General features: G+C 34.7%; 7 protein-coding genes and 2 pseudogenes across 11 annotated transcripts; 6 read left to right on the top strand and 3 right to left on the bottom strand.

Moving 5' to 3' along the window:
• Positions 1-3,942: 3,942 nt before the first annotated feature.
• Positions 3,943-5,502, bottom strand: LOC108991605 (transcription factor TBF1-like). Its single transcript, XM_035685710.1, has one exon. The coding sequence runs from the start codon at positions 4,562-4,564 to the stop codon at positions 4,151-4,153; it is 414 nt and encodes a 137-aa protein (XP_035541603.1). The 5' UTR covers positions 4,565-5,502; the 3' UTR covers positions 3,943-4,150.
• A 40,516-nt stretch (positions 5,503-46,018) lies between these two features.
• Positions 46,019-60,591, top strand: LOC108991665 (uncharacterized protein At1g01500-like). 2 transcript variants are annotated; one of them, XM_018965992.2, is made up of 3 exons: positions 46,019-46,151; positions 46,704-47,512; positions 60,127-60,591. In XM_018965992.2, exons 2-3 carry the CDS (start codon positions 46,814-46,816, stop codon positions 60,328-60,330), a joined length of 903 nt encoding a protein of 300 aa, XP_018821537.1. In that variant the 5' UTR covers positions 46,019-46,151; positions 46,704-46,813; the 3' UTR covers positions 60,331-60,591. The 2 variants fall into 2 exon arrangements, with proteins under 2 accessions (XP_018821537.1, XP_018821539.1); XM_018965994.2 differs by lacking the exon at positions 46,019-46,151 and adding an exon at positions 46,401-46,489.
• LOC118344714 (NADH-ubiquinone oxidoreductase chain 1-like) lies at positions 49,438-49,749 on the top strand. The gene has a single exon (XM_035685870.1). The coding sequence runs from the start codon at positions 49,438-49,440 to the stop codon at positions 49,747-49,749; it is 312 nt and encodes a 103-aa protein (XP_035541763.1).
• A 100-nt stretch (positions 60,592-60,691) lies between the features above and the next one.
• LOC108991666 lies at positions 60,692-64,987 on the bottom strand. Of its 3 annotated transcripts, XR_001996182.2 has the most exons (5): positions 64,717-64,987; positions 64,513-64,629; positions 62,921-64,420; positions 61,806-62,528; positions 60,692-60,956 (listed from the first exon to the last, which is right to left on the bottom strand). XR_001996182.2 is itself a non-coding variant. In XM_018965999.2 (3 exons), the coding sequence occupies exons 2-3, from the start codon at positions 63,343-63,345 to the stop codon at positions 62,324-62,326; spliced, it is 630 nt and encodes a 209-aa protein (XP_018821544.1). In that variant the 5' UTR covers positions 63,346-64,420; positions 64,513-64,984; the 3' UTR covers positions 62,074-62,323. The 3 variants fall into 3 exon arrangements, 1 of the variants encoding a protein (XP_018821544.1); XR_001996183.2 differs by lacking the exon at positions 60,692-60,956 and having other exon boundaries at positions 62,074-62,528; positions 64,513-64,626; XM_018965999.2 differs by lacking the exon at positions 60,692-60,956 and having other exon boundaries at positions 62,074-62,528; positions 64,513-64,984.
• A 9,116-nt stretch (positions 64,988-74,103) lies between these two features.
• LOC108991667 lies at positions 74,104-75,166 on the top strand (annotated as a pseudogene).
• An 8,553-nt stretch (positions 75,167-83,719) lies between these two features.
• LOC118344667 (protein FAR1-RELATED SEQUENCE 1-like) lies at positions 83,720-86,456 on the top strand. The gene is made up of 4 exons (XM_035685771.1): positions 83,720-84,913; positions 84,996-85,133; positions 86,121-86,210; positions 86,304-86,456. Exons 1-4 carry the CDS (start codon positions 83,720-83,722, stop codon positions 86,454-86,456), a joined length of 1,575 nt encoding a protein of 524 aa, XP_035541664.1.
• Positions 86,457-86,805: 349 nt separating this feature from the next.
• Positions 86,806-88,818, top strand: LOC118344666 (annotated as a pseudogene).
• Positions 88,819-96,973: 8,155 nt separating this feature from the next.
• LOC108991679 (protein ESSENTIAL FOR POTEXVIRUS ACCUMULATION 1-like) lies at positions 96,974-113,570 on the top strand. Of its 2 annotated transcripts, none has more exons than XM_018966014.2 (10): positions 96,974-97,154; positions 103,680-103,768; positions 103,945-104,850; positions 104,930-105,041; positions 105,133-105,321; positions 105,828-106,613; positions 106,769-109,424; positions 112,212-112,405; positions 112,504-112,563; positions 112,919-113,570. In XM_018966014.2, exons 1-10 carry the CDS (start codon positions 97,082-97,084, stop codon positions 113,302-113,304), a joined length of 5,451 nt encoding a protein of 1,816 aa, XP_018821559.1. In that variant the 5' UTR covers positions 96,974-97,081; the 3' UTR covers positions 113,305-113,570. The 2 variants fall into 2 exon arrangements, with proteins under 2 accessions (XP_018821559.1, XP_018821558.1); XM_018966013.2 differs by having other exon boundaries at positions 106,721-109,424.
• A 100-nt stretch (positions 113,571-113,670) lies between these two features.
• LOC108991680 lies at positions 113,671-116,568 on the bottom strand. The gene is made up of 3 exons (XM_018966015.2): positions 116,199-116,568; positions 115,864-116,079; positions 113,671-114,000 (listed from the first exon to the last, which is right to left on the bottom strand). Exons 1-3 carry the CDS (start codon positions 116,451-116,453, stop codon positions 113,923-113,925), a joined length of 549 nt encoding a protein of 182 aa, XP_018821560.1. The 5' UTR covers positions 116,454-116,568; the 3' UTR covers positions 113,671-113,922.
• Positions 116,569-117,687: the final 1,119 nt, after the last annotated feature.

Below are 117,687 nucleotides of genomic sequence, written 5' to 3'. Positions count from 1 at the left end.
TATTTTTTTTAAGTTTCAAATAAAAATAAATAAAATAAAAAAAGGGCCAAGGATCTGTATACCCTGTGATGGAACAAAGTAGAGATGCCAGTGTTGAGACCTCCAGGCTCTAGCCATTGCTTCTGACTCTACTGATCAGCCTATTATGGGATCCTCTTAACCAAAGATGTTTTAAGTATTTCATTGAGTAGATTTGCCTTTCTTTTGTCTCAAGCTTGAGAAGTAATAGAACCAGGCCAAATTTTTGGCACAATTTTCCCATTTATATTTCTTTTCTAACGTCTTATCTATTGTTTTAAGGTGTTTGTTGAGTCTACTATAATTTATTGAGGCCACTAGGATGGGGTAAGTTATCTTATTGGACTTGCAGGCACAAGAAATTAAACGAAATTTTGAACAAACGTTAAAAGATAATATTTGAACAAACATTTATTTTTCTCTGTAATAATTGAACCAACTTTTTATTAAATATTTCTTCTTATAGTTTCTTCTGCTGAAATCTCCCCTCTATTCTTTGGGCATTCCATTAATCGCTTGCTCCGGTATTTTTGAAGAGGAAAGAAGGGTGGGTGGTAAACTCAGTAAGATCTATACCTATTTTCAAAGTTTCAAACGTGAAAAACCACCCTCTCCCTTCTCTCTGTGCAGCCCACCACTGCCCTACCTTATCCGAGAAGGCGTTGGATGTGAATTTGAGATCTTCTAGTATCGTCTTGACACAGTTTTAGATTAGTTCTCACCCTCCTGTTGCGATAACCTCTCGTAATGGATGATTCAAATCCAATCCATTGATTGCTTTGCTACAACAATTATCATTATTATGACCAACTATGGCACCAAACCATCATTTGGTACCATTTCCCAAATTTTTTTTTTATTATTTCTTGTACTGTGCATATAATTTTTTGGGATGATTGTCAGAAAACCCGCCCCTCTTGATGTTATCTTTTAGTTAGCAATGAAATTATTTGCCCATAAAAAGGTAAGAACAATACCTAATTATTTACAAAATGACACGTTTAGAAATAACATTTAGGGACAGTATAAAGTTTTCTTGAATTTATATGTAAATGGAAAGAACGTGATTGATTAATAATGAACAAATACTAAAATCTAAAAACATTTATTTGGCTTTGGAAACTATATGGTTTTATATGATTTCTCTGAATTTTCCCAATACACTTGGAACTTTTCTCATCATTAACTTGTTAAGCCATGCTTGGCACGTCAACATGAGGAGGAATGGTGGCTGCAAATGATGATTTCCCACGCCATGTGGCTCCCCATAGCAAGGGTTCTCTCCACTCAAGAATAAGGGCAATGTCTCCCAAGTCTAACCGAGAAACAAAGATCAATCAAAGAGGAAGTAATGAAATCTGATCAAAATGCAACAAAGGAGAGACACAATACAAGAAGAAAAAATATAGTGTTGTCATTCCTTACTATCCTGAATGGTGTTTGAAGACCGTCCACGGCCTGTGGAAGACGGTATAGGTAGGAAAACTTCACATGCCAACAGGGGCCAAGAAACAACAAAGATATTCTTGGGGGCAGAAATTTAGGTAAAACAAACATACCCTTTGATGATTAGCATTTAGCCCGACTTTTCCCCCTTTCCCCTCTAAAGTCTCACAAAAGGAAAATGAATTGTGATGGGCAGATTTATGAGGATTGTGCATATATGCTTAAAAGGCCAAATTTTTTTTTTTTTTTGGAAAATTCTATTTGCATGGTGGTGTAAATAACACATCTAACAAAACGCTTACATGACATGATTTGATTTGGAAGATAAATTTTAAAAATTAAATAAACAAATTAAATATTTAGAGATTCATTCGCATGAATAAGCTTGACATTCCATACATTAGACGATGATAGATGTTTTCTTTTCTGGGATTTGTTAGCACGAGTTTTGTTTATTTTGTAAAATCTTAGTTGTTTTATTTTGTTGTCACGATATTCCTCCACTGTAAGTGAGGAGGGTTTTTTAATAAAATTGAGAAGTGGTCACTATTGAACAGGTGACATCGACTCTTCAAAAAAATTTAAAAAAAAAGTGAAGTCAGTGGTGTATTCTACACACCAGCTTACAAATAGAACTCAAATTTTTTTACAAATCATACACCCTTCCCATGCATGTATAACTGATCTTCACCCAATTAGAACCATTAAACTAAGTACATATTTTAATAAAAAAAAACTTTGTAAAAAGGAAGGGGCATCACAGTTTAAATCTAACACTATCAGTTTTAATCTGTTCATCTTTGTTATGTTTCTTCTTTTATTTTTCGAAGAATAAAAGAGTAATGATACATGTATAAGTTTTTTTACAATTATTTATATAATCATATTTTAAAATGAAGGTATTTATATAAGATAATATTATTGTTATAAATTATTTTATAAAAATATTCTTCATTTAAAACATAATTATATAAAAAGTTTAAAAAATGTATATGGCTATCATTTTTCTAGATTTATTGCATTAGACACTTGGGCCCTCTCCTCACGCGCCCAACAATGCGGTGCATGCCAGATGCTACATGGATATCCAAAATCAAGTCAATCCCTGATACTACCACCACCACACCACTCAATAGTCATTAGTTGGTTGAGACGGTGGTGGTTATGCGCTGCACAGTCCACGTACAGGATCTCTTTCCAAAAACATCTCATTTCATCTCACCTCATCATTACAACTTTCATAAATCTCCATACAAAATAAAATAAACAATTCAATTTTTTCAAATTCCAAAACAACAATAATATTAAAAATATATTTTAATAATATTTTATTCAACTTTTTTAACTTTATTCTCATCTCATCTCTGAAAACAAACGAGCTGATTTGGTTGTACGATACATTTTACTTAAATGCCGTTTAAATATTTCAAATTATTATATATCATTGATATAAAAAGATTTTTAAAAAAATTCACAAAAATAATTTATAAATTAACATATTTTTATATAATATATTAAATATATTTTACATGCCGCTTATCACTCCTATTAAGATAAAGAAAATTGCTTGAGTGGTTTATATAAATATATATATATATATAATATATTATAAAACAACCCTGTTAATGCATTGATGATAGCTCAGAGCTGGAGTTAGAGCTGCAACTAGATCTTGTATAAAAAAGTAATGCTAGAAAGAAGTTATTATAACAGTGTATATTTTATACTTACTGCATGATTACTTTTAATTGATTATTTTTAACACTCATTTAGAGAGATGTGTAGTTTAGATGATGTCACATCATGTGTGTAGAATAAATATTTCTAGTAATTTCTATCTATAATTTTTGTGTGCAAAAAGTCAAATTCATTTCGGTTTTCATCTTCACCCATCTCCACCCCCATCCACCATTGGACTGCATGTTTTCATCTTTCTTTGGTTTCCATATTTATATGCTTTCATTTTTGGGGTTGTGTTATAGTGTACAAAAGCTCATTCAATATCTCAAATAAACCTGAAAAAGTTTTTACCTAACCAATGGACCTAAGCATAGTTAATAGTCCGTTTGTAACTTAGATGGAACTTAATTTAATATTTAAATATTTAATTTTTAAATTATTAAATTTATCTCAATTTAAAATTTTTTTACACGTAAAATTTATAATTTTTTTTTAACTCAACACTTCTTTACATGCAGATTTATAATTTTTTTTATTTTTTTTAAATACATTTAAAGTCATTTTAACATTTAAACACATTTAAACTCATTTTAAATAAATCTCACAAAACTTACTCCACAGCTTAACTCTTTACTATTTATAAAGACTAAAATCAACGGCCTAAATCTTGTTTTGTACAGTAAACACTGAGAGATAATGCAAACCAATATATATCTGTTGAAAGTGTGATACGTTTCTTAAAATTCTTGGCCTCTGCAGAAAATTATATTTCCAGAGAAATAAAGAGGAAACTGAGTCTAAAGTGGTAAAGAAGATATGCTTTTTTCTCTCTTTGAAATTTCAACGGGATAAGAGGGAAAAGCGAATGATGAATCCGAAAGCTACATCTTGAGCATGAAGGCATAAAAAAAGGAAGAATCTTTTGGGTTTATGCATCTTGAATTGCTGGGTCGTTGTTGATAAAGGAAAATGTGTGCTTTATTATTATTACCACTCATATCAGCTGCTAGCTGCTCTTTCTGGGTTTGCTTTTGCGCCTAGCTCTGCTTCTGAGGGGTTGAATTGCTGGATTCCCTTCCTTCTTTATTCCTCTCATGGAGGCAGATGAACCTTCTCCCTTCAGCTTTTGCAGTTCTTGTTGATGCTGCTCATGTTGTTGTTCTTGCTGTTCTTCCTTGGCGCCCATTATCACTTTCTTCGATTGATTCTCTCTCGCAGCAACTTGGGCTTCATCTGATACAGGTTCTTCTTCTTTTTTATCTTGGATGTCAGGTCTCTCGACGATCTTTCGAGGCCTACCTCTCTTTCTAGGGGTCTGAGGCTGTGCTTGTTGCTGGGATAGATCAATATCTCCTGTTGATGAAGCTTCTGCTATTGCTATTGAAAGTGCCTTCGTTTTTCGAGACTTCTTCTTTCCCATCTATCTCTTTATCAATAAGACATCAGCCACTTATATTATATAAAGAAAAAGGTAAAAAAAAAAAGTAATCTTATTGCTGTTGTTGTATCCACCAAACACCTGAAAATATACTCACAGACAGAAAAACCAGACCACCTAAATCAAATCATTCATGAAACTTAATCTACAACCTAATCCATTTGCTTTTATATTGAATCCAAAAACTATTACAAAAGACACCCACTGTTTTTCAGATCACTACTCTCTCTCTCTCTCTCTCTCTCTCAGTAGGAAAGCATAAAGCAACTGGATTAGTATCTTTGACCAACATCCAAATTCTGGAAACAACCATCCCTTTCAGCCTTTCTTCCTCTCTCTGCCATCCAAAAACCCAATGAACCTAAACCTTCTTTTCTGTTGAATAGAATAAACAAATTCTCGAAAGCTCATGAAAAGCCACCGAAATCATCTTTCCCTTTCTTTTGTTTATTCATCCAATTCAAAAGAAACCCTACATCTATAACTGTATCTATATCTATATATCTATATATCTATATATATATATCATATTATTTTGTTGCAGATGAAAAGAGAAGCAGCCAAGAAGGAATGTGGTCGAAAGGCTGCGAGGAGAGCAAGAAAAAGAAAAGGGTTACTGGGTTGGCTAAGAGTAACCATGGTTAGAGTTAAGGGTTGAAAGGAGGACAGGATTTGTGCTGGAAGTTAAGGGCATGTGGTTTTCACGTGGATAAGGTTACTGAGCTGAACTGTTGTATTGACTTGGACTCGGCATGAGAGTCTGACAATTTGTCAAATTGCGTCCCTTCCGAGTTTCTCACTGCAAGCTTCCCCTTTGGACTCAAAGGGGAAAAGAAAAGGAAAATAAACAAGCATCAGAGTTACATCATCATGACTCATGTTGGCGCTTGGCGGCACTGAACCTAACCGAACCAAGTAAAACTTTTAACTTATCTAGTTTGTAATTTGAGAAACGAGAAAAGACAAGCTCCAAATATATATGCTGTACAATTTTTTTATATAAAAAAACGTAGATAATACCAAAAACAAAAATGAATTTTTCAGATTTTTTTACAATGAAATCTTTTTTTTTTTGTTTTTAACTAAAAACTACACGATGCTTATATATTTGGAGAAAAATACACAGAGTTCTTCTCAAACTATCATCAAATGTAATCATTTTCAAAATTATCAATTTATCAATTTGTACCCGTCTAAAACTTTTTTTAAAAATGCCCAACTAAATTAAAAAGTTTATTTTAAAAACTAAAATTTAAATCAGCCTCGGCAGTTTTGGCTCCTACATGATTGAAAAATAGTTGAGATCGACTAATACAAGGAAAAGTAGAAAACTACTATTTGGTATTTCATTTCTCATTATGTTCTTAGATATGGTCAGGTTCAGCACACGGAATGGACCGAAATGAAATGATTATCCTCGTTCCATAGTGATAAACCACGAAAGTCAGCAAGGGCCCGTAGGCCAAATCCGAAATATCTGGGCGCAACGTGGACGTAGGGGACGTAATGGGCGCAGGAAGAAAGGGACGTGAAGAAGGAAGAAGAACGCTTGACTGGGTCGCATGGCGCGGGGGACTGGGTCGCATGGCGCTGGGTCACATGCAGTTGCAAACGGTGAATTTTACGTAGTTAGTTCCGTTGTTTTTATTTCCGTTGTAAAGCTCTGTTTTACGTGGGCGTGCTCTGTTTACGTTGCTCTGTTTACGTTGTTCTGTTTTTATGTTATTCTGTTTTACATGCAAGTTGGGTTCCAAGTAATTAGCTAGCAGTTAGCCCTCAATTCCGAAATTATTGTAAGTGGCTTACTTATTTAAGTAGCCCAGATATTTAATGAAAGGCAGGAATTATTTTGCATTCTAATTGAGGTACATTCTCACCCGAAGAGAATAAATTATATTACTATTTATTTTTTTGTGTTGGGACCTATCAATTGGCCTCAGAGCCAGGTTCATTTTACTATGGGAACCAATAAAGAGAGAATTGAACATCTGGAGGCTGGACTTGGTGAAGTTCAAGAGGGGCTACACCGGATGGAGCTAGGCATGGCGGATCGATTGCGACACGTTGAAGAGACTCTTAACCGTCTCTCTGATGTGCTCCTTGCCAACCAAGAACCTCCAAACCATGGTAATCCAAACCGTGAAGGTCACGAGGGGGGACGAATGGTGGTATCCTCCAAAACGGCAAAACTTGAATTTCCTCGATTTTCAGGGGATGATCCGACGGAGTGGTTCAATCGTGTGAATCAATTCTTTGAGTTCCAGAATACTCCGGAAGCCCAAAGAGTTTCTTTGGCCTCTTATCACTTGGAAGGAGAGGCTAACCAATGGTGGCAATGGATCCGTAGGACACTCCGAGAAGAAGGTCGCGCTCTCTCATGGGCAAACTTTGAAAACGAACTCTGGGCTCGCTTTGGGCCATCAGAGTGTGAAGATTTTGATGAAGCCCTTTCAAGAATAAGGCAGGTTGGTTCCTTGCGGGACTACCAGCGGGAATTTGAACGCTTGGGCAATCGAGTTCACGGATGGACACAAAAAGCTCTCGTAGGTACGTTTATGGGAGGCTTAAAAATGGACATCTCGGATGGTATACGGATGTTTAAGCCCCAAACACTCAAGGAAGCCATTAGTTTAGCAAGAATGAAGGATGATCAATTGGCGAGGCAAAGGAGATTTGTAAGACCTGCACCAACAACACGAGCTCCCTTAGCTCTTCCACCTACCAATCGGGCAGCACTACCAGGCCCTACCGCTCCAGTGCGACGGCTTACATGGGACGAAATGCAGAAGAGACAAGCTCAAAACTTATGCTTTAATTGTAATGAACGTTTCACTGCAGGACACAAATGCCAGGGCCCACGAATACTCATGCTGGAGAATTGCGAGGATGATAGCAATCTACTGGGTGATGATGGGAACGTGGAACAGCCAACGGAAGAGACACACGAGGAACTTCCTGAACCCGAAATCACACTGCATGCGCTAGCAGGGTGGACTGCACCCAAAACCATGCGGGTAGCTGCTAAAATTGGCTCTCATAACATCATCGTATTAATCGACAGTGGGTCAACCCACAACTTCATCAGTGAAAGATTGGCTAACGGGTTGCGTCTACCAGTAGCGCCAACCGAAACTTTCAACGTGCGAATAGCTAATGGCGACAAACTAAAGTGCCAAGGGCGTTTCGACCAGGTACGGGTGGACTTACAAGGCACTGTTTTTTCCTTAACTCTCTATTCCCTTCCTTTAATCGGGCTGGATTTAGTATTGGGAATCCAATGGCTGGAAATGCTAGGATCCGTGGTGTGCAATTGGAAACAGTTGACCATGGAGTTCCTTTGGGAGAACCAGACCAGACGGTTGCAAGGGGCAGATGGAGGACACATAACAGATGCATCAATGAAAGAGCTATCCAAAGAGGCTCACCAGAGCCACACGATTTTTGCCATCTGCTTACAAGTCAATACTAAGGGATCAACCGAAGAAATACATCCTGAGGTGCAGGAAATATTGCAAGAATTCTCGGAAGTATTCCAAGAGCCCTCAACTTTACCGCCAGCAAGAGACATAGACCATTTCATCACACTCAAAGAAGGAACGGAGCCGATCAATGTCAGACCATATCGGTATGCATACTATCAAAAGGAGGAAATAGAGAAGCAAGTTCAAAATATGTTAAACTCAGGCCTCATCCGACCCAGTACAAGTCCCTTCTCATCACCAGTTCTTCTAGTGAAAAAGAAGGATGGAACTTGGCGTTTTTGCACCGACTATCGTGCACTTAACGCCGCCACTATAAAGGATCGCTTCCCCATTCCCACAGTAGATGACATGTTGGACGAACTCTATGGTGCGTCGTACTTTACGAAGCTGGATTTAAGGGCCGGATACCATCAGGTACGAGTGAATCCTTCGGATATTCAAAAAACCGCTTTCGGCACTCATAATGGACATTACGAATATTTGGTTATGCCTTTCGGCCTGTGCAATGCACCTTCAACTTTTCAGGCTATCATGAACTCAATATTTCGTCCTCACCTTAGAAAATTCATACTAGTTTTCTTCGATGATATATTAGTCTATAGTCCTACTTGGGACCAGCACTTGTTGCATATTAAACAGGCGTTGATGATACTAAAGCAGCAACAATTCTTTGTCAAAGCTAGCAAATGTGCCTTCAGACAACAAGAACTGGAATACTTGGGGCATATTGTCACCAATCAGGGAGTTAAAGTCGACGATAGCAAAATTGCCGCTATGGTGGCATGGCCACGACCCTCTAACATTTCCGAGTTACGTGGTTTTTTGGGTTTGACAGGATACTACAGAAAATTTGTCAAAAATTATGGCATTATTGCACGGACCCTCACCAATCTCCTTAAGAAGGGCCAATTCGGGTGGCATGAGGAAGCAGAAGCTGCATTTGTTGCTCTAAAACAGGCCATGACAACCACGCCCATACTGGCCATGCCCAACTTCAACGAAAAATTCACGATTGAAACGGATGCATCGGGCGAAGGAATTGGAGCGGTATTAACTCAGCAAGGCAGACCAGTGGCCTTCATGAGCCGGGCACTTGGAGTGGCAAAGAAGTCTTGGTCCACATACGCCAAAGAAATGCTAGCAATTGTGGAGGCAATCCGACTGTGGCGTCCCTATCTACTGGGCAGGAAGTTTTATATCCAAACAGACCAAAGAAGCCTAAAGTATTTGCTAGAGCAACGCATCACCACACCAGAGCAACAAAAATGGGTAGCCAAACTTCTGGGCTATGACTACGAGATAACATATCGCCCAGGACGTGAAAATTCTACAGCCGATGCCCTCTCACGAAAGCAAGGAAGCCCCATCCTCCATAATATATTTTTTTCTCAAGTAGATTTATGGGAAGAGATTAAACAAGCAGCACGGGAGGACCCTTATATCCAGTCCAAGGGCCGAATCGCAACCAACCAATCCAACGAAAACTACGTGTGGCGCAATGGCCTACTGCGCTACAAGAACAAGGTGATCGTTCCTGCTGATCCTACCTTACGGAACAAACTGCTTCACGAAATGCATGACACCAAGGTAGGCGGCCATTCTGGCATTCTGCGCACTTACAAAAAATTGGGGCAACAATTTTATTGGCCAGGGATGCTCAAATCAGTCCAAGAGTATATTAAATGTTGCGAGGTATGCCAGAAAATTAAAACAGAAACTTTGGCGCCAGCAGGACTCCTACAACCTCTACCTATTCCATGCCAAGTATGGGATGACATCACACTTGATTTTATTGAAGGACTACCAACATCGCAAGGCAAGGATACCATCATGGTAGTCGTTGACAGGCTCAGTAAGTCAGCCCACTTCCTCACCTTAACACATCCATTTACAGCTAAAGGTGTTGCAGAAAAATTTGTGGAGGGCGTTCTGAAGCTACACGGAATGCCCAGATCAATTGTCAGCGACCGCGATCCCATTTTTGTGAGCAACTTCTGGCAAGAATTCTTCAGAATGTCAGGCACCAAACTAAAGCTCAGCTCCGCATATCATCCGCAGACCGATGGCCAAACGGAAGTCGTCAATCGCTGCGTTGAACAATACCTCAGATGCTTTGTACACCAATGGCCACGAAAATGGAGCTTCTACTTACCTTGGGCTGAGTACTGGTATAACACCACGTATCATATATCGACGGGAATGACTCCTTTCCAAGCGCTATATGGTCGTTTGCCACCCACCATTCCATCATACAACGAAGGCTTCTCACCAGTGCACGAAGTGGATCAACAGTTACTGAACCGAGATCAATTACTGCAACAACTCAAGTCCAATCTTGCACGATCGGTTAACCGAATGAAGCAATTTGCAGATCAAAAGAGAAGAGAAGTGTCGTTCGAGGTTGATGACTTAGTACTTCTGAAACTACATCCCTATCGCCAGCACACGATTTTTAAAAGAGTCCATCAGAAATTGGCTAGCCGTTTCTATGGCCCTTATAAGATTTTGCAAAAAATCGGATCAGTCGCCTATAAGCTTCAATTACCAGAAGGGTCACGCGTCCATCCCGTCTTTCATGTCTCGCTACTCAAACGATACAACACTCAAGACGACAACACACAGTACAACACGGAATTGCCACCATTCACTGATGATGGAGTCGTTGTGTTGGAACCTCAGTCTATTTTAGATCACCGCTGGATAAAACAAGGGGCTCAATTTGTAGAAGAAAGTTTGGTTCATTGGAAAAATCTACCAGCAGAAGAGGCAACATGGGAACCTACAAAACAGCTGTCGGAGATGTTTCCAGACATGGACCTTGAGGACAAGGTTCCACGTAATGGGGGGGATATTGATAAACCACGAAAGTCAGCAAGGGCCCGTAGGCCAAATCCGAAATATCTGGGCGCAACGTGGACGTAGGGGACGTAATGGGCGCAGGAAGAAAGGGACGTGAAGAAGGAAGAAGAACGCTTGACTGGGTCGCATGGCGCGGGGGACTGGGTCGCATGGCGCTGGGTCACATGCAGTTGCAAACGGCGAATTTTACGTAGTTAGTTCCGTTGTTTTTATTTCCGTTGTAAAGCTCTGTTTTACGTGGGCGTGCTCTGTTTACGTTGCTCTGTTTACGTTGTTCTGTTTTTATGTTATTCTGTTTTACATGCAAGTTGGGTTCCAAGTAATTAGCTAGCAGTTAGCCCTCAATTCCGAAATTATTGTAAGTGGCTTACTTATTTAAGTAGCCCAGATATTTAATGAAAGGCAGGAATTATTTTGCATTCTAATTGAGGTACATTCTCACCCGAAGAGAATAAATTATATTACTACTTATTTTTTTGTGTTGGGACCTATCACATAGTTGAGTTAAGGTGTACTTGTGACGCTACAATATTAAAAGATCCAAATCATATCGTGGTCTTGGGATTCTCTAGAAATTTAGGGGGAGTGAATAAGTTATGATCGACATGAGATCAAGAGGTATTATGGGTCAATAAATTTTTTTTTTTATACCATATTTGGTTTTAAATATGGTGCAAGAAATTAAATATAGCTAGGAGTATAGGCATTAGCCACTGGCCAGGGCCTTCCTAATTCTTTCCCCTTGAAACAAAAGTCTGACATTAGGAAATAACAACAAAGAGAGGGAGAGAGGGAGCTCACCGTGGATGGTGGATGAAGCTGGATTGCTAGGTGGGTGGTGAGTTGCGATGGAACCTTGCATCACATACTCAAACAACCTTGCATCAATATGTAGAAAATGATGGTAAATGTCCTAATTAACGACGGTAAATGATATATAATTAAAGAACCTTGCATCACTTAGTATATTACTCTTAATTAATAACTGGATTCAAGGCTCCACCATCGTGATTATGCTAGTCCCAAAAAGGAAAAAATCTCAAGGCCAATTATTCATATAAGCTAATTATAATGCGTCGAAAGATATATGGATAAAGGTATCAAAATATGATAAAATTACAACGTCATGTATTTTCAAATGAATCATACTAGAATGCCCTCCAAAGTTTCTCCCAAAAGTGCCCCTAGTGCATTTTGATTTTTTTTAATGTTAAAAAAACACACACAAACTCACTAGTGGTAACGTTTATAAAACATTAAAAAAATAAAATAAAATACACTAGGGTCACTTTTGTGGGACACGTTTGAAGGGCACCCAAGCATTTTCCTTTTGAATTTTTTTTACACCTTGCTTTATCTATCAATCTTATTATTTTTTAACAAAAAATAAATAGATAGATCTTAAAAAATAAATTATTTTTTGGTAGAGATTTATTAAAGACACTTGAGCCAAGGAATTCCTCCTCCTAAACAATATGCATGTCTTCATGGGAAGTTTGGAATATTGAGTCTTATTTCCCTACAAAATGAATGCATAAACAACGCAATACTTTGAATTTGCATTCCCTCATCAATCATCACCTATTGAAAAGTTGACTTCCAATCTCATGCAATACATTGTTACAATTGATTTTACATCAACAAAAATCAATCAACAGATTTTTTACAGCTAATTTTTGTCTTTCATTAACGCTTTAAATGGTCTCTCATCAAAAGTGTAGCACTATTTAGACAATCTTAAACTACCTTCCAAAACTTCTTCCTTGTTTTAATTAATTATATGTATTTCTTTCTTTATGAATTATCATTTTGAAATACTCATATATTTCTAACGTATATTATAATCATATGTATATGAGATATATGCATACTCATAATATAAGCAAAAAAAGCTCTTGAAAACATGTAATCCAAAAACATAATGTCATCACCATTAGACATCTCGCAAAGAGCTTTTTCAGATATTTTGATCTCTTTGATATTATCATATAAGAATGGAACAATGATATTCACCATTATATCATAACCTTGTCAACAATGAAACAATGGTATGAAATTCTGTCTTAAATGCAAAATGCATCAAAGTAGCATAAATATTATTTTAAATGCTATATTTCATATACTATTTGGTATCAAGATCTAAAATTCAAGCTATGATTGCCTTTTAGAAAACTAGATTTATAAGCAAGTCTATCATATCCATGAATTCTCCAAAATTTTACATATGTATTTTTCATAATCCAATAGTTTTTGTCTTCTTTCTGGTCATAAACAAATCCAATTACAAGAATTGCATGTTGATAAATTTCCTTTTTTCCTTGAAGGATTAAGTCGAGTTCAATCTTCACATATACCATATCAAACAGTATCATAAAATGCACTAAGTAATAATCATTATATTATTATTAGTATATATGCCAATTTGAAATTTATTATTTAAATTGTTTGAATTTTGCGTTCAGTAGTACACCAATTATTATTTGTTATTCTTTCACTCACATAAAAGCTATCTTCATTCTCCTTATCTACATTTCTTATATCAACAATTTTCACAGTAAAAGTCTTCTAGAGGAAGAGACAAGAAAATAATATATTGTATAGATACATACAAACAAACATATATTTATATAGATATATATATATATGAACAAGAAATTCTTATTTATTTAACCTCTTAAGAAATTTGGATTTACATGCAACATTTTGTTTCTTTTTCTTTAAAACAATCAAGCAATTATTGGTAAAAGATATCTTTATATCGATTTTTAGCTTTAAGACTTGTTGCAACAATTTTTGCAACTACAATAGTAGAAATTTGTATCTGAATCTTATTTAGCAGAAAATATTTATGACAAAATAATTTAAGTATTTTATGAGAAAATAATTAGCCAGTACTTTGGTTTAAATACTTGCTAAAAGCAACAAGACTCGAATCGACGCATGCACGCTCATTGACTTCATATAATTATGAGCAAGAAATCCTCGATCAAGAATAAGTAAAAAAAAAAATTACTTAGAAATAGCTATTGTTAAGATTTTGTTAAGGAATAAAACTAGAATTTCTAAGATATTGTCGAGGAAAAAAATTAGAAAATCGTAATACGATTAAGATTTAAAAAAATTAAAAAATTTAACTCACATGCTTATTCACTTCTCGACTGTGTTTCATGCACTTGACTACCAACTGTTGTTGTTGAGTGATCTATTGGCAAAGATCCCCTAGAAGAAGATCATTTGTGAAAGGATCGTGGTTGATCCGTAGTACTAGCACCTCTTGAAGTCAATCGAGATGATTGTCCTCCACGTCCTCGAGTAGTAGTTAGAGCCATAATTACTAAGAAAATATACATACAAAAAATTCATGATATTGATTCAATAGAAATATTAGTGTTAAACAATTAGAGAATGTAGAATGAGAACAATTTACAAGAATTTACCTAAAAACTAGAAAGTGATGGAGTGTAGTAGTAAGCAAGATAGAAATAGACTAAGAAAGTTGAAGGAATATCTCCAAAGAAATGCAATGAGATTCGGTGTGGAAAGAAAATAGAGATCTAAGGATCGGAATACATACAAAAAAATTGATGTGAAATTTGGTGGGAAAAATGATTTAAAGGCAAGGAATAAAAAAGTGAGATTTGGAGGGAAAAAAAATAGAGCTAGCCGAATGGACACGAGCAAATGGAGGGATTTTTTTATGTCAACGTCCCACTCTCCTTATGAGAAAACTAAGGAGTAACATGCCATTTTTAATTCCCTTACTTCAAGCCTCGTTGGTTGTATCTATGGAGAAAATTGAGGGATTTTTTTATGTGTCACTTTTTTCAGGTTAACTCAAATCGTGTGCCGGCACACGATTTGAGTTAACTCATGTGTCATATTTTTCTATTTTTTCTCTCAAACGTAATCCATCATGTTTGCCAAAAATCTAGGTACTAAAATTCACAATCATTCAACCAATACATCCATTACTTTTGAAACCAAATGCATCCTTAATTAATTAGGAATAAATATGAAGATGTCATTAAGAAACTAGCAAAGAAAGAAAAATAAATAAAAATAAAAAGACAGAGTTTTCGTGTGTGTTTTGTGGAGAGTGAATTATATGGTTTTAAAATAATGAAGTTTTAGAATGAAGTTAGAGACATATTATCATTTTAATTAATTTAAAATATATATATGTGCATTTTTTTATATTGATTAAAAATATAAAACTTTCCAACTTCATTCTAAAAGTTACAAATGTACGTATAAGTTTTTATTTTGAATAAATTGATAATATGTCTCTAACTTCATACTAAAAGTTCAAAATGAACAATTTTTTTTATATTAATAAGAAAGATAATATGTGCCCAATTAAAAACTGAAAGTATATTTATATTTTTTATTGATTAAAAAGATAATCAGTTTCCAACTTAAAAGTTAAAAGTGTGAGTACATTTTTAACTTTTAGAATGAAGTTGGAGACATATTATAATTTAATCATTTCTTAATCAATATAAAAATGATAAGATGTCTCCAACTTTATTGTACAATTATTTATATTGATTAAAAACATAATATGTGTTCAATTAAAAATAAAAAGTGTGCGTACATATTTTTATATGGATTAAAACGTATACTTTTTTATATTAATTAAAATGATAATAACTTTCCAACTCCATTCTATAAATTAGAAGTGTACCTACAATTTTTTATATTGATTAAGAAATGATTAAATTATAACGTCTAAAAATTAAAAGTGTATGCCCATTTTTTATATTGATTAAAAAGATAATGTTTTCAATTAAAAATTATTTATGTAGGTTCAATTTTATATATTGATTAAAAGAATAATATGACATACACAAATAATACTCTCAATAAAACTATTTTTTTTCAAGAAAATGGTTGGTATCCCCAATTTTATTAATAACAATCTCTTATGATGGAAGAATACATTTTACAAATGGGGGAAGAGGTTAGGGGGTTACATAAATCCCTAAACCAAGGTCCTTGCAAAAACCATATATTTTAATAGACTAATTCATTCAGTAATTGAATAATAATAAAAAAATTAAATCTATTGCATTACTTAACATCCAAACTTTATTTTATAAGAAAGAATAAATACCAAAATTTGGTATACAATAAAACATATTCACTACAGTTCATCATCAATAGCTATATTACTCTGAGTGACCCTGAATTCTTCCTCTACATAGAACTGATTATCAGAGTCTCATTCCTCATCGGTATTGTTATTCTTGTCCTCATCACTAAGATGCTCATTAATAATTATATTGTTGGCAAGCAACACATCAACATATTCAAATGTCACATCATCTCCTAATAGTGGAGCCAATTCCCCCTCATCAAATTTCACAAATGCATTAAACCCGAAAAGGTTCATTTTTTTTATATCTTTCAGTATCAGCCGCTTCTCCATTTTCTTCCTCTACCATTAGGGGTGCATCATAGATATTCCTACTAGTAATTTTATCTACCACTCTCCAATTACCTTCCAATTCAGTATCATTGAAATAAAATACTCATGATCCCTAAGATAAAATGATCGTCCTTATATCAAACACGAGATATATTTATACTTGTAAAATGATTGTCTATTTGTATTCCTATTTTTCGTTTTCCAATATCTCACCAATCACAATTGAAAATGAATACTTGATGACCTCCCAAGTAATGTAGCTCCAAAATATCGTTTAAAACTCCGTAAAAATTAATATCATTTGTTTCATGTTTCCCTTTAACAAGTACACCACTACATTATGTGCACCAATTTCGTTCACATTCTTTAGTGTGAAACCTAACACTATTCACGATACAACCATTATAAAATGCAACTTGTGGGTCAGGACTGCAAACTAGTGCATATAATTGATCAGACACTTCATGTACATTTTGGCTATGTAAATGTTTAATCTATTAAAAATATACAAAACAAACAAAACATAACAATTATCAAAATAATATTTTATGGATTGTATTCAACGCGTTAGAAATATTGTCATGTTGCTAAAAAAACATACTCACACGTCGTTTGAACCACTTTGGAAACTCAGCTTCATGTCTACGATATACATTATTTGTGCATGCATCTTGCTTTGATCTCCTCATAGTGTTCATTGCATTTAAAATTTATATCAATACATGACATAATTACTAACTCAAATGAATGTATAATTAAATAAATCATACATGATTTACTTACTTTAGATAACGCTCAATTTATGTGCAATTATTTAGCACATACCATTGTGTCATTACAAAAATTCGTTCATCTAAACTATGAAGTGTTGAGAATTCCAACAGATGAACATTCTGAGAAAAAATGGACAAACTTCTGCATTCATTCCCTTGCCCAATATCAGTATTTTTCTCTACACAATTAAATCTTGTCTCAACATCATGAAAATACATGGAGCAGAATGTCAAGCATTCAACATCAATATATGCCTCCGTAATTGACCCTTCTGGACGTGCTCAATTTTGTACATACCTTTTGAGTTTGCCGAGAAACCTTTCAATGGGATATATCAATCGAAATTGCATCGATTCCTACGAACAATGTTTCACATGGTAGATGAATGTTTAGGTGTATCATTATATAAAAAAAACTAGTGGAAATATCATTTTGAACTTGTAAAGAATGATGGCAATGTTGCTACTTTCTAGTTTCTTCAAAACCTCTAAGTTTAAAGTATATGAACATAGTTTTTTTTTAAAAAAAAACTTAGTTCAATCAATGACATCCTTATATCTTTTCGTAAGTAGCCACAGATTACAACTTGGAGTAATTGCTGTAAAAAAATGTGATAATCATGACTTTTCATTCTTGATATCATACGATTAGCAACGTTCACACACCGAGAAATATTTAAAGCATAACCGTCAGAGAACTTCACAGATTCTATCCAAGCAAAAAAGCTTTTTTTCTCATCACTTGACAATGTGAATGGTGCACGTGGCAATAGATAAGAACTACTATCTTCTTTTAAGTGTAGTTCCTTCCTGAGACCCATTTGACACATCTTTTCATGCTTTGATTGTGTCATTTGTCTTTCCCTCAATATTCATCAACTTTCCTAGGACATTATCATAAATATTCTTCTCAACATGCATGACTTTCAGGTTGTATCTTAATTTTAGTGTTCATCACTATGGTAACTCAAAAAATATACTTTTTTTTGTCCAATTCAACTCCTCTACTGCATTTTTTCTCTTATTTATTTTTTCAAAGTGCATATATTTGACATTCATGAGGTGCCAATCTATGCTCTTCTTTACTATAAAAATAGCCTTATTTTTTTGTTCAATATACCTTGTTGCAAAAAGCGACGAGCTATATAACAATGATTCTGCCTATATTTCAACCACATAGTCTCTGTCTCCTCATTACAAATTGGACACGCTAATTTTCCTTTAGTGCTATATTCGGAGAGGTTTGCATATACAAGAAAATCATTTATTATTCATAAGAATGTTGTATGTAATCGAAACGTTTGTGATATTGATGCATTAAATGTATCTACACATTCTTCTCACAATTGCTTCAACTCATCAATCGATGGTATCAAATACAAATCAATTTCATTTCCGGGTGCCTTAGGTCCAAGAATAAGTAAGGTCATCATGAAATACAAATCTTTCATACACTTCTAAGGATGTAGGTTATATGGCATAAGTAGTACCGGCCATACGCTGTGAGATGTAGTCATGTTACCAAATGGATTAAAACCATCTGTTGCCAGTCCAAGTCGAATGCTGCGAGATTCTTGAACAAACCATTGATGCAATTTATCAAATTCTTTCCAAATCACAGAGTCAGCTGGATGTCTCAAATTATTCCAATCCTGAACTCGTTTTTTTCTATGTCATCTCATATCCTTAGCTATATTTTTTAATATAAATAACATTTGCAACCTTGGCTTCAATGAAAATATCGTAACACCTTATGATGAATTTTCTTATCTTTTTTTTCATTGTCAATCCATCTTGACTCTTTGCATATAGGATACTTTTGACTACATGCATGCTTTTACAAAAAAATACACAATCATTTTTGTATGTATCTATCTTATCATAATTAAAGCCTAAACCTTATCTCAATTGTTTTGCCTCATAGTATGACTTAGGCAACGTCTCTCCATCACGAAATGTCTTTCTCAACAGGTCGATCAACATGTCAAAAGATTTATTACTCCAATTATTAATTATCTTCAAATTGAGCAACTTTATAATGAAAGCCAATTTTGAGAATTTCACACAACCTGGATAAAGTTGACGCTGAGAATCTTCCCACAACTGTTCAAAATTTTTATTTTATAATTCTGGTAATGCGGGATCTTGGCTAGTGGAAGACTCTTCTACATTAGTATCCATAACAGTTCCAATGTAAACATCATCTAACATTTCTTCAATATCGTCAACTTTTTATGTCCAGTCATTTTCATTAACATTGTCACGAATTTGATTTTCATTCTATGTTTCATCTTCACCATAAAATATCCATTACGTGTAATTCTTATCAATTCCTTTAATGAATAGATGATCTTCCACCACATTTATAGTCCTATAATATCCATTCTTACACTTAACACATGGACACCTGATCCTACTTAATTTGTCTGCATGACCACGTGCAATACCAATAAATTGGTTTACCCCTTCTATATATGTTGTAAAAAATCTATTAGTAAGATGCATCAAGCTGTTGTCCATTTTGTTATACCTATAAAAAATTTAACAAACAAATCGAGCTCAACTAAAACTAAAACAAAAATTGAAAAGTATATGTGTAAAAAATTATAAATTTACAATCTCTTTATAATAATTACGTTATAATTTAGAAGTCAATTTTCATTATCATGGAATATAATATAGTTAAAACCTTTTTTTAAACAAAAATTCTAAGGTATCTTCATTTTCTTTTAAAATAATAAAGTAAAATAATCAATTATTTGTTAAAATAAAATTTAAAATTAAATGAGAAAAAAATAATTATTTCAATTACTTCATTAAAATAAAATTTAAAGTTAAATGAGAAAAAATAATTAATTTAAAATTAATAAAATATAATGATTAACACTACGTAATTAATTCTAATAGTTATATACAAAATTAATTTGAAATTATACACAAAATTCTTTCATCATGAAGTACGATCATCCTAACTAAATCTAATAGTTACTAATTTTATTTAAAGCTTCTAATATGCTTTATCCCGAAAAATTGGAAAATACTCAGATTCCTAAATAAAGTTAATGACATTTCCACTCTTATAAACTATTAATAGAATCTAATATAATTTTAACTTTTATAAAATAGGTGTCCTTCATGTAAAAATAGAATCCAAACTTAAATAAGTTTACTTAAAATCAAACTTACGTAGAAAAGATCACATGCTTCCATGATTTAGAATGACTATATTGTAATAACATAACAATTTTAAAAATAACTCATACCTACTTCAGGTAGAGAAAAAGTTTTACTTTATGGATAGGAAGAAAAGTTATACTATTGCTTGTACAACTCTGTTAAAGTGACAATGTAATAAATTATTGAGGAATAGTACTACTCATAATCTCACACAACACATTTTATAAATTTTAATATTATTATTTATTATTTATATTATTTATTATTTTATTTTTGTTAAATTAATTGAGTTGTTCTACTTATCATCCATACATCACATATTTGTTATAGGAAAAAAAGAAAAGCTATTTGCAATCGTGAATTGTGCAACCGCCGTGTAATCGTTATGAAAAAAGTGAATAAAACATGAAACCCACATGAAAAAAAAAAAAATTAATTTTTTAATAGTAGACTCTACTCTTTTTCAAAGTGATTACGCAGCGTTTATGCACTTTACTGTTGAATATAGATTTACTCTTAAAATGTGTAATGTGTGAGGATGATAAGTAAAATTATTTTAAATTATTTATTGAGAGAAGATAGGGAGAGGGTAGCTGAGAGAGAAAAATTAGAGAGACTGAGAGAATGAAAAATGTGATGATTCAAATTGGGATATGGAAAGGGGCTTTTAAATAGTAGTTTTTGTAGTTAACCAAAACTATAAAAGCATGCTTGACAGGATTAAAACCCAAAGTATGAAAGCTTACTTGACTGACAGGATTAAAAAAAATCTAAACTATACATATTCTTGTTCGTTCAAAGATATAAAATCAAATCATCACATATATCTGTTAAAACAAATCATAAAAGATATAAAATTTTATTTTTATCAAAATTATAAATCAGACTCTCAATTGATTAAAATTATTCTATATCATGAGAAAATATTATTGAACTAATATCAGCAACTTTATTTCTCAATTAATATAAAGTAAAAAAAAATAGATCGTTGAACACATAAATAACTGGGAAAAAATAAATCTCATAAATAATACTACTATATCATCATCAATGAAATTTCATTCTCAAACTTAGTTGAAAACTTAACTAGACATTGTTAAAAATAAATTCTAAAATTTGAATATAAATAAACATCAAAATAATATTTATAAAAAATCTAAAAAAATAAAAGTTACATACCAGAAAATGTAAAAGTAATTGTAGAACCTCATTTTTTTCTTTATCAAATATGTAATACTCCTCCTGTATTCTTAAAATTCCTGTGAAGCCTTATTTATTTTTTTGGAATCTCGTTCAGCGTGTAGATGATAAGTGTCCCCTATATCTATTTATATATCCTCATTCGGTGTCAACAAGATACTTTTAGTTATTAAAATTTAAAAGTACCTTTCACATCATCAATAAGAAACTTTTTGTAGTGGATAGAGTGAATCAAAGAATTGATATGAAATCAAATACTAGAAGCATCAAGTAAAATAAAACAGCAAGAAAACATAGTAAAAAGAGTATTTAATTTTAATATTTTTTAAAAGAAGAATATTTGCAATTTGAGGTGCTAGGAGATCATGGCAAATTTGAGATTTCAGATTAAAAATAATATAGTACATAAAAAAAATAATTTAAAAAATATTGTTCAATATGGTAAAAGGCTGCATTCAAAATTGAATTTTATTTTTAAAAGGCTGCATTTTTTTAATGCAACAAAAATTTTATTTTAAAATATGTTTAATATATATTTTTTATAGATAAAAGAAATGAAATAAGTTAGACAAGAACATAATTAAACTAAGTTAACTATACAATTAAAGTACAAACTTCGACAACATTATTAGTATTCAGTCGGAGATTCATTTCATTCGTACTTGTAATTTCACACATACAACTACATACTCACGTGTCAAACTATTTAAATTGTAAAAATTTTGAAATTTCAAATTTGAGATTTCAAAATAAAAAAGAAATAATTAACAAAATGCAACTCGTTGGCAATATTCTACTATAGCAAGATTATTAATGATGATTATAATCGTTGTTAGTTTTATAATTATCGTCGTAATTACTTTCTCATTTAGTAGAAAATTCTCCTGCTAGTATATTTGCGATCAATATAAATGAAGGTACAATTTTGGTCGTTAAAAGTGATATCAAAAAAGAATTTAAAGTTTTTCTCATTGAAAATAAATATTTAGCTACAAGTTTTATATCGTAGCTAAAACATTACCTTTTACAAAGATAAATTGGGTAGCATAAAATTAATTATTAGACTAAAACGGACAAAAGATTATATCTTCACTAAAATTTATTATTTATGACAAAATGTTATTTACCTATTAAAAAATATTAATAAGAAAATGAAACTCATTGGCAATACTCAACTGTAGCAAAATTGTTAGCAACGATTACAATCTTTGCTAATTCTATAATTGTTGTCATAATAATTCTCTATGCGTATGAATTTGTGGCCAATACAAATAACGATATAATTTTGGTTGTTAAAAGTGATATCAGCGATGAATTTATTTTTTTTCTCACTGAAAATAAACCTTTAGCTACAAGTTTATATCGTTGTTAAAATATTACCTTTTGCGAAGACAGATTAAGTTGTAAAAAGTCGATTATTAGATTAAAACTAACAAAAAATTACAGTTTCACTAAAAATTTTTATTTATGAAAAAATAAAACTAATTGACAATACTCTACTACAACAAGATTATTAGTGACAATTATAGTTATTGTTAGTTCTATAATTATCGTCGCAATTACTTTCTCATTGGTGGGAAATTTTTTCGCTTATGTATTTGCGACTAATATAAATAATGGTATAAGCTTGGCAGTTAAAAGTAATATTAGCGACGTATTTTAAACTTTTCTTCACTAAAGATAAACATTTATCTACAATTTTTATATCATCGCTAAAATATTATCTTTTGTGAAGATAAATTAGGTCATAAAGAATCGATTAATAGAGTAAAAGTGACAAAAGTTTTACTAAAACTTATTATTTATGACAAAATGAAATTAGTTGACAATACTCTACTACAACAAGATTATTAGCGACTATTATAGTCATTGCTAGTTCTATAATTGTCGTCACAATTACTTTCATATTAGGTGGAAAAATTTTCTGCTTATGTATTTGTGACCAATATAAGTGACGGTACAATTTTGATTGTTAAAAGTAATATTAGTGGCAAATTTAAAATTTTCTTCACTAAAGATAAACATTTAGCTAGGGTTTTTATATTGTCACTAAAACTTTCATCGATAAAAGTAATTTTTCTTGTAGTGTACTGTTATCCCAGAATTTACTGTTATCACCTTTAGGCATCAAGTAAAGAGCATATTTTAACTATTTTGATATCTTCTATACTCTAATACTAATAATTGGAATCTTTGTATCATAACTTTGTAACAATTAAATAATGGTTTGGAATTCTAACTTAAATTATCTCATATAATATATAGAAAGTAGCATAAACATATTATTTTAAATATGATATCTCAAGTACCATTTGTTAGAAAATTCTGAAAATCAAGTTATGGCTGCCTTTCGGAATACAAGATTTAAAAACAATTCTACCATATTCACGAATGATCCAATATTTTCCATATGAACTTTTCATAAATCAATAATTTTTATCTTCTTTTCGTCATAATCAAATCCAATTAGATAGCAATTCGATAAATTTTCTCTTTTCTTCAAGCATTAAGTTGAATTCATTCGACTTTCAAATATACCATATCAAATAGTATCACAAAGAAGAGTAAGTAATAATCATTATATTATTATTTAAGCTTTTTAATCTTACAATCAGCACTACACTGCCTGCTGGTGGTTATTTTACCACTCTCATAAGAAACTCATCTTTATTCTGATCAATACTAACATTTTTTATATCAACAATCTTCAATATAAGAGCTTTCTAGAGGAAGAGACAAGAGAAGGATATGTTGAGTAAATACATACAAACAGACATATAAATGAATGAGAAATTTAAATTTAAATTACATAACATTTACTTTAGTCTTGTATTGACAATGATATTTAGATGCTCTGAATGGATATTTTTCATTCTTCTTAATTTCATAACTTCTTATACATTTGAAAGCCTTAATGATTGGTTATTTATAGCATTTTGTTTATTTCTCTTTACAACAATATAGAAATTCTAGAGACAAAAGTTTGAAAATATCTTTATGTCAATTTTTAGCTTCAAGACTTGTTGCGACAACTTCTACAGCTAGATCTTATTTAGGAGAAAATCATTAGCTTTAATGTCCAAAATCACAAAAATTGTTATTACTTATTGCCCAAACATCACGAAAATTGTAGCTTTAATGCAAAATCTTATTTAGAAGAAAATTGTAGTTGTATGCTTAATTTTTCGACAATAATAAAATTAAAAAGCTAAATCTTATTATTTATAGAAATCTAGAAATTTTTAGATAAGTAAAACATTCTTATTCTCAATTAATACTTACTACAAAAAATTAATAGTCTAATCAATAATACTATTAGTAAGGACACAACCAACCCCATACAAATAAAAAATCTATACCAAGAATGTGAATTGATTGCCATACATAAATAACACCTATAAACTTAAGACAACAATATAACCATTGCTAATACGAATCACGATACACTCATACAATCAAACAATAGGGCCATAAATAAAAGTTTTGCTGAGAATTATCTTTTTGCTTTCCCATCAACCTCAAACAAGTTACAATGAAAAATACAAACAAAAGAATAGAGAAACTCTCGCATATAAGTCAACAAAAAATATTAATAATAAGTCAATGACCAATTCTAATATTGCAAATACAAGTTCATATACTATATATCAATGTGTAACAAAAACACATGCGTTTAATAATGCCAATGTCTTAAGGACATGATACAAAGTATATATAGTGATAAATGTTATCAAATCAAAGAGCCTTGCATCATTTACAACATTTCTCTTGATTCTTAACTGGATTTATGACCCCACCATCTCATATACACCAATCTCAAAAAGGGAAAAATCTCAAGACAATTTATCCATACAAGTTAATTACAATGTGTCAAAAGATTTATAAATAAAGGTGTCAAAATATGATAAAATTACAACCTCATGTATTTTTCAATATTTTTTACACCTTGTATTATCAATTAACCATTATTATCTTTTTGACAAAAATGAGTTGATAGATCCTAAAAATTAAATTATTTCTAAGTAGAAATTTCTTAAACACACTTGAGCCAAGGGACAGTACCTCTTCCTAAACACTAACAAGGAAAATATTCCTAAAAAGTTTGGAATATTGAATCTTTTGGCTTTATTACCATAAGCTTTGCTATATTTTCCTCTAAAAGGAATAAATAAACAATGCAATATTTTAAATTTGCATTCCCTCATCAATCATTAATCATTACCTCTTAGAGTGTTGATTTCTTACCTCAAGCAACTCATGCAATGCATTGTTACAATTGATTTTACATCAACAAACGTCAATCAAAAAATTTTCTCTAGTTAGTTGCTTCCTTTCGTTTACCTTTTAATTGGTCACTCGTCAAGACTGTTGCACAATTTATAAAATCTTAAACTACTTTCTAAAATTTCTCCCTTACTTTAATTAATTTTATGTACTTCTTTCTTTGGAAATTATCATTTTAAAATACTCATATATTTCTAACATATATTATAATCATATGTACATGAGACATATGTATACTCATAATAGAAGAAAAAAACTATTGGTGTACTCCTAAAACTCATTATCACATTCAGGCATCCAATAGAGAACGCTTTTAGCTATTCTGATCTCTTCAATATTCTCATGCTAAGAATAAGAAATCTCTATATCATAATTTTTTAATAATGAAACAATGGTATGGAATTCTGACTTAAATAATCTCATATGCAAAATACATAAAAATTAACATAAACATATTATTTTAATTATTATATTTTTTATACTATTTGGTAGCAGGTTCTAAAAATCAAACCATGGCTGCCTTAAAAGACTAGATTTATAAGCATTTATGCGAAATCTATGGATTTACCAATATTCTTCATATGAGTTTTTCATAATCCAATAATTTTTGTTTTCTTTATTGTCATAACTAAATTCAATTATAAGGATTGCATGTTAATAAATTTTGTTTTTCTCTTGAAGTATTAAGTTGAGTTCATTCGATTTTCAAATATGTACAAACAATCATATCATAAACAAGAATAAGTAATAATCATTACATTATTATTAATATGCCAATAAGATATTAATTATACAAGTTGTTTGACTATTGCAATCAGTACTGCACCACCTGCTAATGGTTATTCTTTCACTCTCATAAGAAACTAATATTCATTGTCAATATCAACATTTTTTATATCAACAATCTTCCCAGTAAGAGTTTTTTATTGATAGAGACAATAGAAAAATATGTCGTGTACATACACATAGAAACTGAATTTATATAACCTCATATTCAATCTTATGTTGACAAGAATGTTTGTATGCTTTGAATTGATATTTTTTTTCACTTTCCTAATTCCATATCATATTATCCATTCGAATGTCTTTCTGATGGATTATTTTTAGCATTTTGTTTCATTTGTTTTTACAGAAATTAAGCAATTTTTCTTTGGAAAAAAAAAATTTGAAAATATCTTTCTATCAATTTTTACCTTTAAGATTTGTTGTGACAATTTTTATTGCGACATGTAAAAATTTGTATTTGAATTTGATGTAAAAATTAAAAATCTTTGTTTCTAACAACAAAACAATAGTATGGAATTCTGATTTAAATTATCTCATATGAAAAATACATAGAAAATAACATAAAAATATTATTTTAAATGCTATATTTCAATAGCAATTGGGTAGGAGATTTTGAAAATCAAACTGTGACAGTCTTTTGGAATACTAGATTTACGAGCAATTCTATCAAATCCCTGGATTTTTCTAAGTTTTCCATATGAGTTTTTCATAATTCAATAATTTTGTTCTTCTTTGTCGTAATAATCTAATCCAATTACAAGGATTACATGTTAATAAGTTTAACCATTTTCTTGAAGTATTTAGTTGAATTCATTCGATCATTAAATATACCCAAGCAAACAATAACATAAAAAAAGAATACCTAATAATCATTATAATATTATTGGTATGCCAATTAAAAATTTATTATTTAACTTGTTTGATTCCTCCGATCAGCAGTACATCACATGCTACAAGTTATTCTAAGAGCTTTCTAGAGGAAGAGACAAGACAATAATATATTGTGTAAATACACACAAACGGACATATAATTATATATATTGATGAGAAATTTAAATTTATATAACCTCTTCTTCTGCCTTGTGTTGACAATGATATTAAGATGCTCTAAAAGAATATTTTTCCTTATTCCCACTTCCATAACATTTTATCCATTTGAAAGCCTTTATGATGGATCATGTGTAGCATTTTGTTTCATTTTCTTTATAATAATCAAGCAATTCTAGAGAAAACAGTTTGGAAAGATCTTTATGTAGATTTTTAGCTTGAAGACTTGTTGCGACAACTTCTGCAGCTATAATTGTAGAAAATTATAACTGAATCTTATTTAGTAGAAAATCATTAGCTTCAATGCCCATCATCATATATCTCAATAGAAAAAGTGTACACTTAACTTCTTGATTGTAATGAAATTAAAATGCCAAATCTTATTGTTTACAAAAAGACAGAAATTCTTAATACCCAATATCTTTACGTGCTAAGTTAAATAATATAGTTATATTTAGATAAGTAAAACAATCTTATTCTCAATAAGCAATTATTACAAAAATTAATAGTCTAATCAATAACACCATTAGTAAGGAAAAAACCAAACCCCTACGAATAACAAAGCTATGCCAGAATGTAAATTGAGTACCATACATAAATAACAGTTATAAGTTTAAGACAACAATATAATGCTTGCTAATACTAGTTAAGATCCACTCATATATTCAAACAATAGGCCACCAATAATACATTTGTTGAGATGTATCTTTTTCATTTCCCATCAAGCTCAAACAAGATACTTTAGTAAATGCAATTAAGAGAATATAATAACTTTAGCATGCAAATAATAAAAAATATATATATACTAACAGTAAGTCAATGATCAACATTAATATTGTAAAAACAACTTCATACACTACATATCAATTAGCAAGAAACATGTCTTTAATGATACTAATGTATTAAGGACATGTTACAAAATAGATATAGTAGTAAATATTATCCGGTCTAAGAACCTTGCATCACTTACTAGATTTCTCTTGATTGTTAATTAGATTCAAGGCTCCACCATCGTGTATACACCAATTCCAAAAAGAGAAAAATCTCAAGGCAATGTATCACTATAAGTTATTTATAATGCGTTAGAAGATTTATTGATGAAGTGTCAAAATATGATAAAACTATTAACTTATGTATTTTAAAATATTATTTCACTTTGCATGATCTATTAACTGTTATTTAAAAAAAATGAATAAATAGATCTTAAAAATTAAATTATTTTAATTAGAAGTTTTTGAAAACATTTAAGCCAAAGAACACCTATTCCTAAACTCTAATAAAACATAATTTCCTAGGAAGTTTGGAATATTGAATCATGTCTTTATTACAATAAACTCTATATATTTTTCTTCAAGACGAATATATAAATAACACAGTATTTTAAATTTGCATTAACTTGTTAGTCACCACTTATTGGAGGGTTGACTTCCAATCTCACGCAATTCATGCAATGCATTGTTACAATTGATTTTATCAACAAAAATCAATAAGAATTTCTCAAGCTAGTTGCTGTCTTTATTTACCCTTTGAATGGTCACTCATCAAGAGTGTTGCACCATTTAGATAATCTTAAACTACTTTCCAAAATAACTACATTGTTTTAATTAATCTTATCATATATTTCTTTCTTTAGGAATTATCATTTTGAAATAATAATATATTTCTAGCATATATTATAATCATATGTATATGAGATATATGCGTACTTATAATAGAATAAGGAAAGCTATTGAAAACATGAAATCTCAAAATTTATTGTTATCACCTTTAGGCATCCAATAGAGAGTATCTTTTAGTTATTCTAATATATTTGATATTTTCATGCTAAGAATAAGAAGTCACTATGTCATAACTTTGTAACAATTAAACAAGAGTATGAAATTCTTACTTAAATTATCTAATATGCAAAATACATAAAAAGTGGCATGAACATATTTTCTTAAATATAATATTCTAGGTACTATTGGGCAGTAAGTCTTAAAAATCAAGTAGTTATGGATCCCTTGAAAGACTAGATTTAAGAGCAATTTTACCATATACATGGATTTCTCAATATTTTCCTTACAAGTTTATTCAAAATCCAATAGTTTTTTGTTGTGAAATGTTGTGCAAAACATACACACCAACGATGTCAAACAAAGTAAAAGTAACATAATCAAGCATACGACGCACAATGTACGTGATTTAGCAAATTGCCTACGTCCACAAAGTTGTAGAAATGTTATTAACCAGAGGAAATTATAATCACTCAATCTTAACTCACACTCTCTGGGGCTTTTTGCTCTCTCAAAATATGCTGAAAGTTGTGCAAGACATGTCTAATATGATATATTTATAGCAAACGGCACTGGAAACCCTAATTTGGCTCGAGCCGCGTGTCGAGTGCTACTCAAGCGAACAGTCAAATCAACATTGGCTCAAGCAGGATGTCGAGCGAGGGTCGAGCGAAATTCTTACTTAAATTATCTAATATGCAAAATACATAAAAAGTGGCATGAACATATTTTCTTAAATATAATATTCTAGGTACTATCGGGCAGTAAGTCTTAAAAATCAAGTAGTTATGGATCCCTTGAAAGACTAGATTTAAGAGCAATTTTACCATATACATGGATTTCTCAATATTTTCCTTACAAGTTTTTTCAAAATCCAATAGTTTTTTGTTGTGAAATGTTGTGCAAAACATACACACCAACGATGTCAAACAAAGTAAAAGTAACATAATCAAGCATACGACGCACAATGTACGTGATTTAGCAAATTGCCTACATCCACAAAGTTGTAGAAATCTTATTAACCAGAGGAGATTATAATCACTCAATCTTAACTCACACTCTCTAGGGCTTTTTGCTCTTTCAAAATATGCTGAAAGTTGTGCAAGACATGTCTAATATGATATATTTATAGCAAACGACACTGGAAACCCTAATTTGGCTCGAGCCGCGTGTCGAGTGCTACTTAAGTGAACAATCAAATCAACATTGGCTCAAGCAGGATGTCGAGCGAGGGTCGAGCGAACACTAGGGTTTGTGTCTTGTGCGAGCGAGGTGTCAAGCAGAATTCGAGCGAACTCTTGGACTTGAACTCTGCTCGAGCAGTATGTCGAGCAATGTCGAGCGAACTTCGCTCGAGCGCATTGTCGAGCGCACTTTCAGCAAACCAAAACCAGTCTTCATATACACCCCAGCATTTTTGTCTTCTTTCTCGTCAAAACCAAATCCAATTACAAGGATTGCATGTTGATGAATTTTCTATTTTTCTTGAAGCATTAAGTTGAGTTCGTTCGATCTTCAAATATACCCTCTCAAACAGTATCATTAAGAAGTGTAAGTAATAATATTTTTATTATTATTAGTATGACAATTACAAATTAATTGTTTAAGTTATTTGAATCCTACGGTTAGTACTATATCAACTACTATTGGTTATTCTTTCACTCTCATAAAAAATTCATCTTTATTCTAATTTTTTATATCAACAATTTGCACAGTAATAGTTTTCTACAGGAAGAAACAAGAGAAAAATATATTGTGTAGATATACACAAACGGATATATATATATATATATATATGAGAAATCTGAATTTATATAGCCTCTTATTCAATCATTTATTGATAATAATGTTTAGACACTCTTAATGAATATTTTTCCACCTTCTTAATTCCATAATTTATTATCCATTCCAATATCTTTTTAAATGATTATGTGTAACATTTGTTCTATTTTCTTTACAACAATCAAGCAATTTTTGTTAAAAAATGTTCGAAAATATATTTATGTCAATTTTTAGTATTAGAATTTAGAACTTGTTGCGACAAATTTTCCAGCAACAATTGTAGAAATTTATATCTAAATCTTATTACTAGTAAATCTTTTTTAGTTACTGTTATTCCAAAACTTACTGTTATCACCTTCAGGCATACAATAAAAAGGATTGAAAGTTTTTGTATTATAAATTTGTAACAATGAATAAATTGTAAGATTTAATAAACACAATGCTAAAAGAAAGCAGCGGTATTGCTATGAGTATATTTGATTGATGTATATAGAGGTTACATGCGTATGAATCTGTTTGCAGTAGTAACATAAGACTTATTTGTACAAATTCAAATATCAGTTTGAATCTAAGATAGGATAACAACTAGCCTAACAACTAGTCTCTATCCTTTTCCTCAATGTTGTGTTTATCCTTATCTTCATTTGTATTTTTATCCTTAACATCCCCCTTCAAGCTGAGAAGGAGTTCACGGACTGAAAGCTTATCCCGAAGAAAATAAGAACGAGATGTAGTAAGTCCTTTGGTAAAGATGTCTGCCAGTTGAACATAAGTTGATAAGTATCAAAGAATAATATCTTTTTGAACAACCTTCTCACGGATGAAGTGATAATCGACTTCTATATGTTTTGTCCTTGCATGAAAGACTGGATTGGTTGCAAGTGAAAGGGCTCCAAGGTTGTTACACCAAAGTATAGGAGGGGAAGTGCATGGAACTTGAAGATCAGAGAGAAGCATGCGAATCCAATAAAATTCTGTTGTTGCAAATGGCATGGCTTGGTACTCTGATTCTGTGCTAGAGTGAGAGACTACAGGCTGCTTTTTGGCACTCCATGACACTAAGCAGGGACCAAGGAATACTGCATGACAAGTTGTGGATTGACGGTCCATCACATCACCTGCCTAATCAGAATCACTGAAAGCTTGAAGTTGCAAACAACTTTTGGCAAAACGAAGGCCGTGATGCAAGGTGCCTTTTAAGTAACGCAAGACACGCTTGGCAACAGACCAGTGCAGAGAGGTGGGAGCATGCATAAACTGACAAAGTTGGTTAACCACAAAGGCTAGCTCTGAACGTGTGAGTGTACAATACTGAAGGGCACCCACAATTTTTCTATAGTTCGTAATGTCTTCTAGAGGGTCACCAGTGGTTTGTGAGAGCTTGGTACCTGCTACTAAGGGAATAGAACACGGTTTAGCTCTAGCTATCTTGGCCCTGTGAAGTACATCTGTAATATACTTGGACTGAGATAAGTAAAGGTCTGACTGATCCCTAGTGACTTGTATGCCGAGAAAATAATTTAGAGATCCCAAATCTTTCATAGCAAAATATTTATTTAAGCAGGAAATGAGATTCATGATCAGAGAAATATTTGTTCCTGTCACTATTAAATCATCAACGTAGACAAGTATAAACATATGCGCTCCAGGTCTGTGATATGTAAATAAGGAATAGTCTACATGAGATTCCCAAAAGCCAAGTTGAAGTAAAGTCTGAGAGAGTCAATGGAACCAAGCTCTAGGTGCCTGTTTCAGGCCATAAAGTGATTTATGTAGTTTACACACATGATTGGGAAGTGATGCATCAATAAAACCAAGTGACTGTTCCATAAAGACTTCCTCCTCCAATAACCCATGTAAGAAAGCATTCGAAACATCTAACTGCCTGAGAGGCCAATTATAATGGACAACAAGAGCTAAAATAATTCTGATAGTAGAGGGTTTGATTACTGAACTAAAAGTCTCAGAATAATCTAAGCCATCTAACTGCTAAAGCCTTTGGCTACAAGTCTGGTCTTAAGCCTTTCTACTGATCCATCTGCCCTTTGCTTGACTTTATAGACCCATTTGTTTCGAATCACATTTCGGTTGCTTGGCCTTGGACATAGGAACCATGTGCCATTAGCCTGTAGAGCTTGAAATTCTTCCTTCATTGCATCACGCCAAGCAGAAACCTTAACAGCCTGATGAAAAGTAAAAGGTGCAGTAGGTATTGAATTGGAGGTAAGTGCACACAGTGACACAAGGGATATTTAATGGAATAGTAAATATGAAAGTCAGGAAAGGTTTTGAGCTGAGAGGTTCCTGTTTTAGAGCGTGTGAGCATGGGATGAGGATTTGATGAAGCCACTGGAGGTGAAGGATCTACTGATGGGGTGGAATTTTCAGGTAAGTCAGTACTGGGGCTTGAAGAGTAAATGGGAGCAATAGGATTCAGAGGTAAAAGATTATCATCAGAAGATAATGGAGATAAAATATGAGGAGGTGCCTGAACCACTGTTGATGGTTTGTGTGAAGTTGTTCCCTACAACAAGACAATATTCTTTTGACTGGGCTGAGGTAAAGATGAGGCTGTTGTAGTAGCTGCAAACTGAGCTTCATAAAAAATAACATGACGACTAAGATAGACACGATTGGTAGAAGGGTCAAGGCATCGATACCCCTTGTGATTGGAACTATATCCAAGAAATATGCACTTCTTAAATCTATGAAGGAGTTTATGATGATTGTAAGGTCTAAGTAAGGGGTAACATACTCAGCCAAAGACCTTGATAAAGGAGTAATCAGGAGATTTATTGAGCAGAAGCTGAAATGGAGACACGTTGTTGAGTACTAAGGTAGATAGTCTATTTATCAGAAAAATGGCAGTATTGAATGCTTCAACCCAATAGGTGAGAGGAAGATGAGCATAAGCCAGCATTGCTAAACCAGTTTCAGTCACATGTCTATGTTTCCTCTCAGCAATACCATTTTGTTGAAGGGTATGTGGATAGGACATGTGGTGAATTATGCCATTGGATCGAAGGAAATCTTGAAACTGGTGAGAGGTGAATTCACCACCTCCATCAGATTGTAGACATTTAATTGTCTGGTTTAATAGATTCTCAGCATAGCATTTGAATTTAAGAAAACAAGAAAAGGCTTTTGACTTAGTATGTAATGGATAAAGCCAGGAAAATTCAGAATAATCATCAATGAATATAATGTAGTAACGACAACCACTAAGAGAAGAAATGGGAGAAGACCACAAATCAATGTGTATTATTTCAAGTGGATAATGAGATACACGAGTTGAGATAGGAAAAGACAACTTTTTTACTTTTAGCCAATTGACAGGGTGTACAAATAGAACCATTGTGTGAATGGCCTTTAACAAGAATTTGACTCTTAGACTTTAATAAATTAACTACTTGAGCTGCTGGATGACCCAAACGAAAATGCCAAGTGGAGAGATGTGCTGCAACACCAAGTTGAGTAGACAAGGCATGAATTTTATTGCTTGCTGTTTTATTGAGAGATGTAGCAAGTTGAATAGGATAGAGTCCATCTTTACTTGGCCCTTATAAAAGAATCTGCCCCGTGAGGTTGTCCTTCACAACAAAATAATTAGCAGTGAATTTAAACCAGCACCTATTATCTTGACAAAATCTTTGAATGGAAAGAAGATTTGTAACAGAAGTAGGACAATGTAATATATGATGTAAGTGTAGGGGTAAAGAATTTGTTTTAATCTAAGTAAAACCAGTGTGTGAAATGTGCAAACCTGTTCCATTACCTACTGCAATTTCATTTTCACCATTATAAGGTTCACTGATTTGAAGATTGCTTAAATCAGAAGTAATGTGATTATTGGCACCACTGTCAGCTAACCAACTTTGATTATCAGGGACAATATATTGACTAGTAGCAACCATTGCAGCAAGTTGAGCTGGGGGATGGCGTCCTTTGTATGCAAAATCCATCCTGCGGTAGCAATCAAGAGCTTGGTGACCAAGCTTGCCACAAATTTGACATTGGGGTCTATTCTGATTAAAAGACAAGAAAGATTCAGGTCGAGAAGATTTCTGTATGTCATTCTTCTTATGAGAAGAAGAATGCTGGTTTTGTTTGAATGAACCACCAGGTGAGTATCTCTTGTTGGGATTGTCGGGATTATATTTCTTTTGATGAGAATATAAGGCAAAGCCACCTGAGTCTAGGGCAGAGTTATGACTGTTAACCATAATTTCATAGTTTAGAAATTCTGTCTAAAATTCATCAAAAGAAAGTGAAGTTTGGTGAATTGCAAAAGAATAAGAGGTAATAAATGCATGAAAAGATGGATTTAAACCACTAATCAAGTAAGAAATTAAGTTATCATCATCAACTGACTTTCCAACAATAGCCAATTGATCAGCCAAAGACTTAGTAGTCTGTAAGAATTGACTATAGGTTTGTGCTTCTTGACGCAATGTTTGTAATTGCCTCTTGAGATGAGCCACTCTAAACTTAGATTGAGAGGCAAAACGTGAGGCCAACAGAGTCCATACTTGCCTTGAAGTTGTGAGACCATAGATAGATGATAAACCATCTCAGTTAAGGTTGCATTCAGCCAACTAAGGAGATATTGATCCTTTCGTTGCCATAATGTAAAACCTGGATTGATGGTTGTGGTTTCCTTGCCTTCAGAAACAAGTATAAACTTGTGAGGACAAAGTTCAGAGCCATCAACAATTCCAAACAAATCAAGGCTACGAAGAACAGGTGTGAGTTGTGATACCCAAAGAAGATAATTAGTGTGATCCAGTTTGATGGAGATCATGGGAGCTAAATTTTGGGCAGTGAATGGAATAGAGATGGGGATGGCACCTGAGGAAGACATAGTTGGATCGGAAAAGGTCTTAACCCAAGAAGGACTCTGGTATCATGTAAGATTTAATAAACACAATACTAAAAGAAAGCAGTGGATACTGATATGAGTATATTTGATTGAAATATATAGAGGTTACATGCGTATGAATCTATTTGCAGTAGTTACATAAGACTTATCTGTACAAATTCAAATATTAGTTTGAATCTAAAATAGGATAACAACTAGCCTAACAACTAGTCTCTATCATTTTCCTCAGTGTTATGTTTATCCTTATCTTCATTTGTATATGCATCCTTAACATAAATGTTATCGAATTCTGACTTAAATTATCTCATATGCAAAATACATAAAAGTTAGCATAAACATATTATTTTAAATGCTATATTTGAGGTACTATTGGATAGGAGGCTCTAAAAATCAAGTTATGGCTGTGTTTTTTAAGACGTGATTACAAACAATTATGTCATATCTATGTATTTTTCAATATTTCTTTATTCTTATATGAGTTTTTCATAATCCAATAGTTTTTGTCTTCTTCCTCATCATAACCAAATCCAATTACTAGGATTGCACGTCGACAAATTTGCTCTTGCTTATTGAAGCATTAAGTTGAGTTCATTCAATCTTCAAATTTACCCTATCAAACAATGTCATACAAAAGACAATGTAATAATAGTTATATTATTATTGATATGACAATTAGAAATTTATTATTTAAGTTGTTTGAATCCAAAGGTCACCACTACATCTTGCTATTGGTTATTATTTCACTCGAATAACAAACTATCTTCATCCTCAAGACCAACATTTTTTATATAAATAATCTTCACAACAACAACTTTCTAGAGGAGGAGACAAGAGAAGAATATGTTATGTAGATACATACAAGCAGACATATAATTATATAAATGTATGTAGTAGAAATATTTAGATGCCTTGATAGGATATCAAAAAAATTTATGATAGATTATATATAGTATTTTATTTCTTTTTCTATGCATCAATCAAGCAATTCTAGAGAAAGACGTTTCAAAAGATCTTCATGTCGATTTTTTGCTTTAAGACTTGTTGCGACAACTTCTGTAGCTGCAATAGTAGAAAATTGTAGCTATGTCTTATTTAGGATAAAATCATTAGTTTTAATGTCGAACACAATGTCTAAATAGAAAAACAATATACTTAATTTTTTTTACAGTAATAAAATTAAAATGTCGAATCTTATTGTTTACAAAATTTTATAAATTTTTAATACCCAATATCTCCCAATATCTTTATATATTAAGTTAAGTAATATAGATATATTTAAATCAGTAAAACAATATTATTCGCAATGAACACTTACTACAAAAATTAATAAGCTAACCAATAACAGTACTATTAGTAAGGGACAACCAACCCTGTACAACTAACAAAAAAAAACCAAGAAGGTGAATTGATTACCATACATAAATGACACTTATAAATTTAAGACAACAATAAAAGGCTTGCTAATACTAGTTAAGATACACTCATACTTTCAAACAATAGGCCCAAATAATTAATTTGCTGAGAGATCTTTTTCCTTCCCCATCAACCTCAAACAAGCTACTATTGTAAGTACAAGTAAGAGAACAAGCTACTATTGTAAGTACAAGTAAGAGAACAGAACAACCCTCACATGCAAATCAACAAAAAATTACAAGCAATAAGTAAATGATCAATACTAATATTGCAAATACAACTTCAGACACTACATATCAATGTGTAGCAAAAAAAAAACATAGGGTTAATGATGCCAATTTTTTAAGGACATGATACAAAATGGATGTATTGATAAATGTTATTTAATGAAAGAACCATACATCACTTACTACATCTCTCTTGATTGTTAACTGGATTTAAGGTTTTACCATCGTTTATACGCCAATCTCAAAAAAGAGAAAATCTTAAGGCTGGAAATTTGTACCTATAAGTTAATTATAATGTGTTAGAAAATTTATAGATAAGATATCCAAATATGATGAAATTATTACCTCATGTGTTATATTTTTTACACATTGCATTATCTTTTTTTTTTTTTTTGACAAAAAGTGAATAGACAGATTTTAAAAATAAATTATTTCTAAGTTAAAAATTTGTTAAGACACTTGAGGCAAGGAACGCATTTTCCTAAACCCTCTTAAGGCATGTATTTCTAGGATATTTGAAATATTGAATCATATGTCTTTATTACAATAAGCTCTACTATATTTTCCTTCAAGAGGAATACATAAACAAACGCAGTATTTTAAATTTGCATTTACTCATTAGTCATCACTTATTGGAGGGTTGACTTCTAATCTCATGTTACTTATACAATGCATTGTTCCAATTGATTTTATCAACAAAAACCACTCAACCAATTTTCTCAAGCTAGTTGCATTTTATTTACCCTTGGAATGGTCACTCATCAAGAGTGTTGCACCGTTTAGACAATCTTAAACTACTTAAAAATTTTTTGACTTATTTTAATTAATCTTATGTATTTCTTTATTTCAGAATTATCAATTTGAAATAGAGTTAATCTTATAACCAGTCAGGCTGAACTCCACCAAAAAAGAGCCCTCCAATAATTTAATGCCACGTAGGCATTTCATTTACACTACAATCAAGCCGCACCATGGAAAAAAAATCACTCTCACACTCATTTCTCCCCCATTTCAAATATCTTCTTCCACCAAAAAGCAACAGATCTCCCCCTCTTACGTAAATTGGTGAGCTCCACTCAGATCTCCCCTTCTCTTGCGCAAATCTCTTCGTCAACGAGCTCACTCAGATCTCACTCTCTCTAGCGCAGATCTCATCTTTCTGTTGAACACTTGCAGCCCCTCAATCCAAATCTCACAATTGCAAGACTAGTGGTTGCAAAGATAAAAAGTTACAAAGACATTGAGCGCAATATCGGTGATATGAGTTCTTCCAAGTTAAGAAGGGCAAGGAAGTCCCAAAACTTAAGTGAGGGAACCAGCAACTTTAAGGGCTTAGCCTCAATGGGGTCATTTGTAAAGATGGGTGGCAGGAACTCTAGACAGATTGCAGCTGAAAATGAGTGGGTTGATAAGCCTTGATGTCGGCAGGAGTTTTTTTGCAATCAAAAGATTTCATTTGGCAATCAACGCCATCACTACCAGACCCATTCGTATGTAGATAGAAATCCATATGTTTTTGTAGATTTGGGAACAAAGTGAATTGTAGTTTGGGCTAAGTAAGTGGTTTTGGTTTCTATTGGGTGTGTAAGGGGTCTGAAAATCTACTGTGATAAGGTCTATTGTGCTTTAGCTAAAATAGCTGATGTGGCAGATTGTGATTGAGGGCTGTTACAGCCAAAAGACCAGCCTGACCGCTCCAAAGCAGTTTTCTTTGAAATATTCATCTATTTCTTACATATATTATAATTATGTGTAAAAAGACATATATGCATACTCATAATAGAAGCAAAAAAACTATTGAAAACACATAATCTCAAAACTTACTATTACCACTCAAACATCTAGTAAAGACCCCTTTTTTGGCTATTTTGATATCTTTGATATTCTCATGCTAAAGAATATGACACATTTATATCATAACTTTGTAATAATGAAACAATGGTATGAAATTTTGACTTAAATAATCTCATATTCATAATAAATAAGAAGTAGCATAAACATATTATTTTAAATGCTATATTTTAGGTACAATTGCGTAGGAGGTTCTTAAAATCAAGTTATGACTGCTTTTTGGAAGACTAGATTTACAATCAATTCTTATCCGTTTGAATGTCTTTCTGATGGATTATCTGTATAATTTTGTTTCTTGTTCTTTACAACAATCAAGCAATTCTTGATAAAATAAAAATAAAAAATAAAAGTTCGAAAATATCTTTATGTTGATTTTTAGGTTTATAATTTATTGTAACAATTTTTATAGCAACAATTGTAGAAATTTGTATTTAAATCTTATTTGGCAAAAATTTTTTTTTAACTATTGTTATAACGAAACATACTCTTATCACCTTTATGCATTTAGTAAAAAGCATTTTTTAGCTATTTTTATTTTATGATATTCTCATATTAATAATAGGAAATCTTGGTATCATAACTTTATAACAATAAAATAATGTTATATAATTCTTACTTAAAATATCTCATATTAAAAATACAAAGAAAGTAGCATAAACATATTATTTTAAATTCCATATTTTAATACTAGTAGTTAGAAGGTTCTGAAAATCATATTATGGCTTCCTTTTGGAAGACTAGATTTATAAGAATTATGTCATATCCATGAATTTTTCAATATTTTTCATATGGGTTTTACATAATTCAATAGTTTTTATCTTCTTTCTCGTCATAAACAAATCTAATTTACACAGATTGCATGTTTAAAAATTTTTTCTTTTTCTTGAAGAATTAAGTTAAGTTCATTCGATTTTCAAATTTATCTTATCAAATAGTATCATAAAAAAGAGTTAGTAATAATCATTATATTATTATTGATATGCTCATTAGAAATTTACTATTTAAGTTTTTTTAATCTTGCGGTCAACCACGTGCTATTGGTTATTCTTTTACTCATACAAGAAACTCATTTTCATTCTCAAGACAGACATTATTTTATGTCAACAATCTTCACAATAAGAATTTTCTAGAGGAAGGAAAACAAAAGAATATGTTGTGAAGATACACACAAACATACATATATATATATGAAGGTAAAATTTGAAATTAGATAACCTCTTATTCATTCTTGTGTTGACAAGAATGTTTAGATTCTCTGAATGCATATTTTTCCACATTCCTAATAACAAAAATTTATATCCATTCAAATGTCATTTTGATGGATTATGTGTAGCATTTTATTTCATTTTCTTTACAACAATCAAGTAATTCTTGGTAAGAAAAAAAAGTTTGAAAATATCATTATGTAGATTTTTAGCTTGAAGATTGTTGTAACACTTTTTGTCGCCACAATTGTAGAAATTTATATCTAAATCTTATTCTAATCTCTTCTGATCTTTAGCTATTATGATCTCTTTGCTATTCTCATGCTAAGAATACGAAATCTTGGTATCATAACTTTGTAACAATGAAACAATGGTATAAAATTCTAACTTAAATTATTTCATATGCAAAATATATAGAAAGTAGCATAAACATATTGTTTTAATCATTATATTATTATTGGTATGCCAATTAGAAATTAATTATTTAAGTTGTTTGAATCATGCGGCTAGTACTATACCACTTGCTATTGGTTATTCTTTCACTCTCATAAGAAACTCATCTTCATTTTCAAGACCCACATCTTTATATCAACAATCTTAACAGCAAGAGATTTTTAGAGGAAGAGACGAGAAAAATATATTGTGTAGATACACAAAAATAGACATGTATAATACTCACTGGGCCCTTCAAGGAGAAACCTTATTAACTTAACGGCAAAACATATAAAACTTGAAAGAAGAATGAACAGCCAAAAGGTAAATTTCTTTTATGTAATTCCATAAAAAAAATTGCAATGTTATTCCTGAAAGTTGATTATTTAAGAGAAGTGTTATAATCACAAATCTCATAAAAGTACATCTATAAATTATTATGATTTCATATAATACGTTAGATCTATTTTATAACAAAAATAGTTTTACAATATAACATACCATATCAAAATACGTCAGTTTGTGTGTTTATTTTTGTGAGATTTTTTCATGGCTAAAGCATTTTTCATTGTTAAATATAGTTGACTACTTTAAGATTCCTTGTACATCTTTCCTCATCCTTGTTCTTCATATCTCCTCTAGATAGGAAATAAGAGATGATGTATTCTTTTGATAAAACAAATAATAGAAGGTTACCTCTTAAAAAGACCAAAAATAGTCAAAGAAGTATCACTGGAATGGATGGTGTGGTCTGCACTTGCCTGTTGGAGTGTTGATTTAATGGTGGAGGATAGTAGATCTTAGTTTTTTCTTCCAACCATGAGATCAAAAACAAAGGAAAAAATGCACCAAAAAATAAGTATATGGGCTAGAAATCTTGCCAATAATTGGAATAAGAGAATGAAGGACAAAATAAAGGAGGCTTAAGTGACACTACGTTGACCCTCACATGCATACATTAGTGACAACACTTGAAGTTCACAAGCCGATTAGGGTTTTTGAGTGACCATTGCTGATCAAGTATGTTCTCCTCCATATCATTTCTTCCATAATACACCATGTCCACACCACCATGAGACTTTAAGGTTGCATTTAGGTAGTAAGATATTCTTAGGTATTCTATAAATAATAGTGAAAAAGTAATAAAAAAGTAATTATAGAATATTGAATAGTAGTAAATAGTAGTAAAAAATAAGTGAAAAGTAATAATGAGGTGTTACCAGAATACCTGAGCACCCAAACTAGAAATAAATAAAGAAAAATTCTATACACTATACCAACACAAATTAATCATCACCAAATCCGACATGTTATATAAATTAAAAGTTCTAACATGTTCTAACACAAGCATTTTTCTCTAAAACCAAATCCAATAAATAAAGTCCTAAGTTCTAACATGTTATATAATCGAAAATCTGAAGTAGGAACAATATTTCTATGAAATCACATCACCAATAGATCAGTATATCACCAATAGATCATTTTCACAACCAATTATAAAAGCTCACTCTGATTTCGTCAGAGTTGAGAGAGAGATAAAGAGAGGCGACAAGGAAAAAATCAAGGACTAAAAGACCCTTGCAGCTTTGTATATTCTCAAAACCCTGTAACATTTTCAGAGAAAACAAAAATCAAAACATCAAAACAAGAGAGAGAGAGAGAGAGAGAGAGAGAGAGAGAGAGAGAGAGAGAGAGAGAGGTGACAAGAGAAGAGATCGGAGGCTGGGTGAATGCCGACCACGGGTTGGGGCTGGGCTGAGGCTGAGATCGTGGGACTAGGGTTCGTGAAGACACTGAAGAGGTGAAGACTAAAGTGAATAATTGGGGGGGGGGGGGAGAAGGGTGCCGTTTTACGTTGAGTGTGGTGTTTTGCGACCAAAACAAAGTCAAATGACGTTGTTTTGACTCTGTTTTGGCCCTTTTGGGCCTATTCTTTTTTTCCTAAATCCTAAAAAAAATTTAATCTTTGTTTTAGTCATAATTTTTTTTATTTATAGTTTTTATAATCTTTTTATCACTAACTTTAATTCTTAGTATTGATTATTAACAATTACTATTTAACTAATGTCTAATTACATGTTATTATACTATAGTATTATATATTATTAAACATTAACATAGTATAATATTTTTAATTTTATACTAATTTTTAACTTATTCTTATTGTAAACTTATACTATAGTTTTAATTACATATTATTATATCAGTTTTAACTTATTTCTAATTTAATTATATACTAGATTTAGTATTAAATGTTATTATACATTAGTATTACATGTTAATATGTTATTAGACATATCAGTGGCTTAGTGCTTATACATTAGTATTACATGTTATTATAAATTGATTATTATATTACTATTACATGTTATTATACTTTAATATTACATGTTCTTGTACATTAATGCATTAGTCATTGATTATTATTTTGTTTTTATGGGAAATAGATTTAATTCATTCATGAAAACGAAGTTACGGTTGTAACCTAATACATATAGGGAAAATCCTAGGTTACAAGCCAACTACTCACAGTTGGGGCTCCACCAGTACACAAATTCCTTTGTGACTGGTACGGTCTTAACTTCTATAACTCTCTACAGACAAATAGTCTAAAAGACCACACTCTGCCTAAAATAGATATTCCAAACCCCACCCTCCAGAGGAGGAGAGGAATTTCACTCTATGGATAAAATGTCCAAGAGACTATTTCTTTTTTATTTTTATCTAAACAAAAGGAAATAACAATAAACATAAAAATAGATGTAAAAATGAAGAATTACAACTATAGATCTAAATGTTTAGTTTGAAAGAAAGTAAAATACAAGAAACAAAGAGATTTTGGTGGCTCGTGAAGGACACGCGCCATGCTAGGAGGGTGGCTGCCAGTTGAGTATGAAGAAACCAAGATCCCTGGTCCCAGAAACACTGCACGTGACGCAGTAGAAGCTTCCTAGTGTGGTGGCGTGTGGATCTCACACTTTGCTTTGACCCACATGTGTGACTCATGCGCCGGTTCGTTCGACAAAAGCCTTCGGCCGTCCGAAGGATCGGCAGCCTAGGAATCCTGCGATGGGGGGCGTGGTGGTCACTGGGCTTTGAAAAATAGCAGATCGGCGTTTCGTCATACTTTGGACGGAAAAACAAACAAGAATTGGAAAATAAAGAGCTACACAAGCTCTGTTCTAACTAGATGGGAGTAGCCGAAGCTCCACCCCCTTCTGGGGTTGGGTTTTTGCTAGGGGCGAGTCTCTGGAGAGAGAAGGGAGAGAGAGCTCCGAATGGAGATAGGACTTGAGAGTTGAGGAAATAAATGCTTCTAGTCATTGATTATTATACATTACTGATACATGTTATTATAATTTTGTTCTTATACATTAGTATTACATATTATTAACTTATTATAAATTTATACATTTGTGCTTATAAATAAAATATTAGTATTAAATGTTATTATTCATTAATTATTATATATTAGTATTACATGTTATTATAGATTGATTATTATAGATTACTATTACATGTTATTATACTTTAGTATTACATGTTATTATATATTAATATTTATACATTAGTGTTACATGTTATTATACATTGATTATTATTATATATTACTAGTACATGTTATTATACTTTTGTTCTTATACATTAGTATTAAATGTTATTATACATTAGTTATTATATATTAGTATTACATGTTATTATACATTAGTGTTACATGATAGTAATAGTATGGTGTTTACATATACTAAATTATTATTAATCAATTTAATCAATTTATATTATAGTATAAGTGTATTATTTTAGGTACATTTGTTTGTACATACTAGTATTTACCTAATTATATAAGTTATAATTATATATAATTAATATATTAAAAAGACATTTTATAAAAATACGTAAAATATCAGAATCGGAGGATAAAATTGAAATCGAAATCAGAATCGGAGTTAGAGAGTCGGAGTAGGAGGGTAAATTCCAACTCTGACTTATCGAAACAGAACGGAGCCAAGAATCATAATCGAATTTTTGAATTTTTACCAGCGGTTGTGTACCCTTTAGGACTGAGTTAACAACATCCCTTTCAAAACGCACTGGCCGGCAGCGTGAATCCAAATTCTTACCACAGCAATCGGATAAGATCCTAATATTTGGGTCAGAGAGGCCCATTTCCATTCCATTCCAAGATAATATACGCACGCCCCCAAAACGAAAAGGAACAAAACTAACTGCTGGCTATACATTAATCTACGCTCTCCATACATCATAATTTTAATTATTTTTTTTAACTCAATACACTAAGTGTATTGAAGCTGATGTAAATAATAAGATGATGTAAATAGTTTTTCAAACTGAAAACCCGTCGGATTCATTCAGAATCCTCGTCACGCAACAATTTCACAATTTTGGGAGTCTTATTTTTTTGAGATTCCTCTGTAATTTTCTCGATTTATCAGACCCAGAAAAATAAAGAACGTAAAAAAGAAACCAAATTAAAACATGAAGTGGTCGTCTATTTAAATAGTTGCCTGGTGACCACGAGATTTGCTTTCCGGGAATCGAAAGCTCCAACCTTGGCGGCCCGAAAACGATTTGAAACGTCAATTCATATAAGAATCATATGGGTGTCAACATAGTAGTTCGAATCCAGCTTGGGGATGAAAGATCTTCTGGGTGAGTTTTATTTCCGGTGAAAACTACGTAATCGTTTGTGGTTCTGTAGCATTCTAGAGAGAGAGAGAGAGAGATGTATACTTGGCGGGGCGTGTGACAGGACACGTACGTGTTATACAAAAATAGCTGGCATTTTGTTGGGATATCTGGCAACTGTTCTTTCTTTCTTTCGTTCTTTTTTCCCTTCTTATCTTATTTTCGTTAGAGAATGGATAGGTTCTTCAATCTTCTGCTTATTAAAATGTAGATAGAAAAGTGAGATCTCTCTTTGGTTGGCTGTATATTCCCGGGGTTGCTGGTGGGTGCCTTTTTTCTCTCTTTTTTAAATCCAAATCACTTAATTTCCTGTTCTGTGGTATATGCCTGCCAAGCTAAATTCTTAATTTGTTTCATGGTACTTCTTTTCTGATTTCTAAACATCTTTTGAGCTTCTTCCTCCGCCAGTTTCTGTTGCTAAGAAGATCATCTATGAATTGGACTTTGTCTCCTCTCCAATACATCTAGTTAGTTCTAGTCTGAATCTGAGCTCTGCTCTTTTTTTTTTTTTTTTTTGGAGGGGGGGGTGGAATGATTGCTTTTGGTCAGCTTTCATTCCATTGCCGTTAGTGAGGTCTTCATTTTTTCCATATTCCAAAGGTATCGGTTCTTCTGGTTGGTATTTCTATTTTTATCCCTTGATAACTGGCATGGCAAGGGCTGGCTTTATTTAGCTTTTTTCTGTTTGTTATTGATCTGAGATGTTATTTTATTTTTCCCTTTTCATCTTTTTAATTCTACCCAGGGAAAGAGAGACTGAGTTATTGTTTGTGCTTATCTGAAGAACAAAGTTCTCTGTTGGTTTTTGAACCAGGTTTTTTATAGGCGACCGGATTCCAACTTGCATAGTTTCTGGGATGGCATCTCCATTATCATAGTTAATATAATTCGAAGGTTTATTGGTGAAGATCAACCTGCTGAGCTATGGAGGGTTCTTGTAAAACAACATTGAGCAATGGTGAATCGGCCAATCATAAGCTTCAAATTATTAGGTACCAACCCTGTATCAATCTATCATCGCCTTGGTTTGATTTGAGAGTCTTCTACGTGAGGATCAGCCATTTCCATGTTGACGATTCAACCCCTGAGTTTCTTACTCTGAATCATATTCCTCTAAGCCCTGACACTGTTTTGGAAGTCAATGGTGCTAGAAGTAGCAGTTACTCTGATGGAGTCTGTTCCCTTCTTAGAAGGAACCGGGTAGATAAGAAATCAGAAGAGGCCACCTTTGTGGGCACAGACAGTATAAGGTTGACAGGGAGTGTGAAATTCGAGGTTTTCGATAAAGAAGATCTCATTCTCTCTGGGGTTTTGGAGATGTCTAATAGCAATGGTTTCGTGGGGGAATTGAAAAACAGCACCAAACGGTGGAATATGAATTGTGAACCAGTGATCACCGCCGGCGCTGGATTCTTAAAGGGGAAACAACTAGGTGGCCCTGAGTTTTCGACACCAACAATGGAGGTTTATGTCGCAGGTTGCTTTTCTGGAACACCTATCATCTTAACCAAGACTTTACAACTGGGTTTTCGAAAGAAGCACAACAGGAATGGCATGTTGGATGTGATTCCAGAGTATGAGACTACTGAATCCCACAAAAATATGTCCCCTGAAGATCTGCAGGTAATTATGCTGGAACATGTTTGATATTGAAATTCACATGGTGAGAAGTTCTCTTTGTTTCTCTGGTTTTGATTTTTTGGCTTTCATTTAGTGCTTTAGTGCAGAGTTGGTATTTGCATGTTGAGGGGAGCCAAGTTTTTTGTGGTTATATTTGGTTTTCCAATCAATGAGTGACTAAACAACCCCTTCATTGCAAGGGACGGATTTCTATGATCACAAACTACAGTGCGGTTGAATAATAATGTTTCCTTACATGTCTATAAGCCCAACTATCCTGTCTTGAAGCATGTTACAAAAGGGCCAGTTTTTTTTGTTACACATTGATGTCTGGGAGAGCAAAGAGAATCTTATCTTACTTGTGTCGTGGGGGTATGGGCAGGGCACAAGTTTTTAAATGATGGGGAGACCTTTCCATGGGCCTCATCCCAAAGCCAGAGTGGAGCATGGCCTGCACGTGTGGGGTCCACTCCAATTATTTTATAGTCTTTCTAGGCTACCCAAACACATAATCTTTTAAATCAAACTTTCTATATCTAAAAAAAATGTCTAATCAAATTTTATCTATTCATTTGTCTCCGTACCAAGAAAATTAAAAAGAAAAACAGCTTTAGTACAAACTAAAAAATGCACATCTTAGGGACTTTTTCCCACACATATTTCCTGTAAATCCCAATATCTTTCAAATCTAACAAATATATTTTCTATAGACCGGGTCACTTTTATAAACCTAAAAATTGTCAATAATAAATCTTCCATCCAAACAAGGCCGTTATCAGCAGCTGGGAGCTAGATTACACGTGCTTGAGCTTAAAGGGGTTGTTTATAATTTCTGTTTTGTTCCATGAGCATCTAAGACCAAGCCAATAAAACGTGGTTCCTGTTTGGATGTCCCTGACAGATAGAGTTGCTTGCATGTCAATGTTTGGTCATTAATGCACTCTGAATTATTGGAGCTTCTGATTTTGGAATTAGATTTGCCATAGTCCATATTAGCAAGAAACAAGGATGAGAATAATCGATGACTATCAAATGTATTGTATGTTTCTGGAACTTAATTAACTTGATAAAGGTCAAAGCTTTAGTTTTTATATCAGATTGTTCTGTTTACTTGCTGTCCTTGCACGCACGGTCAAATTAATTCTTTCCCGCACCTCATTGTCCTTTAGGAAATGTATAGTATGCATGCCTATAGAAACTGCTATGAAAAAGATCTTCATCTTTTCTCCTAAGCAGTAAAGAATTAGTATTATAAATTTTATTGAGTAGCCGTCATGCATTTATTATGTGTACCTTTATGCATGTGGGGATGAGAGGCCTAAGTTTGTATTGAGTTAATATGAATCTGAATTCAATGTTTTAGGTTTATGTAAGTTTTGGAAACTTTTGAAAGACTGAAATATGGTTCCACTATTTGAGAAATATCATCTTCACTTTTCTTGATAAATACAGAATGCGATCAGAGGCAGAACTAAGGAAATTTTGTTAGGGGCACAACCTACGAAAGTACATAAGAAGATAGATACATATAGGCCCCGTTTGGATATTGAGCTAAGTTGAGTTCCTTATGAATAATAGTGAGTTGAGATGGAGTAAGTTTTGTGGGGTCCACCTAAGATGAATTTAGATGTATTTGAATGTTAAGATGTATTTAAATGTATTTATAGGAAGTTAAAAAATATTGTAGGTCCCACGTAAAAAGAGGTTTTGAGTTGAGATGAGTTTAGTGATTTGAGATTTGGGTGTTTGGATGTTAGACTCAAATTAAAATTAGACTAAACTGAGAAGTTCCAAACGGGGCTATAGTCTCTCTATATGGGTACATGCTTATGCAAAAAAAAAGACCAAACAAGACTTAAATGCAAAAGTTACTTAGTTATAAAACTATCCTGGAAGAGAACTTTCTAGTCCTAGCTGAACGTGAAGTAATGGCTTTTCTACAACGTCAAAAGGGGCCTGATGTAGTGGGATCGCGTGTATTGTTACAACCTCTAGCAGATGGTTTAAAATTGATTCTAAAAGAACCTATTTCACCAAGTACTGCTCATTTCTCCCTTTTTAAAATGTCTCCAGTGGCTACATTTATGTTAAGTCTGGTCGCTCGGGCCGTTGTACCTTTTGATGGTATGGTATTGTCAGATCCAAACATTATTTTTTTTTCTAGGTTTAACATACATTTCCTTTTGAATACGAATATATCTCAATTTATCATAGTAAGTCATAAGGCTTGTTTCTTGTAGCATTGTATGTATAAGAACTATGATTAAAAGAAAAACCCAGAAAAAGGGTAACTGAATATCACGTCACTGAGATAGAGAACAATTGTTTTATTCTAGTGTTTGTTTTGCACAAACATACATGCTTGGAATTTATATATGAGATTTTTAGAACTTTTGGAAATCCATGCAAGATTTAGGAATAGAAAGGCTTGGTACTATTTTCTCTCCGTACAATTTTCCTATCCTCATTCACGCACGTAATCTCTTCTCCGACGCTTCTTGCCGGAGTTGACCTCTCTATTCTCTTCGATTCTTGTCGGGATCTTTCCCACTTCCTTTTGTTTCTTTTCTTCCTATTCCTGCTCCTTTCTTCATAGCTCAGATGGAGGGAGTTAGGCGTTTCACGGTGGAATAAAAAACTTCCATTTTTTTGAAGGTGGGCAATAACAGCTTTTGTATCACCGAGAGGAACAGAAGAATGGTTATGTTTTTTTTTTTTTTTTTTTATAAGTAAGAAGTAAGTTTCATTTATATGAATGGAAATAGTCATAGCCCATGTACACGGGGAGTATACAGAAGAAGAAGCCTAAATACATTCTAAAACACTAAATTAAAGATAGGAAATCATGCACATCGTTTCCATTCAGAACAATGGCTGAAAACCGTAGGAGTAAAGTGTGTAGAAAAAAATTTTGAAGTTCCGTCACTGTTCTTTCCCTATCTTTGATGCACCGCACATTCATTTCCATCCAAATACACCACATAATGCACAACGAGATCATCTTCCATGCTGCTGCCACCTGGGGATAGCCTTGGATACCCTTCCAGCAAGCAAGCAAGTCAGCCACCTTTAAGTTGTCTGTGGTTAGAATGCTCCCAAGAGCCGTAGTCTACACAAAGAAAGCCACTTTGGAACGTACGCGAGTCCTCCATATACTTTCCACGGGAAAGATACATTACCTTGTGAGGACAGGATTTTATAATAAGCTTTCACTGTGAACTTCTTGCTGCCACTGGACCTCCATTGTAACCTATCACTCTGTATTGTTATACTTCCTAAGGAATATATCAAGCTGAAAAATTCTAAAACTGTAGACAATTCCCAATCATGATTTTTCCGAGTGAATAGGATATTCCATTTATGAGAACCATGGGAAAATACAAGCAAGTCCGCCACTGAAGCCTCCCTATTAGCTGCAATACTATAGAGAGCTAGGAAGGCCCTCTCCAAAGAGCACTCTCCACACCAAACATCCTGCCAAAACCTGATTCTCGTGCCCTGTCCAACCACGAAGCGGATATTGTTTTCAAAACATTGCCAGCCCCCCCTAAATATCTCCACAAACCCACGCCATGCACCCCTCACTACATTGGTACACCAACCACCCCGAGCACCTCCATATCTGGAGTCAACAACTTCCTTCCACAATGACTCTCCCTCCAAGTGATACCTCCATAACCATTTTCCCAATAGTGCTTTATTGAAAATCCTCAAATTGCGCACACCCAATCCTCCACTCATAAACGGGACGTCGGCTTCATGGGTGGTAAAGATGGTTGAGGAAGCCCTTGACTCTTGCCGGAGTGAAGGGCTCTTTAGAAAACTGAGGGCGGGTAACGGGGTTCTCACCATACATTACCACATTAACTCCAAAGGATGCTTCCTGCTCTTGGAGGAGTTTGGGAATGGCAGGAGGTGGGGCTCTCTGATTGTCCCTAAAGGCACGAAAGGCAGTAGCTGGGAAGGGTTCACATACCACCTCAAAAAAATGGCTGGCTTCAATGGGGTGCAAACAGAGGGTGGCCTACGTCAGGGTGGGGTGTTTGGTAATGGGCTGGAACCAGGGAGGCTCCTCCCCTCCAATGGTGTCTCACCTGCCTCTGTTTTGAGGTTATCGACAAGTTCTCTGGCAGGGTTTAGCTTTGCCAAGGTGACGAAGGGCAAGGTGCCCAGTGTTGAAGGTGATAACGGTCGTTGCCTTGTGGGTAGTGGGGGGGTCCTCTAATGAATGCATGAAGGTGGGGGAAGTGGAAGGTGTCTTGTGGGCTGTCAGAGCTGATTTGTCTGGAGTATTAGAGGAAGTTAACGTGTTAATGAAAAAAGTAGACTTGAGCTTGAGTATGGTTATGGGTTTGGGCAGTGAGCAAATTGAAATGGTGGGATTCGGTCCACGCATGGGAGGGTCCGTGAGGATGGAAGTGTTTGTATGGGAGGCATCTAGGCTAGGCCAAAGCACGAGGGGGAAGGGTAAGGATGGAAAGGGTCGAGCCCATTAGGCCCATCCATTTTGAATGGCGGGCTAAGGAAATATCTCGGGCTCGTGAGCCCTCTGTCATAGGCCTGATAAGCTCAATCGCTCCGATGGTCAATTTGGCAGCCCCATCGACAACACAGAATGAACCGCCGGCCTCCGGCGACTCTACGGCCACAAGCAGAACCACAGGGCTCGATAATGAAGCACAGACATGTGAAGCCAACGGATTTGACTGGGTTGGTCGAGATGGAAGTCGTCGTCTGTCCCCAGGCCTCTGGGAGCTCGCCAGCAACACAGAAAAGGCTGCTGACCACCGGAGACCCTATGGTTCGAAGTTTGGAGCAGTTCTCGTCCTCGGATGGGTGGGACAACCGTGAAGAGGTGTCATCCTCAACTGGGCTGCCTCGGTTTGAAGTTTATGATGGCCCTCAGCACATTATCGGTTCTTCACAACCCTCATAGGTTACACTCAGGGCTCCAGGCTTTCACCCAACGACATGTGAAGTTGCTAATGTCAGGGAAACTCTTACTGTTGTAGATGTAGAGACTCCCTCCAGGATTTTGTGCACAGCGGCAGAAGAGGATGTTGAGTCATCAAATGATGGGGTGCTCTCAGATGATGAATCAATCGGGTCCGAATTACAATTAGTATGCAAGGAGTTTGGAGTTGATACTATGTTAAATGAACTAGGGGATTACGGGGATGTGCCTAGTCCCATATGTTTGTTGCCACTAGCGACTTCATGGGCTGGCTTACAATCTGATTGGGTCCTTCAAAAGGTAAATGAAATTCGCTATTACATCGGGATCTTCTACGCAGGACAGCCCCTCCTTGCCAAATATGCCGCTAAAAAAGATAGGGAGCTTAAGAGGCTTGCTTGCTCCATAAACTATGATGCAAGGGAAGGAAGTGCGAGCAATGGGAGACACAATGATAGGGTGAACTTTGGCATTCCATGAAGCCCAAGATCATTTCATGGAATGTCCCGAGCAAGCGCCTTAGAGTGAAGAATTTAATACGGGAATGGAAGGCAGATGCGATTTGTTTGCAAGAGACTAAGCTGAAGTCTATTGACAGGCATACAATAAGAAGTTTGTGGAATTGCTCTTATGCGGGATGGACCACCCTTGCTTCCAAGGGTGATTCAGGGGGCATTATAGTAATGTGGGATAAGAGAGCATTTAATTTGGTGGAGGATTACGTCGGTGAATTTTTCAGTAGTTTGTTCTTTCTTGAATGTGGAAGATGGTTTCGGTTAGGGGTTCCTAGGAGTTTACGGGCCTAATGATGACAGCAATAGAAAACTTCTCTAGGATGAGATTGTTGGCCTGTGCAGTTGGTGGGATGTCCCATGGTGTATTGGAGGAGACTTCAACATCACTCGATTTCTGAGCGAAAGGTCAGGGGATTCTAGCAAGGGTTCAGCCATGGCTGACTTCTCAGCTTTAATTTTTGAGCTAGACTTGGTTGATTTGCCTTTAGTGAGGGTGAGACTTCACTTGGTCTAACGGGATCGCCTGGTCTAGGTTGGACAGGTTCATTGTCTCTCCTTCTTGAGAGGCCCATTTCCCAACCTATGCCAAAAACGGCTCCCTAGGCTTTGCTCTGATCACTTTCCCCTCTTATTAGATTGTGGGGGTCTTCATGAGGGACATATATACTTTAAATTCAAGAACATGTGGTTGAAGGTCGACTGGTTTACGGAGAAAGTTAGATCTTGGTGGGCCTCATATAAACTCACGAGCACTCCTAGCTTTGTTTTAGCCGGGAAACTTAAAACTTTGAAAAACAATCTAAGAATATGGAATATGGAAGTCTTTGGGAACATTAATGACTAGCAGAACAATTTGTTTCAAGAGTTGCTGCAATTTGATGAAAAAGAGGCAAATGGGGCTCTTTCGGTTGATGATAAGTCAAGGAAAATTATTGTAGTAGCTGAGCTGGAAAAAATACTCTTATGGAGGAGATTTCTTGGAGACAAAAATCTCGGGCCCTAGGGAATAATAGCACAAAGTTCTTTCACAAAGTAGCTAATTCTCAGAAGGCAGGGTTTTGTCAGACAGAGTCGCTATTAAGGATCACATTGTCCACTTTTATGATAAGCTTCTGACGGAGCAATACCAATGGAGGCCCAAGGTAGACAGACTAGTTTTCGATTCGATTGACCAATCAAGTGCGGCTTGGTTGGAGTGTCCGTTTAAAGAGGATAAGGTGCTCAGCGTGCTAAAAGGGCTAGACAATGACAAAGCACCGGGTCCTAATGGCTTCACAATAGCTTTCTTTCAAGCTTGTTGGGACTTTTTCAAGGGGGATCTCATGAATGTTTTTCTTGAATTTCACTCATTTATGAAATTTGAAAAAAGCCTTGATGCCTCTTTCATCGCCCTTATTCCAAAAAGGGTGAGGTCAGTGGAGGTGCAAGACTTCCATCCCATAAGTTTGGTGAGTGGGGTTTACAAGATCATTATAAAAGTTCTAGCTAAACGGCTGAGCGAAGTTATGGGGAAGATCATCTCGAAGTCACAAAATGCCTTTGTTAAAGGAAGACAAATTCTAGACTCGATCCTTATTGCTAATGAATGCTGGAGAATAGAGTCAGAGATGGCACCCCAGGTATCTTATGTAAATTAGATATAGAGAAGGCTTTTTATCATGTGAACTGTAATTTCTTGTTGTATCTACTTGGTAGGTATGGCTTTGGAGAAAGATGGTGTCAATGGATAAAACATTATATCACAACGGTCAGATTCTCAATTTTGGTCAATGGCACTCCCAAAAGTTTCTTCAACAGTTCTCAGGGCTTGAGACAAGGGGACCCTTTATCCCCACTTTTATTCATTTTAGTGATGGATGTGCTGAGTAGAATGTTGGAGGGGGTGGTGGATAGGGGTTTCATCTCAGGCTTCTTGGTGGGTGGTTCCTCGCATGGTAGTTTATCAGTCTCTCATCTCCTTTTCGCCGATGATACGTTGATTTTTTGTGATACAAATCCCAATCAGATTTGCTCCTTGAGAGCCCTCCTACTTTGCTTCGAAGTTGTCTTCGATCTTAAGGTGAATTTATCTAGATCCAAAATAGTTCCAATTGGCTTGGTTAATAAATTAAGTGAAGTGGCTGCCATTTTGGGCTACAAGTTGTCATCCTTGCCTATGAAGTATACCTTGAACTCTCTTTAGGGGCTCCTCATAAATCCAAGGCGATGTGGGATGGGATTGTCGAGAAAATCAAACGCAAATTGGTAGGTTGGAAGAGAATTTACTTGTCTAAAGGCGGTAGAATGACACTACTAATCAAGAGTACGTTATCTAATCTCCCAACGTACTTTTTATCTTTTTTTCTTTTGTCCGCAGGGGTGGCAAATTGAATGGAGAAGATTTTCTATGACTTCTTGTGGGGAGGGTTAGAGGATGAGAAAAAATTCCATTTGATTAAATGGGATAAAGTACACTGGTGCCTCAATATTTATCCACAAGTCAGTGAGCAAGTAACGGATCCAAGTGAGCTCGCAGACTACGGCAGCCATTGCTCGATATTCTGATTCCACAGAGGACCTTGAAATCATTTGTTGTTTCTTTAACTTCCATGAGACAAGAGAATTTCCAATGAACACACAAAATCCAGTGGTTGATCGGCGAGTGTCTGGACAATTTACCCAGTTGGCGTCAAAGTAAGCTACAAGGTCCAAAGTTGAACTAGCTAGGAGAAAGATGCCCTGCCCTGGGGTCCCCTTGACATATTTAAGGACTTTGATTACTGCATCATAATGCAAGACGCGAGCAATGTTTTGAATACCGTACTGGAAGCCGTACCGGTCAAGGCACTGGAATAAAATATTTCGATACTGGTATCGTTTCAGGATAGTCGATATATGAATAAATTATATAAATAAATTATATTTCAAAATAATAGTCTATATATGAATAAATTATATATAAATACATATATATAAATTATAAATAGCCTAGTCTGAATTAGGGGTCAAAAAATAAGCTTGTAGTTTGAAAAAATGAAAAAATAAATTTTGGAAGGCCGAAATATCGGCCGATATTTCGGCCGATACAGGCAGAAATTGAGGCCGGTACCGGCCGGTATTTGGGCCGATAGTATGGGGTACCTGTACTGGCCCAGCAGCCAGTACGGAAGATTTCGGTCATACCGGCCAGTACGGTACAAAATTTAAAATAGTGGACACGAGGAGTGTCCAAAAACTGGCTGAGGAGATTCACGCTATAGCTTAAATCGGTCCATGTATTAGTCAAATATAGTAGCTTGCCAACCAACTTGCGATAGAGAGAAGGGTCATGAAAGAGTGGACCTTCAATCTTGCGGAGCTTAGAATTCGGTTCCATGGGCACGAGAGAAGGTTTGGCTGCCAAGAGACCAGTCTCAGATAATATGTCCAGCGCATATTTGCATTGGCTAAGTTGTATGCCTGCTTTAGAACGACTGACTTCCATTCCAAGGAAGTATCGTAATGAGCCCAAATTTTTTATTCAAAACTTTGTTTCCGGAAATTTCTTCACGGCAGTGCTTGAATGTGAGTCCGAACTCATGAGAATGATATCATCAACGTACATAAGTAAGGCGATGAATGAGGTAGACGTACACTTGGTGAAAAGGCTGTAGTCGGCCTTTGATTGGATGAAACCAAATTTAGCTAAGGTAGATGTAAGTTTCGTGTTCCACTGGCGGGATGCTTGATGCAACCATAGAGACTTTTTTGCAAACAGCAAACTCGATTTGTTTTGGCTGTAGAGTGGCCGAGAGGTGGCTTCATGTAAAGTTCTTCATCAAGGTTGCCATTTAGGAAGACATTGTTGATATCAAGTTGTTGAAGATCCCACCCTTTGATGGCAGCGATAGCTAGAAGTCATCGAATAGAAACCAATTTAGCAACAGGTGAGAAAGTGTCATGAAAATCAATACCTTCACGTTGGGTAAAACCCTTTGCGACTAGTAGAGCTTTGGCTCTCTCCACCGTGCCGTCAGTTCTAAACTTATACTTGTAAATCCATTTGCAGCCGATTGGTTTCTTGCCTGGAGGAAGATCCACGATGGTCCATGTCTCATTGAGTTCAAGAGCAGTAAGCTCTTGGTCCATTGCCTCACACCAGATTGGGTGTTTGATGGCTTGTGTATATGATGTTGGCTCAGAATTAATTGAGACGGAAGTGGTAAAAGCTCGAAATTGGGGTGAGAGTGATACATATGATAAAACTGAGGAAAGGGGATATAAAACATCATTACCTGAACGTGAAGAAGAGGCAGGGGAGTTCAACTTGGATGTCGAGTGGTGAGCTTCGGTTGTGGTGACCTCACTGACCTGTTGGCAATGATAGTTTTTGAGATATTCTAGGGCCGTTCTGGTGCTAGTGGATTTTCGAAGGGGTGGAGGAAAGCATGTAGTGGATGAAGAGTCATCAGGCGAGGGAATAGAAGGGGAGTTATTAGTCTGGGGACGGAGAGCAAGTGAGCTCGTAGGTGACATGAAGTGGTCTGTGGTTTCGTTATTGGAGATGAAGGGAATTTGACTGAAGGGATATTGAGCATGTGGAGTGGATTTATGGGTGACTGGGGGGGGGGGGGCGTGTCAATACGCGCTGACGGAAGATAAATGGGCAACGTTGTAGGTGTTGGGTGTTTTAGTGGAAAATTTTCTTCATGGAAAATGACGTCTCTTGAGAGAAAAATTTATTTGGTGGTTAGGTCGAGTAGTTTATATCCTTTGACACCATATAGGTAGCCGAGGAAGAGACATTTTCTAGCTCTGTGTTCGAATTCGGTCCGAGCATGGGAAAGAGTAGAGGCAAAACACAAGCACCTAAAAATTTTGAAATGGGAGTAAGATGGTTTGGTTTGGAAGAGAATTTCAAAAGGGATTTTACGGTTGAGTGTTGGGGTGGGTGTTCGGTTGATCAAGTAGACGGCGGTGGTGATATAATCAAACTAATATTGTAAGGGTAAGCTAGATTGAAATTTGAGAGCACGCGCCACATTGAGAATGTGTTGGTGCTTGCGCTCAGCTAGGGCGTTTTGTTGGGACATAGAGACATAAGTTAATTGATGTAAGACTCCTTTGGAATTATAGAAATGAGGCATTTTGAATTCGGCACCGTTATCAGAAATAAGAATTTTGATTTGAGTGTTGAATTGTGTTTCAACAAGTGAAAAAAAATTTTAGAAGAGATGTTCAACCTTCGGATTTATTTTTAAGAAGGTAAATCTAAGTGCATCTTGTAAATTGATCAACAATGGTGAGGAAATATTTTGCATCGTATGATATGGTTTGGTTGGGACTCCAAATATCAACCGAAGCAACATCAAAAGGGTTTCTGGATTTGGGCTCTGTTTCGGGAAAGGGCAATTTACGTTGCTTTGCAAGGGGGCAAACCTCACAAGGAAATTCCAAATGATTCATATGTTTGAAATCAACATTATTGTCATCTAATAGATGCTTGGTCATGGAACTATGTCCAAGTCTGTAATGTCATAAAGTAAACAGATCAAATTTTGCAACATTAGTGTAATTAACGAAAGATGACGAAAATAAAGCATGAAAATTGAGAACCTTCAACAAGGCCCTTCGTGGAAAATGGTTATGGTGGTATCATCAGGAAATAGATGCTCTTTGGAGGAACATCATCAATGTTAAATATGGGAGCATTTGGGGAGGTTGGTGCTCTTAGTAAGAGGGGTTTACAATGTAAGAGTTTGGAAATTTATTCGGAATGGATGGGAAGATTTACTCGTTAATTTTAGACTTGAGGAGGGAAGGGGCATGTGAATCAGGTTTTGGCACGATATTTGGTGTGGTGATGTTACTTTGAAAAACGGTTTCCCCTCTTTATAGGATTGCGTCAGATAAGGGTGCCTCCGTGGCTGATAATATGAACATCTCCATTGATTCCCTTCATTGGTCCATGAGATTTACTAGAGCTATACAGGATTGGGAGATGGGAGACATTGCTAATTTTTACAGCGTGTTGTATGCGCTGAAAATATAGGCAAGAGGGGGAGGACAGATTATTTTAGACACTGACGGGGAACAAGAAATCTTCAGTCCGTTCATATTACAAGGCTCACTCCTCCAATGCCTTCCCATGGAAGAGAATTTGGAGGAGCATTGCTCCTCTCAAGGTTGCCTTCTTCGGATGGTTGGCATCCCATGGGAAAATATTGACTATCGACAAGCTGAAAAAGCGTGGCCTCTACATAATAGATTGGTGCTTCATGTGCAAACACAATAGTGAATCAGCAGATCACCTACTTCTTCATTGTGAAATACTCAAGGCTTTATGGGATGTTGGAGAGGGATCCGGGGCAATCGTCACATTGCAGCTGTTTGGAAGATGGTGCCTCTATGCCTAATGTGGTGCACATGGAATGAAAGAAATGGTCGTTGTTTTGACAATAGGGCACGCTCTCCGGATGGTTTTAGGGCCTTTTTTTCCATGCATTGTTGCTTTGGGCTTCATCTATTTGTATTGAATGGAACAGGTTTTAATGACTTTTATGCTACTTTCCGTAGGGCGTAGTTTGTAATTAGGTTCGAGTATACTTCATGTGTACTCGGGGCATTGCCTAATTACGTGAATTAATAAAATCTCTTTTTACTTATAAAAAAAAAGTATTTCCCATGCAATTTGACTTTTTTTATTTATATTTTTTAGAACCAATGGGGCAAAACTCAAAATCAGTAATCCTTTTTTTTTTTGGGCGGAATTAACTTGAAAGATAGCCCGAGTCTCCTTTGGGGGCTATCTGTCAAATGTTGGATTTGACAGATAGCCCGAGTCTCCTTAATTCTCCTAATTTGACGATGGCCACTTTTCTTCGGTCTAATGTTGCGTATATGGCCATATCTTAACAGAAAAATAGCTAAACAGAATTGATGTAAACCTCCAATGAGACTGTTTTCATATATGGTTCATCGAGCATTTTATCATTTACTGATGAATTGCCAGTATACATAGAAAAGAGAGATTTGTCTAGTTAGCGTTTGGCAGAAAATCCTTCAAGCATGTAGGCCTCTCTCTTTAAAAGAAGCTTTTGAAACTTCTGCATTCTTTTATACTTCATGCATTTATATATATGCTTTTATACTTTTAGCCTGTACAATTATTTGGTTTTTGTGAAATGTAGGTGGCGGAAAATGAAAATGAAAATGAGTACAATAACCTGTCTTGGAGGACGGAATACATAGATGGTGAAGATGGTGAATTGTCCTGGTTCAATGCTGGTGTGAGAGTTGGTGTTGGGATTGGGCTTGGTGTTTGCCTTGGAATCGGAATCGGAATCGGGTTGCTAGTCCGAACATACCAATCAACTACACGAAACTTTCATTAGACCTTACCATACACCAGGTTTCTTCAAAATCCAAGCTCCAACTTGCAGGGGCTGGTTTTGACCCAGAAATTATCTGTGTAGCTAACTCTGTTAATTTTGAATGATTTTGCAGCCATAAAATTTTAGTGAAAGGTATGATAGATAACCAGTTCCTGCTGTAAATGAATGTCTAAATATTTTTTGAAGTTGTAAAGAACGGCAAATGTATGCCAGTTAATGAAAGATTATCACAAGATAAGGTATGACACAAGCATTCAAGGATTATTATAGTTTATTGTAATTTGATGTAGTGGATGATATATCTTCTAAAACTTAAAAGGACATGATAGGATTTGATTTATAAGAGAATTAATAATTAAGATAAATCAAATTATAATTTGTTCATCCGACCATACAAAGACAAAAGCACATTCTGATTCTCTCTGGAGCCAACTTCTCGCCTGCATGGCATGTCGAAGCTTTCTTCTTGTCAAAATGCTCGCAATCAAACTCTTCCGAATCAAAATGCATGTCTCATGAGCTCCACACTAAACTCGCCTTGTGGGAATGTCTTTGCATCAAAGAAGCACTTGATCCATTCATCGTAAGTTGGGTAAGGCAAAACGAGGTGCTCAATTATGAATCATCTTTGCATCAAAATGCGTTAGATAGCAACAAGCGTTTTCAATACAAAAACTTACATATCTTTACAAAACAAAACAAAACAAAACAAAACAATAAAAAAACTGATACTTCAATAGAAAGGAAATGCTTGACAGTAAGTTTTTTTTTATTTTTATTACTTCTTTTAATAATTAAGAAAATAACTACTTTAATTTATTTTTTTTCTTCTTTTAATTTATTCTGTTTTAAATTTTTTTTGTTTCAAGATGACTACTTTAATTTTATTAAAATTTGATGTACAGAAGAACATAGCATTTATATTCCAAAATATAATTGTTTTTGTTATTGGTTCTTCCATTTTTCTTTTACATCCACAGGCAAATTTTTCAATTTTACCGGTTTCTATTCAATTTTAATATTAAGACAAAATATAATTAATATACAAACTTACATTAATAATATTACGTATTTTATAAAAAAAAATATGTTACAAATTTATTGTTTAAACATATAATCTAATAAATTTTCATATTTAAAATTAAAATTTTATGTTATAAATTATATTATTATAATATATAATTATAATAATTTATATTTATACTAATATATATAAATACTTTATTTTATTTTTTGATTAATTTTTTACACTTACGATTAATTTTTACACTTACATTATTTTTTTCCAATTTTTAAAGAATTGGTCAGATTTTTTAAAAGGAAGGAAAATAGAGATCCAAGTGGATTCGAACCACCAACCTCCCAAACCAAAACCACGTTGTAGTTTGAGCGCTCTAACCACTTTGAGCTTATGGATCCATCTCTCAATGCAAGGACAAGAATAATCAAATAAATAGACAGAATTGCGTCTTCACCTTTATAAGCCTTCTTCTTCATCATCATTAACCATACATATGAAGTCTTTCTAGGATTGCATAAACTTTTCAGCATTTGTCCACTGCTAAAAATCATCATCATCATCATCAATATTCTTGCCCTATAAAACTTTTTTAAACATTTAAAAAAATAAAATAACATTCCCCAAATAACCGAAAATCAGGATGGGAAACCATAGAAAAATTACAGATTTCAGACAATTTTTTGCAAACTTTTTGCTTTAAAGGACATTTCAAGGCCACAATATGAAAATAGAATTCAATGTAGAAATCAAGGCCACAATACAAATTCAATGATGGTGAAGAACCCCAACTACCCCCCAACAAACGCACAAACGCCGTAGCAGTTCTACATGAAAGCAACTTCAACAAAGTTATTAAAACCATGATTACACATTTTAGAGACTATGACAAAGTTAAAATGATATTCAAATAGGATCTTCGCATGCGAATCAAATTCCTGTTCTAAGACTAGCATTTTACCTTGACTCGGTAAGTCAATTACAAAAGAAAACGACAATTGTGTAGTAATCAGCAGCTGTTGCACACACTAATTTGGAAGAGAGAGCGCTCTCGGTGTCATCTGCTCCAACAGAAACACAAGAAGTTGCAGAATTGACAACGCATGGCCGAGAATTTGCAAAAATTGCATAAAAAAACAGAATCAGGAGTTCCACCACAAAAGAGTAGAATGTTTTCCACCTGACAAGCACAAATGATCTGTCAACAGAATGACGCAAGCAATTGCAAGAAGAAAAGCACAAAACAAAGAAATCCCAGTATAACACAACAAAATACAACCCCAATTTCCCAGGGGACTCCCACATTAAGGACTGCAAATCCTTCCAAAAAAAAAAATCAGTTTGCAAAATCACAAGTCAGTGGCTGATGATTGCCACATGCATGTAATGAACAATCAAATTACAAACACCTTCCGGAATGATACACCCAAACAGACGACAATTTTTAAAGCGACGAAAATAAAAACAACTAACCACAACATCCTCGTTCAAAAAAACATAAACATAAATGCAGAGAATTAAAAAAGAACCAGAAAGCTTCCATTTAACTTTACCATAAAATAGACCCATCACCTGGCTTGGAAGTTAACGAAGCCATGAGTCCGCTTCAATTTGGGTTGAAATAATGACCTGCTGCCACAGTCCGCTTGATGTCTTGTGTATGCCACCAATAACATCATTGTTCTTGCTGCAAAAACAGCCAAGCCCCTAGAGCCGAACCCAGCACTCGTGAATATCAGCAGGAACCCATTCCTACCCTTAGGAGCACATTTCTCCATATACAGATTACAGAAGCTTTTAATCATTAAGAACAATAACTTACAGCATGCAAAATCAAGATCCCTCAACAGGACGTCTAAACACCAAACCCCAAAATGTACACATCCACCATTGAAAGTGGGTAAAATAATGAACACTCCCAAGGATAACAAAACGGGACAAACACCCGTAAACTTGTGAATGAAATATGAACGGTAGAAAACCAAAATAGCATACATTCAGGCAAAGATTTGCAAATTCACTTTTGTTCACATGTTGTCAAGGGCAATATCAGTATTGCAAATAGAGTTGCCAGTATTTTGGTTAAATAGATGGCTATTCCTCTGTTCTTGGCTTTGCCTTGCTACTTATCTAAATAAAATTTATTATTCATAAAAAAAAAAATTAGATAGCTATTCCCCAAGTGACTATGATTGAACACGGCTACTAAAAAATTTGAATGCATGCCACGGGAGATTGCATCCTGTAGTTTGCAATTAGTGGAATAATTCTTGTTAGCATGAAAAAATATAATGTTCTAGCTGAAACTCAATGCTTTTCATGCTTACAAATTCATATTGATAACAGTATATATTGCAAATCCTAATGCTTATAAATAAGTCATAAAATCAGAGTGCAGCATTTAATTTTAGACACCAAATAATCTTTTTGGGGTTATAAATTTGACATAGAATATTGATATACCTTTCGGATGGAAATCTAGAACTGCAATCCCGTCAGTGCTATAACCCAAATTGGGTTGCCTCGTCCTTATATAGCGTTTGTGTCAAAGATTAAGCCACGTCCAACGCAGCATTTAGTTGGCGGAATGATCAGAGAACCAATAACGGATCGCGTAGAGAGTGAGGGAGAGAGGGAGACACACACACAACCAACCATAGGAGGAGGCCGGCCCAAAATGAAAAAGAAGCTCAGGGCCGCCTCCCCCCAAAACCAAAAAATGAATAATTTTATTAAGCGTGGTTGACCTGCCATGCAAGCGCACCTGTCATGGCAAAGGTCGATACATGACCAAAACACCTTACAATATCCTATGCCATACTCTCATAAGACCCACACCATCTTCACCTCTCGACTAATCATGTTGATATAAATAACATAGCATATCTTACCAATCATGCAGGAAATGTTAAATATGCACTTATAATATCAAACCCGCTTATTATCTTCTCATAATCAGATTGTCAACTGTATTCTGCTCCGATCGACTCTCTCGCCATCAATAAGAAGAAAAGCTCGCTAATCCACCAAGAACAATTCAATTCCCTGACCCATCTATAATCTTTTCAAATTCTGAAACCCAAGAACAATTACAGATCATAAGAAGCCAAGAAACCGAAAAATTAAACTACGACCAAGATGAAAAAAAGGCTTCAACTCAGTACCTCTTCCTCTAAATGAATATAGAACATCCGAAATTGAGAACGAGCAGATCCGGTTCCTTTCCAGACTTCTTGAATGGAAGAAAAAAAAATAAACAGATCTGGATTCTTTCCCGGCTTCTTGATTAGAAGAAAAGAACAATCCTTCCATTCAGAATCCAAAAAATTCAAAATAATAGAACTTGCAAGAACATCATCCAAGTATACCTTTATAATTCCCTCATCCAAGATCTACCCATCCGAAGCGAAAACGAACCAGATTTGGCGACAAAAAAGAACAACAACCAACAGCGACACATAGAGCGAAACAGTAGAAATCCAACATCGAAATGTGTGTAGAGAAACGATCTGGTCAAATATTAAGTAGGATTTGAAGGAACGAGGAGGATTGTAACAGATCTAGGAGAAGCGAGAAGGGATAGATTTCGTGTGGAGGAAAGCCAGCGGCCGCTGCAGCTGGAATTAAAGATGATAAAGAAAAGAACAATATTTATAGCAAAATCTTGGTTTATCTAACGGCTGTAATTGGTTTACTAGAAAAGATAGACGGTTGGATATGTACGACAAAGAGGGAGTCGGTGCCATTAGGGCAAAAGATTAGGTTAAAGGCATTGACGGCTCTGATGCGCGAGAGAACGTTCTCGATAAAGCTTTTTCGGTTCGAGATATTTCGATCAGTGACACGTGTTTTGGGCCCTGGCCGTTCATTTCCTTTGTACTTTTATTTAAACAAATAGCAGCTGTCAATTATCACGGAATCGGTCAAGGTGTACAGCCTGTTTTTAATTAATAAAAAAACTCATTTCAATAAATCTCAATTTATCATTACAATTTTTTTAAATTTTAACATAAAATACTATAAATAATTTAATTTTTTTAAATCTTAAAATAATAATAATATTAAAAAATAATAACATAAAATATTTTATCATCTCAACTCATTTCAACATTCAAACACTCTTTAAGTATAATTTGGATTCGATATAAGTTGAGATAATTTATAAATATTAGAATAAAAATTAAATTATTTATTATATTTTATATATAAATTTAAAAAATTTAAAAAATTTATTTTAAAATTTGAAAAAATTAAATTATTTATTATATTTTGTATAAAAATTTAAAAAAATTATAATAATAAAATGAGATGAATTGAGGTGAATTAAAAATTCAAACGAGGCCTAAAAATATGTTTAGATTGAGAGATAAGTATAGATCTCACTATTCTTCATAAATTTTAACTCATAAATTTTATTGTTATTCATAAATTATCTCAAACCATCTTATCTTATCTCTTAATTCAAACGAGATCTAAACATTATTCTGAATATAATTTGATTTATAAAATCTAAATCTTAATAAAATATTTGATGAAAATTTCAAAATTTTGCATAGCTTCATTTTTAAATATTATTTAAATAAAAATGAGTTCTTTATTTAAAATTTTAAGCTTTTAATTTAATTATTACTCAAACATAAAAATTAATACAATTTTTATGAATTTTAAATAAAAACTCTAACACAATACTTACTTTAAATAATATTTTTATTCAGTTTTATTTATTTTATTTTTTAAAACTTAATAAAATATCTTTACTCTAACTATTTTATTATTATTTACAGTTATAAATATACATACGAGCACTGTACATCCATTCCAAACTATCACCGAGGCTCCAAATCACATTGATTGAGGTCTAAATCCTCATCGTAGATCAAAAATCAATATTTCACATAAAAAAAAAAAAAAAGAGTAAGTTTTCACACTTTTTTTATTAAAGGTCTGTACGAAGTTTGTATATATTATTATTATTTAATGAAAGAAGTCAAGTTTATGCATATTATGAAACTCAAGAAAAATGTGAAACATGAACGTCTTTCATTTTCTTCAGAGTAAAGTTAAGGACAAGTCCTAAATGAATAATCTTGAATAGGTCAAGACTTTCATTTTCATTTTCTTCCGTGCGACCTTGTGAAGCTAGCACTGAGTCACCGACCCTTTAAGGCTTGAACGCCGTTCACGCTGAGAAAGGGTCGCGTGCATTGTTGTTATCTATGGAAATGCCGTTTCGGCAAATAATCATAAAACTCAGAAAGCCGTTCCATAATCGGGATTAAGAAAAGCTTTATTGGAGATTGGGATTGTCTGACGCGTGACGTGGTGACAACTAATTAGCCATTTCTGGCGGCTGTTGTGTAGAATTAAAACACTGAAGCAAGCCTTCACCTAAAGTAGGTGTTCATTCGAATCCGGATGTTAAAGTTCAGATTTAATGGGAGAGTCGGATAAGATTTGTATTCTCTAGTTCGGATAAGCATATTTTAGATGGTATAATATTGATGAAGTATTATTTTTATAATAGTATCTATAAATCTTAAAACAATAATTGTATTGAGTTTTAGGTACAATTTGATCAATAAATTCAATTCTTATAAAATGATCTCATACATGAGATTGGTTAGTAGTTTTTTTCGCTCTTTTCGACTTTGGGGCAAGAGATGGTGCAGGCCTAAAGTTTGCTGTAACAGCCCGTTAGAAATTTATTGGTAGAATTTATATTGACTTTAGGAATCTTATAAAAACTCTATAAGTTTTTACGAATCGACCAATTACATAGGTTTTAGTCTGTCAACATAGTCAGTGTTATCACTCACTATGGTACTAGAAATATGAGTTTTATTTATTTGAGATAGTTAGAAGTGTCAGAATGTATTATGGTCTACGTCATTATACTCAATTGATTATTTAGGATTTTATGGCACAATAAGTTTATTTTCATATTTTCGAACAAAACTCATGTTTGAAACTATGAAATTATTTTTATGAGCACTTCGAGATTGAATTTCGGTAAACGATTTTCACTGTAAGTTAATATGAATATTTAGGAATTTTTAGTGTGAAGTTTATGATTCACTTTTTCGGAGTGAATAGTAACTTCGGTAAGCGTACCAATTGCAGTGTTTCAAAACTACAGTGTGGAATGTCCAGATTATATTAGAGAACTTTTATGTGGACACTTGGCAAGATATTAGCCACACTTAGTTAATAATATTAGACACTTGGCACCATGAGGAGCGTTTGAGGAATTTGAAGGAATCAATGTGTAAGATCATGCCACTTAAGCAAAACTTTATGTCATCTACTTAACCAAATTGTGCTAGACCAAAGAGGGTTTCCATCCTAGTAAAATCCTAAATGGTGGGAGTCCAATTGAAAGCCCAAAAGCATGGTTGAAATCGGAACCCTAAACGGTTTCTCCAAAACCCTAAAGTTGGCCTCTAAACCTGTTCTAATCCGATTTCTAGTATTGTGTTTAATTATTTGATTAAATCACTTCCACATACTATTAATCCTTCAAATTTGTGTTAGAACATCATTATCCAACCTTGTTAACCTTGAAAAATTAATTGGACCAAGTGATATTGGATTTGGGCTTGATAGCAACTCAAACCCTCTTTAAACCCTAAACTTTAAGCCCATTCGGTTTAGGCCCACTAAAGCCCACGAAATTGACCACATTAGCATTGCTTTATGGCTAAGTTTTGTACCCCCACTTGGCTGGCCAGATCTTTACAAGAAGGGCCTAGAAGGTTCTTCAAATACAAAGCTAAAGGGCCACCTCACTCTTTCACTCTTACACTCCACCTTGAGAAAAGATCTTTAACTGATTTTTATGAGAAGAAAAGGCCAACACTCAACCTTTCCTTCAGTCCTATCACTTTCCATAACTTTTTTAAGAGGCTCCCCAGTCCACTTCCCACGAAAAGCAACTCTCATTTACACTTTTCCTCCATAGAACACAAAAGACACTCTCGGACAGTTTTTCTTACCTCTTTTGAACGCCAGTTTCGAAGCTTTTATAAGTGTTTTCTCGCAAAGTTTCTTTCATGAAATTTCTTTATTTTGGAGTCTAGTTTATGTAGATACCTTATTCGTTATATTTGGAGATCATTTGATTAGTAAAAAGACCCCAGAAAGGTCATTATGGGCGATAAACTGGAGAGTGTGTTATATTTTGGAGTTTTTGACCAAGCTAATGAATAAATCTTGGTCCAAAATTTTTATGGAGTACTGTTAACATGTGTATATGATTATTGGTTGATGATTTGTTGCATGATTAAAAGTTTTGGTGAAATATGTTCTTAGGTCTAGAAACTTAGAAACTGGAATAGAAAAAACAGTTTCTGTTTTGAGAAAATTTAAATCTTTTATGGTTTAATCTTATTCCAATGGCTTTGATATTTTTATTGGAAGATCATAACCCTCTTATATACATGTTAGAATGTTATTTTGAAAATATTTGTTGTTAGTTTCGAAGATATGAAATTTTATGCAAGAAGATATTCGGTTAGGCCAAAGTGATGATGTCTTGGCTAAATTTATGTTTTGGTTGATGTTTAACCATGTGATCTTGAGTTTGATGCGTGGATCTGTTTTAGAACATCTTTTTAAACCATGTGATGTTTTGGTTTAAAGATCACTTCTTTATAAGTCATGGATCAAGAGGTTGATCAAAACAAGTCAGAAACAAAATTCTGTTTTGAACTTAGAAGAAAAATCAAAAAGTTCAAGAATGGTTTTAGTGATTTTGATTACTTTTGTTCATGATTCAAAACATGATTATCCTTAGGAATATGTTATGAGTATAGTAGAAGAAAAATTTTGGGTTAATCATGAGTTTTGAGATTTGAAAGAACTACAACAAAAATCAAAGGAAATAGCCTCTGTAAGTTTCGGCTCTATAGAGTTTTAATGGTTGTATTTAGTTTTAAATTTTTCTGAATTAATATTTGAGTTTAGGATAAAATTTACATGAGGTATGAAATGACAATATGGAATACATAGGGTAAAATTGTTATTTTTCCACATATAGACGGTAAAATGATAATTTTACTCTAAATTGATATTTTTCCATATTCCTAATTGTTAGTGATTAAGTTCTAATTTTTAGAAATCACTACTTTCAATTTCTCGTCATCGCACTTGAGTTTTGTCTCGAAGCGCGAAGATTGACGTAAGTTAGCTTTTAATTTACTATCAATTTAATGTGTATGAGTAATAAGTAAGGGAACTAAAGTCTATGTAAGTATTTTATCATATGTACCATGCCAAGTCATTATATATTTATCTGTTACAAAGAATTTATTCTGTCATGAATTATTCATCTGTTACATAAGATATTCTGTCACGTATTACAATACATTGTAAGTATGTTATGTTAAGTTAAGTATGCCATATGTTACATGTATTTCATGTCACTGTCACATGTTACGCCATGTTAAGAAATATTGTATGTTACATGGTATGCTATGTTACGAAATGTTGCCTGTTACATGTATGTCATGTTGTGAAATGTTGTATGTTATATTTATGTCTCAAAGTATGTTATGTCTGTCGTCTTACGTTCATGTCACGTTATCCTATGTCAGGACTTCTATCTTTTATGTCACGTTCATGTTAAGTCACGTTACAAAATGTCATGTATGCCAGTCAAGTTATTCATGTTAATCATGACCCTAAGCGTTAGGATAGAGTAATATCTTAGTAGAACTTATTTGTTCACGCTGGAGTGTCTAAATAGGTGTGAGATTTTCTGGGTTGACGAAGTACAGTCAATAAGTTACGAATAGGGTCTAATAAGCTGGTCACCGAAGCGCGCCAGACACTAACGCCGATGGTGCCACGCATTATGTTACGTGTGTCTACAGCAAGTGTGGCACAAACAAATAAGTCATAAGGCCACAACAACTGTGAAGCATAAAGTATGGGGCCACAATAACTGTGGAGCATACACTACGTGAGACACAACAATTGTGACACGTAGAATACGTGGGGCCACAACAACTGTGGAGTACGTATTAACGCACTCACCGCTGGTATAGAAACCTGTGATTTGATGAGGTAATCGGCATGGACACACAGCTCAAAGGGACCCGTGTAACACCCATATGGTCACTTTAATGATTAAGTATATTGAATAAGATTCCAAGTTCAAGTCATGTTTCACGTTATGTTATGCTCAAGTTTACGTTCACGCAATCATGGTAATCCTATGAGACAAGAATATGTTTCAAGTACATGTTATGCTATGTTTCAAGTTCACGTTCATGCTATGTTTCAAGTCCATGTTATGTTTCAAGTCACGTTCATGCTAAGCTTCAATTTCAGTTTAAGTTATGCCAGTTATGTTATGTTGTATGTCAAGCTATGCTATGATTACTTATGATTTGATTATGCATTCATGCTTTTACTGCAATGCATGCATCATTAACCTGTGTGTAAGTTTCCTATTAACTTGCTGAGATTTGTAATCAAATCTCACTATGGTAGTCACAACTACCATTCCCCCCGAATGATAGATCTTGTTACATGATCAGAAGGAGAACTGGGAGTTGACCATCTAAAAACGGTCGACTAAGCAACAAGGCGACATAGATATAGTTACCTCAGATTACTACTTCTATTTTGTGGAGTTTAATCTCCAGCACTCTTTTGTTCACAACCATTTTGGACTAGTGTTGTGATCTCAGTTGTTTAGTATGTCATTATGTATAAAATATGTTTTAAGTATTTGGGATATTTAAGTTTGGTGTATAGTATTGCTAAAAAAAAAAATTATCCGCTGCGAATATTGCATAATGCTATATGCATGTTAGGAATATTGCATCTTATATGTCATGAACGAGGACAAATAACCTTGTGTTGTATGTCTCGACGTTTCAAATGTTCTTCCGATTCCAAACGGAATTTGGGAGCGTCACATTTGGGGTATTCATAGAGGAAGGCACTAAAGAACTAGTGTCTTCCTCCATGTCTAATGAAATATGAGCTGAACTAGAACGACCAACACTACTATTAAAACTACCTTCCATCAGTTTTAAACATAAGAAAAAAAAAAAGAAATATAATAAAAAACAAACCAACAGCTAACGTGATAGCTAAAAAAAATTGTTGTGCATGGAAGATATTCTGCATGCAACACACAAATAAAAAAACCAAAAAATAAAAAACAAAAAAAGTAACTTAAACTTTGGATTAGGGGGTGAAGCTCCAAAACTGATAATCTAGATCTCACCTTACAAAATAGCAAATAAAGAATTAAAAATAATTTATTTAGAACAGAGAATTGCTGAGAATATTTATTACTATGATTTTAATTTATCTGTATATGGTTATCTGTGCTGTTAAGAATCAATGAGCATTAGGATTGTGCCATTCACATCATTCTTTGGGTGCTAAGGGAGAAGTCTTCTCCGAGAAGACACATGGGATTAGTATAATTAATGGGTTTGACACAATCCTCAACCAGGTAAAGGCACTACAAGGAGTCATAAAGCTAAAGATCAAATTGCATGAGAAATTTGCTCTACATACACTCAGCTAGAAGTACTACTACTACTACTTTATGGATCGACTTCTTAAAACCTTTTTGTCACCTCTTTAAAGAAATTAGAATTCCATAAAAATGGAACAATCTTATTTTTGGGGGTATCAAGTTCAAAAAGTACATTTTCTCTCTTTTGATGAATTACAGCAAACTAATATCAACTTGAGAGTTCAACAGCAAACTAATAACAAATCCATTACTACTACTACTAGGCAAGCTTGCCATCTAAGAACTTAGAAAAGAAGCCAAGCCAAATCATTAGGTGGGTAGGTTAAAGTCTCTCCATCTAGTTTCTGCTCCTACTTGTACATATTTATTGACATAGCAAATATAATGTTGATGTGTAAGCCTAAGGGTTATGAAAGAGGTTTAATTAAATTAGTATCTAACAGTCTTAAGGCTTTTGAAAAAATGGTTATGAAAAAGTAATGGTCTTTTGACCTCTTTATAACTGTAATGAAGCTATAGTAAGTAGCATGCTTACAGATTGATTGCTTGTAAAAAAAACAAAATTGCATAAAACCAGAAAGCTTAGAATATGCACGTGCAAAATTGGTTTTTTAGAAGAGAGTTGGCCTAGCATTTTCAGAGGAATGTAGCAATTCCAACGGAGTTTTATCCCCCTGAAAAATATGTCTTTGGGAATATATATATATATATATATGGTAAGCAAGCTTAATCAGTCCAATCAAACCAGGAAAGCTACACCAAAACTGAGAATAGGGAAGTCGTTGCTGTAAATCATTGACATGAATACCCATTAGACTCTAAAGAAGGATCAATGAGGATAAGACTGCATAGAATACAAGAGCAGAACACTACAATACAAAGTATGAAAGTACCATAGACAAAGATTCAAACCCAGTAACACAGAATAATATTAAACAATATATATTCGAAGAGTAGTTTCTTCTGTCAGTGGTATCAATTTTAGGATATAAGCAATCTCTGCCCATTTAATACCACCATAAAAAATAGAGATTGATATTGTTAAATGCCACAAAAGGAAATGTGAATTTCACATCCTAGATTAAAAACAAAGATTAAAACTAAATCCCATGTGAAAAACAGAACAGAGGAAAAAATCCACTAATAAGGTATCGAAATAAACTTACCGAGACTCACTAATGATTAAGACTAAATCCCATTCAACTTTACCACTAATAATGGTTTAAGACTTATTTAGGATAGTTACCATTTTCTATAGCACAAAAAGAGGAAAAAAATTGAAAAATCAATGATAACAATCCAATCATAAGCAGAGAAGGTCGTCAGCTCTTACTTTTGATTCCGATAAGTATTTATGTTCATTTCATTAAATTCGTTTGCTTAATATTCATCAAGTTTCCATTTTGCTGCTTAGAAAACTGAAGACAAAAGTAACGACGATTTTATCAGGAATCAAAGGGTGCTTCCAAATTCTCTGTGTATAGTTTTGATTTCTATGTGTTTGAAGCAATGGTTGTTTGAGTCTTTGAAGGAAACACACAATGTTGCCAAGATGGGGCAGAACTATTAGTAATCTCCCGAGAGTTGGTTTGCAAAACAAATTTGAAATTTGGAAAGGACTTCGATGTTGTTTCATGCCGTAGCTATGCCAAGGTTGCTGCTGATTCCATGGACAGACGTCTCCCGAGTGAACCGCTGGTATGACATAAGAACTACACATTTTGCAGTTCTGTGAATATATTGTTGGGATTGGAATTTAATTAGTAGTTGTAATCCTGCGACTTTATTTGAAAAGGGATTTAACAACATATAGCTTAATCATTTACAGATCCCTAAATTGGATCGTTACTAGTGAATCTATTCTATTGTGATTGTGTTTTGGCTTCATTTGCATGTGCATTCTTTTTATTTGTCATTCTTTTTAAGTTTTACTTTACTTATCCTGGTCTTGGAAGATGAGCTCCCATGATCATGGATTTTAGGCGACCTATGTTGGTTGTGGAAATCGTGGATTTTTGAGATCTACTTTTGTAATATGTAGTGTGCTACTTTCAGTGTCTTGATAATCTTGTAATTGTGTCAAGAGCTTTGCTCTTGAGCACTAAAGTCTTTCCATAAAAATGCCATTTTATTTTAAGTGTCATATAAGAGCATGTGCTAATACTACACATGCTTTTTATATATAAATATATTTAAATTTTATTCTGCCCACTTTGCTTGATACCTGAAAGCCACAGCAACTATTCAATAGATTAACTTAGACAACATGTTTTGATCTAAGCCCTGTTCATTGGCTTTGGCCCCGGACTCTCCCCTAAGAGCTGAAGAACCAAAGTATGAGGGCGTTAAGCATTTTATTCTTAAGCTGATGATGTTTTATGAAAAACAAAGCAAGTCTATTCGAGGTGCAAATGTGGTATACTGGCGAATCATTTCACAAGTTGATAAGCTTCCTATTTATGAAGGTGATTCCCTCATTATTTTCATGAATATCATAGATTTTTTCCATATTCTCTATAATTTTTCCCTTTTTCTGGTTACCTCGCAGCAATTTTTCCCCCTCGGTGTTATCAAATTTTTTCATTAGTGGTAAAGTTGTTCAAGATGCTATCGAGAATGCACTTTGCCGGTGCCTACACAATTGACTGCATTTAGCCAAATCCCCAAAGTCATTAAATTAGAAAACCTTAAAGTCAGTGGCTTATAAGGTCATCTAGGAAATTAAAACAATTTAAGCCACAAATTGGTTTGGTGGTTGAGTTTTGTATCTTCTACAGTACGTTTTAGATGAATGCTATCCAGATGTTAATGTTTGCTCTATCAAGAATGCAATTTTCCGGTACCGTACAATTGACTACATTTGGCTGAATCACCAAAGTCCTTGAATTTGAAAACCTTTAATTCAGTGATATATAAGGTCATCTAGGAAATTAAGACAACTTAAGGTCTTCCACAAAATGGTTTGGTGGTTGAATTTTGTATTTTCGAACTACGCTTTAGAAATGTTGGCCAAATATTAATGTCTGCTAAGGTATTACATCTCTGTCATTAAATATTGTCTTTAACACGCAGTATTTAACTTGGAGAAAACATTCAAAACAACATTCTCTTTACTTGTACTTCATATGTGGCTTTGCTTACGCCACCTGAAAGAAGAGGGAAAGGAAGGTGTTGAATTTGGGCAGTACTTGTATGAGATATACAATCATGATGTGGAGCTGAGAGTTTCAAAGGCTGGGGTACGTGTAAATACTTATATCTTTAGTTCTAATCTCCTTTTGAAAACTGGAAAGTACTTTAGTGTTTTCGCAGATAACTGATCATGGTAAAATCAGATTGTCATAAATATCCATGTTCAACCTTTGTATGCTTTCAAAAGAACCTAAGGAATGGGAGGATAATAGGATGATTTGAATTCCAAATAGGAGGAGGAGGAAATATAAGAAAAATGGGGGATTGGATCATCTATTGTTACATTGCGAGGTAGCTAGGTCTTTGTAGGATGATATCTTCAACCAGACCAGCATGACATGGGCAATGCCTGAAAGGGTTGTAGATATTTTTAGTGTTAGAAAGGTCTTCGAGGTAATGCTCATATTGCTGTTGTATGATTCCTATTTGTATTATATGGTGCATTTGGATGGAGAGAAATGGTATGTGTTTCGAAGAACAGGAGTGCTCTTTGGACGAGTTGAAGAGATTCTTTCTCAAGACTTTATTTACTTGGGCTTCCGTCATTGATTGTAATGAAGATGGTTTTCATAATTTGCTCGTATCTCTTACCAATGCCTAGTGTATGTGAATTTCACATCCTAGATTAAAAATAATGATTAAAACTAAATCCCATGTGAAAAACATAGCAAAAGAAGAAATCCACTAATAAGGTATCGAAATAAACTTACAGAGCAAAGGAAAAATAATATAAATCAAACAAATCTGAGCTTTTCTTGAGAAAAATCCCTGAGTACAAAGAAAGATACCTTACGAGCTTATAGAGAGATAGAATATGGATGGTAGCCTCCGTGTCTCTCACCTAGATGCGCAAAGCACTTCGAAATTTCTGTTTCCGTGTTTCGGTGAGGTCGAAAGACTTGAGGAGAATAGAGCCTTGAGAGAGAAGGCCAGAAGGGATTCGGGAATTGGAAAAACTTGAGAGAGAAGGCCAGAAGGTATTCGGGAATTGGAAAGACGTGAGAGAAAAGGCCAGAAGGGATTCGGGAAGACGAGAAAGATGCAAACCCTAAGTGTATGCAAAGGACTTCAAGTCTGAGAGAGAAGCCAGATTCAAGAAGATGAGAAAGGGGTAGTTTTTTTTCTTTTTAAAGGACCCAGTTACGGATAACCGGATCCAGAATCTTCTTATCCGCCCGGATACACCCGGGTTTCCGGGTTTCGGACCGGACCGGGAAAAAAAAGGTCCGGTTGCACACCCCCAAAAGTACAATGTCGCATACAAGAGGAACACCTAGTTAGAGTTAGCCGAAACACATAGTATACAATGATTACAACACTATCCACGTTATGTTCGACACATAAAATAAAACTTATTATGTTCTAACCGCCATAAAAGAAGCACCTTATTTCACTATTTGGGAAAATGAATCTATACATCTATATTCAATAATAAATTACTTTTTAATTCTATTCCCCCTCTTTACTAAGCAACCAAACACGGGCTAATCAAAAAATAAGAATTGAGCTTCATCTAGTAAGCACACCTGAAGGCGTCAACGAATTCATAACCAGGACAATGACAGAGCTGGAGACATTAGCCCCAGAGATCCAGAAACAGGTCAGAACTCAAGAAACAAAACACAAAAAGATATGCGATTATACCCTAGAATATGAAGAAACCAAGTCTTGGTCCTTAAATTTTCTTAACTACATGCAGTATTCTCAGCAACCAAACAGAGAGGTAGAGAGAGATAGAGAGATAACTGAAACGAAGTGATGAGAAAGGAAATTGAGAGAGAAAGCACCTTGAACTTACAGCACCGCCGACGAAATGACGCTTAACTTTAATGCCTCTCAACCTCTCTCGGGCACAAGAAGCTTTGATAGAGTTTCTTGGGTTTATATGAAAGGTCGGGAATCGGGATACAATTTAGGAGATCTTTGATTCAAAACCCAATTCATTCCACTTCAATTCATCTCAATTTATCATTATAATTTAATTTATTATTATAATTTTTTAAATTTTTACATAAAATATAATAAATAATTTAATTTTTTCAAATTCTCACATAAAATATAATAAATAATTTAATTTTTTTTTTCTATTCACAAACCATCTCAATTTATCTCTAAATTCAAATTTTAAGTTTAGTGAAAATCCTGGCGCCCTTTTCAGCTCTTTTTTATCGGTCAGCCCAACTGTATCAAGGCGAGTTGGGCCGCAGTAGTGCTCTAAATTCAAACTTAAGTTTAGTGAAAATCCTAGCGCCCTTTTCAGCTCTTTTTTATCGGTCAGCCCAACTGCATCAAGGCGAGTTGGGCCGCAGTGGTGCTTTTTAATTATGGTCAAGAAAATGTGATCAGCCCACCCATATGGACTAAACCCCAAGGCCGAGGAATACCGGCTGATTGAGTCAACCATCTCATATACCAACGAAATATCGACTGCCTTACAAGAATATAGATTTTGGTGGAATTGAATTTTGCAACACATTGGTGTGTTAATACACTAAAATTTATTATAATTTTAAAAAAATTAAAATACCAATAATTTTTTAACATAATTAATGTGAAAAGTTTCCACATCAACAGTATGTTGAGTGTCTAAAAAATAAGGCTTATATTTAGATTTTCTTGATAAAATTTATGGAGTTTTCTTTTCTTTTCTTCCAATAGAGTAGAATAAATAATTAGATTAAGCAAATTGGTGCATTGACCTTTGTATCCCACTAATTATAAGGTGTTTAAAGAGTTGAATTATTGTTTGGAAACATTATAGGGGCAACAATTTAAGTTGCCCCAATGGGCTAGTGGTAGGGGTGTAACCGGTCCGATTCCGTTTTAGATAAAATTTAAGATCGAATCGGTATGTACCGGTTTTGCATTTTCAAAAACCGATTACGCACCTGCTACCCCCTAAACCGGTACTACTGGTTCCGGTCCGATTCGGTCCGATTTTTCAGTTTTAATCATCTACCATAAAAAAAAATTCTACCAAAAAAAAACTGCTCCTACGTAAAAAATCTTCTGCAATAAGAAATCTGCTATAAAAATATAAAATTTGATATATAAAAAAAATTAAAAAAAAAAACCTTGTAACAACAATATAGACCCTAAATCAGAAGCTCATTAAAGTTTTTACAATATGTTGCTATGCACATATTGATGCCAGTTCACAAAAAAAAAAAAAAAGATAAACCAAAACTGACTTTTTTAATAAGTGTTCAATGGACACCAAATAAATTGATATAGGAATCTCAAGTACATGAATTGCAACAACAAGCCAAAAGGGCAAAGTACCTTGCCTCTCATTACATAGCACAAGAGAAAAAGCTTATGGGATGGGTTCCTTAGATCAATACACACAGAATAAAGATTAATAGAGAAAGAAAAATCATCAATACAATAGCAGAAAAATCAAATAGAGAATACACGCAATGCAAGAAAGATCATAAAGAATACACACATAAAGAAATTCAAATAGAGAATACACACAATGCAAGAAAACATTGTAATAATTCAAGAAAACACAGAACATACAAGAAACCAAACCAGTAAAATTACTGATGGACATCCATGCAACCCAAAAAAATTTATCAGGTTCAAATCTACCAACAGATGTATATGAACAAACAAACAAAATTACCCACAAATACAAAAAGGAAAGAAATCAAGCTATTTTCAGCTGGATGGGAAACCATACATGTTCATCCTCAATTGGTAGCTATACAACATATATAAACCCTAAATCCTAAAATATAAAATTATACCTTCCACAATTATAAAATACAGATTCAGCTTGATGGGGAGCTATACAAAAAAAAACTATAAAATATAAACCCTAATCAGATTTCGAAATCTATAAAAAACCCTAAATCTCAAATCTGTAAATTCGATAAAAACCCTAAATGAAATGAATCAATTAGCAATGAATTGAAACATTGTAATGATTCATGAAGTAAATGTAAGATTTTGAAAATTAAAAAGCATATATATGTTCACATGTCGATTAGCTCGCCGAGAGAGGGGAAAACAATATATGTGATTCTGTAGCCTCAGGAACAACTGGAAGCGGAGGAGAACAGAAGGGACCGGTTTTGAACCGGTACAGACCGGTCCGATTTTTTGGTTTCTCGGTTCAAATTTACACTCCCTAGCCAGTAGAGAGATCAATAGGAGAGCTAAATTACTTTTCTAAAAGAATTAACTGGTTAAGGACCCACAAGATTCGGGATTGGCTTTTGTAAGAGAGAATCAAACTTTAAGTCCCATTTGGATACAGAAGTGTCTCATCTCATCTAATGTCAACTAATAATCTCACTACTATATACAAACCATCTCAACTCATCTATTCTCATCTCACTATCCAAACGAGCCCTTATGTTAAGAGAAAGAAACAAGATATTTGTACGAAAATCAATTTTGTTGTAAACTATATCAACATTCTAATGTTGTCCTATTTTACTTAAGTGACGATTTTAATAAATCTTATTTAGTAAAGAATACTACTATACATCAGCCCCTGTAGCATTGCACTCTTCACACACCTTACGTGGCATCCCTTTTTTTTTTTTTTTAAACCCAAAACATTTGTTTTGTAACTTTTGTTGGTTTGTATTTCCCCAACTCGAATTTTCCCCGCGTCGAAACTCCTCCCTCGCCCACATTGAAACTCCTCCCTCGCTCGCGTTGATTGTGCTCTGCCCATCACCACATGCAACGCCGTCTCTTTCCAGCGACATTGAGGCCGTCTGCATTGCGCCGCCACACCCCTCGTCTCCCAGCTTTCCTCCCTCCCCATCGCCAGCCCATCTCCTTTTCTTCCTCTCCCCACCCCCCGCGTCGCCCCCCACCCCCACCAGTCATGTTGCCCATCCTCTCCCCCACCCTCACTATCCGCGTCGCCCATCCTCTCCCCGAGTCTCCTCGTGCGGCTTCCTCGTCATCCCCGGATAAGTTATACTCTACATTCGGCTTTCTTCTGATGTTTGCTTCCCTTTATGTTTTCCTTAAAAATAACATGAACTAAAAAGTTCAACTCAACTGGAAGATGCGATGTTGTTGTTTTAGTCGTACCCAAATCATAAAATAGTTAATAGTTTTAGATTCATCATGGGGTTTTTCCTTTTCATGGATTTTCACGGCAACCCAATATAGGATAGCTATTGTGCCTTCACTTATTTGTTTAAAAAAAGATATTTTTTTTATGTCTTCTTAATCTAAGATTAAGGAGTTTTTCCTTTCGTTTAATTTATTACATTCATCGATCAAATGAGGAGATCGCATTGTATTGTATTTTAAATAAGCCAGCCATATGGTAAATATTGTAACTGTAGAATAAAAAGGGGAATCGTGTCTAATAAAATGGGAACTTATGGGTGCTGAATTGATAATGTTAAGGACTTTGAATGTGCTCATATTGTTTTTAATTGGTAATTTGGTAACATGTTTCAGCTTCACGAATCATGATAGTGATGCAAGATCGAATCCCACATTTACTTAGAATCCATAGATTATTAATAGGAGGAGGGCTAAGCTTCCACTTTGTACCCAATTTTATTATTTATAAACAAAAATTATAATAAAACCCAATTTGCCTTCATATCCACAATGCTTTCTAAGTTATATGGAAGCTTTTCAATTTTTTTTTTTTTTTGGTTTAATGCCATTGGAAGACACCATTGGATATCGTTTCACCCAACATCTTTTGGACAATATAAAATAAACCAATTGATGGGAATATATTTTCACTATTTTTGAATATATATATATTTTGCTTTCATGGGATTTATTTTTTTGAGGTAGTATGGGAAGTGAAAACAACTTCATCAAGCTGAAGTAGGACCAAAGAAAGTGGTATATATTCTCATCAAACCAACCACAAAAAGTGATTTAGATACATTTACACTACCACAACTTGCCATTCATGCATTTGAGTTTGACCTATGAATAAATGGGCAATAAAAGCAACACCCCAAAAAGAAATATATATACTGTAAAAAGGGATGAGATGAGGAGGATATCATGTTATCGAGGTTGGGTTGGGTATCTTTCTTTTAGTTGGGTTAGAGATATGCTTGATCTTATGGAAAAGACTTGAATAAAAAGAACTCAAACCAACTAGGTTTGTACTCATCGAAAAGGGTCCACTCCAAAATTATAAGCATGCAAACCTTTAATGCTTTGCCTCAATTTATGTCCCTTGTATGCCTCCTTAGGGTTGGTTCCATGTACATCTCTCGTTTTCGTTATGTCTATTGAGTGCGTTAAATTCACTATATAAGAAGTAAATCTACTCTTAAAAAGAGACAACATATGGACCATATGAAAAAGACATTAACTTTGTTTTGATTGTGTTGTTGATTGAGCATATCAAATTCACGTAACATTAGTTTAGGAAAATAACATATGGTACGGATTTACACTAAGCAATTATGCTAAGAAAAATGTTACTCTCACCGACAGTTAGGTCCTAATTGAATTGGGTCATGACAATTATTTATTTATTTATTTAGTGATTAAAGAAGTGTTTTTTTAATGATGTTGTGATTGTTTTTTTTATATATAAAATGTTTAAGGATAGCACTGGTCTTATGCTAAACATTATCCAACTAAGTTCACAAACTTTATAAATGCAAGTATTTAGGCGGTTTTTTCAGGCTGCAAGTTATTGGGGAGTTTAGACCTCAAAATTTATTTCGGATGAGAGCTATGTGAAATCAATCAGTTAGATACATCATCATCTGAGTACTCTGGCATGCCCATTTATGTTCTCTATTTTGGTGCTTTAAAATTGATGATTGTGTTTATGCAAACACTAAGCAACTTGAAGTTTTTTTTTTTTTCAATTTTTTTGCATACTGCTGTTGGGATAATTTATTATTGAAAATCCTCATTTTCAAATGTGTGGCGTTATTTAGTGTTATTAAAAAGTGCCTAGCTAAATTTATAAAATTTATTGTTTTTAATCAAAATTTAACCAAACTCTAGTGCTCTTAGCAATATCCGTCCAACACATTTTATTCAAGAGAATAGAAATGCATGATCTATATAAATTTATATCTGAGTGCTAGTTTTGGTATTGCTGCTTTTCCATCCTTTTTGTTGTGACGAAAGAAGAATGCTATAGAATTTGGGCTGCATGGACTTCATGGGCTATAATTTGTAACCTAAGATTAGGCATTTTCGAATATTATGATGTGGCAGATCAACCTAAGCCAATTATGAAACAAAATAAGACCACTTGGGAGTTCTCAGTTTTCTTCACCCCAAAAATACATCATCCCATATTCTTTTTATTTATTTATTAGTTTTTTTTACTGCTATCAATTATGAGAGGTTAATTATTTTTTCTCTTCTTTTACCATCATGTACTTCGCCTTAGTCTCAGAAGACATTCTCATTAATTGTAAATGGGGGAAGAGGAAGATCATCGGCCTTCGACATCGACTTCACATTCATTACAGATGCCTTTCAATACATATGGAAATCCAAACGTTTACCATGAGAGTAGGCAAGTTGACGTCTTTTATTTTTTAATGACTTGCATTTGACGTGCTCATGAAATACAATTGATTACATAATTGCAACATCATTTTGATATAAATATGCCCCACCCTCCATTGCCGAGTAATCCGGAGAACTATAGACAAGAATTTTCTGAATTTGGAGAATTCAAAGAAAATGTTGGAAGTACATTTTCTGATGCTGCTGATGGTATTACACTTTTGTCTGGTTTTTATTTCACTATTGCTAATTTTGAATTTATACTAATCCATCCCTATGTTTCCATGTTTAGAAATGTTATTCAACATAGATGAAGATTTAGAGGGTACAACTGTTATCCCGGATGATGAGGGTAGGGTTGAAGCACCAAGATCCGATATGGAATTCGAGAGTTCAAAAGAGCTTACTGCGTACTATAAGCAATATGTCAAACTAGAGGGATTTGGTGTAAGGACACAGAGGACTAAGAAAGATCATGTTGAGAGGCCTTTGTACGTGACTATTGGTTGTGCCTATAGTGGAAAATACCAACCAAAAGCATTAATATCTCGAAGCCATGGCCAACAACTATAACGGATTGTAAGGCAAAGTTAAATGCGAGGTTGAACAAGAGTGATAAATGGGTTGTCACCACTTTTGAAAATGAGCACAACCACATTACTGTGAGCCCTAAGAAGACAAGACTCTTGCGATCTCATATGTGTCCTGATGAATACAGTCAAAGGATCATCGACCTCAATGATAGAGCCGGTATTCGAATCAACAAGAATTATTATTTTCTTGTCGTTGACACGATGGGGTTTTGAGAATCTAGATTTTCAAGAGAAAGATTGTCGAAATTTCATCGACAAGGCTAGACATTTAAGATTGGGTAAAGGAGGTGGCAAAGCACTTAATGAGTATTTCCAAAGAACGAGAGATCAAAATGATGGCTTCGTTTCTTATATGGACATGGATGATGAGGGAAGGTTACGAAATGTATTTGGGCTGATGCACGGAGTCGAGCGGCCTATGAGTATTTTGAAGATGTTGTAAGTTTCGATACAACGTACCTAACAAACCGGTACGGGATGCCTTTCACTCCATTTGTTAGTATTAACCATCATGGGCAGTCCATACTACTAGGGGCGAGGTTTTTGTCAAGATAGGACACGCATACCTTTATTTGGTTGTTTCGCATGTGGTTGTCTTGCATGAATGGTCGAGCGCCCAAAGCCATCATAATCGATCAAGACTGGGCAATGAAGAATGCATTTGCGATTGTATTCCCAGAAACCCGCCATAGATATTGTCTATGGCATATAATGCGTAAATTTCCAGAAAAGTTAGGATCTCACTTCCAATTCAGTACAGGGTTGAAGACCTCTATTCAAACTGCATTGTATGATTCACAGACCTGCACGGAATTTGAAGAGATGTGGGGTGGACTTCTTGATAAGTATGATCTCAGAGGCAATAGTTGGCTCCAGTCCTTATACGAGGAAAGGACCTTTTGGGTTCTAGTTTATTTGAAGGATGTCTTTTGGGCTGGTATAAGCACGACACAACGGTCAGAAAGCATGAATGTTTTTTTCGACGGGTATGTCTACTCCGGTACGACCTTGAAAGAATTTGTGGATCAATTTGATAATGCACTAAGAAAGAAGGTGGAGGTTGAGACAACGACTGATTTTAACTCCATCAACCCAACGATTCCTTGCGTTTCCCCTTTCAACTTTGAGAAGCAGTTTCAAAAGGTATACACAAATGCAAAGTTTAAAGAGTTCCAAAAGGAGTTGATAGGCCTAATGTGTTGTAATTGCATACTGGTAAGGAAGCAAGGGTGCATTTTAACTTTCGATATCTTGGATGAAATATCGATTGATGAATGCACCAAGATAGTCCATTACACAATTTACTTTAAGGAAGATGAGTGTGAGTTAAAATGCACGTGTGCATTGTTTGAGATGAGGGGAATTCTATGTAGGCATGCACTAAAAGTTTTTCAGCTGAAGAGGATTAATGTGCTGCCAGATAGATATGTCTTGGATCGCTGGAGAAAGGACGAGAAGAAGAGATACACATTGATTAAAAGTAGTTATGATGATTTGAGGGCCAATGGAGACGCACGGAGATATGAGATGGAGGTTAAAAGATGCATAAAATTGGCAACAAAAATATCCCCAAGTGATGAGCGTGTTAATACATTCATGCGATACGTCAATAACTTTTACTCAAAATGTGATGATGTAACATTTGGGTTGAAGGTCGAATCAACGAAGGTCGGACCAAATGTTGAGGCGGATAAGGGTAAGAAGATATTAAGCCCCCACATGGTCCGAGGGAAAGGAAAACCCCCAAGTAAGAGAAAGGTTCCGCCCGTAGAGAAGATGGCAAGAAAGAGAAATGTACTTTAATTTCCAAATTAAAGTTACGTTGTTGGTATTCTGATTCTAACATTTGGGCCAATTTTGTTGTTTGTTAACTTAGGCTTGCAGGAAAATATTCGTTGATGAAACACAATTGAGTGACACCCCGGGATCTCAACACCACCAATTTGATGATGGAGCTAGTGTTGAGGCACAAAACAACATTGTCACACAATCAATGCCATCAGGAAATCAGGAGGTCTTCAACTATTGGTTAAATGTGTCTTTGAATATATTTTGTTTGATTAAAGATTGCATGCATAATTAAAAAGGTCTTTACATTATACTTGTTTCTTTCAAATGTGCCGCCATAATTGAGTTGCTGATTTTGTGTCTGTTGGCAATGGCCATGGTGTAGTTTGTGTCATGTGTTTCATTTTTGTTCCTCTTGGAGAGGGTTGGGTGTAGTTTGAAAATATAGCAAAATGTTTCTTTTTTGTTCCTCTTTGAGAGGGTTGGATGTACTTTGAAAATATAGCAAAATATTTTTTTTTTTGTTCCTCTTTGAGAGGGTTGGGTGAGAGGGTTGGGTGTACTTTGAAAATATAGCAAAATGTTTCTTTTTTGTTCCTCTTGGAGAGGGTTGTGTGTAGTTTGTCAATATGGTTACATGTAATTTTTATATCTCTTTGAGAGGGAAAGGTAGTAGTTATTAGTAAGGCATTTTTGTACCTCTTGGTGGAGTTTCGGTGCCATCATGTGAATATGCCAAAGGTAAGGTTTTTTGTGGAGATGTAACAAGTAATTTTTTGTACCTCTTGTAGATGTGGGGTGTTTTGGTACCATGAGTCGATTAGTATGTCAAGCCGCTGGTTTTTGATAGCATGATTTTGTATGTTGCTATTTTTTGTGTCTTTGACGACGGGCAATTATAACAGGTTTGTTCCTTTCCATTCTCATTTCAAATTTTACTGCATGACATTTGAGTGAAAAAGGTAAGGAAAGATTGGGCATACACCCATTTTTTGTGGCAATAACCAGTAAATCTGGGTTTGATCTAGATATATTTATATATATATATCTATATATTTTCATAATTATATCTTATTTCATTCTTCAGGGTATCTTTTTGGAAACTTTTCACTTTTTATTTCAATGTGTATTTCCTCTCATTAACTCTCTTTGGTAATGGCCATATGTGCTGAGTCGTAGTTACTCGTTTATCTTCCTGATTCTGAGTAGGCAGGTTGTCCTTGATGGTAAGCAAATCTCCTTAATGACTTGCGGGGTTGTTGCCACAAATGCTTACATTAAAGGTAATCCACTTAACTCTCAGGTGATTTTTGGTTCGAGGTGATTATATTTTAGTTTGTTTTGGAGTGTTTCAATAGTTTCTTAGGTTGGAGTTTGTTTTGGGACGTTTCTATAGTTTCTTATGTTGGTGGATACTTCAGATGCTTTGGTTCGGCAAGCAACAATGGCCTATAAGTGTTTTCTGTTGATGCATGACAAGAATAGACGATTGAAGAGGCTCAAGCCCGGTGGGGAAGGGATATATCTGTTGAGGAATGTGGGAAGATGATTGAAGAAGCTTCCAAAGCTAAGAAAGCGTAGCTTGTGAAACGAATTGAACATAAACTAGCAGTTGTAAGTTGACCTCTCTTTGCAGAGGGGAAAAAAGTTTGGCATCTCTTACTGAAAATTAAATGCTTGAAAAGCATTTGGATTATCTTGAATTTAATAAATCCACTTGCTACCTTCATGGGACTAAATATTGCTAAGATAAGTAGTCTGTGTAGAATGTTCACTAAACTTCCTTTGATGTATTTTTAGTTTTCTTCACTTTTTGTTTATTGGTTCTTGGTTGCATTGACAGGCCCAAGCTAAAAAGCTTAGAGCAGAAAAAACTATTAGCTAAAATTGAAGCATCAATGATTCCTGTTGGTCCTAATCATGATCAAGAAACAATTACTGATGAGGAATGGGTCATGTTTCATAGAGTTGGCTTAAGAATGAAGGCCAACTTGCCTCTTGGTGAGTAATTCATATTTTATTTAGGACTTTTGTATTCTGAGCTCAAATATTTATGGTCTGAATATATGGATCAGACATTCGTGGTGCTTTCGATGGAGTCATTGAGACTATGTATTTGTATTGGAAGCATAGAGAACTCGTGAAACTAATATCCAAACAAAAGACCCTTGCTTTTGTCGATGAGACAGCAAGGTTTTTGGAATATGAGAGTGGTGGAATACTAGTGGCTTTTGAGCAGATACCATCAGAAGGTGCCCATGTCATGGACAGCACTCACCACTGCATTCTTGTTTTTTGTGATTGGTTTACTGGTAGGTTATATCTTATATGGTGCAGGAATTCACATTGTTAAAGTTGAGGATGATTTCCATGAAATGGAAGAACTAAAAGTTCGAGCAAAAGCTGCAGATGTCGCAAAATCCCAGGTAAACTTATTGACTTTCTTGTAAAGCATACTACAAGTAAATTTCCAAGCTTCTGCCTTTTAACATGAGTATTACTTGTGATCCTCTTGCCAGTTTCTAGCTACTGTTTCTCATGAAATTAGAACACCCATGAATGGTATCCTTGGTATGTTCAAAGCCCTAGTTTTTTCTTCTCATCTAAAAGTGTTGCGTTTTTTTTATCTTTCCTTGAGAGCTTTCTAATGATGGAATTGTTACTCTTTATTAATGACAGGAATGCTTGCTCTGCTTCTAGATACAGAATTAAGCTCAACTCAGAGGGATTATGCTCAAACTGCGCAAGCCTATGGGAAAGCATTGATAGCATTAATTAACGAGGTGCTAGATCGTGCAAAAATTGAAGGTGGCAAGTTAGAGCTGGAAGCAGTCCCGTTTGACCTCAGATCCATTCTAGACGATGTCCTCACTTTATTTTTTGAGAAGTCTAGGCACAAGGGAATTGAGGTAAGCCCAACAGTAGTTTATTCAAAATCTTTTGTTCACCAATAACCTAGTAGACAGATTATTACAAATCTTGTGGGCAACTCTGTTAAGGTAAGTGGATATTAAAGCCCTTCTGTCAATTACCCACAAAGTAATTCTTCACCATCAATTTCTCACTGCTCAGTTTCTTTAATTTATATTGTTAACTATACTTCAAATAGTGATCTAATTTACTGGTAGAAAATTATGGTTGCCCTCTCAGTGTGGGCTTTGCAGTTTATTAATTATACTGAGCATTTGACAGTTCACCGAACGAGGACATATATTCGTTAAGGTCCATCAAGCTGAAAATACGAAGGCCGTGGTAAATGGACAAGCTGAGACTCGTATGAAGGGTGGTGCAGATGGAGGTCTATTTTTATCTGGTGGACGTCAATTTAAGACATTAAGCAATTGTGAAGCTGCTGATGAGCGAAATAGTTGGAATACCTTTAAGCATCTAATTGCTGATGATGAAGAATTCCATTCTGATGCTTCATGGACAATGACCACAAATGAAGCTTCTGAACATGTCATGCTGATGGTATGCGTGGAGGATACATGAATTGGTATTCCGCTGTGTGCTCAGGATCGGGTTTTCACGCCCTTCATGCAGGCAAATAGCTCAACCTCTAGACATTATGGAGGAACTGGTATAGGCTTGAGCATCAGTAAGTGTTTGGTTGAGCTAATGGGTGGTCAGATAAATTTCATAAGCCGACCTTAGGTTGGCATCACATTTTCATTCACTATTGTTTTTGAGAGGTGTAGGAAAAATTTACACGGTAATATGAAAAACCTAGTTCTGAAGATCTGCCTTCTAGTTTTAGAGAATTAAAAGCAATAGTAGTTGATGAGAAATCAATTAGAGCTGCCATAACTAGGTACCATTTAAAGAGACTTGGTATTGTGGTGGAAGTTGCTAGTAACATCAAGAGCACCGTTGCCATGTGCGGAAAAAATGGTTCCCTGACATCTCGATAAGCTCCCTTTTATTGTATTTTTTTCCTGCTCCTCCCCATAGTCACCTGCCCGAGTTCAATTTTAAAATGATTTACATTGCAATTTTTTATTCCTCCACATAGGAGGAATAATGACATTGAAACCATGATTATAGATGGCTGCAATTATGCTAACCAGTCAGCGATAAAGGGCTACATTGTTGGACATTTTGAAGATTTACTTTCGGAACCCTTTGAATGGAAGCCTAGATTAGATCTTACTTTTGAGGCCATTGATCTGAATAGTATGGCTTGGTTGGAGAAACCATTTGAAGATCAGGGTATACCAAGTAATCACAAAAATGAACAGAGACAAAGCTCCTGGCCTTGATAGTTTTACTATGGCATTCTTTCAGAAGTGTTGGGAGGTAGTGAAAGGGATGTCATGCAGGTTTTTCATGAATTTTTATCTTTGAAAATTTTGAGAAGAGTTTAAATGCTACATTTATTGCACTTATCCCTAAAAAGGTTGGTGCAATAGAGGTGTGATTTTTGCCCTATTAGTCTTGTAGGCAATATGTACAAGATAATATCAAAAGTTCTTGCTAATAGTATGAGCATGGTTGTGGATAAAATCATCTCTAAGTCTCAAAATGCATTTGTTAGGAGGTAGACAAATATTGGGCTCAATTTTCATTGCCCATGGATGCTTGGACAACAGGATCAAGTCAGGAGTCTCGGATATTTTATGCAAATTAAATATGGAAAATGCCTATGATCGCGTCAATTGAGAATTCTTTTTTTATTTATTGAGGAGATTTGGTTTGGGGGAGCGTTGGAGTGGGTGGATGAGACATTGTGTGACAACAATACGCTTCTCGATCTTGGTTAACGGCGATCTAGTGAGTTTCTTTAACATCTCGAGGGGGTGGATCTCACCCCTCTTATTTGTTGTTTTCATGGAGGCATTAAGCAGAATGTTGTCGGCTTCAGTGGAGGGTGGCTTTTTCTTCAGTGGGGGTTACTAACCATGGCGCTACCATTATATTGCATCTTTTGTTTGCATATGGTATGCTGTTATTTTGTGAGGTATATCCAGGTCATCTTCAATTTTTAAAGGCTATTCTACTGTGTTTTGAAGCGGTGTCCGGGTTAAAAATAAATCTCTCGAAAACAAAGATGGTTGATGTGGGTAACGTGCATAATGTTAGAGGGATGGCTAATATATTGGGATGTGCGGTCTCTTCGTTGCCCAAAAAGTACCTTGTCTACCGTTGGGAGCATCAATCAAAGCTAAGGCTATTTGGGATGGGGTATTAGAGAAAATAGAGCATAGGTTGACTGGATGGAAACGAGTGTATTTGTCTAAAGGGGGTTGGATTACATTGATAAAGAGTACCATTTCCAACCTTATCACCTATTTCTTGTCATTATTTCCTCTTCCCGCTAGTGTTGCTTTGTGGATTGAGAAGCTTCAAAGAGATTTTTGTGGGGTGAACTTGGAGATGAGTTTAAGTTCCATTTAGTTGGGTGGGACACTGCGTGCTCTCCCTTAAGGGGTGGTGGATTGGGGGTTCATAATGTTAGGGCTTTCAATAAGGCTTTTCTTGGGAAGTGGCTATGGAGATATAATTATGAGAGGGAGGAAGCCTTATGGAAGATGGTGATTGATAGTATGTATGAGAGTATAAGGGGGGGTTGGTGTTCTAATGAAGTTAGGTGTATGGGGTGGGGTTATGGAAGCATATTTGAAAAGGTTGGTGGTCTTTCTCTTGCAACACTAGGCTGTGTATGGGGGATGGCCATATAATCAGTTTTTGGCATGGCATTTGGGTTGGAGATATGGCTCTTAAGAATGTCTACTCCACTATTTTTAGAATTGCAAGAGAACAAGATGTCATGGTGGCTGAATTGAGAGATATTAATAACGGGGCGCAACAATAAAATGTTAGTTTTATTCGGGAGGCCCATGATTGGGAAGTAGGAGTCATGGTGGAGTTATTTAACTTGCTGTACAACATTAGTCCTACCATTACAGCGAAGGATAAACTGGAGTGCAGGAAAGACAACTTTTCTGTATGCTCCTTTTATGAAACTCTTACTGCCTAATGTAGAGATCCTTGGAAGAACATTTGGCGGAGTAAAACACCTACAAAGATTTTTTTTTGCCTGGACAACAACTTTAGGGAAGATACTGACTGTTGATAACTTAAAAAAATGTGGGTTTATCATCATCGACTGGTGTTGTATGTGCAGAAATAGTGGCGAAACAATAGATCATCTACTTCTACATTATGAGTTTGTAAGGGCTATGGAATTTTATTTTCAACAAAGTGGGATTAGCATGTGTTAAAATGCACAGCGGAAAAGTACCTCAAGCTCAGCTTATAAAATTGCTCCATAAGTTTTTCCAGATTGATAAATCTCAAGCGTTTTCTCTTAGTGGCGAAACTGTGCTACGTAATATAAAACTAGAGTAACACTTAACAAATCCACATCTTAAATATTTTATCATGAGAGAACAAAAAGAGAGAGAGTTTTCTTTTATGTATCAGATGGTGCCAAAACACAATTGAGGCACGGCTGGCCTTAAAGGCCAGCCTTCAATTGTGCTATTAACCTCCTATCAACCTCACCTCTACTTGGAAACTTATCTTCAATGAAATCCACATCTCGTGACTCAATCTCAGTCACACTTCCATTAGATTGTTCACCTATCAATACATACCCTTTAGAATGTTCTGAGTACCTTATAAAGATACACTTCTTCCCTCTAGGGCCTAACTTCCCATACTTATGAGAAAGATCGTGAACAAAACCCGTTGATCCCCATGGCCGCAAGTTACACAAATTGGATTTCTTGCCGATCCATAGTTCATATGGGGTGGAAGTTACTGATTTGGAAGGCACTCGGTTAAGAATGTAGGCAGCAGTCAAAAGTGCATCCCCCCAAAAAGAAATTGATAGGTTTGCTTACGCCACCATTGACCTAACCATTTCAAGTAGTGTTTGATTTCTCCTTTCCGCCACGCCATTTTGCTGCGGTGTACTCGGCATCGTCAACTATCTTTTGATTCCTTTTTCATCACAGAGCCTTTTAAATTGCTCAGAGAGATATTCTCATCCTCGGTCAGTTCTTAGAGTTTTTAAACTCTTCTCTAACTAATTCTCAACCATTCTTAGATATCGCTTAAAGCATTCCAATGCTTCAGACTTATAAGAGATTAAGTAGACATGATCGTAATGTAAAAAATCATCTATAAATGTGATGAAATAGACACCTCCGTGTCTTGCCCTCACACTCATTGGATCACAGATGTCTGAGTATACTAATTGCAGTGGAAAAGATGCCCTAGTGGCTTTTCCAAACGATTTTCTCTTAGCTTTTCCCATTAGACAATGTTCACATATGGGCAAGATGACCTTAACGAGATTGCCTATTAGGCCTTCTCTAGCTAACCTAGACATTCTATCTTGCCCTATATGGCCAAGCCTAGCATGCCATTTATATAAATCTAAGTTATCAGATGTAGAAAGAAAAGTAATAGACTCATTTAGATTTTCCCATTAGACAATGTTCACATATGGGTCGCCCTCGACGCTTATTACTATTATTTTGGGATGCCATACTGGAACATGTATGACAATAGTATTAGCAACACTTAAACAGGGAACATACGTGACTCGCAAATCTTTTACAGAATTTATAACGTGCAGTAAAAATAACGTTGAACCTGCTGCGGAGCTTAGCATTCTTTAGAGAGGGAGCTTTAGCCTAGTTATCCCTAAAGTCTACAGGACTCCTTAACCTTTGCTCTGATACCAAGATTTGTCACAATCCCGCCCCAATCCTACGACCGAGACGTGGTCGCGACAATTGACCTTTTCTTTTACCTTTTCATTATTAGTACTATTTTTACTATGCATTTTTTTTTAAAGAAATGGACATGAACATGTCGTGCATGTACACTGCGTTTCCTGTTTAAAAGTAAGCACCTGATAAATAATTTGTTCTGAATTCAAAACAGAGGACTCTCAGATTCCATCATCCAATTATCAAAACATATTAGTTCTAATTAAGAGGGGACTCAGTCCCCATAACACATACAAAAATGCATTTAACTTTCCTATGTGGGGTTACCATCACCCCACCATAGAAAATACACCATTACCATCACCCCACCATAGTACTTGCACTGTTGCCCAAAGACATTGTTTTAAAGTCAAATCAACGGAACGTCCCAACATGGGATCCAAAATAAAAACATAAAGAAAACATAATCACTGTCCTCCAAATCAAACCAACCGGGAACTCTAAACTTCAGCCCCTCCCTCCTCAGTAGCACCCGGCTCCGTAGTGTCATCGTTCATACCTGGACGTTTAAAACATTAACACAAAGTGAGTCTAATACTCAGTAAGTAGTACACAATGCCGTTAACTTAATAGTCACATAATCTTTTCCTTTTGAAAACATGCAGACATAAATGTTTACTGGTTCTTAACAAATGCTTTCATGCATAAATAATTAAAGAATAACTACACTTTCGTGTATCATTATACATCATGCTTAACCGTACCTTTCCTGTTTAAAAGTACTTTTCATGCATAATCTTACTTTCATGCTTAACTGTACTCTTCATACGTAAATTGTGCTTTCATGCTTACACGTACTTTTCATGCATAAACAATTTAAAGAAATGACTTTACTTTATATTTCACTTTCTTGGGCCAATACACACTATTACGTCCCGTGTGTTAGGGTTAGCGGTCTTTTGGACCCGGATTCCACCCGCGGCCACAGGTTGGAACCCCTTTTTGTGGGAGTAGCACTGGGTGCACTACCAGTACCACTTACCCAGCATCGCCATCTGCCCATTCTTTGGTACCCTTTCATTCATATGGCCATTATGTACGTTCATGCTTTTAGTTTTTCTCTTTTATTTCGTTTTAGTTAAACATTTTCATTGTCTTCATTTAGTCCAATGCAAATGCTTTTTATTTAAAAAGTGTTTCATGTCATGTTACATATAAGTAAGGCATATAAATTTAAAAAAGAGCATGCATAAAAGTTCATGATGCATTACCTTACATACACACAATTGTAATCAATAAGATACTTAACAAGGGCTACCAAGAAAGAGCTTGTACATAATATATACATTTATTCTTTTGTAAAAGAACATGTGCAAAGAGAGAGATATTCTTTCATAAGAGAGCTTTGTGTGTAAGGAGTATGGTCATAGCTACTTACCTCGAGGCTTTATAAGTAGAGTCTTTAAATCTTGCAATTACACTCCTATTCAATGAAAGGAAATAACATATTAAAATTCATTTTACTAAGGACTTTACTACTCAATACCCATACGTGCTCTCTTAAATTCCAAAAAATGGAATTAAGGTGTCTTCTTTACTCATTAAATTATCTACATGGCATAAGTAAACCCTTAGTGTCTTCCTTCAAATATTTAAGAATTATTTTTCTAAAACAAATACTAATAAAAGATACAACCGCAGCTTAAGGTTTCTAAGTAAGCTTACTAACTTAGGTTTAAAACTCTTAATGGCTTACTTAGGCCATAACTTGAGGAAATATATTTGAAAATCATAACTTTAACTCTATAATTTAACAATTAAAAATATAAGTTTAGCAAAGCAAGACATGATTTAGACTCAAGAAAACATAATAAAGGGACTATAGAATTCTGCCTTGGGATACTCGTCTCTTGCCTTAGAAGCCGTCGGTGGGGTAGAGGAGAAGGAGAGGGTTTGTTTCGACGTATAGGAGAAGGAGAAGAACTCGGATTGCTTATGGAGAAAGCCGACAGTTTCACTTAGAGGAAAAGTAAATTAGTCAAAACTTGTCTTACAAGCCAAGAAATGGACGGTGGAGATTCAAACATAGGAGGATATTTTCTCACCTACCCATCCTATGGTTGAGAAGGTTTGGGGTCATATTTTAATTTGATAAAAAGTAAAGGATTCAAAAGAAATAACCCACTTTAAAATTTAAGACACACCCATCTTAAAAATAATTTAATAACATAATGAAACTCTTTGTTCCAAAATATTTAACTTAAAAATATTGATAGATGACATAAAGACCTATATAGTAGGATTCGGGTATTACACGTGGGTGCCCCTCCATCTAACAGCATGAGTTATACTGAGAATGATGGTTGAATTACTAGATAGTTGGAGAGAGATCATGGGACAAAACATATTGCAGCTGTGTGGAGGATGTCTTCCATTTGTATTTTTTGGTATATCTGAAGAGAAAGAAATGATAGAAATTTCAAAGATCGTGAGCACTTCTTGGAAGAGTTTAAGAGTTTCTTCTAGAATACTTTATTTATGTGGGTCATCACTTTATATTTAAATGGTCTCACTTTTCATAATTTCTTTGTAATTTCTTATTTGCTAAATATGTGTAATCACATGTATACCACGGAATATTTGGATTATGTCTATCTTTATATCAATGAAATACCTTCTTACTTATAAAAAGAAAAAGAAAAAGAAGTAAACACTCCTATAAAATACCAATGTGTTTGAAATTGTTTCCTGGCTGAACTATTGCGCACTGCTCACCCTAAGATCATAGCACGCTGAAAATTATCATCATTCTATTCACGTATACTACAGGAAAGCAACTTTTTTTTAATCAATAAATTTATTTGCAAGCTCAAATTTTTACAAATCAAATACGTCATTGATATATAAGCTCGCCACATTAGCCTGCATGAAAGAGTATTGGTACTTTAACTAATTTTTTAATATAATGGGTTATACAATAAGCATGTTTTGCACCAGATTTGTAAAAATTGCAACTCTTTTTTTATCCGTGAAACACTTTCAAACATATTATAGTTATTTAAAAACAATATAAAAAGTGTTATTTGAGATAACAATGACATAAAATAGTATTTGAGATAATATCGTGCTTGTGATAAGATCAAAGAGTAAAGTTATAATTATTTTAAAATTATATCGACATTTTCATCCATCAATGATATTTTTTAAAATTAAAACTACATATATAATTATCAAGACAAACATAATTTGATGAAAAACATTGCTTTTGCTAAAACATACTTTTTCGTTTTTTTTAAGATTAATACTTTAATATGAACAACCAAACATTCTAATTTTATAATTAAAGTGCTTTTGAGGTTATTTAAATATTTTTTACTACTTATAATGCTAATCTTAAATACAAGGGGTTGCCTGGAAATACATTCTATCTTATCTTAAAATTTTTTAAGATTTTATTTCCAAAAATCACTTAAATGCAAATACTTTTTAGTTTTAAATCTTCAATTTTCTCATCTAATCATTAACGAAACATAACAAATTTTCTAAACTTTCAAATAAAATACAAAAAATAATTATATTAAAAAAACAATTAAACATTTTCAAATTCTAAAATAAAAATTATATTAAAAAATTATATTATAATAATATTTTAACTTTATACTATTTTTATTTAATTTTTTTCTCTTATTTTCGAAAATCCAATAAAAAATCTTAATTCAAACAATTTTATTACTATTCATAAAAAAACTTTACTTCTATTCTAAATTTTGTATCTCATTCCAAGCATTCCTAATGGCTAGTTTGGGTAATAGAATATTTTGACAATACTTCACTATTATTTACTATTATTTAATATTCTATTATTATTTTTTTATTATTTTTTTTATTATTATTCATAGAATATCTGAGATTACTCCACTACTCAAACTCAACCTAAATCTTAGGCTTCGTATGTTTTCACAATTATTCTCAACTCAACTCATCTAATCATTATAATTTTTTTAAATTTGTATATAAAATAAAATAAATAATTTTATTTTTTTAAATTTTAAAATAAAAATAATATTAAAAAATAATATTATAATAATATTATATTTAATTTTTAAATTTAATTTTAATTAAAAAATAAACGAGATTTTAAATTTATTAATTTCAGAACGGAGGCGTGTAATACACGCCCTTTCACAGCGCGTGAGAATTAAAAAAATTGGAACTGTCACCGAGTGGGGTTAGCCAGTTTACAAAAAAAAAAGTAGTAGGGTTAGTCAGGTTCAGGAACGACACATGAAGTTTGTTCTACTAACGTGAGCTACTAAGATACATGCCCTTAACCTACACCCCCTCCTCCCGTTCTCCCCCTCGCAAGACGCTCTCTTTATTTCTCTCACCTCCTCGTTCAAACGCGCAATCAAAAGCGAAAAGCAAAAGGGTTTTCTTCGTCTCTCTCTCACACACAGTCGCACTCTCTCCCTGCAACTGTGTTCAATCATCCATGGCCGACCGCAACGACTCCGATTCCCGCCGCCATCTCTCTGTCGCTCCGCCTCCCCAGCAGATCTCCAAAGGTAATTTCCATTGCTCGATTCTCCGGAGCCTCCCCCATTCTCCTTCAAGATTTATTCGCCCTTTTGGTCTCCTAGCTTTATTCTTTTAGGAGACTTGAGACCTTTTTTTTCCTTTATTGTTCGGAGTGTGCCTCGGTCGGTGTTGATGTGATACATTTCATGCATTTGAGCTTGGTTTTTTTGTGTGATTTTTGTGCTCAGGGTTTTGGTTTATACTGGGAAGTACATTTCTTTGTTCTCGTTTTTCATTTGGTAACTCCCAGTTTGGTTCCCTGGAGCAAGGAGGGAAATAATTCCGCTTTGAAATGGATCATGATATATGCTTTAGCTAAAATATTGGAAGTTTTTTTTTTTTCTTCTTTTTTTTTTTACAATGGTTAAAAAAGCTGTTTATTTGGCATTCCTGTTAGTAATCTTCTGCTCGTTTGGTTATTTATACTCGCTGCTACACGGTCCCTTTCTTCTTATAAGTCGCTGGGGATTAGTGACCCAGCGGCTGCATTGAAACAGCATTTGAACGCAAACACTGGATTTATATCTCAATTTTTCTCCGAACTTGGTATGATGTATATGATGAAATGGCTTGTTGCTTGGGAGCTTGGCACGGCAAGCTATTAACGGGACATAACCTGGTTCCTATAGCTGAACACAAGTTCTAGGAAAAAGTTCCTTAATTTTCTTTGATGTGTATATGTAACGCTCCAATGGAAGGCCTAAATCACATTACCTATACTAAAAAAGGACTAATCAATGATACAATTTGAGCCTCATTGAAACTTTATAAAGAGCAATAACTTCTCATTTTCAAACAATGTGAGATCCCATACACCACCTACCCTTATCCATATTATATAGGGTATCACAATCTACTCCCTTAAATTCCTGACGTCCTCGTCGGCCTTGTCCATTATAGATGGCACGGCTCAAATCCCACATTTCTGGTTGGGATATGCTATGATATCATTTGTAATGTCTCAATGGAAGGCCCAAACCATATGGTCTATACTCCAAAATGACTAGTCAATAATATAATTGGAATCCCATTGGAACTTTATAAAGAGTAAGAACTTCTAATTCTCAAGCAATGTGAGATTCTATACACCACCTACTCTTATCTATATCATATGGGATATCACAATCTACCTCTTTAATTTCTTAACGTCCTTGTCGGGCCTGTCCATTGTAGATTCTACGGCTCAAGTCCCACATTTTTGGTTGAGATAAACTCTGAAATCATTTTTAACGCCCCAATGGAAAGCCCAAACCACATGGCCTATACTCCAAAATGACTAGTCAATCTACTCCCATATGATATGAATAAGGGTAGGTAGTGTATGGAATTCCACATTGCTTGGGAAGAATAAGCTCTTGCTCTTTATAAGGTTTCAATAGGGTTCCAATTATATCATTGACTAGTCCTTTTGGAGTATAGGCCATATGGTTTGGATCTTCCATTGGGGCTTTACAAATGGTATCAGAGCCTATTCCAACCAGAAATATGGGACTTGAGCCGTGCCACCTATAATAGACAGGCACGACAAGGACGTCGGAAATTTAAGGGGAGTAGATTGTGATACTCCATATGATATGAATAAGGGTAGATAGTGTATAAGATCTCACATTGCTTGGGAATGAGAAGTTCTTGTTCTTTATAAGGTCTCAATGGGGCTCTAATTGTATCATTCACTAGTCCTTTTGGAGTATAGGCCATGTGGTTTAGGCCTTCCATCGGGGCGTTACAGTATAGAAGATTTTTATTTTGGTTTTTGTTTGTTGCCATAAGTGGACTATCATTTTGGTTCATTATATTTTAGTTTATTGTTTGTATTAGGCAAGTTCTTGCAGTACTACATATAAAAAAAAATCTTGTACTTTTAGGTCTCCCATATTGCAGCCTCCCCAACTGGCTTAGTTACCACTTTTCTATTTGGAATTGTAGTTATAGTGAAGTTTGATTAATCTGGGAAACAAGTTATAACAAAGAGGCAGACATAGTGAGGTGAAGGAGAATTGGTAATGCAACAACTTGCTTGGGAGTTGGGATCTTGAAAACGAATACAAGACTTATTCCTAGGTAGATGAAGGAGGTAGAAGTGGGATTACTTCTTTTTCTTGGCATATAAATGGGATTACTTATTCCTAACTATGTATGTATATGGGTTGTGGCCAATGTGGAGGCCTTTTATGCTTTTTTATTTTTAAAATAGGCAATTGGAGATTTTATTGGTAAGAACAATGGGCATAGCCAGAGTACATGGGGTACATGCATTAAAGAGCACCTAATTCAGACATAGCTGCAAATTCAAGGAAATTATGGAAGCTTAGAGCATTCCCAATGGCTTACCTAACTTTCTATCTAAATAGCTGACCAAAACGCCTTTTATCTATTTTAGCTAAAGTAGTATACCTATTCGTTCCCTATATCATTTAAATATGTATATATATTTTTTATTTGTTTTAAATATTTATTGTGACTTTCATTAAATATATAATATTCTTAGACTTTTCCATATTTTCTATGTTCTCTCATATATTAATGTGATTGCAGTATCTCTCCATTGTCAACATGAAAAAAAATATCGAAATAAAAAATTAAAAAGAAAATAAAAAATAAAAAAAATCACCCTATTTTTTGTGAGCGTTTTACCATTTTTTCATGTTTTACAAAGTTTTTACCATGAATTTTGTTCTCTTTATTAGAATACAATATTTAATATTCTAGTAATATTATATGTTTTCCATGTTTTATATATGATAGTGTAAATGTGATGAGTATAAAGATAGAGGGGGAAAATAAAAGAAATATTACATAGATGAATAGTGCATGCCAAATATAGAGAAGCATTTTAGCCATATGTATTTTGCATTTACTTTGCATAATCTAATGGAGAGCTTATTTGACATGTTAGGCATTTTGCATAAAAATGCAAAATGGCTAAGCTATTGTGAGTGCTCTTAATCCATTAAAATCTATAACAATTTCCCAATGAAAGAAAGTATTGAGAAGAAACTATTAATAAGCAATTGTCCGTTCATGATCTTCAAGGCTTCTATCAGTCCTTTCCCTTCAAATACACCCTAATAAGCAACTAAGCATATGGCAGCCATCTTCCATTTTGCTACAATTTGGGGGATGTCATATAAAGCTCTCCAATTTAACCTTCTGAGCATAACCCATGCTAACCCAACTCTTCCAAAGAAGTCATTCCACAGTGGTTCTGGCAACCTCAATGAAATAGCAAGTGGTCTTTTCGTTCCCCACTTTTTTTACACGCCCATCTCCAGTCAACCACAATGACTTTTATGTGAAAGAAAAATGTTTTTTGATCATTTTGCCTGCCTATTGTAATGTCCTACAAATCCACAAAAAGTCATTAATTTGTTGTAGAATCTTGGAGCAAACATATCTTGTTCAGGAGGCAAGTAATTGACTTTAACTACTAGTAGACTTTTCCACTTTGAGGGTTGAAGAGAAGAAGGGATTGGAAGGCTGTGGACATTGATATAGTTTGACAATGAGAACATAGTTGATATCTTAATGATGAAGTTTGAGATTCTTTTTATGTGTATTTTTGAAGTCACAAAGTAAAACTTTTCTGGAAGTTCCAAAACATGTGAAGATGTGGCCATTGAATGGCAAATATTGTGTATAATATTACTAGTCATCTGCTATTGTAACCTAGTTTTTTGTAAGTTTTCTTTATCAAGAAAATGTCATGGTTGGATGTTTTAGTGATTTGGATTTGTGGTTTAACTTTTTATTAAGATTTAATTCAGGTAATTGGGGCTTCTATACCAGCCTTTTGTTTGGGGTTGATTGGATCTAGTGGCAAGTGTAAATTTTTTTTTGATAAGTAAGAAGAATTTATTAATTAATCCACATAACTAGGCATGGCCCAAGTACATAGGAAGTATACAAGAGATGAACCTAATTACAAGCTAAGCGCTGTGCAAAACAACATAAAAGTCATTAAAACTAATCACATTCAATACAATAGCCGAAGCCCAAAGTAACAATGTATGAAAGAAAAACTCTTGAACCCTCCCATTGAATGTTCCCTATTATCAAAACAGTGACCATTCCTCTCGTTCCAAGTACACCAAATTAAACATAGAGGCACCATCTTCCAAACAGATTTGACGATTGCCCCGAATTCCTTTCCAACATGACAATAAATCTACCACCCTCCTAGGCATTACCCATGCAATACCAAGCCTAGTAAAGATTTCATCCCATAAAGTCTTAACCACATCACAATGAAGAAGAAGATGATCCGCCGATTCTTCATTTCTTTTACACATAAAACACCAATCCATTATAAAAAATTGCGCTTTCTCAGCTTATCAATAGTCAATATTTTCCCATGGGAGGCCAGCCAGCCAAAGAATGGTTTGACAATGGAAGAATGGTTTAACCTTATAAATGGATCTGACCGAGAAGTTCTTGTTCCCCTAATGATTCCAAAGCAACCTATCCTCTCCCCTCCAGCCTTTAAATTCAGCGCACATAATGCACTGTAAAATTCAGTAATATCCCCCACCTCCCAATCCTGGACAGCTCTAATAAACCTCACAGACCATTGAAGAGAACCGGAAGAAATGTCCGTGTTATTGGCCACTGAAGCACCCTTATCCAGCACAATCCTATAAAGAGAAGGGAAAGCATTCTTCAAGGCAACATCACCACACCACAAACATATATTTATTGAATCCAACGTGAAAGAATATGTTTCTTGATATCCTGGTGGTATTGTCATAAGAAAACTCCTGTTTATCGAAACTTTTGACACACAAAGTGCTGGCTTGGTGAATTGTTAGCTAATTTATTATAGTATTTCTGAGTTTGTTAGTAATTTAGTTCCAGTCCCATTTGTAGGCTACAATTCTATGGTAACTGGCTTACGAGATGTTACAAATACGCTGAAAACTTTTTGCTTCATTGGGAAGTTTTTAAAGCCACTAAGAAAGATGTGTGTGATTTTATTGATACCTGGCTTCCCTTTTATGCTAAAGTCATGCATGGTGGGTCATTATTTAGTTTATATCCAGTCATGTGGAAGAATATGATGGAGGAAAAAATAGAAAATAAATTATGTACTTGGTGACTAATACTGGACATCAGAGTGAATTGCCAAGTACGTAACTTGTTTTATGGTTCAGACTCTAAGGCCATGCTTGGTTTACTAGAATTGTCCAAGATTTTTTCAAAATCAAACCAAACATCTTTAAATCTCAAAAATTCTATTTCAAATTTTCAACTGTTCATCTAATCATTACTCAAACACAAAAATAATACAACTTTTACAAACTTTAAAACAAAAAATAATCTTAAAAAATATATTTAGGAGACGTTTGGATTCGAAAATGACTTGAAATGAGTTGAGATGAATTATAAATAATAGTGAGATGAGTTGTGAATAGTAGTGAGATTTGTGAGTTAAAGTTGCTGAATAGTAATGAATAGTAGTGAGATGAGTTAAGATGAGTTGAAATGAGCTGAGATGAGCTGTGAATACAAACGTCTCCTTAATCAACTTTTCCACTTTATCTATCCACTTTGACAAACTCCAATACAATATTTATTTTAAAAATATTTTTATTCAAAATTTTCTCTCCTCTTTCCCAAAACCTAATCTCAAACAAATTCTCAAAAGTAAATATTTCCAACATTTTGTGTAACCAAGCACGGTCTAAGGAACATGGCCTTTTGAGTTCCTGATTGAAGTACTACAATCTTCCCGTGTATTTATGGTTTGAATGAATGTCTCGGGTGCCAGGAGGTTGTGAAGGACCTTTTCTGAAGTGCTGTACATTGATGATTATTACTTAAGAGAACCATCAAATAGGTATAAACCGGTGTTTGACTGAACCCTTGTACATGCTTCGCCAGGTCACGGAGCAATCATCATGTTCTTGGACTGTCATTTTGCCACTATTGTGAGCATTAAAATCAAACAATCTGGTTTCATTGAATAACCTGAGTATATTTAACTAGTTTAAGTAGTTGTAGTGTGTACAAGTGTATATGAGGTTGAATGATGTAATCATGTGGCAAGCTTTTTCAAGAATAATATACTGCTTTGGAAGATAAAATATATTTTGATTTATTTTGCATTTTATTCATTCATCAAGGTGATTTCCTCCTCCCCCCTCCCCAAAAAAGGAAAGGGAAACCCTTCCGTCCAAAAAGAAAAGTTGTTTGCAGCATCTTTTCTTCTATGTAAATAAATTTGGTGCTTTATCTCGTGTCACATTTCTGATTAATGCTTTAAATTGATTCAACAAAAAAAAAAAAAAAATGTATGGCTTACTCTTGTTTTATAATGAGAGTGACCCTTCTGTTGTTTATGTTCAAATATGAGTCGTCAAATAAGGTCTCCCATCTCTCAAAACTTCTGTCTAACCAAATAAAGTTGATGGGTGCTGGAAAGCGTAATGTTTACCAATTCAGACTTGGTTGATATTTTACTTTTATTTTCCCTAGATTTTAATATTATTATTGATACAGTTGCTTGATCTTTGCAGATGTTCAAGTGTCTGAAAGTACTATTCCACTTTCACCACAGTGGCTTCTGCCAAAGCCAGGGGAGAGTAAGCCTGGAATAGGAACTCTGGTGTGTTGTTGTTACATTTTGACTATATTTTTGCATAGTCCTTTCACACGTGCATATTTCCACAGAGAAAGTTAATGGGTTTTATTTTCAGTTTCTGGGATGCTGTTATCAGCAAGTGTCCCATCTTTTTTCCTTCATGTTTTATTGTTCCTTCAGCTGTTTTATTTTTCATTCAGGAAAACCATTTCAATCTGAGTCCAGCTTATGGCAATCGCTCAGATATTGTGGAATCTTCTAGAAATGGTGACGAGATCCATGAAAGCCATAAGAAAAAGGATGTTTTCAGGCCGTCTTTGGTTGATATGGAAACTGGTCGTCATGACCGTTGGCGTGATGAAGAAAGAGACACTAATTCCTTCATACGCAAAGACCGTTGGAGGGATGGAGACAGAGACCTTTGTGACATTCGCAAAACAGATCGTAGGATGGACAATTTGCCCTCTAGATACCTTGGAGAATTGCGTCGTGTTCCATCCGATCGGTGGTCTGACTCAAGTAATAGGGATACTATTTATGAACAACGGCGCGAGAGCAAGTGGAACACACGCTGGGGGCCAGATGATAAGGAAACTGAAGGTTTGCGTGAGAAGTGGATAGACTCTGGCAAAGATGGTGATGTGCATCTTGATAAAGGGTTGTCTCATGTAGCCAATCAAGGAAACAATGATAGGGATGGGGATCATTATAGGCCATGGAGATCTAGCTCCTTGCAAAGCCGAGGACGAGGAGAGCCTCCTCTTCACCAAACAGTAACACCCAGCAAACAAGTTCCTACATTTTCTTATGGCCGTGGGCGTGGGGAAAGTACACCTCCAACCTTTTCTGTAGTACGTGGAAGGGGAAGCTATGGTGGCGGTTCTATGAACACACATTCTCTAGGAGGTGGGGTAGGTAAGGTTGAGACTGGCCATGGGGAACCTTACCGTTTGAGATATAGTAGGACAAAGTTGCTTGATCTCTTCCGAATGATTGATATGATTTCATATAAGAAGTTGGTTGATGGGTTTGTGCATCTTCCTTATCTTACACAAGACGAACCATTAGAGCCCTTGGCACTTCATGCACCGAATTCTGAGGAAATGGTAATCTTTCTTTAATGAATGGCTATGTAGAATGTTATTGGTATGCTCAGCAGTTGATTTTATATGTCTGGTTGAATAGGCTGTTCTGAAGGAAATTGACAAAGGCGATATAGTAAGTAGTGGCGCACCGCAGATATCTAAAGACGGAAGGACCTCAACAGATTTTACACAGTCAAGACGAACCAAACTAGGTAGTGCTTATTACCGAGATGTATTCAAATGTTAACTTATGCATACTTTGGGAAAGGGTTAACGTTTTTTCGAATTGTATTGTCTTAGCAGGCTCTAAGGAAGATTTTCATGCGTTGGACAATTATGGAGATGAAAGTGCTGATGATTCAAGAGGTGGTTCTGTGGATATTTCAGAAGGCTCTTCATTTGAGAGGCACACACACTATCACGAGTCCAACTTTACAATGGAAACCCTGCAGGATCATAAGTCATACTCAGATAACAAGTTTAAAGCTGAAGGTATGGATTCTTGAAAGGTGTTTTCAGTGATTATGCCAAAATAAGAGTTAAAGAAAAGCCACTTTTCCATTTGGTTGGATTTTTATGATGCTAGATAGCCTTGTTAAAAATTGTTCTGCTTGATCATAATTTTATGTAATTAAATAATCTTAGCTGCCAATTGCATCTTTAAATTTAGTTGTCCATTCACCTGGAAAAGAATTGTGGAATAAATATGTATGTTTATTTAATTTGGTTTGATTCTTGATGTAGGTCAATTGGGTTTGTTTTGTTTTGTTTTCATTGTTCGATTGTTTTTATTTTTATTACTTTCTGATTTCTATTTCGTGGTGGTCCTGGAAGTTTTGTTTATACTTTTATGTGTCATTGTGTGTGGAGTTTTGATCCTTGTTTCCCCCATCTTTTAGATGGTACACTCGGTACCTGCATCTCATAAGCATGGAAACACACTTTCCATCTATTGTTAAGCTATTGTTAAGCTGTTCCTTTGTATTTTCTATCTGCAGCTTTTAGAGATGGTGATTCTTATGGCAAGGCCGAGGTGCTTATTCATAGGGAATCAAACCTCCCAGGAAATACTTCTGTTCCTGCCACTACATGGCGAGTCCCTTTGCAGGGACAACGTTCACATAATGCTTTGCATGATTTGAGAGAGATTACAAGTGATGGCAGGTCAAGGCCCTCTGACCTGGGATGGCCAGATCCACCCAAGGAACAACTAAATAATGAATGGGAAAATACATTGGCTAATCCATCTGAAATGAAAGATGAAACCAAGTGGCAAACCAGTGAGGATCCTGTTCTTCAGAGGCAGACATCTGGAGTTATGGACAGGGAACAGGAAGCCAGGAAAGGTCTGAAACCTTCTCCAGAGGAGTTAATTCTTTATTATAAAGATCCCCAAGGAAGACTCCAAGGTCCTTTTAGTGGGAGTGACATAATTTCATGGTTTGAGAGTGGGTATTTTGGTTTAGATTTGCTGGTCTGCCCAAGTCCAAATGACTTGCCTTGGTCAACACTTGGTGATGTGATGCCCCATTTACGAGCCAAAGCTGGGCCACCACCTGGATTTACTGTACCAAAACAGAATGAATTTGTAGATGCATCTAGCAAGCCAAACTTTGGTAGCTTTGGGAAGCTTCATGCTGGCTTAACTGAGATAGATATTTTGAGGAACGAATCCAGGCATAGACATGGTTCGATGACAGAAGCTGAGAATAGATTTTTGGAGTCACTGATGTCTGGTAGTAATATGAGCAGTTCACCACTGGATAAGTTTGCTTCTTCTGAAGGTTGGTTTTGTTTTTTGTCCTTCTAAATATATTTTTAGATTGAAAATTGTATTAATTATTACCAGACATCACCTTAAGCCACTTTGATGATTATGAGTATTTTGTAGGTATGCAAGGATATATCGGAACTAACTCTAGTATAACACCCCTGTCAGGAGTAGATAGTGGAAACAACCTTTACCTGTTGGCGAAGAGAATGGCTCTTGAACGGCAGAGGTCCTTACCTAATCCTTATCCATATTGGCCTGGAAGAGATGCTACATCCTTGGTTTCAGAGTCTGGTATTGTCCCAGACTCAACAACACCACAGTCAAAGCTTCTATCTTCCATAAATGATAATCCTTGTCAGCCTCTAAATTATCAAAATGCTGACTTGTCCCTCCAAGGCATATCTGGCCGTTCATCCTCTGGTGTAAATAGTGGCCTCTCTGGTTGGCCAAACTTTAATGTTCAAGGTGGAACAGATCTACTACAGAATAAAATTGACTTCCATCATGAGCAGAGTTTCCAACAACAGAGGCTGCTATCACAAAACCAGCCGTCTTTAACAAACCCAGTTGCTCAAGCATCAGACAATCCATCTAGTATTTTAACACCTGAAAAGTTACTTTCGTCCGGCTTAGCACAAGATCCACAATTATTAAGTGTGCTTCAACAACAGTATTTGTTGCAGTTACATTCGCAGGCACCAGTTCAAACACAGCAGATGTCATTGTTTGATAAACTCCTGCTGTTTAAGCAGCAACAGAAACAGGAGGAGCAGCAACACTTATTACTGCAACAACAGTTGCTTTCTCAGGTGCTGTCAGAGCATCAGCCCCACCAGCATTTTGGTGATCCATCTTTTGGACAGTTACAGGCTGCCGCAACACCAACAGGGAATGCATCTGTAGAACCTTGTCTTCAGCCATCGCAAGAAATGTATCAAATTGGTTCACAGGTGCCAATTCCCATCGTGAAAGATCAGCACAATACTAACTTTGTGAAATTGCCTCCGCAAACTAATCAGGATGTCAATAATAGTGTAAGTTCTGAAGCTTCTTTGCATCTACCTCATCAATTACTTGGTAAGATCAGCCATAAAAAAACTTGGGGTGCTACTGTTCCAGAACAAATTGATGATACCCATCAAAACGAATCATTGCTGACATCACCTTTCCTTGAAAGCCCCCATTTGGGTGAGATGATGAGCAGACCTGTTGAACTGCCACAGCATGTGCAGAAATCTACCCCTGATTCTGAATTCCATGCTCCTAGAGCTGTGGGGCAAAAATCAGAAGACAGTTTAGGGGTTGATAGAAATGTCATGGTTGTGACCTCTGAAATTACTTCAGAGTCTGTGCCTGTCTCTGTTGCTGTGTCATCTGCAGGAACTTGTGAGAGTGAGGTTTCTGTACCCGAGCATGCTGATGGTGTCAAGGTTCAGCCTTGTGTTTTTCTTGAAGAACAGCATGTTGAAAGGCAAAGGGGCAATATTGAGCCCCCTAAGGTGGCAGAAATTAAGAATGTTGAAGTACGCGAGCAAAGAAAAGCTTCTGAGAAGAAGACTAAGAAGCAAAAGTCTTCCAAATCACACTCCTCTTCTGAACAGGCAAAAGAAGTACCCAAGGATTCATCTGCAATTGAAAGTCAGAATGTTGAGACAGATGTTGGAGCTGGAGATGGTCCATATGGAATGTCTCTTCAGAGGACAAGGGATGAGAGAGTCAGTAAATCTAGGATCTCTACTATTGAACATGTGGAGTCCCAACAAGTTCAAGGCTCTATACCTGCTGCAGCTTTTGTTGATGAAATTGAAACTGTTGAAGCCAATGGTGACTTGGGAGTTCTTGGGTCAGTATCAATGCAGATTAGCCAAACAAATACTGGACAACGAGCTTGGAAACCTGCTCCTGGCTTCAAGCCTAAGTCATTATTGGAAATTCAACAGGAAGAACAGAGGAAAGCACAGACAGAACTGGTGGTGTCTGAGATCACCAGTTCTGTCAACTCCATGAGTTTGTCAACTCCTTGGGTGGGAGTTGTGACGAATCCAGACTCAAAAATGTATAGGGAAACTCGCAGAGATGCAGGGAATACTGAGTCAAGTGTGGGGAAACCTGAAGCTTCTGCGATCCTAAAGAGAGAGAAGAGCCATTTACATGACCTCTTGGCAGAAGAAGTATTGGCAAAGTCTAGTGAAAGAGATGTAGATGTTCGTGACACAGTATCTAGTCTGGCTACCCCACAAGTTATGACCACCCATTCAGATTCCATAGATGATTATAACTTTATTGAGGCTAAAGACACTAAAAAGAGTCGAAAAAAATCAGCCAAAGCTAAGGGTGCTGGAGCTAAGGTTTCAGTATCCCTTGCTTCTGCTGATGTTTCCATTAGTTCAAGTCCCATTGAGAGACGGAAAATCTCTCGTCAGATACAGCAGGAGAAGGAAGTGTTGCCTGCAATCCCGTCAGGGCCATCCCTTGGAGACTTCGTTCTTTGGAAGGGAGAGTCAGCTAACCCTTCCCCTTCTCCGGCATGGTCTGCTGACTCTGGGAAGCTTCCTAAACCTACATCTTTAAGGGACATCCTGAAGGAGCAGGAGAAAAAGATCTCTTCCACCCAAAATTCAAACCAGATTCCAACTTCTCAGAAATCCCAGCCTAGTTTGGCTACCCGCACCAATGGACCTTCATGGTCACTTTCTGCATCTTCTCCTGCTAAGGCTGCATCTCCAATCCAGATCAATTCTCATCCGTCTCAATCAAAATATAAAGGAGATGATGACCTATTCTGGGGCCCGATTGATCAATCAAAGCATGAAACCAAGCAGTATGTTTTGCATTTCTCTCTATCTTTATGTTATTGAGTTTCTGGTTTTGTCTATTTCATGTTGCTTTGTGTTGGAAAATTTTGCTTTGATAAGTAAAAATTTATTGTTAAAGAGGTGCAAAAGGCTCAACCCAAGTACACATGATGTATATAAGAGAGATCTATCTAGGAGAAAAAGATACAAGAAAATCATGAAAGTTTAGCCCATTAAAGTCTAGAAGCTGTCCAAAGGAGTTTATAGTCTTTTTCTTTTTGGGGGAGAGAAAGCTAAGCACCTCTAATGTTCATTTGTGGTCCTTAAAGATTCCATGTTTTTTCCCATTCCAAATAAACCTGTAAGGCTAGTTGGGACCATTTTCCACACTTTTGTAATTTGCAGCCCTTTCTAAAATGGGGTCCACAATTTCGCTAGGCATGACCCAAGCCAAATCAATCCGACTGAGGAAGTCACTCCGCCAAGCATAGGCAATCTCGCAATGGAGTAAAAGATAGGATGCATGCAGCACCAATCAATAACATCAATTTCTTTTCCTTAATTTACACATTGAGAATCCTTTTTAAAGTGGGTTTCCAAGAAAAATGCAGCTTTCAAAGGAACCTTAGTTTGCTAAATACTCTTCCAAGAAAAGGGTTGGTTATGTTGAGGAACGAGGATATTATTGAAATAATGAAAACATTGAATATGCCTCTCTTGGAAGGGGCTCAAATAATCTTTTCTTGGCCTCTTCTCAGTCTAGTGGAGTAGAACAGATTAAAAAATTCACCATAGGCATCCACCTCCCAATCTGGAGCTTTTCTAATAAGCTTAATTTTCTTATTGGGGGTGGCGCCATTAGTATGCTACTATCTTTTTTCGTTTATCTTATAACATTTTGTGACTGTTGTGGGCTATAGCATTTATTAAACAGCTGCGAAGTTTATATAGAGAAGGTTGTTTTCACACCAAAAAACTACTGGCTGTGTATGCTATTGGCTAGTTCCCTAATCTTTGTATTTTTGTTTGTTGCTTTTCAATTTCCTCGTATAACATTATTTTAGATATTTATAAGTCGTAATTGTAATTGAAAGATGTTTTATATAACCTAGTTAGTTCAATATGACAATTACTTAGAAACTTTTGCTTGGTAAGTTTGTGGTGACATTCCCTTGGGTCTATAAAGTACTGAAGTTTCTCAGGTGAAAAAAGTCTTTTCAGGCCTCTGTTTTGACATTCCACTAGCAGACCATATTTTCGGTTTTAGTATATGGTCAAAATCTGTTATCTTTTCATATTTTTGAAGACCAGGCTTGGGAAATATAGTTGTCTGCCAGTACTGGTGATTGGTTGTGTAGAGGTGAGGGGCCCAATATACTCTTGGTGGGGTTTAGGATATGTTTGGCAACCCAAAACCCCCCCAATGTCAAATATGATCTTTCAGTCAAAGATGTTTTCATTCTCTAACATACAAACATCTACATATGCATATTATCAAAAAAGCCTCGTGTATATCATCAAAATATTTTCTGGGTAAACATTTTCATCTCTTGGCTTGTTTGGAAAGGAGGAAAGAAGAGGTTAACGGAAAATGGCTACTGGGTTAATGGGAAAAGCATGTGCATGAGGTGGAAAATGACTTTACCCCTCTCCAGGGCAGTAAGTCGTTTACCACCCCTTCAGTATACTTCCTGTTCACATGGGCTATGCCTATTTCATTCATCTTTTTTTTATAAGTAATAAGGTATTTTATTTATCAAAAAATAGGCAACCTATTTCATTCATATATATAATATTTATCTCTTACTTATAAAAAAAAAAAAAAAAAAAAGTCGTTTACCACCCCTTGCTTTCTGCTTTTTCTTCACCCACGCAATATAATATATTGTTTTTTGCTCAAATAAAAAAGAAAAATGTTTTTGCTTAAAGGATTTTATTATTGACAATAATCTTGAAGATCGTCATATTTGATGTTATCTCCCCTCTCTCTCTCTCTCTCTCTCTCTCCATTCCTTCACTCTGCATATACAATGAATCAAAAAAAAATATATTATTGCAAATAAAGTAATCTTAAAAATTATTAGATTGATTTTTTTTTATTTTTTTAGAGTATACTAATATTATGAATTAAAATTATAAATATATGAAGTCATATAAATAGTCATGGTTTCAATGCAACCAAACATTAGAAATTTCTTTTCCATATCGTTTTCAAGGTGTCAACCAAAAATCGGAAAATCAGTAATTCTTCCAGAAATTTATTTATCTGAACACATTTTCTTATCTGTGATTTCCTTGTATCACTGGATACTTATGCTTAGGTGTCACTCTTATATGTGTCTCGTGTACTTAGGCTATGCCTATCTATATCTCAATAAAATTATTGTTTATTAATTACAAAAATACAGAAAAAGTTCCAGGAGAGGGGAAATGGTCAATAGAAACATTTCTGTCATTATTATGGGTCTAGTCAGAGATAATCAATTTGTGAAGCCATGCAATGTTGGACTAAATCTTCATATGCACTAACTACTACAAATATATGCGGATAGAGATTGGTGGAACATTGGCTCGAAATACTAACCCGTGCTGCATTTTGATGGACACCACTGCCTTAATGTTCATATATGCTTGCACTGGGACTTGAGTTTGCATTTTCACTACTGCTACTGTTATTTACATATACTAAGTTCAGAAAAAGTCTTTCATATTATTGATGTACTCGTCATTTTATCTTCCACATTATCCATATATCCACGGAGATTTAATTGTAGTGGTTGAAAAGTGGAGGTTCGTTGTTTTCCTGTGAGCAGGGCAGATTTCCCCCATCTTGCAAGCCAGGGCAATAGGGCAATGAAAAGCACTTCTGTCAAAGGTGGTTCATCTGGATCATTGAGCCGACAAAAGTCGGTTGGTGGCAGACCTGCTGATAGATCTCTTTCATCCTCACCTGCCTCTGCCCAGGCTTCCTCAAAAGGGAAAAGAGATGTCATGACCAATCATTCAGGTAAGCCACTGTTGGATTTGTGATCCTTCCCCCCCGCTCCAAAAAAAAAAATCTTCTTTTGTCTGAAATGCTTTTTTTTATTTTTTATCATCTTGCAGAAGCAACAGACTTCAGAGATTGGTGCCAGAGTGAGTGTCTGAGGCTTGTTGGAACAGAAGGTAAATTTGATTAGACTCAGATTTCCCAGAAATTTTATTTGTAAGTAGTTCAAATATATGAAATTTGAGTCTTGGCTACCAAAAAAAACGAAGAACGAAGAGGCTAGCTGTAAAGTAATCTTTTGCAATTTTCTGTTAGCCAAGAAAGTAAAACAAAAATTAGAGAAAAAAAATACCAGACGTCTTGCTGAATACAAGGTCCAGTGCCACATTTATTGCCCGGAATATGATTACAGTAGTTTTGTTCCTCATGCCATGTCACTGGTTAGAAAATTTGCTAGCATTACAGCTCAGAAGTCGATTGATCTTGTGGTTTTTGCCTGATGAAATGCAATTGTCCTCTCATCCTTGCTAGATACAAGTTTCCTTGAATTTTGCTTGAAGCAGTCCAGATCAGAGGCTGAGATGCTTCTGATAGAGAACCTCGGATCATTTGATCCCAATCATGAGTTCATTGACAAATTCCTCAACTACATGGAGTTGTTACCAGCAGATGTCCTTGAAATTGCCTTTCAAAGTCGGAACAAGCGGGTCACTGGATTCATCGCAAGAGATGTGAATTCTGGCAATGCAGGTGTTGGGGACATCGATCGAGATACCACAATTGGCCCTGATGGGTCCTCAAAAGGGGGAGGAAAGAAGAAAGGGAAAAAAGGAAAGAAGGTTAGCCCTACGGTTTTGGGATTTAATGTTGTCAGTAACCGGATCATGATGGGTGAAATCCAGACAGTTGAAGATTAGGTCAGTTTTTGGAGCCAGTTGTAAATACATTTTGGCTTTTAACTGGTTGTAAATGGTTTTTGCTCTAGGATTTTTGTTTCCTTCATAGAGCTCTTCAGCAGTACTCTTATTAGTATCTGCTCAAGCGTTTTTGTCACAGCCTGAGAGAGGTGTAACGTAACCTTAGTCTGTTTTCTTTTGTTCCTTCAGCTTTTAGTCCCTTATTTTTGTGGACCCCTATTTGTCAGTTGTCACTTGCATTAATATAGCAGGAATCTGGTTAGTGACGAGCATAGTCTGAAATTTTAACTAGAATCGGACAGAATGACTATAGTTCGGATGTTGTTTAACCTAATCAGAAAAAAAGTGAATTAAATCTGAAATCCATATGAATAAACCTATTTGTATTTAACATTACTCTTAAAAAAATTGAAAATACAGAAGTTTTTTGACAAACTGAGTAAAACTTTGATCCCTAGATTGAAGGTCAAGTGTAAACTACATCTGGATTGAAGTCTTTTCCATTATCGAAGACTCAAATATATAGCAGCATTACTCCAGCTCGTTACCATTTTCTGCCGAACTTTAAGCAGGAAGTGGGATATGGCAAAGTGCATAAATACATGATGAAGAATCCAGTTATCGGCTACTCCCAACAGTACTTGCCTGCTTGACTTCTCCTGCTTGTTTGGGGCTCTTTCTTGAAAGTCTAGTACTCTGGACAGCATAACAACAACACAAAGTTACAAACACAATGGGAATAGTGTGTTAATAATCTGTTCTTCGGCTCATGATTGAACTGACATTTAGAATTCTACATAAAAAATTTACACAATCCTCTGACAGTCTAGTGAGCACCCCTTCACAAAATTTACAGGACTTTCTTATCAGTTATACATTATATTTCATGTCTCGTCTCCTTCCGGACTAGAACTCAGAAAATATCAAATGAGACTGCAGCAGTTAAACCAATTGAAGAATATAACCAGTATAATAGCATCCATGTCCGACAATCTTCTCGTCATCGGTGATGATAAGCCACTAACCAATCTTACCAAGGGTTTCTGCGTCAGGATATCATTTTGTATCTTATATATATATATATATATAGATATGTATGTATATTGTGTTTGGTTTTCTAAAATAGGTTGTCACAAAACACAATTCTCCTATTACTCAGAATATAATTTCCAGTCCTCTCCCATTGATGGCTACCTGGAGAGCGGACTAGCAAGCGGGAAACCCGGCTTCTAGTAATTTAATTTACAGCATTAGAAGTTTGTAATGCTAATTACCTCAACTTGACACATTCTACAAGTATTTATAATTTTCTGTATCATATTTTAGTTGTAGTGTGATTTTATAATCATCTATCAATTTTACTTCTTGAACAAAAATGCTGGTCCAGGATTGTGAAAAAATCTACATCCCTCTCTAGTACTAAAAAAGAATAATGGATCTATTTTTTATCTCAGTATGTTCAAAATATATAAAGCTTGCATTCCAGAAAATCAGATCAAGCTAAAATAAGTGTTACAAAACAATCAATTGCTAAGAAGAATCGATTTAAAACATTGGAGAAAATTAGAATAAATGAAAGGGAGGAAAAACAAAAAGAGTAAATGTAATCAAACAATGGAAAGGCTTTATATTAACACTCCACTGAACTGTCCCTGACATAGACCATATAGAGCAATGGAAGAAAAGTCAACAAATATTGCATATCAAAGAACTTAATGAAACTGAAATCTTATCTTAAATCGCCATTTGGCAATTGTAAACAACTTGCATTAGTAAAATGAATGCATGCAAAGGGAATATGAGAATATTAGGTAAAATTTGACATTTTATATGATATTAGAATTTGACTTACGAGAAGCATTATGCTTTTGGTTTTACCTTGAGCATGGGCTAACTCATAACAAACAAAAACAAAAAAAACATCATAGGACAAGTCAAACTATACCGACATGGGATTGCCTCTTGACTTCGAGCCTTCAGCAATAACCCTATGAATCATTTCAAGTAAGCTTTGAACATGCCATTTCCAACATACTATGTTCTGTTTAAAAGAAAGCTTTAAACAAGTTTTGAAGTTCTCAAACAGTCGTGGAAAAGACCTGTAATATAAATAGTAAACAAAGTTCTGCTAATTAATTGGAGTCATTATTAATTTATTATGTATATGGTTTGCTAGTTCTCTAACTTAATGATTTTTGGTAAACTTTCATCACCGACCACTGCAATAGCCAGAACCTCAATTCCCCAGAACTGCATGCTGGAGCAAAAAGATTCAGGGAAGAAAAATGTATCCAAACATAGATAGATCCTCATTATAATTCAATTTCGGCTCCAACCCTGAAAGGGGAAAACTTCGAACAGAAGCTGTTAGAGAGAGAATCAAATCAAAATCTTGATCTGAGTTTATCTCTAATGATTTTCTCTCTAACAGAAGCAAACGCCAATTGCAAAAGTTTTGCTAATCAAAACGTAAAAACCCGATTCTTAAATAACCTATTGGACACACACACACACACATACATCAACAATAGAATCAAGAAGAAGAGGTTGATATATTACCTGGGATTGAGCAGGAAGCGGGTCGAGAGTGATGGAGCTGATGGACAACTTGGCAATTTCGGAAACGGCAGAGTCTCGGACGCCGGGAATATCACTAACCAAATGCTCGTAGGCAGCTTCGAAAGCCTTCTGCCAAAACTTAGGCAGTCTGTTACTCTTGCTTTGAGTGTATACATCCCACATGTGCCTCACCACCTTCTCTCTCTCCTCCACTTCCTATGCCCACCGCCCCAACCCAAAAAAAAAAGTCATGTACGACAATCAATGGGTGTGTATATGAGTGTGTGTGTGTGGGGGAGCGAGAGAGAGAGAGGGAGAGAGAGATGGGTGAGTACGAGAATATCAAGATCGTCGCGGATGTGAGAGTGGGTATGGCCGGAGAAGCTGGTGAGATCAACGGCGGACCATTTGAGAGTGACGGAGCAGGTGAACAAGGACCAGAAAGCGAGGAGAAGAATGGCGGCCAGAGCCCAGAACTTGTACGACCGGGTCTTGCCGAAGAACCCAGGATGAGCGTCGGAGTTCTCTTTCTTCAACGTCGACGAAGGAAGTGCTACTGTTGTCGGTGGAACCTCGCCGTTCGTTCTCATCGCGCCTTTTCTTTTCTATTTCTCTATTCTTCGTGGATTAGTTAAAAATTACTGAGACAGACCGACGGACAGCAGTTTGACTCAGAGAGAGAGAGAGAGAGAGAGAGTTTTTTGGACGGGTCCGACATAACACGGGACTCTTATAAATGAGCAAATTTGCAATCATGATACTCTTTTCAAATATAATTATAAATAATTATAAAAAATATTAAAAATCACTGTAATGAAAATGAGTGAACTCGTAGAAAATATTTGTGTCGGTCTTGTATGTCTACATTTCATACAGATTTTTAAGAGAAGTGAGACCACTTGAAAGAATTTGATCTATTTTAATGGAGTAATGTTACTTACAATTAGGGTGTAACAGCATTGGTAGTAGCTTCTCTATCTTTATTTTTATCTTTAAATTTAAAAAATGTCTTTAAATTCATCTACATTAGCTTATGCCTCTCTAAATTTTTGCATAACTATAAATAGTGCTTCTTCAAATTTGAAGAATCACTATTCATTCTTCAAACATTATTTTACTATTTTTTTCTCTCTCCTACCCATTAAAATCAACTTTGTAGAATTTATATTAAGATGATTTTGATACATAAAATTTGTATTAAGTTGATAATACAAAGTGGATGTTAATTGTAAAATATATAAAAAATAATAATTTTAGGAAATAAATAAAAAAATAAAAAATAATATTTTATTATTATTTGGTTAAAAAATGCATAAACCAATGTGAGAGTTTTTTTTTATATGCAAAATCATTCTTTAAAAAGGACAATTTTGCATATGAAGATGGATAAACCACTACCAATGCTCTAATGAGATCGGTTCTGTTTAGTTTTGAATATATTTTAAAATCAAATTAATATATATTAATTTTGAGATTTGAAAAATCGATACCACACTGGTTAAACTTTTAAACCAGTACTTTTGATTTTATTGATATATAGTATATATATTATAATATATAATAATATAATGATAATATATTGTAATATATTATAATATATATTATAGACTATATTGATAATATATAGTTATTTATATAGGATTTTAAAATTTAATATTATATTAATTAGTAATTTATCATATAATACAAAATTATTTTATATATAATTATATATATAAATTATATAAAAAATATTTTATACAATATAAAAATAAATAAATATATATATATATGAACTGGTCCGATCCGGTGTTAGAAAAAGGAAAATCAAAACCAGACTGATTT

The sequence above is a fragment of the Juglans regia genome, chromosome 15, assembly GCF_001411555.2.
Source record: "Juglans regia cultivar Chandler chromosome 15, Walnut 2.0, whole genome shotgun sequence".
In the NCBI taxonomy this organism is placed as follows: domain Eukaryota; kingdom Viridiplantae; phylum Streptophyta; class Magnoliopsida; order Fagales; family Juglandaceae; genus Juglans; species Juglans regia.
Note: the sequence above shows the minus strand (reverse complement) of the source record. Positions and strands in the feature narration are given on the sequence as shown.

Coding starts and splice junctions, on each gene's coding strand:
- LOC108991666 (XM_018965999.2), bottom strand. CDS start 63,345: ATGTATGCTATTTTGGTTTTCTACCGTTCATATTTCATTCACAAGTTT. Junction 62,529..62,920: donor TTCGTTAACTTCCAAGCCAG/GTGATGGGTCTA, acceptor TGTGCTTGTCAG/GTGGAAAACATTCTACTCTT.
- LOC108991665 (XM_018965992.2), top strand. CDS start 46,814: ATGGAGGGTTCTTGTAAAACAACATTGAGCAATGGTGAATCGGCCAAT. Junction 47,513..60,126: donor TGTCCCCTGAAGATCTGCAG/GTAATTATGCTG, acceptor TGTGAAATGTAG/GTGGCGGAAAATGAAAATGA.
- LOC108991679 (XM_018966013.2), top strand. CDS start 97,082: ATGGCCGACCGCAACGACTCCGATTCCCGCCGCCATCTCTCTGTCGCT. Junction 104,851..104,929: donor CACCGAATTCTGAGGAAATG/GTAATCTTTCTT, acceptor CTGGTTGAATAG/GCTGTTCTGAAGGAAATTGA. Junction 105,322..105,827: donor TAACAAGTTTAAAGCTGAAG/GTATGGATTCTT, acceptor TTCTATCTGCAG/CTTTTAGAGATGGTGATTCT.
- LOC118344667 (XM_035685771.1), top strand. CDS start 83,720: ATGAATGGTCGAGCGCCCAAAGCCATCATAATCGATCAAGACTGGGCA. Junction 84,914..84,995: donor AGATGGCAAGAAAGAGAAAT/GTACTTTAATTT, acceptor TTGTTAACTTAG/GCTTGCAGGAAAATATTCGT. Junction 86,211..86,303: donor GTAATCCACTTAACTCTCAG/GTGATTTTTGGT, acceptor ACGTTTCTATAG/TTTCTTATGTTGGTGGATAC.
- LOC108991605 (XM_035685710.1), bottom strand. CDS start 4,564: ATGGGAAAGAAGAAGTCTCGAAAAACGAAGGCACTTTCAATAGCAATA.
- LOC108991680 (XM_018966015.2), bottom strand. CDS start 116,453: ATGAGAACGAACGGCGAGGTTCCACCGACAACAGTAGCACTTCCTTCG. Junction 116,080..116,198: donor GCGACGATCTTGATATTCTC/GTACTCACCCAT, acceptor CGGTGGGCATAG/GAAGTGGAGGAGAGAGAGAA. Junction 114,001..115,863: donor CGCTTCCTGCTCAATCCCAG/GTAATATATCAA, acceptor TATGCTGTCCAG/AGTACTAGACTTTCAAGAAA.
- LOC118344714 (XM_035685870.1), top strand. CDS start 49,438: ATGGCTTTTCTACAACGTCAAAAGGGGCCTGATGTAGTGGGATCGCGT.